The following is a 104,143-nucleotide window of genomic DNA, read 5'->3' on the forward strand; positions in this document are numbered from 1 at the left end:
TTAACTGTATAGTATTCAGTTTCGAGAACCAAAAGCTGAGCTCTGTTAAAGTTACTATCTTTTCCCTTTTCCATTCTAATTATAAACTCAAAAGATCTGAAAATGAATGTGAATGTGTGTCAGAATGAAAGAGGAGTGTATGTTAATGTACATAACCTAAAATGTTACGTGTCCGCCTATTCATGCATAAATTTGTCTTTAAATGGAAACCAGAGGTCCAGGTGGGCTCTCAACAGTTCTCCATTAGTGACCTTAGAAAGACAAGTCAGTTGTCGTCGTGGGTGTAGGAGAGTCAAACTCATGCCCCCTTTCCACTGCATGGTATGTCTTGACTCAACTCCCTCTTTCTTGTTTTTTTCATAGCCAAGTACCTTCAAAAAAAGTTATGGATAATTATGGATTTTTTTGTACCACCCCAGTCAAGGTTCCAAACAAGCTGAGCCCAAACTAGAATGTGGAGTTAAAACACTGCAGTCCACTCACTGGTCAGAGAGAATCGTCACTAGCGTGAAATGGGGCATCTACACAAACTCAAAATGTTTAAATAGCCAAGCTACAGTCAAAATGCAATTAGCTTACAATCTTGCCTAAACTGAGGTGGTACTATCCGCAGTGGAAATCAAAAAGAGAAAAGTGCGTTCAGTCAAGCAGAGACGTCTTCTGGTGAGGTCCTGGTCCCACTATCGCCCATTAATTCCTGATAAAGGACACCTCGTCGGGCATTAACCCTTACCTAAAGAAAAGACCATATTCGGGTTACTGCTGTGCATGTAAACACACTGAGTGTGGAGGGCACTGCTGTGTGATCTCAACCGGGCACCTTTGTAAGAAGCGACAGTGAAGAGGAGAGATCCCACTGTGCAACTGAGTGTACTGCTTTGATACGCAGACCTGGTCACCTTGTTTCAAGGTTTGATCATGCTCCTCTAAATAATGTGATTCCAATGTGTGTACATCAAACACTCAAACATAACTGGATTGCTTAGAGCAGATATATTGTGACAAAGTCTAGAAAGTGTAGCTGTAAAATGCAGATGAAGTTCCCAGTAAATGGAAAAATGACAGGATTAACTCGACCGCTCCGCCAACATACAGCTGGTCGAAAAAAAATTTTTTCTCCCGGTTGACCTTTGTCAAAATCACAAAAACTTCGAAAACGGTGGGGAAATGGCCGTCACAGTATTACGACAGCACCCACTTCTGTCGTAATACTGGTAGTAATGGTCTTATTGGTAGTAATGTTACTTGCCATGGAAAAGTCCTCCCTCGGTTTAAAGGTAACACTCCTGTTTGTTTTTTTCCATGTTGTTTCGGCGCCGTTGCTTCCTGATCTATTCTATTTTGTGGTCAAAAACCACTGTTGTGAAGTGGGGAGGGCGCGTAACTTGATCATATTCGAGGAACGCTGTTTGCATGCACAAATAGTAGGGTTACTTAAGGAGTTATCTAGGTCTGTTAATCCGGATATGAAAACTCTGATTATACCAGGGGTGTTTACACAGAGTTTGAGAAACCAAAGTAATGCCTTAACCCGAATATAATTGGGTTTTTAAACTGAATGTAAATGCACTGAGTAATTGGTGTGTTTCCAATTTAATGAAGATTGGCATGAAATTGTTACTTTTTCAGTAACAGATGACCGTCCCCAACTATGAATCTGGGCAACAGATTTAAAAAAAAAAATTGTTTGAACAAATTAAACACTAATCCTGAACTAACATTATTGTACATTTAACATTGTTCTATTCATTCACTTTGGTCTATAAGTGACAAGCAACAGACCCCTAACTCAAATCTGTTATTGTATGGCATTTTGGCAAGTTTGCTGTCTTAACTTTATCTGGAATTTTTCCCTGGAGTGTGAATATAAAATACTTCCACACATTACTCATCAGATGGCTTGATTTAATCATTTTGGAAAAGAAATCTGAATGGTAGTTTGAATTTTGAGTAAAACGTGACGATTCTATATGAATGCTGATAGTGATGAGTTGCTGGAGTCATGAACTACCTTTGTCAAAGAAAGCTTCTTTATAGGCTAACCATAACATTGATTAAAAAGATGATACATCAAAAGCCAAAATAACAAAAAACACTGCAGCATTCATTTAAATGAGGCCACTCAGTGGCACAGCAGGGCTCCTAACTCAGAGGGCTTTTACAAAGAAACACAGGATCCAGCACCAATCAATAATGTGCAAGCCCACCGTCCAGGTAAATTACCTTGTAAACGTCATAATAGCACTATTTAACACTATCTAACATGATTAACAAGAGGGGGGGTAAAATGATTCTCGCTGTAATAACTTTCCAGAGTTGTACTATCCGTCCTTAGTGTTTTAAACCACTGTGTACCACTTTGATGAATAAGTCGAACTGAACTTCCTGGATGTTTTTTATCATCTCTCCTTTAGTAACACGCCCATACCACTGTGGAATTAAAGAGCTTTTCCACTGCACAGTATGACTAGACTCAACTCGCTTTTTTGGTTTTCCCTGAGCAAAAGTTGTGGATAGTACTTGGTACCTGTTACTTTTTTTAGTACTACTCCAGTCGAGGATCCAAGTGAGCTGAGCTGATATTGATGCCTACGCAAGAGAAGAGGGAGAAAAGTGTTTCAAAAGTGTTAAGTTACCGCTGGTGAGCACTCAACATTTCCTGATTTAGCTGCGTAATAAAAGCTTTTAAATAACAAAGCAATGGGGGACTGTTATTGTGAAGATTTTATAGGAAATTAAATGTGCATATCCGTTGTTTTACTGATGCTCAAGCTCACCGGCTTCTACAATAGCAACAGCAAGCATTGCGACGTACGAACAGTAATGTCTGTAGTAATATCCTAGATTGTTGTCAATTCAGGCAGCCTACATTTATAAAAGGAAAAATAAGGTTATTGTCTAGTGGCAGACCTCTGTGCCAAACACCACTACCTTTCGCCAGACAACAGCGGCACTTAGCTCAAGACAACCGGTGATAAGATCAGGAACACTGGAGGAAAAACACAACACCACTGACAATAGAAAAGCAACATCCCTAACGCAAGATTCACTCTAAGTGGTATCTGTTACATGAGAAATACTTAAGATGTTTAAAAAATACAAAAACGGCCAAAATACACAGAGTTACCATAAAGCTGTAGCCCTAAAAAGCCACGCCATCGAAGACACACTTGCAAATGGGTGGCTGCAGCAGTGGAAAAGCACCTCCCTTCCATGCTGCGCTAGCAAGCCGAGTTGGTACCATGCAGTGGAAAAACGCCATTAGTTTGACAACACAATAATAACAAGTAGACACTATTAGTACAATCCCCTTGAGTAGCACAGAACTGGCAAAATAGGTCCACATTGTGAGGGGAGACACATTCTACTCAAATAAGTGAGTTTAGACATCAATCTTACCATCACATCACAAAATACTTTGGTTTGACAAAATAATGGCACCAAGTTGTAGATCAAATTATTTCCTCATGCATTGAGGAATGTTATATAAGTAACCTCTAACCACTGTATTTGTTATTTATGCATGATTTAAAAGGTATTTTGAGATATTTGTTCTAATAATATGTTTTCAAACTGTCTTAAATGTGTGTATAGAAAAGACTGGAAAACATTAACAACAAACTAGTACTTTATGTGCAACCACAACCCTGTAAAATAAGGGGAACGGGCAACAAATCCTCTATTTTTCAGTGGCCACAATGCCGGTGGTCGTTCATTTCTCCATTTCCATCTTTTTTTTTGTAACAAGGAAGGTTCGGGTGGGCATATCGTTAATAACGGAATAGTGATTCATCATTTAATTATGATTTGACAAATGCTCGCGCCTTCCCCATTCTCGGCATCCTCCTCCCTTTCAATTCTCCGCTCTGCCAAACTGTCACGCACTCCCCCCGTGGGATTAATTCGAGCTGTCTGTCTTTGTGAGGCTGCCGGCGCTCTCGGGGCGGCGGGTGCACGACACTGTCAATGAACAGAGAGCCTGACACTTCCAGGGAGCCGCACACAGACGCACGCTCCCCGCTCCCCTTGTTATTGTTTTCACCTTAACCCCTTCCTGCTTGCTTCCTTGCCTGCCTGTATGTGTGTACACCTTCCTCCCCTCCCATCTCCTCTCCTCTCTCCTTCCACTGCTTTCTCCCCTGGCTTTCTTTACCCGTCTCCCTCTTTTTTTCCGTCTATCTTCTCTTTCCTGTCTATCGCTCCCCAATCCTCCCTCCCTCCTTCACAACCACCCTCCCTCTCTCTTTCTCTCTCAACCCCTACGGAGAGAGGGACAGCAGCATCAGGAGGAAATATCACACAAAGGAAACGGTGGTTGTAGTTCCAATGGAAAGGAAGTGTGAACAGAATGAGGAAAAGTCATGTCAATCAATTAAAAATATTTATCTACATGAATATAAAAGTTCAGATTGATTATATACATTGTAAATATTGGTAACTGGCCACAACATCCACAGGATGGAAACTAAAAACATTTTTAAATCACGTCTAGGCAAGCCATGGCAAGTGATGCTAATGGGTGGCCATTAAAACAAGGCATGTTTGAGTTGAACTGGAGCGCCTGTGTAGCCAAATCCAGCAGGCCTTAGCCCCAGCTGGAGAGATAAGGTTTAATACCAGGCACAGGGCCCAGCCTTATCTCCCCTACTGATAGAGAGAGCACAGAGGAGGGAGGGGAGGGCATGCGAGGAGAGAAAACAAGAGGGACAAAAACAAGTGTCTTGCAGGGACCCTGGATGGCTGCGTGAGTGCGTCCTCCCGCCGTTGGCATAGAAACTAATCCACGTTCACATTTAGCACCTGACTCTTTTTTTCTACCTCTCTCTGTGACCATGGTGCAGTGGGAGTTGGGGGAGGAGAGGGTATCCGTGAGCTTTCTCCCTCTCATAATGAGGCCTGTAGGAGGGAGGGAAGAGGAGGGGAGCGGGATGGAGGGGAGGGGAGGGGAGGGGAGGGGAGGGGGTGGTAGAACAGTGACGGAGGGGAGGGTGAGCCAGCTGGCTGACTGGCTGGCTGGTTGGCTGACACCCTTGGCCTGGAAGATCCAGCTGTGTCTCTGTAGGACACAAATGTGCTCACACACACCTAGATGCTGCTCTCCATCCTTTTGTTACGCACACCTGGAGGACTCCAGACAGTATTGGAGACAGTATTGATTGACCAGGCTAAACACACATAAACTAGCTGCTGGGAATCATGAATGTTTGATTTTCCCCAGCGGTTTGTAAATCCTGTCTTGTCTCACATTCATTACAACACACAGCGGACGCTGTTGTCTAAGCACTCCATACACTTCTCCTCTCAAGCTCACAAAGAAACTAGTTATTGTAAATACCAAAGTCAAGGTAATGGTTAAAGTGTTCATTATACATGTTTGATTATAATCTGATGCTGTGCCATAAAGAAACCATGGACAAACTTGTTGTGTTTTGTATGTTAAATGTATTTCATGTTGATTAAAATTAAATAGCAGCTTGTTACAACCTATTTTAGTTGTGGTGTTTGTTGGAACATGAAAGCTGTAAACATCTGTTAGCCAAGTAAACTAGTAATGCCACTATTTCTTTCAAAGACACCGCTTGGCACCTTGCTCAATTCTTCATCTTGGTGGCTCAGGCAAAGAATGAAGAAACATCCAAAGACTATTTGCATCAGAAACTGAGATACCATGTTTTTTATTCAACAAATACTCCTTACTTGTCAAGACCTGTTGCCTTGACTAGATCTGGGTATCATTTGAAAAATGACATTACCAGTACCAGTACCCTTAAAGATATAATCCGTAAGATTTCCATCTAGTTAATTGTCTGTTAAGTTACTATCTATCAAAGAATGAGTTAAAACAATGGTGACTTATCACATGAGCCACTAATGAAAGCACTTGTACCTGCCTCTTTGCAGAGTATTCCAATCTGTGTGTCTGTGGAGACATTCCCTTCCTATATTCAAATATGCCACCATGTTAGTAACGCTGACAGCGGTTAGTGTGTGTGTGTGTGGATTTAAGACGGTAACATATAGGGGGCGGATCAGAAGTAGAGAGGTGAATGTGTTTCAATAAAATTTACAAAACAGCAACAAAAAAAGTCAACACACAGCGACCGCAAACATGACAAGATGGAGGGCTCTGAAACTACAGGCTCACCTACAATTACATCTAACCGCCAAAGAGGCCGCTAGAAACAAGGTATCTCAAATCTTAGGGATTATGACTTTAAGCCTTATTTCATTTCCACTGGGGAGTCTGCTTCAGTTCAGTTCAGTGTGTTACCAAATTAGAATATATATTTTCGCATTTCCATTGCCAAAAGTGTTGGATGGTACCACAAGAACCATTCCAATCCAAAAGCCAAAGCCAAAATGAAGCTCAAAGTGGGCGGCTCCGGCCATCACCATCTTGGCAGTGCCTTACTTACTTACGACTAATACAAAAATAGGCAAAGAGTTAGAGCGTGAATGGAGCTGAGGCGGTCCGAATGATGTCTACATTATATGCTCGCCACCTGATGACACCCACCTGTCACTCAAAGAGGCCATGCCCTTAATTATGCAGAACTTTAAAACTAAATATAATTAAACAGGTGAGTTATAAAAAAAAAAACCTTTGCAGTTGTCATGAATAGTGGAATAAGCTATAGAGACCAAAAAACATGTTTATTTCTGCTGTAATGGGTGTTTTTGTTTGCAGATAAAGGAGGCATTGTAAGGTACCAAAAACAGATTTTTGTAATTCTAAACATAGTTGTTTATCAATTCCTAGAACACCTGTAACCACACAGATATTTCTGACCCAAACTTATCAAAAATGGTTTAAAAATGCATTTTCTAAATCAATTATTGTAACTGAACTGTCATTGAATTTCCATGTTTTGAGGTGAACTTGTTAAATTGCAATATGGCACAAAGACGCCAACAACAGAACGAGACACTCACTCATAAACAGAGATCAGTTTCATCGTGTTTATACAATTGAAAACGTACAGTCATAAACACACCGCCACAGCCTGATGGGCTTAGAAAGGTGGGTTTTTCTTCTGCCCTTGACGTGGGTTGCACGATCACGTCACTCCATTTTTTTGTTCCCCCAATGCTGCAGCTCCCCCCTCTCAGTCTCTCCCCGTGACATCAGTCAATGAGCTGGAAGAAGGAAGAGACGAGAAGAGGCTGTTGGAGCGCCATCTCGCTTCTACCCCATCTCTCTTTTGATTTGTGTGTCTCTTAAGGTTTTTGGAGGATGCCATATGAGAGCAGTGTGAGATGCTTTCCCGTGGCTGTCCTTCAACTCCCCACTTACCTTTCAGAAGAGCTCTCTGCTTCTGCGCTGCCCATGTCACAGCCATTGTCCCTAATTAGGGATTCAGGACCCAGGCCCATTCAATTAATGTGCAGCCACAATGCACCACAGATTCACCCCACTCTTCACCCTTTAACCCCCTCCCCCGTAGAACCTAAAAAAAAGCTTTCTGCAGCAGTAGCAGCAGTATAGGGAGGCAAGGGTAAAGAAAAAAAAAAAGGACATTATTGTTTCGGGAAATTCAAAGGTCCAAACTAGAGTTAATTTGACAAAAAGCTGCCGTTACAAGATGGTAAATCTGAATTAAAAAAAAAAAAACGACCGCTCATGTCATGACTGACTGTAAAAGGGTTACACGTAACAGTACAAATATTCTTCTCTACCTGAACTGCAGGAGCATAATGACTTTTTTGCATTTCTCACAGTGCATGATTATGACTTAATGAAGAGGTCTCATGTATGCAGTTATACTGCATTTGCATAAGGGCAACTGAAGCCATGACACATTGGTAAGGCAGAAGCTTAGAGACAAATGGGCTCATATCCATTATGTCACCAGTTTAAGTACCTGGTCTGGTTGGGAAAATCTGGCAATGACAATGAGAAAGTATCTGCAAATACAGCACCGGCATTTCGCCTTCCAGCAAGGCACTTAACCACCAGCTGAGCTGATGGAGCAGCTCAGTGGCCAACAGACTGTGCTGGCTCACTTTGGCCAGCTTTTACATTACAGAGACAAATAAAACTTTCAAAAGGTATAATCAATGAACAGTGAAACAATGTACTACTTCAGACAAAGGTTTTTTTTTAAGGTGGATATCACAAGGTCCAATGATGTTTTAAGCTATGAAGTTGATCTTACCCTGTCCCTCTATATATTTTCAATCATTTTGTGAAACTACAAATTTAGAATTGGAGCCACATATGACATGACATTTATACTTAAACCCTCAATATTGATAAGTAAAAGCTCCACAAAGTACTCTTTAACAAGGGCCCTATTGTATTTGTACAAGTTCAACAACAACTGCAAAGCAATAGGTCTTGGGTACATGGACAGTGTAGGTGTCTCCAAGAATGGGGCCCCCAACGGGTCACGGTGTGGATTTTTTTATTTTTGCATTCCCCTGCATCAACTTTTCCACTCCCTCACACTATTTTTTGTATTTCCCCTGATCATTTGTAACAGTAAGTGTGTTGGTCCAGTCCAGTTCTAATACACTCCCGGTTTAGGGGCAAGTTCTGCAAATATTAGAAAGAGAGAAGACGTGGCACTTAACATTATGCATGTATTGGTCATTACTCCTCAAACAGCTGGACTCCAACAGTAAACAGCCACTGTGAGCACGGCTGCAGCTACTCTGCCTGGCTGTTGTGGTTGCGGCTGTGGCTGTGGAGACAGTTATTGCTCGGACTGCAGCTGCATTAGTGGTTAAATCTACGCTAGATATCTTTGGTAGCTGTACTATAACTACTTTTTATGGCTCCGATTAACATTAGCAAAGAAAGCATTGTTAAGCCACGCAGGATCTGAGCCTGCGGTGCTTACATCACATATGGCAGATGTAGTACCAATGCACCAGGAGTTGAGCAATATAATAGCTTCAAACACTCAGCCAGCACAATTATGTCAATTCGCTTCACACATACTGTACAACCACTGCATGTACTTGTACATGTCTACAGCCAAGGTCACAGGGACAGCGATGGCTTTAGCTATATATGGCTATAGTCATAATCACATCTTAAGCCTGCCTCAGTCAGCAACAGCAGCCGCTGTGACAGAGAGCAAAGTTAAAGTTACAATCTTGAGACTCTCTATTTAGTTTTCTTTGGCAGCACGTATGGCAATAAGCAAGGAACGATCTACAGGGACAGGGACAGAGCTTGGCTCCTCTAAATAAGACATGAACTTACCTATGCATTCCTGGTTTTCTGTATCTTCACTATCATGTATAATCTGTAAAATTAGGCTATTATTTTTTTAGGGGTGGGAATCTCTAGGCACCTCACGATTCGATTACGATTCAGAGGGCAGCCATTCGATTGTAAAACGATTATTGATGCATAATTTTTTTCTATACAGAATTTCTATTTTTACACTGTTACTTAGGGATGGGGGAAAAACTCAATTCTTAGGTGCGGACGATTGTGGAAGATTCCAAATTGATTAATGCGGAAGTGTAGCGTATTCTTTGGGGTAACAAATAAAAGAGACAGTACAGAAATACGACCAGTGTGACGAATTAACTGTTAACTTTTTATTAACTGGTGACAGTGAGAAAGATGTTCATGCATTCAGGTTTTATTATGGTGAAGTGTTTACTAATGTAATGTAATAAAGACTAACAGCACAACGTTGTCTCATGGCTCCGCATGGATTAACGTTACTTCTGAAGGCATCAGTACAGACCGTGTCAGGGACACACATTCACCAAACAAGAGATGATAGTGCTGAACTGTATTGGGTTCTCTATTATTTTTTTTGTCGAAGTGGGCAGCTTTTTATGTTGTTCAGAATATGCTGAAGTCTGTATTAATTTACTACAAGTGTGCTGCTACAGGCAGACTTTACTTTTTCTGTAAGTTTTTTGCAATGCAGGGTTTTTTGCTGGCAAATGTAACCTTCCAGTTTATTTGTCATATCACTTCTATTTGTTTTAATTAATAAAATACATTGGAAGCAAATTAATTTGAGTCATTACTAATAGCCTACTCTACTACAAATTTACTAAGTAGTCACAGTGTGAAAAAAGAAATTCTGTATAGAAAAAGATGCATTGATATTTCTTTTATAATTGCATCGCAGCCCTCTGAAACGTAATCGAATCGTAAGGTGCCTGAAGATTTCCACCCCATACTGTGACTACATATACAGTTTTAGCAAAGTATGAGTAATGATCCATAGTGATGGATCTAAGAATCGATTTTTTTCCCCCATCCCTATTATTTATGTAAGATTCATGCATTTATGATGCAATTTTTGTGCTCATCTGTATGTGGTGAGTAACTTTAACTATTGTTGAGGACGCAACCCCTTGGAGGCAGCCTAGAATGCTCTGTTTTTGATTTGACCAAATGCTCATACATTTTTGGTTTACAGGCTGAATGCTATTTGACCCATCTGTGACGTATTCGTGCTGAAAAATTATAAAATGTAGTACATCATTGGCAGAGAATACCGTGCCCTACTTAGTTACTTACTTTAGTTGGCCGTATTGTATTATACTTACCCGTGTAAATAGATAGATAGATAGATAGATGGATGGATGGATGGATGGATGGATGGATGGATGGATGGATGGATGGATGGATGGATGGATGGATGGATGGATGGATGGATGGATGGATGGATGGGTGGATGGATGGATGGATGGATGGATGGATAGATAGATGGATAACTTTATTTATCCCCGAGGGGAAATTAGGTCATTGTAGCAGCGGTACAAAGAAATCAGAACTACTAAAAATAAGCAAACAAAATATGCCCCAGCGCAGGGTACGATTATATAAATAAAGAAATACGCTAAAAACATGATAAAAACCTTATAAAAACTACAAAGTACCGGGAGCTGCTACGATAGGCTGCCACTAGCACGGCGCCATCTTGTAAAGGTTTGATGTAGTAGTAGTGAATTCACTATAGGTATATCCAAACATAAAACATTAGCCAAAATCTCACAACCTAACAGGTATACACTAAAGTCTGTGGCCACAGCCTCCAGAGTCCATGAAGACACCTCCAACTGAATGATGCTTATCTTTCGCCTGTGTCAAATGATTCAATTACTTACACTCACCCAGACAGGAAATTAGGGATTTTATGTATGAAGTATTTTGCAGAGGTAGGAGGCGTGAACAGGCTTCTTAATGAAGTGAGCCTGCCTGAGTTTATAATGAAGATATCTAAGGAATAGGAGAATTATTGCCTGACCTGTAGACCTTTAAGAGACATTTACAAACATACACATACAGAGAAATGAGCTCACCATTAGTCAAAAGTAGGCAAATGACACTAATATAAATGTATTTTTTGACAATGTAAAATACATTTATTAATTGGGGGGAAAAAACACCCTCTTATTACGACTATAATAGAAATAGAAAGAAAACTATGTGAGATCTGTTGACAACTTTTAATTGCTGTTAGCAGCATCTCCAGGCTCAGTTTGTAGCTATTGAGATTAATGCTTATAAAAGGGTCCCATGTTTAACTGTAGAAACTGCATCCGTCCCAGCATGCTCAGGCACACATTTAGACAGCTGCCCAAACCACACATCATGACGGTCACTAATGTCACTATGCCAACAAATCCAAGAACAATATAAACAATTAAATATACTATATACAGTATGTACTTATATGTTTAAAACAGACAGATAAGGGCATCATGATGGAAAAGTGGTCAGAGATGTATGCCATGTAACCACAAAACAATCCAACAGGAGACCTTGGTTGCAACCCCCCTCTCTCTGCACATTTCGTCCTCCTCTCTACTGTGTACTATCAAATCCTTTGTAAGATTAGAAGGACAGATTTGATGTAAAATATATATATATATATTGGCAGTCGAAGAACTAAAATAGTTTTAGTTTCATATCACATTTATGTGACATTTATTTCAGATATATTATACAATGTCATGTCAATTGTTACATTTGGCAGCTGAGTTGAAACAGAGCCATGGAACTGAGTTCACGAAGACAAACAGTAAGCTAACGTAGCTGCATGTATGGCTGAAGTTAAAAATGAGCATACAAACAGCGCCAGGAGACAAACACAAACTCTACTAGCCTTGTAATCGAAGTCTTTAGATATAATAGCTAATCGCAGATCATCCTCGTTCGCATGGAGGGGGTTTGGCTTCGAAAACACTGATGTTGCTCAAAAGACGCCAATCTGCAAACTATGTCGGAATAGAATATGAAGAATATTCGGCAGTTAACGGTCGACCACGATCGGCGAACTAAGGTACCGACAAGAAAACAGACTCAGCAAACTTTGGCAGCGGCATTCGACAAGGGAGTGCCTTACAACAAGGAGGGTACCAGATGGCAAGCAATAACAAAAGCTGTCACCAATCTTTGTGCAATATTTGACACTTGAATCCTGGATTTGGAGACTAAGCTAGTTTTGTTCTTGCTTATTCTGTATGCTGCACAATTCACCTTACAGCACAGCAGTTAAATGTGTATCCACATTCTAATGTTCATGCCTTGTAGTTCAAATATGATATGAGTATTGTTTAAATTAGGGGGAAGTGTGAGAAAAATGCTCTTATGATGAAAGGTTGTAAGTGCAATATTTTATAAAGTAAATCCTGTCAGCCACTTTGAAATTGTTTAAGTATACTTGCACTGCTTGATCTCAATACCGGCACTGGTGACTTCTGTGTTTTTGTATTGTACTTACTTAAATGACTCAGTTTTAAGTTAATAAATAAGACCTGTTTTCTTGAAGTAGTTTTGTCAATATTAGCATTAACATCTAATACACTATTATCAAAAACTAGTACAGTAGGCCTTGGATGCTTTTACAAACACATATTTGAGGGATGCAAAATATTGTCAATTATCGTCCTAGGCAAAATTCCAAAAAATATCGGGATATGGATTTTTCTCCATATTGCACACCCCTAACATGAGTATCTTTTTTCAAGTATATAAATCACAAAGTAATACGAAATAAGCCTTTCTATGTGGTGATTTTACACTGCTTGTTAATTTGATCTACAAAAAAAAGTGATATGGTGATATATATATATTATCGGGATATGAAATGACCTATATCGTGATATGAGATTTTCGTCATATCGCCCAGAACTATCCCAGCTCAAAATTTACGATATCTGCTGCCATATCAGTCATCTAAGAAATGTTCCCTCAGTTTCAAAAATCCCATATCGCCCGGGCCCAAACAAACAGCTGTCTACCTGATTCTGACCGTGAATGCAGCAGAGGGAATATGGCTCAACATACAGCCTTATGCCTATAATCATTGCTGCATTATATTCGTCAGATTTTTTTATTTTCACCACAACTAGTGAAGGGCAATAGCGTCATTCTAAGTGCAATATCTTTATCCTTCACAAATGTCAAACTGTTGTTGTCACCGTTGGTGTGTGGCAAGCAATTGCCCATGGGCATATCACACAAACACACAGGTACGGAAACAGCCACGAATGCCCCAACACATACAAACACACCTGTAAACATATACCGTGCCCCGGTATGTCACAAACTGTCTCCTCCTCTCATCACATCCATATACACATCTCCTCCTCCTTCCCTCGTCTCCCACCCCACCCTCCAATCCATACGCAGAGCCTCCCCCGATGTTGTGGCCTGCCCGTGACAGTAATTGAGGGAAGCTGGCCGGAACAGTGTGAAGATGGAGGGAGAAAAAAGGGAAGGATGGGAGGAGAGAGAGATGAGAAGAGGAAGGGAGGGGGAAACCATTCATCTGAGACCCATGGATGTGGAATGGCATATTACAGGTCTAATGTGTAATTAGATAGATAGGGAATAAGGTCAGTGTGCTCCGAGAGGGGGGAATCTCTGTCGGCACAGTGCCATCTAGCGGTAGAGAGCTGTATTTAGGAAGCCTCATTGTCAGGTGGCCAGTTGTGGAATGAAGGGGGATCAAATTATAAGTTAACAATGATTTATGACATATTCTTCACCGTCTGCAAGTGTTGCATGTTCTGCATGTTATACTTTTGGTCAGCTGATTTTTAATTTTAACAAATGAGATCCTGGTTTGCGTAAGATGAAAGAAATTGGTAAACATTTTATTTTGACTAGATTTTATGAGGCAGACAGACACACATAAAGACAACAAACAGACCGGTGGACAGAGTCTTTACTGTCCACCGTCTGCCTGCGTTCATGCCTGTGTTTACATGTTTGCTATGGTAAGGCTCCAGTCCCTAATGAGAGATCCGGGCCTCCCTTCCCTGCTTCCTGATGACAGGTGTTTGGTCCAGACCTCTTGGAGACAGTCAGATCATTTGACAGGAAGCTGCTAAAGCTGCTGGGCTACTTGTAAACACAGAAATTACCATCCTGAGGGCAGGGAAATATTATCCCTGCATTTACAAGAACGATGTAATACATGTTTGTGCAGCTTTAAGGAGTCTGTCTGCAAAACTACAGATGTGTGTTCATAAGTTATTATTATATAAAGATCGTGGTGTGCTGAAATTATTTTTTAGAACGTAAATAGAAATCGTATTGGTGTGCACAATACAGACACAGTGTGAAGCTTTTCGTGCTGGGAAGGTGTATTCTTTCCAAATGCACACTACCAATGCACTCCCTCAGAGTCAGAAATAAAGATTTTGCTAAATCATCTGAGAAACAGAATAAAAACATTATGTTACAGCTAGTTAGTCAAAACATCATCATGTTATTTATTTATTTGAATTGACTTTTGCTATAAATGTACTTTAAATTGTTCTAAGAAGTATAGTTTTACCTTTCCCCAAGTCAGCAATGGTAATGTTACTTGCTTCTTGACTATATAAATTGTGTGTAGTAGTGATGATTCAAATGCCAACAATTCTGATAACTGATTAATCACTGAAGCCATTTGTCAAGCAAATATGGCAAACATTTCATGGTTCTGTCTTTTTAAATGTGAGGATTTTTCTCCCCTTTTTATATAATTATTCAGTAATTTATTCATTTATTTTATTTATTTGTTTATTTCAGGCATGTCAGTTAGATAAATCATCATCACACATTATCTTGGTTTACAATTCACATGACTGAAAGGGAAAGCGGGATAAGCAAAAGCCTATCTAGTCCCGCCCCCGTTACCTACAGAATACATTATCTTTATTATACTATTTTTCTTATGTCCTTTGACATAACATGTTTCAACAGCAGGTAGTAGTAAGAGCTGACATCTAGCTCCAGACAGACAAACAGACACAGAGTCCATATTAGTCCATCATGAGTGAGCAACTGAATATCGTTTTGGACTGTTGATTGACAAAACAACTAATCTAAAGATTACACATTGGACTCTAGGAAAATATGACAGGCTTGACTAAATTGGTAATTGAAAACAAAAAATCAAGTGACCAAAAATAAGTAGTCATTAGCTACAGTCACACCTGTGTTTCTGCATTGTTTTTAAGCAATTGCTTTTATGAATTATGTGGTCTGTTGTGAAGCACTTTAGTCATTAAAGGTTATAAAGCTTATTTCATTTGAACTAAATTAACCCTAAAATGTAATCATGTGTAGCAAAACACACAAAGTACTGTAAGAACTAAAGGAAATAATACTGTTACTGCCAAATGTAATGGCAGACTGCTGGTTACTCTTCTGTATAAACATCCCTGAATCAAACTGCTCAGCATATTCACATGTAATTTACAAATGTGAGTGTGCATGTGTGTTTTGTGTGTGTATGCACGTCCACGGCGGCAAACTCCGCCTATCGTTCTATTACATGGGCCAGTGACTGCGCCATCTCTCCAGTTTCACCCCTCTGCTCTCCCAGACGTCTCATATTGCCCGGAGGGATGGTGTTGATGTGGGAGGCAGAGGAAGAGGGCGGGTGACTACACACATTATCTGTTTGAGAGCAGCTCAGACCGCACGGCCGCAGCCTCTATCTCCTCTCTGCTGACTTCAACATCTAACATTTGGTCCCAATCATCCTACATTTCTTTGTTCACTGGCAATTGTTCATTTTGATAGTCAACAACTGCTTTATTCACTGAGACTAAATTAATGAGGAGGAAGTAGTGAGAGATATAAATGTCATGTTCATTAAAAAAAAGAAAAGTGGGGCAAACTCTTTGCTTTAAGTGAAATTTGTCAATTTAACTACATTCCTTTATTCAGCGGCAGATTTTTTTTTTTATGAAAATGCCCTCTCTTTGTATTCAACACATTATAATTAGCCCATAACCATACCTATATTTATCATGATGTGAGCCTATCAGCACAGGTGGGAATAAATATCACTACAAATAGACCATGGCTCTCATTTTATTTAGAATCAAACTCTGCCCCCTGGTGGTGACACAATAAATAATCATCAAGTTCAACTACAGTGAAACTGTGCATATTATATAAGGTAAGTTCAGGTAAAATGAGTAAAGGTGATGGCAAAACAATAATCATAAAGGTGATTGACATTTAAAATGTAATGACTGTTAAGTAAGGGCACTGTATACTTATCAAAGTCCTATCAAAAAGCAAAGGTCTGTCATTAAAGATATGATTTGTCAGCATAATGGCATGAAACTTATGAGTCATATTCTCTTCCTAGGCAATCATCAACATCAGCTTATCATGTGATGTTACTCTGTTCATCTGGTAGGTTTCTCTTTCTGTTCATCTTGCAGGCCAACATATGACAAGGAAAATTAATTCATATCCTAAAATCGGAGAAATAATATTAGTGGCGATTCTTCTTAATTATTGTTTATTATTATTCTAGTGTTCAAAGTAATGTTTGGGTGAATGGAAAAATAAAATAATGTATGGTGTTTGTCAGCTTCAATTGTCCTGACTTCCTCTACAATAATATTTTTAGGGTGAAAGGTCTGTCAGGTTCAGACCACACTGTATCTCCTCTGAGCAATCGTCTCAAATCCTCTCAGTAAACGCCCCCGTATTATGAAAAGACTGAGACTGCCCTCTCATTAGACTTGTTATTGCCAAACAGATGTTTCAGGAAAGACGCCGTTCTTCAGTGTGTATATGGCATAGAATACATCACATGGGAGAATAGAGTGCACAAATAATATCCACTTCAATCGACAAAAAAAACAACCGAAAAATATTGCTTAATCTTCTCATTCATACTATTGGGAATGAGGGAACCAAGGATGTGTGTCCAATACGCCTTCCTTTGGAGAAGAACTCTGTCTCCATTGCCACCTCTCCGTGGCAACTTTGCTGCCTAAATGCCCATATAATCTAGTTCACTTAAAATGTAGTTCTGACTATTAAAATGCCTTGCCACTTATGATTTATCATCATGATTACAGATGGAACATTTATGTTCACAGATTCTGGTTTTTAACTTTCCTTTACATGGACATTTTAACAGGTAAACCACAATTTTTTTTTTTGTTACATGTAATCCTGCCCCTGACTTTGAAGTCAAAGCCAGACATCAGGAGGGTGAAATGATTCTCCTTGATCATAACAGCATATGAGAAAAACAACATGGCAGAAACGACCACACCCTCGGCACAGGGAAAACACTTCTGCTGGAGCTCACCTTTTATCAAAGCTGCATACTATCTCTCCATGTTCTGTTCTGTAAATGCCAAAACACTCTGGGTGTTCTTTTATATCTCTATAAGAGGTGGGAGTGCGAATGCGGCCAGAAAACTTTCAGAAGCATATTCCTCCCCAATCATGTAATTGCAGCTCACTATTAATTTCCTTACTAATCTCCCTGTGATATTAATGTCAGACATTTAAATCAGGCTGGCTTTCAACTGAGCATGAAGGCGTTTTGGCCACCCACACACCTCGAGAGAGCGGACATGACTAGCTTTGGCCGGAACTCATGGAGGGAAAGAGCTGCCTTGATGTAACAACAGTATACTGAAAAACCTCAAGTTACATCCGTGACACTCATTCAAACTACTTCAAATGACATCAATGTGGATAACTGGTGGCATTGATTAGGAAAAGCTTCAACTGTACTGTGTTGAATATAATATAATATACATGTGTTATTTTTTAACTATATAGTCGTATCATTAATATCTTACTAAAGAGCAGTGACCTAGAAGATATACTAAAACATGAATTGTGAACCTTTTAATTCATACTGACAAATTAAAGCTTATGGTTATAACCGTGTCATAAAGACGATAGTTTTGTTTGTGTATGCGTATCTTAAAGTGCTGCCTGTAATCACTGTCATAATAAGGAAGAATGATGTCACCTCCTTGTTAATCATTATCCAACCTTGGAAGTACTCAAATCCTGCCTTTATTACCCAGGCTGCAAGAGTATGTTTTCACCCTGTCCACATCCTGGAAAAATAAACAGCCGTAAACTGACTATACAGGACGTTTTCATATCTCCAGACAGAATACAGGAACAGAAATCTGATCAATATTAGCATATGCCAGAACTTTGACCCCAGGCAGAAACTTTTTGTCAGTGCACAATAGACCCCTTGTCACAGCAAACTACTGTAAGTCAACTGTTTTAAAAGTTGTATGTTAGCGTTTTGACAGTAAATACTTTCACCTTTTGCTTTGTCGTTCTTTCCATGTGTGTATTTCAACATGAATATCCAGTTGGCCAAGTGGCTCGAGACAGTCATATCTAATATGTGAGGGCAGAGGCTGCTCGGTGTGCATGTGACTAGCACAACAACGAAACGGCAAAAGGAAGAAAAGCCTGACTGCTCTTGGCTCCCTCCCTCCCTCAACGCTCTGCTCTACAGCTGCAGCAGGGTCGTAGAAAATCTGTGGCCTTATATGCCTCTGACACACTTACAAACAGTTTATTGATGTGTGTGTGTGTGTGTGTGTATGTGTGTGTGTGTGTCTGTGTGTGTGTGTGAGAGAGAGAGAGAGAGAGAGAGAGAGAGAGAGAGAGAGATGAAACGGGAACAAGGGTGGCACACACATTACACTCAGCAGCTACTGATCCACGGTGTCCTGTCCAGACAAAATCGGAACCACTGGAATTTACTGTGCTTGCTGCGTTTGACAAGCAACTGTTAAAAAGGGTTAAATGAAACTGTCGAGAAGAAGCCATTTCAAAAGACACCGCTAAAAGCTAGCTTTCAGCTTCCGTGAACACTATAATAACAGGCTTATTTTCATTAGATGTGAAGCATCTTACACCAAATTTTTAAAAATGATTCAGCATTTACCAAGAGGAAAGATAACCTTTGTATCATGCTTAACATTTAGTGTCTATGAAGACCTAAATAGAGGCAGGAAAATGTAAATGTAACAATTATCACACTAATATCCAGTGGGTATCAAATGTGTCACTGTCATTTACACTGGCATACACTGAATTTTCAAGCTAATTTGCAACAAAGTATGCAAGCGTTTCTCTAAATCGTCTTGTGACAAAAATCGAAAGCATGGGATGAATCTCCAATTTATATCTGAACAGCCTAAATTGAAAAGTGTAATAGTTCACAAACAAAAAATAGCACACTGCGGGCAGATAACCAGATTGGTTAGAGTTTGATTTGACCAGGAGTTCTTTCAACCTAATACACGCTGCGTTGCAACTATTAAATATAAGGAGATACCTTCTGCTTGTAAATTGTCATTTACATAAAATTGTATTTAGTATGAGCCCTCCACAATCCAGGAAGAAATACGGAAAGAATCAAACATACACTGGCTGAGTTTGAAGGATGCATGCCAAGGTCAAACTGGGCTCCAGAAAGTGAGACAAAGCATTCACTGATTCAAATGTATCGCGCCACTTCCTCTTACATGAATTGATTTCATCCTACTACAGCTATTAGATGATTGAGAATTGACCCACAGCTTTTCAAATATTAAAAAATAATCTCCTCTACTGTATTTGGGCAAACAGGCAAGATGAGTAAAGAAGGAAGAATTCACGGCTAACTGCATATTATGCCTGAATGAATGGATCAATTATGTAGGTATTAAAAAAGTAACCTCAAGTTATAAAACAAAACCCTTCCTCTGTCTGGCTGTCATCCCTCTACTCATGGCAAGTGTTCTGACAGGAGGACTTCAAAGCAAAAATACCTGGGCCGCATAACAAAGGCTTTATCAGCAATACAGTATACTGAATTGTGTGTGTTTAACCTAAGTCACAATTTGTGATGTGCCTTTGATGTAATGTGCAGTCTGCAAATAGTGGAGGAAGGGCTACACAAGTAGGAAGGTCGTATCAGGACACAAGTCAAATTGAACCTCAACAGAGAACTTCATTGAAATGTTGTGCAATTTACTGTAACATCAGTGGGAAGTTCGCTGATACACCACATGTCTAAAATCATTTTGTATTCATGGTTTTAATTCTCTGGAAGTGTCAGAGTAGGTTTCAAAACAATAAAAGAAATAGAACAATGTGAAAGGCCAGTAAGTAGGGCAGAGCCTCTACTCATCACAACATTGTGAAATACCACATATTGTGTAGAACTGCTTACCAGCGATGTGAGGCTATCAATAGAAGTGTGTCTCTACATGGCTATAAGAAAGCTAGCCCCATAGTCTGGGTGTGAGCAAACCCCAAGTGTGACAATCAGTGGCATCCTTTACATAAAATTGTTACATTGGTTTATAATGTTGATCTGAAAAGGCTTAAATATAACATTTCAACTTACTATTTTACATTAACTACTAAATGTGCTTGACAAAAGTGGCTATTTTTCTGTACTGGTGCAGTGCCTCTCTTTCAGCTTTCTGGGAAACTGCTTATCAAAACAACTTAACCATCGATGCTGCGCTTCCTTGGGTCCTGAGCATTATATACAATACATAATGCGTCATACACCATACAAGTCTCGGTCAGACATACAGATGAAATATAATAGATTTATTATGCTGTTTAGATATGAAAAAATATTGAATTATGTTACCCTGAAATAATACACAAAGCCCCCAAAAGCCCAGTCCTAGTGCCCCGTCCCAGTGGCTCTTTGCTTTTTTATTCGAAATGTATTAATATTGAATGTGTCGTATTCACAAATGGCACCAAATTCAATACTGCGCACCCATGGGTACCCAGCAATAGACCTAGCCAGTGTGAAGTAGATCAGATGAATGCATTTTGAGATATGCAATGGACACACAGACAGACAGACACGCAGAGATTGCTTGCTCTATAGTTAGATGCAGGAGCACACTCTTTGATGTTGAAATAACCGAGAAAGAGTTAATTGAACTACAAAAAACTCCTGCATGTTGAAACGTGACTTGTTGCTGCAAATCAGGCATATCACACATGTCTAGAGTAGGCTGTCAGTGCGTAATTGGAATAATAATTATATTTGTGTAAATGCACTGTGTAATGACTGTTAGAATCATTAGCACAGTCAGCGTTTAGCAATCAAAAGGGCTGAAAAACTTTTAAAAAGAGTAATAAAAGGGGGATTTCAAATGAACAGTCAACAGGAGGTGATTTCATTCAGCGGGAATCAGAGCATAGGTATTCCCCTTCTCGGCTGTCGAGGACAGTGGTCTGGATTGCGTAGCAGTGTTAGTATGCAAAGCATGGTCTGGTAGAGTGAAGCGTGAATGACAAGAAATAAAAAAAAAAAAGAACATTTAACAATAACATTCTTTCATTCTCACAAACCACATGCTGTAACATCAAGATTCCAAGCACCCGGCTGCTAAACTGGAGGAGGTTTCTGTGAGAATCACCATGAAGCTCTGACAGATTAAAATGATTCCCACATCACTATTGACCACTTCTCTCTAAACTAAGGTGCTAAATTTAGCGATGAAGAAGAGGACTTTCTTCTTAAGCATTTTTCTGACCAAAAGAACGTTCCAGATGCACTGATGTCATGAAGTCGAGCCCTACAAAGAAAAACCGCCAAGTAAGACATGTTTGATGATGGCCTTGGTTGTTATTAAAAGCACACTTTAATTGTCCCCTACAAAGTCCCTTTTTTTTTACTACATAAAAAAACTGTGATCTGTTTATTCTTCCATACTTTAAACAGAACATAAAAGGCATGGGCCATAACGTTTGAATCATTTACAGTGCCCTTTTTCCTCACACCAAACACACACACTCAAGCACGGGTACACACACACACATGCGCGCGCACCCAGGGGACTTCCAGACCAACACACCTCCACCCACACTCAACCTCCATCGCTACAGGCTGTGAACCCCGAGACAAATACACATTCCTCACAGGTCTGCTCACATTTACACAGATAGACAGAGAATTAAGGCTATTGACACACTCCACCGCACTCCATTATTGCTGACTTCAATATACTGTATGACCGAACACTGCTACAGCTGCATATCAGACAATTAGTCAACAAGTCAGCATGCTGCTGATGAGCTGGAAGTCATGTGTGTATAGAATATAGACATTTCTGCTGCATAATGAGAAATCAATTTAATTAAAAAAATAAAAACATATATTACTTTTTATACTTGCAATAGATCATATCTACATTGTGGTATGACGACTTTTAGTGAAATGAAGGACCTGATTACTGCTTCTATCACTGGTTAAAAAAAACAAAATAAAATAGGGAGTGTAATATCTGTTGTCAAAATGAGGTTGTTGATTCATAACTTATTGGCCTGATTACATAGAGTTATTAAGACTCTGAATTAGGGCTGCAACAAACGATTATTTTCATGGTAGATTAATCTGTTGATTTTTTTCTTGATTAATCGAGTCGTTGTTGATCTATAAAATTTCTAAAAATGGTAAAAATGTCGACCAGTGTTTCCGAGATCCCAAGACGACATCCTCAAATGTTTTGTTCTGCCCACAAAGAAAACAGAAAATATTCACATTTAAGTGCCTGGAATCAGAGGATTTAGACATGTTTTCATTAAAAAAAATTACTCAAACTGATTAAGTCACTATTAAAAAATAGCTGGCGATTAATTTAATAGTTGATAACTAATCAATTCATTTTGGCAGCTCTAATCTTGACAAATTCAACTACAGTATAACTTTAAATTTACCGTTTTAATGCGTCACTCCGAAAGCAGCATCGCTAGACACTATTCATATTAAGAATTAAATCAGGAACTGCTCAGCTGCCCACAACCATGCTGAGTAATCAAACTTTTAAAACCATCATTCATACAGCTAACCATCACACTTATGACCTATGCCTGAGAAACTAAAGGTTGAGCAGCTTGTGTATGCTATATTTTGTCTCAGTGCACTTTGCAATGACACAAGACAGCAGCACACACCACACTAACGCTGCCTACGGTCACAGACTAGCCATATGCAGGTTTCAATAGGCTAAACCAGCAGGAACATACTAGTATTTGTCTTAAATGAATCCTGAACCATCTTTCAATCCCCACATTTGAAGACTAAACTTCCTCCGTCCTAGTCCAGTGTCATCCCTAATTTAATCTGATGACAATGTGATGAATTTTGTTTGGATACAGCGGCATAGCTAGCAACCATTATTCCATCTATGACAAAACAATCAGGCCATCCATCCTCACCTCACACGACGACACACATTTCATTTACTGATCAATTATAGGTCCCATTCCTAACAGAGGCCTTGCACACAGTGTTTGTGTGGCAGCCTCTCCTCCACCATGCCCACGTGTAATAACTGGTAATCACATTTAAAAGAAAATTCCTGATTTACGGCAGTGGTTAAGCAAGTTAAACAATGGAGAAACGTGATATTACAGTTTAACTTTGATTTTTCAATAGTTTCATTTATAAAGAAACAAAATGACTACATTTGTTCCTATACTTCTTGGACATTAAAAACTGGCAACATCTGCTTTACAAACACACACAATAGCTGCTGTCGCTTCCATGTTGGAGACAGACGTGCATTCCAATCATTTTGTGAAAGGCCTCTATTTAGATGATGCATTTAGTCCACTAGTCTAACACAATACAGCTGTCACAAATCACCTTGTGACCCCGTTAAGAATCTATTTTAATCTGCGCAGCAAAATATGACCCCATTTTTATTTTTGCTTGTTTCAGTTTGTCACAGATGACATAAAACAGTTGCTGTGTCGTATTTTTCTGTTTTGGATATGACAGATATTTAAGAGCAGACTCAGTCTGGATTACTACAGAGCAAACCACCCAGACGCACAAAAGCTCCAAATTAAAGATGTTTCTTACTAATTTAAAAGAATGTATGATTGTGAAAAGACTTTTCAATGGAAAGCCACACAGTCCTTGTTAACTTCCTGTCAGCTGATGTCATTCATACACTGCAACAGGAAATTATCAATATTATTATCATCATCATGTTTACAGTTCTGAGATGGCCTATATTCACCACTAAAGCACAACTGTTATAACGAGGGCCTGAATTTAGGTACAATACACGCAGACAGCACTGGACTAGGCAGGAAAAACACATTTGTGCAGGCCTGTGATAAAATAAGGCTGGGTACTTTGTTTTGTTTTTCAGAATTTATTTTTCAAGATAGGTGAAACCAAAAACAGATAAAGAAGCTTGTTTATTTATTTAATTTATCAATATTTCTACCAGATCATGAACACAATTTGGTTCCAACCGGCTCTTACATAGACTTGACATGAGATGTACAGATGTCAACAACAGAGGAAAAGGGAAACCAAACCAGACCTAAACAAACACCATCAAGCAGTTACATTATTTCATGTCCTCATACAAGCATAATAATGTAACCGCTGTAATTGCAAAGCCAACACATATAGCCTAACATTAATGAAAAATAATCAACAGTTTTAATGGCCACGGCGGGCATAAAAGTAGCTTAAAACTTACCATGGGTGGCTTGTGGGAGAGACGTGAGCGGCTGAAAAATAGATGGTTTCATCATAATCCCGCTAAACCAAGTTGCAAAAACGGTCATTGATACCCGCAGACGCCTTTTAATCCGATCTGTTGTAGAAGACAGTCTCCAAGATGCAAGATTGCTGTGTTTAGCTTGGTTTAGCTTCGTTTAAGCTAACATTAGCCAAATCCTCACTTCTGTAATCTTCTTCCTCCTCCAGCCAGGTTTTTTTTTATATACATATATTGTGCAATGGACATTTGCTTTGACATATTATTTATATAATTTAGTAGCTGTCAATTATTTTTTTCACTGCAAAGTCGCAATATTACACCTTACCTCGCCTTCTAACTGCAGTGCAGGGCAGCGCAAACTTTTCTCACAAAAGGTCAAAGGTCAGCCCCGCCCACAGTGGTAATACAGATTTTTGATTGGTCAGAATATACCAGCGACGTCTCCAGAAGGCAAATCATATTCACAATTGTTTAAAAACGTAATAATAATACAACTTAAATAAAATTAAAATTCAAACATAGAAAAAAATAACCGTATTTGTTTAGGGCTTGTTCCACAAAACTAATTTACTAAATAAACCAGGCTCATTTCGGCTGACTGTTGATGTTTAAAAGAGAATACAGATATGAACTAGTTTCCCCATCAAAAATTGCCATTGGGAATTAGCCTGAATTATAAATTCAGTTTGCTGTATCGTAACAAACCTTAAGTAATTGTTGAGTCAACTTCTGTTTCCACTGTCAAAATCAAACTTCAGACTCAAACTAAGTTGTAGCATTCAGTAGACTAGGCTACATATATACATCTGCAGCTGCGTTTCTAAATAACAAAACAAAACGCCAAAGAACGGATTCATTTTGTGGAGAATTTGTCACTTTTTGTGGTGAAGAGTTGGTTTTCCATCGTCTCACAGCAGCAGCAGCAGCGGCGGCGGCGGCGGGGATCGAGGAGGAGGAGCAGCAGAAGGAAACAAATGTGCTGCTCGCTTCTGCTGTCAAACCCAGCTGGAGGGGGCGCATGCGCACGATCGCGCCACTGCAGCAAGCAACAGACAATGACGTCACCCATTCAAAACACCAGGCAAGCCCAGACACACACCGACCGACCGATCACTGGACAAGACGATGCACGGTGTACTCATCCGACCCAGACGACCTGCGGACTGGACAAGCTGAAGAGCCGGGGGACTGTCGCAGACAAGCCGCCACACATCAACACCCGAGCCCGTCATTATTAGACACGCGCTCTCTGGCGTGTTTTTAGAGCTGTTCTTGTTCCTCAAACAGCCCATCATCATCAGACTACCTGTCACAACGACAAAGTGACACGGACGTTATCGCTGCGGATTTGTGGACACGACAATGACTCTGGAGGACGATCTGACAACAGCCGCTGCGACGGGAAACACGGCAGATGTGGAGTATCTCCTGCGGGCAGGAGCTGAAGTTAACGGGGTCAACTGTTTTGGACGAACCGCTCTACAGGTCAGTGTCACCAGATGAACTTCATCCGCCCATAAAAGCTCGGGTTTATACTTAAAATGTTTCATGAGCAGAGTTAACACCATTAACCTCTTTAAATGACAACAAATATTGCCCATAGCGGAGACATTTGCAACCAGTCTAGTTAAGATAGCCTAGGCCTTTTTTTTTTTGTTATTTACTGAGAAAGCGACGCATCCCGTGTGTGTGTGTGTGTGTGTGTGTGTGTGTGTGTGTGTGTGTGTGTGCGTGTGCGTGTGTGTGTGTGTGTGTGTGCGTGTGCGTGTGTGTGTGTGTGTGTGTGTCGATTTACTGATGAAACTTCAGCTTACTTTAATTGAGGAAAAACTATCCAGCTTTCCTATCGAGGTCATTTAATATCCTATAACTTATCACCATGCAAGCTAAATTAAAAAGGAAACTATACATTTGTAAGGATGCCTTTGGACGGCTGCACAAGTTACAACCTATGTCGATTTGGATAATAACTTTGGCACGGCATTGTTTTTAATTAGAGCTAAAACGATACACTCTAGTGTAGGCTATAAGGACAAGCCCAGTATAGATCATAAGAAGTGGAACATATTATAACGCGTCCAGCTCTTTATAACACACTCCCCAATTCCCCAAATAATAAATCTCATGTGCACGGGGTTTAGGATGAGGTTCTTAATCTCTTAAAATAGGCTATTACCGACACAAATAAGCAAAATTAACCACAACACCTTCTACTGTACTGACAACCAGTAACCTATAGCCCACGGCGGATAATTGTGGAAAAACAGAAACATTTTCTTTTTTTAGATCATTCTATGAAAAAGACTTTCGCCTCTCAGATAGATAGATCGAGATTGTACTGAGGGAAAACACAACTCTCCTTTCCTCTGAAGTCAGTTTCATAAAATTTTATTTTATTTTTTAATATGAATGAAAATGAAACTAATCTCTTAAGTAGCAACAGTCTTCCTCTCAAAACAGTATTATAATGTATTGTTTTGGTGCCTTAAATGTGCTTCCACCATCATCTCCTATTTCCACTCCAACATAAATTCATATGAGTTAAGTTGTTGTCCATGCGGGACACTTAACCTGCTTTAGTCTCTTTGTAGCAGGGTAAGTCTTTCAATGCTCTTGGGCCTTTTGTCCTTCAAATATGATTTTCCCCAAATCCGATTGGTTGAATATCTGTCAGGGTGTGTTTTTTATTAAATTGCAGCTCATCCATGATCTTCTGGTAACGATATAAATGCTTGTTTTTTTTTTATTGTTTTATAGGTGTAATCAAATGAGACTCGATTCTAACTCACGGTTATATTCTTATGAAGGTGATGATGATGGGGAGCGCGCCTGTGGCTCAGGTGTTACTGAAGCACGGAGCGGATCCCAACGTGGAGGACAGACGCACCGGGACCACCCCGCTGCATGACGCGGCGAGGACGGGCTTTCTGGACACTGTGCGGCTGTTAGTGCAGTTCCTGGCTAACCCGCAGGCCAAGGACAATACAAACGATCGGCCTATTGATTTGGCCCGGCAGAACGGCCATACCGGTGTGGTGGACTTCCTGCAGTCTCTGCAAAACCCTCAGTGATGCTGTAATATTTACGGTTTGAATGGAGACTCTGAGAAACGGGGCCCGGAGAGGCCTGCAGCCTAAATTATGCATTGACTGTATTGCTGTTATACATTTTTATTTATTAGTCAGATTTTTTTTTTTTTTTGCCGATAGGCATCCTTATTTTTTATTTTATTTTAACGAAATCGGGGTTATCGATAGGCCCAAGGCCAAGGTGTAATAGGCTATTTTTGTAAAGTTCTACATCAGGATATTCAGTTTGAAAATATATTTATCCGATTTTATTATCCCACTATTTATCCCACTTTATATAGCTAACGGTTTTACTATATTTGTTCAGTAAACTGTAATTTTAAAATAGGATCCTGGTTTTCATCATAAACCACGTGAGTTTGCCGCATTTTGAATATCTGTCAATGTCAAATATTTAACCAAAGCCACTCAGAATGTTTTGCACATTGAACTATAGTGTCTAACTGATGCGCTATTCTGTAAGCATTAAGTTTATTCTGCAGAAACTTGGAGCCCCACTTCCTGTTTGTACAAATTCTATTCAGATCTCGCATATTATGCACTTTAATAAAATGTCATTAATCGTAATTGTTCAGCAGATTCGAAGCCTTGGTAATAAGCTTTATATATCTGAAGGATGGATTAGAGAATTTAAAGGAAACAAAAAACAATAAAGCGATTATCAGGTTATTAGTACTGGAATTTGCATTTGAATTTGAATGATATATGACCCCAAGGCGAACATGCAGATATTAAGCTGGTTAACTGACACCTCGTTGGATTTGCTTTTGCTAAACAGGTTTTAGTAGGCCTAATATTTACAGAGAGAGAGAGAGAGAGAGAGAGATCGGATACAGAGCATATGTTTTTTCCGGACTTGCATGGCAAATATTAGGCTACAGGCTCAGGATCATGTGGCCTCAGTGCTGATGCAATCGTTCATTCATTTTCACAAAAACGTTTTGAGCTGATTTTTAAATTCACATAGGACTAAAACATGCTTGTGCGTATTTTTTTATATTCTCATCGTTATTTGACGTAGGTTTATTGATTCAAAGCACCACTAAATGAGACTCATGTGTAGAATAGTTAAGTGTAAAAGATGTCTTTTCTATGTAAACGCACGCCAGGTTACGTGGCACAATAAAATGGGTCATTAGGAGTTATTATAGCAGAACAATGAAAGATAAAAAAGAGAAAACAGTAGACTGAAAACACAAACATGACTCATAAAATAGGCTGCACCTCTATACGTTTCGGTTAGTCAAACATTAGCCTGGACGTTTTTATGGCTTTATGAAACCAAAGGGAGGCTTGACAACACTGAGAAAAGTCCCCAAAACTACGAAGGGCATAAATAACACTAGTGTTGCGTCTCCTTTGACCAGAAATTCAAACCTGAGCTCTCAATTCTGTGGGTTATAAAGGCAGTGACACTATCCTTTACATTTATTTATCTAGTTCATCCTCTTCTAGTTCTTTAGCACCAGTATTTCACTACTTATTGTATGAACATGTGAACTGCAAACAAAGATACTTTTGAATCAGTTCAAGTTGCTTAAAGTTTTACCAACAACTTTAAAACATGACTTCAAATGTCTGCAGTTATTAATTGAGCCAATTTACACTACATACTGCATTCATATGGTTGAGACAAGGCAACGGAGGAAACACAAGGTACCATGTATTTTTAGATACTGTGCAGAATGATGTCTTTCAGGTGCAGCAAATTTAGATAAGAAAAGGGAAATGACAAACATTAGCGGTAACAGAAGTCCACAACTCCAACAAAAATGCAGACTTCATTAGATATTGACTCTTAAGAGTACATCAAATATATTAATTATGCAAAAACGCAATGTAAATAAATGTAGACAGTTCCTGACAAAGTATTCAAAATAATGTCAGTTAGGCGATTTAAAGATAACTAGAAAACTATTTGCATATAAAGTTTAGTTCCTGAGCTTTATACGTTTGACCTTTAGTCATAAAGAGAAAATAAGAATTAAAGTATTCCACAAATATAAAAACAATGGGCCCTGATACATTCACAATATCATTGTGTATCCAGACATTTCAAATATTTACTTGAGTACGTCTGCTACGTTTAAGGTATCAGATCGTCGTTATTATTATATTGGTTGTAACTAAGACAGTAACAAAGTATTGACGTGCTACACCTGTAAAGCATTTTTTATTGTATTCTGCATTAACAGCAATAAAAGACACCAATGGTTACAGGCAAATATATACATTTCAAATGTTTACAGACCACAAAAAATATAAATCGACAAAAATAATATCTTGTATATCTTTAGAAGACTTAAAATCTTTGTTGATCTTTTGAGATGTTCAGTACCTAAACATGTGGTGGGACAGACATAAAAGTGACGATACTGATGAGTGTTCCAGAGAAAAAACAGTGACCTGTGTTTGGGTATGAAGTGGGGGTTTTATGTGTATTTTGAGTGGAGAAAAAAAGACACAAACTCCAGCTGAAGACAGCACATGCATGATTTATGTGAGGCACTTTCTTGTGATTCACTGATGACAAATTCACAGGCAGAGTTGAGTCTGTTGTCCGTGACGGTGGCGGTGCGGGTGGTGTCTGGGATCCTTGTTTTTTACTTCACCGTTTTCTGCACGCTCAGTGTTTTGGTAACATTACTGAAGATTGTGCCATCGACTGTAACAAAAAGGAATAAAACGTTTAGTTTTCGTTCCCCCATGTATGACTCACAGATACGTATACAGTACAGCAACAGACATTTAGATCATGTGAAAGTTGTCTAGCATTTATTTCAGGGTAGTCTTAGACCAAAAGTTAATTTCCTTAGAAAGTTGAAGAGAAAAACATATTAAAAAGAATAAAGCAGATGTGCCCATAATCATTACCAATAATCAAATACATTACATTTTAGGCAGTTATGCTATACTTTTTCTAAATCGTAAGCATTTTCAACAAACAAATCTACATTTGAATAGAAATGTCACTACTTACCTTCCTGCAACCTCACAGTACTTCAAGCATGTTAAAAAAGTATTGTTGCAAATGGATGCAAAGAATGAACCCAGTATAAAAATATTGTTAGTGGTGTGGTTTTCTTAAGAGAAATGAATATGATACGTGCATCAAAGATGTGCACTGTTAATTACACATTTAATATCTTTATTACCACATACTGAGTTTAGACTGTAATATGCATTACAGTCATGGTGTTTTCAAATACAGATTTACAGACATTTACATAGATTTGTTTTATTTTGTATTTACGTTAAAAAAGGTGCGCCAAAGCACAATGCACTTGTCCAAGTCAGCCTTGCAGACAGAGGGATCATTGCTCGATTATGGCACATGGACCTTGTGGTAATAATCATCTTGATGATTCATCAACAGGTGATGTTTTTTTGGAGAGTGGTATTGCTCCAGATGGTTTTATTATTATTTTGAAACAGGTGATGAGGTGTACCAGTGAGTATAAATGAGATCTCAGTTCGAGATTGCCAGCTAAAAAGGCAAACGGACCCTATTTCACAACCTCTCCAAAGACTTAGTAAATGGAAATGAATCATCATAAAGTTGACAACTTACTTTCAAGGTCTTCATTGTCTGTGCCCAGTCCATCTGACTAATCTGAGGTATTGCAGTGAGCAGGATACTGCTGGCTTTGTTGGCGTTCTCCTTCATCGTCTTCAGCACATTGTCAACACAGACCTACAGGAGGACAACGGAAGAAATACAGCCGACGTGAGATAAGAATCACTTATATAGAACGCATATATCACTTCCTGTAAGTGTCAAGTCAGTTTGCATTTCCCCAAAAATGCACGCTGACATGTATCCTTACGTTTTTGTTTGCCCTCTGAATAAAATTGAATGGTATCTAATCTCAATTGACATTTATGCCATGAGGATTTTAAAGGTCATCAAATTTTGAGCAAAGAAGCAGATTATAAATATATTTATGTGAATATCTTAATGGCACTGCTGTAAAATCAACAATGCTTAAATCAGGGCCGGATGATCAATATATGTAAACAATAAAAACGACCTAAAATACATCCAGGAAAAAAAAGAAGAATCAATGTTTAAAGCAAAATGATATGTATTACACTATTATTCTTCACACATGAGAAGTAACTCGAACACTTTGAGTTTTTTATAAATACATTTTGGGAATATTGCTTTATATTTTAATTTAAAAAAGATCACATTTTACTGCAAGGATGTCAAGGTTTGAGCCCAGCATATCGTTTTTCTGGCAGCCAACTGTGCCTTCACTCCGTTGACTCATTAATGGGTATGGATGATGAATTTGATACTTGAGCCATTTCCCCTGCAATGTTTTTGACACCAGCAATCATCGCATTATTTACCTGACTCAACACATTAAGACGATGGTGTGCAAACAGGCCTCTGTCACACGGTCAAGATAAAATATCGATGTATGTCCACATAAAATTCTGTGAGAATACAACATCACACAGCCAGACGTACAGTCTACAGTACAGTAGGTTGCAACCTTATATCCGTCCTGTGCTCGTGTTGTCTACTGTAACCGTAATTAACCCCTCGCTTGAGTGCTTTGTCTTCATGTCACATTCATGGACTGGGTTCATGTTTTTGTGGTGTTTGCCAGGATGAAGATGAAGACAGTGAAGCTGATGAGTCAGTGTGACTCAACCTCCTCTGGCAGGGCTTCCACCGGAGGCTGGCAGGCAAGCTGACTGGGGGGGGGGGGGGGGGGGGGTATTGAGGGGGAGGCCAGGAGGTAGTATGAGGCTGGGAGGGAGTGGAGCGGGAGGGGGGCGGAAGGATGTGGTGAACGCTCTGCAACAGGAGGGGAAAGAGGTCAGCTGCAGGAACTCGGAAGTGGAGTTTTGAGTTTGGCTGGATCATTGACAAATAAGCCAAAACTCGCCCACACGCACTATATCAGCAGCATTATCCAGAGTGTGTGACAGAGAGAAGGTCACTCGGAAGCCAAAAGAAGCCACAAATACTCTAGTCTACTCACGGAAGACAGATGGCAAAAACTTTGGTTTAATACCCATCATCCTATTTTTTCTGAGTAATGTAACATTTCAGCGATCTACTTGTTCTTTTTTTTTAACACTTCTGCTCATAACTTTGATTTTATACTTTCAATAAAACCACACGGTTTTGGAAGTTATGATGGCATACACAGAAGATGAATAATAAAGTGTTATATTCAGCTTATATTATTAGCCGGCTGGTACCCAGCTCATAGCACTTAATCCAAAAGTTTGCCAGTGTTGTTAAACTAAATGCAAAAAAAAAAATACAAACAAAACAAAACCATGGTAAAGTTGGCCAATCACATTCACTTCTTTCACTCATCTTAATCACAGAGCTTTCCCTTAATAATGCACTGACAGTTTTAGAAGCCTGTAGAGAGTTTCCTCAGAGGAAACTCATTGTTGTATGGGGCTTGGGACAGAAATTAGTTTTAAAGTTTTGTATATCCCGAACAATCTCCATCACATCATGTTGCTCATGCTTGAAACTGTTACCACAGTGGTTTGGACAGAGAAACTGATAGAGAAACGGTCCTGAAGGAGTTATAAGCAGAACAACAAGTTTGAAGTGGTTCATAATTTTTATGGAGCTGTGTGAACTGTTTTCTATGGGTCAGTAACCAACACGTCAAACATTCTGATGCTGGCTGTACAAAATGTATTCAGCCGTTCTGCTGTGTGGTCTAGTTAGAGGCTGCAGATGTAACAGACACTTGCCTTCAGGTGGCTGAAAAGACAGTCACCAGTGTAAAGTAAAGGCTTCCAGTATAGTACTAAAGGTGCACCAGAGAAAACAATCTCTGATATTAACAGGTTAAAAAGAACCCTTAACTACTAAATAACAGCCTCAACTTTGTTGGAACATCAGACATTGCGTACATTTTTCTTGCTACTGCAATTTTTGACCCAAGTCGGTGCCTTTGTTCAGAAAAAGAAACGCAATAGGAAGGTGGACCAACTGTGCATGCCACTTTGACGATACTAACTCACATAAGGCACAAACAAAGACAGAAGAGACATCAAAACAATAAAAACGTCTGTAAGAACCTCCAGTCTGCCACTCACCGCCTCCTCATGCTCCTTCCAACAGTCGTAGTCTGTTGCCATGGCAATACTGGCATAGCACAAGCCGGCCTCCTTGGCGAGGACCACCTCTGGCACAGTGGTCATATTGATGACGTCAGCACCCCACTGACGGAACATCAGGCTCTCAGCCCGCGAGGAAAAGCGAGGGCCCTCGATACTCAGCATGGTCCCTCGCACATGGCACTTGACCCCAAGGCTTCGTGCCACCTCCACCAGAACCTGCACCAGGGTAGAGAGTTATTAACCGTCTCCAAAAAGCCGAAGGGAGAAGATGGGAACTGTGGATATGGTTTGAATAGGTTTTCATCTCATTCTCTAAACTGTAGTGTTGAAGGCATAAAACGCCGTCTGCTCTGCTGTTTGGTATCTGATCTGCAGATATTTATTTTAAAAAGACAAGGCTGCCCCTCAACACAACAACACGATCTTTTTGTGGACCTACCATTTTTGTGACCTATTGTTTTTAATATAAACAGACAGGAAATTTAAAGAAACTGTAAGACAACCGCAATATCCTTGTTGGTACTTAAAGTAAAGAAATGGCTTTCTACCAATCATTTCTAAATAATTAGAAACATTATGGCATTAACCAAATCTGTATAATAATAACCCACAACTGCTAACTCTCTTTACCAGGCCAAAATAACATGACACAACAAAGACATTACAACACTAATGATTGTACATTCACAAAATTACACCTCCAAACAGCATGTTTATATATTCTATGTACTCCTGACAGTAGAATAAGCCACTATAAAACTATAATGAGGCTTAGTCATGCAAAGCTATGAGAACATTAAAACAAAAACAGTGATATAAATGGTAAGCCATACCATCCAGCACTAGTTTTATGCTTTTACATTTGGCTTGCTCTAAAGACAGAATTACCTTAAGTTAAAAATTAAAAAAAACCATACGACTGATCACATACCATTTCTCAAACAATTATTCCCAATGACACAAAATTATGCGCTTAAAAAAGGGGGAGGGGGTAATTGAAAATTTCAAGAAAAAGAAAAACTGGAAAGTAGGGATGGGAATTGAGAACCAGTGACAAATTGGAATAAATTTCTTCCATTGGTGCCAGCAGGTTTTCTGTCAGACAGAAATTATATCAGTAAGACATTTTAGGAAATAATAATAATAATATTAATAATAGAATCAATAAAGAATCAGACAGAGAAGCAGAATCAATACCGACATTGGTATCAATAGAAGCTTATCAATTCCCATCCATATTGGAAAGTTTAACAAAAGTTTCATTTTAGAATAATTTTGGAAAACAACGCTCAGGGAGTACAGGATGCAACATGTAAGAAATGGGAAGATCTACGTGTATTTGAGAACTCACCTCTCTGGTTCTGTTGCAGAAAGGCTCAGCCATGGGGATGTGACTCACTCCTGGAGGACTGGTGGGCTGCCCATCATACAGAGTCTGAGCTCTCTTGGTGGTCCTGGCAAAAAGAAGAGAAATTACCAAATGTTATATTAATGCAACCCAGGCAAATTACAGGTGTAGTTGTTAGGTGCAATTGTGAAAATATGAACATATATGCTAATGTGGAAATAAATAGAGTTCAATTTTTTTTAATGTATACCTTTAATTATGCCAGATAAAAAAATATTAAAAAAATAATTAAATGAAAGTTGCAAAAACCAACTAAAAAGACAGAAAAAAAGGACAGACCAAAGTACTAAATTGTAAGAAACATGGTCAACGTGAACACTAATGGCATCAAGAACCAAGCAGCAAAGTAAAGTTATTTCTGTCCCAATCATAATCTGAACAACTGTTATAACAGCAGCAACCACAATTTTAGTGATGAACTACAAATTTATCAGTGTAGTTGAATAGTTTCCATCATTATAAAGATTTCAGCGTGCTATGAACAGTCCTTTCACAGCTCTCCAGGACTAGAAAAGCATTAACAGAGAACAGCAGCAGCCTAGTCTCCTGCACAACGCCAACAATGGTCGTCCAGTTTCCAACTCTGCTGAGTCAGTGGGGTTCCACCAGTCACAGCGCCAGTCTGCCTTCGGTACTTTATGGAGCCGGATCGGGGGCATAAAAGAGACTGACTCACTTGGCCCAGTAACCTAAGAACATTTTGGGGGATTTTGTGTCTCCTGGTATCCCCTCAGCTTGTTTTTTTCTAAGCACTGAATTCTATTTGAGTGCTCGGTTATATAGATCATGATGTAATGGGGTAATAAAAACACCTCTGTCTCTTCTAAGCACTGCTGATTCATAGTATAACTTAGGGTTTCTTCAATTTTCCCAGGGATGACTTGGTCAAACCACAAATATTTCAGACATCTAAAATATGATCGTCTCCGTCAAGAGTAATCTTTTATGTTGATGCCCAACCCTATCTCTTACTCATAACTCTGGCACTGGAAGACTACAGTCATTGCTTAAATAGACTGAGGCAGCTGCAGCTCCACCCTGCTGAAAATCAATAACAGTAGTGTGTGGGATAAACTATGAGAACACAGTACAATGCCTGTTTATGCTATAGAAATCAAGTTATCTGGGCCTGGCATTTCATTAACAATGCCATTTAAGGATCCCTGTTGCAAAGAATGGCTAAATCAGCCTTTAATTATCAAATATTGAAATTATTCCTAAAATGCAAAGCTGTGGACAACGAATCACATATACTGCACTTTCATTACATCAGGTGTGAAGTACAGCTTGTCAGTTGATGAGATCTAAAACTTTGGGAAAATCACAGCACTATTCAGATTTTATTACCAATGACCTATCTCTACAACGCTGTCAGCACTGGAGAAAAGTCTGTCGACACCCCTTATCATGCTGCGTAGGGGGAAAACCTTTCAGGCTTGTCTGTATTTGTTTAAACAAACTACTTTTGTCTTGGACGACCCTAAACCCCGGATGCAGCAACGGTGCCCTTGCAAAATTAAAGCAGAGATAGTGGAAGGGGAGGGGAATGCCGTCTGAAATAGGTAGCCAATGGCAGGCTGCATCCCAACAGGCGGCATCCGGTGAGCCAGACTATCATTGATTAAAATTTATAAAAGATTTTTCTTTAAAAACCTACTTCAGTTTTTCAAAAGGCACATCATTGGATACATAATCCATGCATCCATGTTGGACTGAATCTGTGTCAATCTGTTAATCTGTGTGTAAAATAAGATTCAAAAACAGATAATTGAAAATCATAACAAGATTGATGATTGAGGATTTGGAAACATCCATTTTAGCATTTTAGGTTCATGTGAGACACTAATGCTTATAGCAACCAAATGTTTGGTTTGGAGTAGCCATAGAAAACAAGTAAGCAGAGATTACATAACAATTGTGGAATCAAAAAAGTGGAGCCTTCACAAACATGCTGTCACATGCTGCAGGACAAGTCTGAACAAGTCCCAACAAGCAACTTCCTCATTTCTGATAAGTAGATCTGGTCTGTGCTTGATGCTGCTGGTGGAGCTATTCACTAACACAGGCACACAAAGCCACAGGCAACGTGATGCAGTTGTACGCAAGTGTGCAGGGGAACACACTGACATCACTGTGAAAGCCAGTTTAATCACTGGCAACAAATAAGCTATACTCCTGAAACAGCACCACTCACTGCACATATCAAGTTATTTAATGGAATTTGTACAACCAGCGAACAGAGACTCTCACACTCCCACAGGGTCATGCTACACATAAAGTATATACTATACTGTACATGCCTGGAGGTCAGACACTGCTGTGATGGTATGCTTTCCCATGTCAGTGAAGCAGAAAGATATTCTCAGGTTTGCCACCAACTATGTTTGACTCTAAGGATGACGAAGTGTGGATTTCTATCGATGGAAAACCAGAACTACAAGCTTATTAGAAGGTTTTGTTTCAACTGAAGTCTTGGACAAGATAAATAAATGTGTATTTATTACAGCTCTTAACCTAGTTCATTTGTGGTTAACAATTAAAATACCAGTATCAAAACCATACAATCACTGTCAATTAATGTCACTCTTATAGCAGAAATTAAATCAATTTTAAATAACATAACATGAGAGAAGAAAAGTATGTCTTCATGTGAAAATAGCTCTCAGTGATAGCCACTAAAAACATGATCATGGGTATAGCTAAGTAAATTGAACGGATGAGAACTGGCAGCCAAAATTCTCACAACGCCGAGAAAGTCATACAGCAAAATGAAACATGAGCCCTACAGGAAGGAGGCCTGACTGTTTACGAAAAAATATCTCAGTTAAATATCATGTTGGTGTCAACAGTTTCCATTGGAGGAATGTCACAGTGACACTTTTAATTCTTAGTGAAACCCTGTGAACACTACGACACTGAAGTCCAACGAAAGGTTAACAATTCAACCCACTGATCAGGATAGTAAACAAATAATTGCTTGTCACACAAGTAACATGAATTCTGTCAGTGAGCTGTGAGGGAAGAATTGTTGTGGAACACACCTCCTGTACAGTCATCGAAAGACTACTGCCAACGTTTGAGAGAAGGTCAAACTATTTAAAAGGAGCACATTAAGACTGTAAACACAACCTTAATTTATGGGGTTTGTTCATAAATCAACGTAGCCACTTCATACGGCTGCATACAGTGTTGCATCCTAGAAATTTCCAATCCACTTAAGAAAAACAGTGACACACTTCAGGATGTGCAATGTCATACATGATATGACATGAATGTTGTATTTTATTAGCGGTGTTAAAAAAAAGAATAATGCGGTTATAAGACAATATCAATATTTTTTTATACATGTAGAAGTGTAATCAGAAAGTCTTAAAGAGGTGAAACGCTCCTTTAAACATTTGGACATTAAGTGGTCTGCATTAACGGGTTTCTTTTTTAGGTTGTCAAAAGTAGCAAAGCATCAATACAACATGCTTCAAAGCGATACGATTTACGCACTTGATATTATCGAAATAAAGAAGCTACTGTTAAAAAAGCAGATCTGTGTTGGTACATGTTCAGAACGTTTTTTTGTACCAGCACAAAATTATCCTATTTTGTGTGCCAGGGCCTTTTTTTTTTCTTTTTGAGCTATAGAGTATTGTGGTTTTTTTTTAAATACTATTATAGTTTGAAATTCTGGTATTGTGTAACCTTAGTTTATTTAGCTTATCGTTTGCGATTGGCAAGTGTGACAAATTAAATTAAATTAAAAAATTTAATTTTTCCACATTGCAGTCAGTCCAAATAAACTGACGCTTCCAATTTGAAACCCTAAAAAAAAAAGTTAAAAAAAACCTATCTGTGTGCTACATGTAAAAGCACTGGTATTACATTTGTGGTTTTCATGTAGCCATTTCCTCTCACTATGATGACCGGCTTTTTGTTCCAACACATGATCCGTCTTATAATAGACGGCAACAAAAGTCGACATACAATTACTTGGCTAATCTTACTTTTTTACTTTCTAAAAGAGGGGACAACAAATTAAAATATATATGAATATTTAAAAGAATACAATTCAAATGCTCTGAGAGTAGATGGTAAGAAGAAACAAATATCTGAACCATAATCTGCTGTTGTGTTCACATCCCACTCACCTGTCAATGAACTGATCTATGAGGACAATGTCTCCGGGCTGAATCTCCTCCCGGAGTGAGCCACAGGCTGTGGTAACCAACAGATGTGTGCAGCCCTCTTCTCTCAGTGCCCAGATGTTGGCCTGGTAGTTCACATTGGACGGCATTATAGTGTGTTGCCTCCCATGCCTAAAGAATGGGGAAAAGCAGCATTTAATATACACAGTTCCTTCATGCTTATTGATGTTTAGTCAATGTCTGTAACATGAGAATAAATGATTGAAATGTAATCATACACCTCACTGTTAAATGGAGTGAAACACGAGGAGATGCAGTATAAATAAATATCCACTAGAAGGTGCTCATAGATGCTATTTTTCATAATTCTCATTTCAAAGAAAAGTTAAAAAGACTTTCTTACCTTGCAAGGAGCACACATTCCACGTTTTTTATCTTCCCTAGTATCAGAGCATCGGATGGCTATTCAAAGGAGATAAATAATCCAATTATTTATTTAAAAATACTTATGAAATTAATTATTTAGAAGTAAAATGAGCAAAGAGGCCAGTAGAGCTTATTGTTGACACTACTCTATTTGACAAGAAACATCTTCAGACCACAAGACACAACTAACCTTTCCATACGGTGTGTCAACATAACGCTCAGTCCTTCCCTCCAGGATATCTGGATCGTCAAGGCCTGAACCACCAATTATTCCAATCTAAACACAAATGGGAAAGTAATCAACACACAACTCATCAGAATTAATATCTGACAAAATCACAAACTACACTTTTCATGTTTCATGTACAGTATAGGGAATTAGAGCATGGGCATGACCCACAATATATATGTGCTGTTTAAAATGATATGTACTAAATTCAAAATCAGTCACAAACTCATTACGAGCTGACAAACGTAAAGACAAGATGCTGTTAGTTCACCCTGAGGGAGAAAACTGTCTGTGTCTGTACACATATATAGTACTGTTTACAGTCATTTAACGACATTGCTTGAGGGTATATTTACCCAGGTACTGTAATACTAGTCTAGCTTCAGTTACTGGTAATTTGCAGATTACTATATTGCATAACATATGATCAGATTCTAATATGAAGCATCCTCATAGCTTAAACTATTAACAGTCTGTTAAATTGTTAATTTGTTCCAACTCAAACCAGCTACAACACATAATCAATGCATTAATGCTAATTATACTACAATATTACAACATAAAGTAGTTTTTCTACAGCATATTTTGTTGATACTGTAGTTATGTAAAGTGTGGTATTGATACTTTAATAAAAGTTAAGTGGTGGAGTTAGTAGTCAGATCCGCACTCTAAAAATACTCTGTAACAAGTAAATGTCCTACAATAAAAATGTCACTTAAGTTAAAGTACGCAAGGTAAATTAGGAAAATGTACCTAAGGAATTAAAGGTAATAGTACAACTCAATACAGAAAAATTGTCCCTGTGACTGATAGGGCTCTATAAAACTGGTGGAAGAAGTACTCAGAGTTTTTATTTAAGTAAAAATAATAATACCACACTGAAATATTCTGTTACAAGTAAAAGTCCTGTATTTAAAATGGTACTTAGTAAAATTACAAAAGTATCAGTAATCATAATGTTGCAGCTGATAAAGGTGGGACTAATTTTAAAAGAAGTATGAATTAATTTTAAAAGGAATTACTCAAGTAAAGTAAAAGTTCATCAAAAATTGGACTGTAGTACAGTATTTAAGTAAATGTACTCATGCATTAATATAAAAGCAGCATTTTATTGTTGTGCTGGTCGAGGTGGAACAATTATTTAATCATTAATATTGAAATGTTAGTGGTGTTAAAGTACAAAGTAGCATAAATAGAAAATACTTAAGGTAACGTACAGTTTATAATGTACAGTACTTAGTTACAATCCATCACTGACAGCTAGTTTTAACAGCCCTACATGGCAGTTAGCATGCAGATGTTAGCATGTGTTATTTAGCTATAGTTATGTCCGATTACTAGACTGCAGACTATACACATCTTTGCTAATACAGTATGATGCTAACAGCTACATAAAGACATTTCCCCGCACTTCCAGATTTTTTGACAGCGGCAGCATCTAGCATGAAATTACGTCACCTAGCATGCTGATGCTCATTGATTTCCCTCCCTTCAAACCACGCACAGTTCAGTTAAATTAGCTAAGACATTCAACGGGACATTGCATTTCAGGTAAAATTACCTTAATTGTAGCAGTGGAAGCCATGACGACAGTATCCTTTGACTGTAAAAGTGAAGAATTGTGGAGAAAGTTGAGTGAGGAAGACTCTTTATAGCCCAAACCGTTTACAACATCCGTTAGCACAGCGGACATCAGGCACGTCTCTTCCTGTTTAATTTGTTTGCCTTCAAAATAAAGGCATGGCAATAAAACAACACTTTAGATCAGATAAATTGCCTGAAGGCTTTACGCTACTTATATAATCTATGTAGCTTCTGACCGTTTTACAAAGCAAACAATGTATTTACCTTTCTGTTTACCTTGCAGCAAGTTGATTTACATTCATTTGAATACAAAACTAATGTCACATTGATGCTTTTGCATTTTCTTTTTTTGATGTGAAAAGTTTTGAGTTCGAAGTAGAAAAAAAATAATATGAAGAAACAAAAAAAATGGAATAAATGTAATACGGAGGAAGCTGCTAACTAATTTATAATGGCTTATGGAGAAAGGGTGGGATTATTTAAGTGTATACTTCTTCCCACTCCATTTCGCACATATGCTTTCTACTTGTGTAATATTATTATATCTGTATGATCTTTACATGTTTGAAATGATATATTTAAATCGAATAAATCAAACCAATGCTTGAAACGTTGTTTGTAATTCTGTAACCAGATAATAAAGGGATTACTTCTCAGCTAAATTTGCATGTCCAGCATTATTTACCAGACCTCTATAATACTTTCATAACTCTGTCCTCATTAGCTGTCTCAATCAAGTTGAAATGTTACCTGATTTGACCTACCACATTAAAAGTCCAATCACAAGAACATGTTTTTGAAATGGTCTGCAGCCCTGTGAAGTACGTATATTGTATGTGATTTGTAGTAATAGACATGCAAAAATATATGTAAAAACCGTGGTATAGTCCTTTAATGTGAACATCACCTGACAATGTGTAGACAATTTGGAAAACAGAGTTTTTTAAAGAAATTACAAGTACTATGTACCCATAACAATAAATACTGCAAGTCTTTCTCTCACACGCATACACACACACACACTACTAAAGCAGACATTCATTTGACTGTAAGAATAATGTGTTTCCTGGCTTTAAAGAGGTTCGCTCCAAATTCAGCATCTTCTTTCATTTCTTGTGAATTTGAGGAAAACATTAAATGTCTTTTCACTCACATACAGATGGTTCACCAGTGTTCCCTTCACACAATGTCAGCCCAAAATAAAGATACATTATTATCAGTGTGTATTTAACATTTTTAAAATTTAATAAAAAAAAGAAAAAGAAATTAAAAGTTTGCAAATCTGTTGATGTATATGTGAAACAGAGCCAAAGGTCTGTGAAGTAAACTGGTTACTCCCAAAACACACTATACAGTACATAATCTTCTTGACTTGGCTATAGTTCACTCAATCATTTGTTCTATTTGTAAAGCAACCTAGGGGTTAAACCAACCCAGGGGTTTGAAAAAATGTCAGTTTACGTTATTTGTTTGCATAGTGGAGACACCAACACCTATTTATCATGGTAATTCTATAAATATATTTGCACTGCCTGTTCTGTAACGGTTTCGCTACATAATTTCATCTGTGAAGAAACACATAATGAAGTAGTCGAATAAAGGGCCTCAGTTTAGCTGAAGTCACAAATAGAAAGTTGTATGGCCCAGATATTACTAAGAATCGAATCGACATACATACTTATCTCCTACTAGATGAACTAAACAGAAAACCAACAGCACAAACATTTGCTCATTACAATTTATTTCAAATAAAACTCAATACAAAAGAACCCAATCCGAAATCTATAGCTGACTTATTGTGACCAGAAAAACAAAACAAAAACTGAAATCAACCGATAAACAATTAGTTTTTAAAAAAACTCACTGAAATCAATATTATCCCTGAGAGCACCTTGGAAACCAAACACATCCATGAAAGAAAATTAATTTCCTGAATTAGAATTGAAGCTTTAAAAAGATAAGCCACTCCCAATATAATTCTATTCTGTTCATAGTGGCACTTTGCATGTAAAATAACATTGTTTTAGGAGTTGCTTAACACAGTCAAGAAACTAGACCCTAATGGTCTAAAAGTCATTCATCCCATGATGGCCACTCTTCAGTTCAAATGATATCTCTGTCCATCTATGTAAGCCAGCGTCATAGAAGAGATACACATATTCACCATTTCCTTAATCTTAACTTCTTTATATTTAATCTAAAAGAGTCTGTAGTGGTGGGGTAAACTTGGTTGTCTGTGGTACTGTCGATTAGGGCTGTCCTTGTCAGTGCTGCTGAGCTGGGTGACACTATCATTAGCAAAAAGAATCACTGTCACTATTAATGGTAATGACAGTGGGTGAGTGCTTCTCTGTGCGTTCATTACTCTTGTGCCTTTTACTTTTCTTCTTGTGTTTCTTCTTTTTCTTATGGTGCCGCTTGCTCCGTTCGTGAGAGTTCTCCTCATTGACGAGCTCCACACTGAGGCTTCTGCTTGCCTTTCTTGACCTGTCCTTGGATTTTTTCCGATGTTTCTCTCTGATCTTTTTCTTGGGTTTTGTTGAAGATGACATGGGGGAGTCACCTTCAGCATTTGAGTTGGAAAGTGCATTTTTGGATGCTTCCTCCAAATGTCTTGTTTTGTATTTCCTCTTTCCGCCAGGCTTGTTATTGTGAGATTTCCTTTTGGTTGAAGGCGAGCGACTGCTGGAATAAGTCCTAGAACGCGAATGCCTCCTGTCCCGTCTACGTGAGTCCCTGCTGGGGCTCCTGGAGCGTGAATGCCGATGAGAGTATTTGCGAATACTGTAATGGTAGTCCCGCTTCTCTGTGTAATGCTTCCCGCTATCATTTCTCTCTTGGCTGTAATGCCTATATGATTGATAACTGCGATCACTGTTCCCTCTTTTGTAATTACTGTCACATTTTGATTTGTCCCTTCCACTGCAGTAACCACCTCTTTCTCTGGATAAAGTGCTGACACTGTTGTGGGAGGTCACTGCTGGGCTCCTGCTAGAGTGCCTGCGCTCTGCACTTATTGACCTCCTCTTTCTCCTGTGGTCTCGGTCCTTTGACGAGTGCCTCTTTCTAGATCTATCATTACTGTCAAATCTTCTGTCAGACTTACTGGATGTCTTACGACTGCTACAGCTTTCTTTTGAATCCAACTGAGGATAGCGGTCTGTTTCTACATTTTCTGACTGTCCAGCACCGCTTGGATCACTGCTCGGTGAAGCTATAGGACTTAGACTGGAGAAGCGGATGTGTTGAGGTAGAAGAGGCACTGCTTTAATATCTTCAGTGGCAGACTCATCAGAGTCAGAGGAGAGCTGGACCAGCTCAGGAGTCCTCTCTGCTTTTGGCTTAATAAAACTTACAATGACACAGTCATCACTGTCACAAGACAGACCCTCGTCATTGTTTACTTCACCCTGAGCCACATCTGTTCGGTTATGAGGACTCAGCTGTTGTAGGGAAGCCCCAAACTCATGTGTCGCCTCCTCTAAACTGCTGTCTGAGTCTGAGTCGAGGACGGACAGACACTCTGCCCTGCTCTGCTCTGCTGTTGTAGAATACGATGGCCCAGGCGTCTCATCATCCCACATAGAGTGGCTCAGAGTAGACGTGGAGTCTCCTGGGGGGTCCAACTCTATTGAGTGTTCCTCATCCTCTGAGATAGCTATTACAGACGAATTGGAGCTGCTGTCTTCATTTGAGGAAGCGTCTGGGCAGTCATAGACAGCATGCTGGTCATAGGCCTCCATATTGAAAGGGGCCTTTGCAAAGCTGATAAACTCATGTAGAAAGTGCTCTGTGCGCCCCTGAAGGAACGGCCTGAGCTCTTCCCGAATAGCTCCATCTTCCATATCATAACGTGTAATGCGTGACATGATGATGTGTTGAACTATGTTGACCAAAGAGCCATGGGCCCCATAAAGCACAACAAGTTCTCTTTTTAGCCAGGGGATCAGCCGATGTAGGCAGGCTGGATTTCTTCGGAAGAACTCAGCTGAGGTGTCTCGAGAGCGACCACCATCCCGGACACTCCGAACCCTCACCCCCGCACGGTACAGTTCCCTCCTGAAGTTCACCATTTCCTGCTCTCTGACATTGTTCACTATCCTGCCTTCACTCGCAGCTCTCCTTTTGGCTGCCAACCTTGTCATCATCCGCCGGATGTAACGGTCCTGCGGCTGTTGAGGAGGGTTTGCTGAAGCTTCAAACATTACTCCATTGTCTGGAGGTGGAGAAGTCCTTCCTCGCATCTGTCGATGGACTCCTGTAAGAGTTGTGCGGTATCTAAACCGGACCCCTCCAAAAGTCCCAAAAGAGCCATTATCCACTGGCTGGAGGTCATACTTCTTAAAGTCTTGCTCTGATTTTATACTGTGGTAGATTGAATTAAATGGCTGTTTGCACAGAGGACACTCTGCTTTGTTCTTTGACCACTCTTGTATACAGCGGAAACAGAACTTGTGTAAGCAGAGGTCCAGGTAAGAAATGTTGTTAAATACGTCCAAACAGATGGGACACTTGGAATCTGGCGAGACCTCTACAGACATTGCTTCAGAGGTTTTCCTTCTCCCCTTCTTCTGGCTCTGCTGCAGGGCGATCTTGATTGCTGACATGATCTGACATAATAACAAAAAAATAAGGTATAAATCATTATGAAATTGAGAATTCTCACCTACCAAACAAGAACGGTAAGGCATAGGGTAATCTGTAGAGTTCTACTGAGGTGCTGCAGTAAAGTCTAAAATCAGACCTGTAAACTTAAGTAGCTTAACTTAACAATTAACCCAACAACTGCAAAATACTTTCCTGTTCATTGGAAAAAATACACACTTCAAGTAATTCTGAAGCTTCATACTCATTAGTGACTGAAAGGTTTGCACACTGTGATGTGCACAGAAAATATCATTTAATGTACCAGATTAAGTTGTACATGCCTGAAAAATAAAACAAGAATTGAGCTAGTCTTTTCACATACTGTATAGCCTAAAGTATGCACCACATTTGTCCATGAATCATTTACAGTATAATGACTGGCTGCTGTTGACACGTGTGTCTTCTTCCAGATATCCTTCATTATTGTTGTTGTTGTTATAATGAACAATTTGTCATCAACATATTTTGTTTTGGCAATATATAAGATACTCTATGGTTAGTATTTTAGTGTCTCATTTAATTATGACGTGTCAGCTGAGAACATGCCTGTCTCTAACCAAATGCACGTCTCTATAAATAACCTTACATATTCCTACTTTACCTATAAATAAACTATTTGAGTTATCACTATAATTGAATAATAGCTATTGGATATCATGATGAAAGTATACTGTAGTAACGACTAAAAGAATGTGTTACAATGACAAACTGTCTTGTGGCGAGAAACAGAGAGGAATAAATAAGAGACACTGGTGCTAAGCTCGAATAAACCATGGCTAGTAAATTGGTCATGTTATGACAGGCTGTTATACATAGCTACTATCACGGTCCTAACGTTAAAGCCATGATCTATTCGCGCTTTTTAGATATTAATAGATGCTTCAACTCATCTTATATATATCCCATAACTCAGATTGAATGTCACCACTGATGGGTAGACATTGAAATAAACCTACAATTAAATGGACACTCGTTTAGTGTCCCGATTGAGTTGTTTTTCGGTCAGTTAGCTTAGCAGGTGAGGCTAGGAGAACCGTGCCCTGCTCACAAAAGTGAGTCGTGTTGGTTAACAATTGTAAATACGGCTGATATTATCTCAACAGTCCTGACATTAACTCCAACTATTCTGTCAGATGCACACAGTCGCTGTCACCGAAACCGTAAACGCATGCCAACGAACTGATAAACTTGGTCAGCTAAAGTTAGCACGCTATGATAACAAAGTAGGCTAGGGCGTTAGCCATGTAGCGTTAGCTACGGCTAGGCTAGGACCTGTACGGCTGGTTCGGACGTTAAATAAAAGTTGTACAGTATTTACTTTTGGCTTCCTCTGACACGTATGCGGTTGGAAATGGATCAGCCCTCTCTTTCTTGTAGAAACCCATTCATTTCTACTTAGCTGTCGTTCAGGAGCAACTCTTCACAAGACCAGGAGACTGGCTTCATAACACTCCTTACATATCCGACCGTTTTTTTTTTAATTCAACACGCTCCACTTCCGCCCTTCAAATTAAAGGCACCAGTTTTGCATTTTGAAGAACCACAAAAAAATAGTTTGTACACACACGACTAATTAAAACAGGATCAATGCACATTTAAGTATATTTTCTGCTGGGAAAAGATTCAGATCAATCAGAACCAGAACCAACATATTTAGAAACAATTTCTTCCCTATAGACTGTAAAAAATATAAATGTATAGAGTCTATGTTCTTATCTCAGGCAGTAAAATGCACAAACCTTACTCCCCTCCCTTTCTAAAAACCAAAGTGCAATAGTCGCACACCCGAAGAACCTAAAGTGCAATAACCCGCACCTACCTTAGTACTACCTCGTTGTGTATATGTGTAATTTTTTAATTTTGTTCTTTTAGATTTTTCTATTTAAATTGTCAATAAGTTGCTAAAATGTTTTTCGTTGTCCTAAATAAACAATGATTTTCTAAGTTCCTATTTACATTCGGCCATAATAGCAATAGGATAGTATATCAGGAAATCCTGATCATGGTGTGTTACCTTAACGGAATCACCTGCACATATAAATATAGAATATAAAATAAAATATGCATAACTTTTAAATTCTTCTTATATTGTGGTAATTCCTAAATTTGGTGTACATCTTTTAAATTTAGTGTATGTCTATATATTTTTCTGCATTTGCTAAGCACAAAATCACCTGGTAAGATTCCTGGTATGTAATCTGTTTATATAGTTGGCAATAAAGTTGATTCTGATTCTGATTCTACTGTACTGCAAGTTACCCATATAGTGCCGGCCGACAGAATAAAAGCCATTAAGGCATTGTTTTTGTTACATAATACCACATACCTTCCATATCATAGACTGTATACTGTGTTATATACAGTATATGAGGTGATGGTTCTCAGTCCAGCTAAAAGCAGTCCAAAGCTCTACTGGAGTGATATAAAAAGTAACATATCTGCCTCAATTTCAGTGACAAAATTTTACAACCTCTTATGCTCAGGCAACGCTTGCTATCTGGAAATCCAGTGCATCTCAGTGGTTAACATGAGATATATATATATATATATATATATATATATATATATATATATATATATATATATATATATATATATATATATATATATATATATATATATATATATATATATATATATATATATGTGATACAACCGTTGGTATACATCTCAAATGTAAAACCAACATAACATTTTGTATTTGTGTCCAGCTGTCCTTACAATACTGCAAACGTTTTTTTTCAGCTAATATCTAATAGTTTATGGTATTTTAATACTTATTACTTGCATTCAATTTCATAATCCTGCTTCTAAGGAAAAAGCATCCAACAAGTGGAGTAACATTTACATTTACAGCAACTCTTGAACCAACACAATCTGTCAGTGAACTGGAAATATTTTCTAAGAAATATTAAAACCTCTCTCTTGTGGAAGCACCATCAAAAATCATGAATGATCGCCACTGTAATAGGTCACAATTAACATTGAATTCTATTATCACATATATTCAGAATTTACTTCGCAGTATTTTATTGGCATGTACACAGTTTTTACAAGAGAAAATTATTGAACATTTTCAACTTCAGTGATGACCATGGGTCTCAGGGAGATCGGGAACAACTTCCCCCGTCTCCAGGATGGTGTCACCCTTAACACAAAAACAAGGAAAACATTTAAACACTTTTCCCCCTCCAAAAAGACATCTCTAATGAGAGAGGTTATTGTCAGAGCATCTCAGGACTGTGGCTTGTTTGTCTAATTATGGAATTAGACTGTGGGACAATCTGATTTTACTATGGCTGGGAGAGCAAGCTAATATTCTGCTGTTTGTACACAAAATACAAATAATAATTAAAGTGATTATAGCAAGCACAGAGGTAAAATGGTAGAATTAATAAAAAAGTAATACTTACAGGGAACAGCTTGGGTTTCAAGTCCACAATGCCATATGGTCTTTCCTGTGTGGGACAATTATGTTGTTGTTTAGTGCTTTGCATAAATTGAGTATGTGGGGATGTGTGGTATGAAAGAAAGGCATAACAGAATAAAAAAATAAAACAGTAGATAGATAAATATACATGCTATTGTTCAGGAACTCACAAGTACAAGTGCCTAAAAGAAAACCTCATAGAGGGGATATAAATCAGTGAAAAAAACCCTCAGCCAACCAGTTGCACATCAACTTCCAGGAGTCCTGCTTATGAAATCATTAAATTCTGTTCACCAGAAAGGTACAACCTTTTTTGACATGACATAGGTCTATATTCAGTTTACCCTTTATTTACTCATATCATTATTAATGCCTAAGATTTCTGTTGACTTACGGAAATATGGTATTTCACACAGTAGTGAACAACCCAAGCAGGTATCAACAGCCGTGTTATTGTGAACACTCCCCCTCTGTATGCTTTGTAGGTCTGTAAGAAGATACACATTAGATACAGGTTATTTGTATATATAAGTACATCATGAATCACAGTGTTTATTCTGACTGAACCAAACAGATAATGCATATTTCAAACATATTTCATCACACCTTTCAGGTGAGGAGGTTGTGCATGTACATTAATTAGGTGTCTGGGTCTGTCTTTGTGTCTGTCTGACTCACTCTACCCTCAGCTGGTCGAGAGCTGGGTCTGCCAGTGTGTGCACAAGATTGCTGGAAAAATACTGTATATACATATTTGTATTATTATTATCATTATTATTATTATTATTATTATTATTATAGATAGTGTGACTTGCTGCTGCTAATGGAGGAATTGTTGGGTCTCTGTAAATCATAAATAAGTCATTAAGTGTGGTCTACATCTACTTTATATGTAAAGTGTCTTAAGATAACTTTTATTATGATTTGGCACTATGAATAAAACTGAATCAGTATCAATTCTGCTTTGTTGACTAAACACGTGCTGAAACACGGACCGAAGTAGTGATAGATTGATACATCTCTGTGTATCGGTATTGGCCAAAGGGCTGTGGCGTTTGCCGATAGTTTTTTAGGCATTATTTACAGGCAGGTGTCCACAGGCAGCTCTGTGTTGCTGGAGACGCCTTTATTAAGTTTAGAAAATTTAGACTTGGAACATTTGTTATCATTGTGTAAATTTTATGATGTAAATTGAGGGAGCAAATGTAGTATCGACTCCAAATATCGGCTCAAGAAAATCACCAATCTGTATCGGTCATTGGCTAGAGTTAATGAAAAAAAATCGGTATCGGCATTAGTCGATCCCTAGACCCAAACCGGAGAAGTCTTAACTGTACAATTAAGTTAAATAAGGTTGAGTATATATTTATTTCTATGCATTGTAAAGTGACCTCTGGTGTCTTGAAAGCGCCCTCCAATAAAATGTATTATTATTCTTTTTATATTTATCATTTTTTCGGGACACCAATACATTGGGTTAGTCGTTAAAACACGTTGGAGGGCGCATGTAAACATTTAACTGTAACGTCATTATAGTGTAATGTATGTTAACCAGACAATGTGTAAACCGTTCACTTAGTTTACTGATATGCTGTGAATGTAGTCATCATCAGTGGTTGTTTTGCTATCTAGCGTTAGCCGTGTATCGCACTCACGTAAAGCCTCCACAGGCTCTTGGGCTCTAGAAAGCCTGCCCAGAACCTGGCGACGGCGCCGGGAGGTTTAGCCTTTACCACGGGCTCCCTCGGGCTGAGCTCCTGGTCCTTCAGCCACTGCCTCCGGAGCTTTGTAAGCTGGTCGACACGGAGCTTCTCGTCTGCTGTGTACCCAGACATAGTTTGTTTCTGGATAATTCAACCTCAAAAGCCTTGCAATGACACCATGGAGGACACTTCCCGTTGCAGGCAAATAAACCAACGAAGAAGAGTAAGGAGCGGAAACGTGACAACTATTAGAGCGACACCTACTGAACCGACAGAGCATAACGCGCAACCCTTATTTTATTTATTTTCATGCAAAGATTCAATATAAACGTTTTTTTTTTCAGTTTCGGAGTTAAACACGATGCTAGACTGTGTTTCTAAACTATAAAAATAATAATCGCTTAAATTCAAATGTACAAAGACAGTAAATTATATAAAAGGAATGAAGAATAAGAGATACGCATGGGCTCTGCTAAGCCAAGGGAGTACATTTAAAATATCTACATAATCTAATAGGTTTTGCAAATTTTTTATCTTTAAGTTTTACGTTTTCCATGGTGGTCAAATATGATTTAAAATCTGACTCTTTAAAATGATAAAAGTGATCATAATAATGTACAACCTAGGTGTATGTTTTTCTCTTTCTTTTCCCATTTAGAGTAAAATTTAAACTCATTGAATAATTCTGAGAGTGAAGTTAAAAACTTTTTTTTTAAAAAGTCTCTCAGATAGTCAGGTTTGTTCACATGCCTGCCTTATTCAGTTTTCAGTTTAGCCTATATCAAATATTCATAACACAATATTTTGCAGATGTAAGTAACACAGTAAGTGTAAGTAACACAGTAAAGTTCAATGATAAAATTACATCAACAATTTCATATGGTTGGTGTTCATGCCCAGTTTTATCCACTAGATGGCAAAACCATAACGAAACATTTGGGCTTCATTTTCAAGAGCAAAGGACCCTTGAAAAGGACATCAGTGATTTAAATGTCAAAGTCAGTTTACTAGACTTTGTTAGCCCAGTAGCTTTGTCTGGGACAAGAAATATACATTTCTAATAAAAAGCTTGTGTCACACACCAGGGGTTTGGGACACGTTGATATGTCAGAGAGGGTCTAATGATTGAAAGACAAATTCTTATCTTGATTAATTGTTTTCTGTGGGCCCTTCTTGACCTACTCTGACTGTTGTCGTCATTGTTTATTTATGTTTAAATCTATTTATTTTTGTACTTCATTTATTATTTTAAATATATTGTTAGCTACATTTTTGATATGTATTCTTTGCACGCTGTTCTTATTTGTATGAACATATTTTGTTTTTGCTGATTCACTGCTTGTTCTTAATCTTAAATAAAGATTTCTAAATTGAAAAAGAAAAAGAGAGACAATTTAGCTAATTTAAAGCACAAAAAATGATTTGTTTGATGCAGTGCAGTGCGAAATTTGTTGGAATACATGCTTTATGTTAAATAAAAATGGTAAAATTTGTTTGACATGGCTCCTATTTTTTTTCAATGAAAATCTTTATTTCACAATTAAAAAAAAGTACAGACAATCAGAGGGTTCAAACAATCAGAGGGTTCAAACAATCAGAGGGTTCATATAAACAGGCACAGACATATAAAGGGACGGGATCAAGGAATAAAATATATAAAAAATATATATAAAGTTTAAAAAAACTAAATGGATATATAGATAAGGCACTTCTCATTCTGGGGTAAGTGAAATTGAGTTCAAGTATAATAGTATGTGTTCGCTTTTCTTGTTTAGCATCAGTGACAAGGTTTTCATAAAAACACAACACTCTTCTGTGAAGACATTAAAGTTAGGAAGGGACTTGGAAACTGTCTTCTTGGGGATGTGGAGTTTTCCTATTAGAATCGTGAGGTTTATTATGAATCAAACTGATTTCTCATCATGTTAGAATTTTGAAATAATATATTTGGGCCTTATTGTTATGTATTTAGTTTTGTTGTAGACAACGTTTTCCATGTCCCTCCAAAAAAACAGATGCCAATGGGCGAATGTAAAATACATGTAAAAATGGTTTCCGGCTCATCTCGACAAAAAGTGCACATTTCATCCACATCAGCAAACCTAGACATTAATTTGTAACAAGGGTAAATACAATTCAAAATCTTAAAGTTTAATCTCTCTGATTTTGTTTGAAATGCAGAATGGAAAGGGGCATAACCAGGCTTTGTACCATTTTATACCAGCCAACTGCGAATTCCAAAGAAACTTTCCTCTTGGTGAGATTTTATTATGTGTCTGTAATACTTTCCGTCATGGCTCCTATTTCTAATGCCACCAGTGCAATAATTGGCGTATTAAAGGGTTTGCTGGGTGTAGTGTGTTTCAGAAACAGGTCATGAGGACATGCTGTTGCACACTCCCGTACAGCAGGGGGCAGCAGGCGCCTTTCATGCTGGTTTGTAGCCTCCATAATCAGACCCACCACCATCACTGCTGTCTGTCTGTCACATGTAGGATAATGGATGTCAAAACATAGCTATTTGTGGGCTAAAAGCACAACAAGCTGCCTTCCCGCAGATATTTATTAGCCTGATATTTAATCAGCTGTGATTTCAGGTAAGATCTCTCTTGTTTCCTGAAAAGACCTGTTTAAACTTATCTCCACTTAGCCTTAAGGCTAGCTAAACTTAGCCCTTTAGAAATAGACTTAACGTTAATTAACCTTGGTTGAGTTATTGTTATGGTAAGCTAGCTGTCTGAGCTGTAATATAAAAATGTTAACTATTAGCGAAACATAGCAATGTAAGACCATTTTAGGAAGGTGTTAGCTGTCCAAGGTCCAAAGACCTGTGGTTCATATGTTGTAAGCTGTCACATTAGCCACCGAGCTAACGTTACAGTAATGTTAGGTAAAGCCAGATTGCATAACAGTAATAACATCACTCAGCTTTAATTTATTATGTTGTTGTTGTTTTTTCATCAAAAATTACAACCATAGTCAGACGTACAAATACACAATACAATTTCAGAGAGCAGAATAAATCACCTTAAGTATATATACATATGATATTCATACATACACACATACAACACAAATTGTAATAGGATACACAGTAAAGTAAAGTTTATGAATGGACAATTTCCACAGTAAAATAAAAAAGTGAACCACATGAACTAGAAACTTATCCTTACTATTATCATAGTAACATGTTAAATCCTTAAGAGAGAAATGATCAGTGACCATGTGGGGGAATGGCAAATGAAACAATTTAAATCAGACTAAAATTTATTTGTAGATTCACATTGAAAGAGAAGATAAATCTTTCATCAGCGCATCCACAAAAGAAGCAGGAACAATTAACATCCACATATCTGGATGTTACAGATACTGGATAGATTTTATGTAAAGTGTAAAAATGTTTCTTTTACCTTGTTAGAAATACAAACTGTATGAGGTAAAAGCCATGTTGTTTTCCAAAAAAAACATTTCTAAATGATTATTGAGCTGTTGGAAGATGTAGACTTCAATGGAAGTTGATGTGAACATATGGCGTTAAGGATAATTACAGATTACTGTAATTTTGCAGAAGTTAAATGATATGTAACCCTGCTTTAACATAATAGTATATCCCTTTTCATTAAATGATTATTCTTTTTTATTATGGTTATTGTTATTATGTACTGTACAGACTAGAAGTAAACAATAACAATGGACAACAAACATAAAGCATACAAGTCAATTGTCACTGGAAAATAGCATGAATGTAGCCGTAAAAACATTTGTAGTGTGGTTGGTACTGTATATACGGTTAGTACAAAACTGTTGGAATAATTTGTTGTATTGATAATTTAATACGTTAATCTGAATTGAGAGGTTGTTTTCTATATCTATCTATCGATGTTGATATGTAGCAGGAGTGAGAGATATGAATACGAGCTTCTGTCATGGTGTAAATAATCTTATTCTGTGATATCGATATAAATTGTGATCAATTATTCTAGAAAGTCGGTAGAGAAGAAGTTTATGGATAAAATAACCAGACAGAAATGACTGTTTCTGGCTGGTTATAAAGGTCCTTAATGACAATGAAACAAAAATCATATCAAAATTGATTGAAAACCAATACTGCCATAAAGCAGTCCTGCTCATTGATATGCGTCATCGACAACAGTAGCCTAATATACCAAAATACACTGAGAAGTTAACTACCACAGTAAAATGGTATGACAAAAATCTCTGACGCTTTATTCATTTATATCTTAAATTAATAAACAATATAAAATATCAAAATGATACCACTTTGTTTGTATCCCAATCGATGGATTTTATGTATTATTGAACATTACAAAGTTGTAACTGTATTCATAATATTCATAAAGTTTTCTTTTCCAGCTACAGAAACCGACGTTTGATATATTTAGTAAAGCTCTTCCTCTTCTTCTTTGTAGGACTGAGCCACATTTTGGATGGAGTCAGCATCAGAGTTTTCATTGTCTTCTGTAGCTGAAGCCAGGGAGCTCAGGGTTCAGGCTTCTGGACATCCTTTACATCAGAGAGAGAAGAATGGTCAAGTATTTCTCTAGTAACACAGACATCTGGAGCACTTGGGACCATGTTGTCTCTGCTTTTTGGCAGAGGTACCCTAACCCATTCAGGTATTGTAATATTTTCAGTAATTTCAACCAACTTCATCACAAATATGGTGGATGTTTTTTTCATATTCAGATCAGTATTGATGCATTAGCGCGGTCCCAGTATCAAATGTTCACTTTGCAATGTTGATAACAAATCGCATCATTATTATTTCAATATTGTTAAAACCCTCAACTCCTTGGAGATGAAATGACGTTCCTGGAGTGTTTCGAGCTGGGTCTGTCTGACGTTCCTGCCTGTAATAGGGAAGGTTTTCGTTGCCCCCGTACTCTACGGGGGAATTGTTGGGTCTATGTTTATCATAGAGTGTGGTCTTAACCTAGTTTGTAAAGTGTCCTGAGATAACTTTTGATATGATTTGGCACTATAAATAAAATTGAATTGAATTGAATTGAATTTCGGCCCTGCAGGAATGTCGTTTTTGTAATCCGTTTGCCTGGATGGAGTGAAGTGTATTGATGAATCCTACTGTATAATTTAGGTGAACCTTATGTATATTGCTTTGCGACTAAGAAGAGCCCTCAGTCATGATTGAGATAGAGAACTGTGAAAAAACAAAAGTGAAGTAAAACTAAGTTTAGCATAGTCATAGGTGTGTGGTCAATCAGTTTTGCTTGTGTTATGACTGATCTTGAGAGAGCTTTGCTCTATGAAAGTCCTTCCACAGTGTTTGTGTAATAACACAAAGAGTGAATTATCAAAAAAAATCTGTAACTTTGGAAGATATCCACTTGATCTGTCTAACCCTGACTTCTGAGGCCTCATATACACTTAAAATAAACATTGAAATGTACTTTGTACCAAACAATTACATTGAGGGATCTGTCAATGGCCAGTGTGAACAGGAGGAATGATTAACTGTTTCACTATATATATTGCACCTGACTATTGTTTTACGACTTATCTAATGACAAACATGGCTGTGTGTTTTTATATCCATCAGCACCCATGTTCTCACAGAGGATGTTGTGTACCGGGAGGTGACTGCGGACAACCGGCTCCTCTCCAGGCGTCTCCTGATGAAGACCAATCGACTGCCTCGCTGGGCAGAGCGGCTCTTCCCCTCCGGCATATCTCGCTCTGTGTACATCATTGAGGATTCCATCGTAGACCCTGTCAAGAGGAAAATGACCACCTACACCTGGAACCTCAACCACACAACTCTCATGGTGAGGTGTCTGATTTGTCCTTTTTGTATTTAGTGTTAACACTGCCAATATTTCTTGAAAAATAAATATTCGCATCGATATACTAGCTGTCAAGTTTTAATTTACTGGCATGTCCCACTGAACTTGAGACCCAAGGAAGTGCAGTGTCAAGTGTGAGCTCTGGAGATTTACAGGAGATATTTTGTAGTACACACTGTGTAGGGTGTTGAGAGGGGTCCCCTATTAACTGTTTCACTGCCAAACGGTATGCTGGGTACTGCTGGCAAATGACGCATATATTCTAGCCTTGCTGGGGCGTGGGTTGCTAAATAGCGATACAGGAGGCCAAGCAAATCATCCCGTTCCGAACAGACCCATTTTGAATGGGCACAGCACTTGTGAAGACTGATCTGACTGCTGTCCCAGATCTTCATGGTTTGGTTTCTAAAATGACCAAATTGTCAAAAGCCCATATCTAATCTTTTACAAAGGTGTTATTATGTTTTGCTTTTATTGATTTATTTATTCAATAGCAGCAGATCTGTTATGCTTCCTTCTACCGTAGAGATTCTTGCTGGATTGCCGAAAATAAATCTCCAACTATTATCACATAACATATTCATAAAAGCAAATGCCAGTAAGCCTTCATCTGGTGATTTGGAGACATCAAAAGACATCAAAAACTGGCTACATTTGGTTGTAAAGTGATTACATATAATCAATGTTTCAACAGCATTCTAATAAGGATATATCATCTTTGAAAAACATTCATTTAATAACCCTGAGTCTGTGTCAGCTCTTAATAAGTATAAACATTTTGCCCTTTGATTACGTAAGATTATTTTACACTACGATGTCCCCAAGACCTGGCTGAACTGATGACCTAATCTGCGAGCTAAAATAACAGGGTGTATAATAACCTCCTGTTGTATTACCTCACTGATGATGTCAGTTCAGATATTTTTGCCCTGGGAAAGCTGTGTTCTATTCTAGCAAAAAGTGATTCATACAAGAATTGAGATTCATATTTCCTATTCACAAATTTGAAATAATGAGATGGTTAATGTGGCCCGGGAAAGGGAAGTTTGGGGTCCCCTGCTAAAGCTGCTGCCCCCGCGACCCGACCCCGGATAAGCGGTTGAAGATGAGATGAGATGAGATCTTAGTAAGTGTTGCAGTTTCTCATCCCCTGGTGCTGTAAACTATGTTGGCAGATTAGAAAGCCCTGTGCCATGACTGCACAGTTCAGTCAGGTAGAGCTGCTAACCCCAGAAGGGAGGAGGAAATATTAATTCAACCAGCCTGATCTTCGAAGGAGGCGAGTGTTTGAACGCTGTTCAGGTGTAATAATCTCCCAGGGGAGAAGAAGCTTGACATGACTTATACAATGCGCAGATTTAAGGTGTGCTATTTTCACACACGCTGCTGTACACTATACGCTAATACAGGATGGATTTATGCTGCTTATGTTTTTAATCTACTGCACAACCGAAAGTTCAGCTAAATAACTCATGGTGATCAAAGAAATTGTCTGATCAAAGCATCCAAATGAAATCGCAGAATTTCCATAAAAAAATATTATCGCCTGTATTTTGCTGTATATATTATTACATAAAATGTACTGGATTTATTTGTTTCTAGCATGTGTTTGCATTATAAAAGAGCTCTCAAGGACGTTATCAAACATTTATTCAGCTCTAATGAATTATGTTATAAATTAAGAGTTCTACAGCTTTGTCCTTTGCCTTATTTGCTCTCCCTTTTCTTCCCCCCCCATGTTAGTCGGTGGAAGAGCGTTGTATTTTCCAAGACTCAGTGGAGCAGCCAGCCACCACCAAGCTTAAACGGGAGGCGTGGATATCCTCAAACGTTTACGGCTTCTCCAGACCTATCCAGGTACTTTTAGCTTCTTTGTGCAGAGAGTATTTACCGGTGCTTACATCGACATGTTGAACTATTCTGAGTGTCTTTATACAAAGCTAGTTTGTTTTGTAGGACATAGTATGGGCAGTGTGCAAATACCAAAATAAAGAAGTTAGAGATTTGAGGGGAGAAGTGAAAATGTGCTAAAAATATGTTAACCGAAAATTGTTATTATTAGATGTGGAATATGCCAGGCTTGCTATGATATCCCCGGAGAAAAGGAATGAGAGGACTGTTAGCTAAGTGTTGTGTTTTTTAGACGTCTCTTCCTTTTAAAGCCATTTCCTGTTCGGTCTTTTCCCAGGAATTTGGATTGGCCCGATTCAAAAGCAACCAGGTGAAGGCCATGAAAGGGCTGGAATATGCCATGTCCAACTTACAGGGTACGTACTCTTCACCATCAGAAACGGGAGAAAAGTGCAAGGGAAAGAGAAGAGGGGAAACAAAACAGTTTATTTTTAACTGTTGCTATTTCTGGAGAGGAGATTTTCATATGAGAAAACAAAACAAAACCAAACAGTAGACTGCAGAACATTGTACACTATTTATTTGACCTATTTATACATTTTACATGTTTTGGATCCATGGCTAAACATCCTCATGATGTTTTTTCATGAATCTGGCAAGAGTAAAAACTTAAGTGGCCTGCCCCAGTCATTCAAATGTTAATGTTTACCCTCCATACTTCGAAGCAGTAATTACTCCGGCATTTGAAAGTGAGCATTGCGGAGAAATGTACCCCTACATGTTAGTCTTAGATACAGGTTCAAGTCAGCAGCATGAATGTCCTTGTTGTTGCTTAGAAATAAAATACTGTGGCTGCTGAAGGATACGAAACCATGGCAACTGCAGTGACAAACAACGTAGACTTCGGAAGTTAGACTCAGACCAAAACAATTTAGGCAGTCAGTGTTGCATAAATAATGTGGAGCAGACCATATGAAGGACACTTAAAAAAGCCTATCCCCTGAGAGATGAATAGGGGAAAGACAGACTGAAGTGTTTCCACGTTATCAGGATAATTAAAGGCGCTGACTGTAAAATATGGATTTTCAGTAACAAATGGCACCTCACAACTAGGGCTGAAAATAACAGTGCTATTCATTATTGATTATTCCGTTTATTTTTAAGTTTCAGGATTTTTAGTATATTTTTCTGTCTTTTTTGCAATTAAATTATTTGAATTTACTTAAACACAGCATAGGATTGGGCAGTTATATGATAATGATACAAATTCTAAGAATACAACAAGTCACAGGAAGTAGATGAAGCCCAAAAATAAAAACAAAACAAAATCAGTTAAATATGATTATTTTCTTGATTTTCTTAGGTTATTGTTTGGTCCATTAAATCTCAGATATTTGGTTTAAAAAAAAATTCATTATCTCTCAACCCAAATTGACATTTTTAAAATGTCTTGGTATGTCCACTCAGTAGTCCAAAACACAAATAATTTATTATGACAGAAGACTTAAGGCCAGTCCAGACCAGAGATTTGCAGCGAGACAAATTGAATCTTACAGCTAGTTGCAATGTGCAGGCCCGCAACGTTCTAAAACCTGCCAGTTTGCACCGATGTGACGAGACGATGTATTATCTCCATAACGAGTCTCTGTACTTCTGTACTAACCTCTGACTTTTCAGGCTTTTTTTGTGGCTGGATTTAGCTGGACAGTGATAGTGAGATATTTATCACCTTATTTACTCCACAACTTGCTCGCCCCTCGCTCTCAGTCCCTGTTTCTCTCGCGGTCTTTGAGCCATTTTCTTAAGCTGACAGTGTGTAACTGAATTGACCAGTGGAATTTTCTAATAGCTTGTGTTCTAAAACCAGCTGCTTGTGACTGGACAGGCTGAGTCGCAGGCGACGCCATCAGCTGGCTTGAGTTGAGCTGAGATGGACCAGTTCACACCGCTTCAACTTTTCCCTGCCACACTCTAAAACGGTTTTGTCCCATTGCGAATCTTTGGTCTGAACTGGTCTTAAGAGAACCTGAAGATATTGACAGTGGAGAAGCTGGAGGATTTTCTCTTTTTTTTTTTTAAACCCCCCCCCCCCCCCAAAAAAAAAAACACAACCCTTTATTCATCATGAACAAATCAGTTCATCAGACGGAAAAAACAAAACATTAAAGTTTGTCAGTTATCCCTGACGAGTGAGGTCAGTGTTGTGCTACAAACTGTGTTGTGCTGATGCAGCGTACTGTTGTCTGAAAGGGCATTCTCCCATTGTTGTGATTCTGTCCCAATGCCCCTTTGTTGATGGCACTGCAGGGATTGGGATCAGGCTGAGCGTTGTGGTAAGTATGTTAGCAGTGGGGCATCCATCTGCCATCCCAGGCCTTGCCCAGGGTTGTCACATGATGCCGTATATGGGCCCCGCACAGTAGACCGTGTAGCTTATGACTGTCTCCCCATGTGTGTTGTGTACACTGTATTTGTCTGAAACAGTCAGACTGAAACAGAGTAAAAGTGACTCAAAGGTTGATCTAGCATTGGTATAGAAGTAGGTAGTAGTAGTTTAGTTGACCCTTATGTCGTTTTTTGTTTGAGATAAAAACTGAACCCTATGACATTTTTAAAAATCACAACCATCTTTGAAAAAAAATCTATTTGAGAGAAGCTTTAAAATAAGAATGTGGCCTCTACCGATCAAGACAGATGGCCGTCCTCCACAGAGCTGGGTCTGTCTGACGTTCTTGCCTGTAATAGGGAAGGTTTTCGTTGCCACCGTTTATCATAAATAAGTCATAGAGTGTGGTCTTACCTAGTTTGTAAAGTGTCCTGAGATAACCTTTGTTATGATTTGGCACTATAAATAAAATTGAATTGAATTGAATTGAATTTAATTACCTTGATCAGTATTTTAATATATATATATATATTATTTTTTTTTACACGTATGCTGCATGATGTTTTGCATTTGTTTACATTTACATTTAACAGATCATATGTTATACTGTAGAGGCAAAGCTGTATGAAAATCGTGCCCATTACTGCAGTTTGCCATTGCATGGCAGTATAGTCAATGTTTAAGTGATATAGAACAGAGAGGACATCCGGTGTTGTTGCTTCAGCAATGTTAAGCCATTATTTACGTGGTTGTTTTTTCTGTTTTATACAGTTTATTTTGAACTATTCCATAAAAAACTTCAGATTGAACAGAATAGAGAGCACAAGGGACAGGAAAGGTTAGCGAGAGTAATGACATGCTGTGATTGCATGCAATGCACCTTAGTCTGTGCTTGCTTTTTGTTTTTTGCCTTTATAGAATAGATTGACTGTTGGACAAAATGCTCATCTCATGGGGTCACATACAGTATTATAATTTGACATTTATCTCAGCGGCCTTCTTCTGATGTCTTGCTGTGAATAAATTAAGTGAATTGAGTTAATTAGCATGGCTGCTCTCATCAACTGCTAGAAAGCTGATGCAAAACTCTGAAATAAGTTCACTGAAGTTTTCAGAGAGGCATAATTACCCTAGCTAACTTGACTGATATTACAGGTGATGTTGAAGGAGCGGCCGACCTGCAGCTCACTGTTATTTAATTAAAACGGACGGTGCTGCATCCAAAATTTGACTGGGCATCTTTATCACACCGATTCTTACATCATCAATATCAGTCAATAGCTGATGAAAGTTAATACATATTCAAACTCGCATGGTAAAAAGTCCAACTCATGTTCATCCCATTGGGTAAAAAGTGTTTTCATGCGTGAGTTTTTAGAGTGACAAAAAGAAAGAACTATGACTCTCAATATGGGGATATTGTTTCAATGAGACTTTATAAGACAATATCGATAATATCATCCAATAAAAAATACACCCAGCCTTTGTAATCCTAGTCTTGTTCTTCCCAGCCAGTGAAGTTCCTTTAGTTACTGCTCTATCGCTAACCAGCTTTTCCAGTTCATGTCACAGTTTGTGTCAGCACTCAGCTCTTAAGTCAGTTCTTCCTCATCATTAACACTTTATGTTATCAGACAGTGGTAAAGAAGAACGGTGCATTAATGTTTCAGTTTAGGGTTTTATCACCACATGGAGACAGAGGTGGAAAACAAAGGGTAGGGAAGAGGAAAACGGGGCTGAAAAAGGGATGAAGATGAGGGAATTGGTGAGAAATATCTGTTGGGGTACCAACAACTGGTTCTAAGATCTCCTTTAAAAAATGCCAACTCTCTCAAGTAATCCGGTTATCTTGGATTTCATTGTATTCAACAGACTATATGTGTATTTTGTCAGAACTAGATTTTAGAATCTTATGTTTTCTAGCCTGCAAATCTATAGTCGGATAAATAGCTAATGCTGAACCTAACATACTTACCTGCTACATTTAGATTACCTTTTGGGAAAATGAAAGCAGTTCATAAAGCCGGCTCCCTTTTATAGCTTTACACTGTTTTACTGAGCCACAGAGAGAAATCCCAAACAATCCCAGTAAATGCGTTTACAAAGTTCTCTGCAAAAACAAAAAAAATGGTTTCACCAACATAACATTTACAGTACGGAGCTGAATGGACTTCAACAATCTATGTATTTTTTAATGCCGGCATCCACTGCTAAAATCATACATTCAAGTGATCATTGATCATTGTGACATGTCACAATTGATAAACCAACTTAAGATAAGCTACACCTTAATGGATTCCCAGTGGGGAAATACGGTTATAGCACCATGTAAGAACAATGGTAGGTTTTATACACCGTAGTACAATGAATCACTTGTATCAGAATCAGACCGGCAGTGTCTGAGAAATCACCTGAGATACCACAGCACCACCTCTTTTGTAAAGCCCTATTGCACGACCTCATGTGACGTCCCCTGGTAGAAATCATTGCAAAGGTCTGTTTTTTTCAGACTTTCCCTTCATAGGAGACTGAACACAAACAGCACCCATATAACTGTCACTTAACAGGTAAACAGAAACTATGGGAATGCTGAGATTTTTCTGATATTGTGAAAGTACCTGAGGGTGGATTTGAGTTTCTTTTTTTAAGGTGCTTTCTTAGGAACAGTGAGTTCAGTCTCCTTTCACTTTCAGCTAGTGCGGTGTCACTGCACCAGACTGTGACACAGTCAGTGAATCAAACACACACAAGAAATCAACTCAACTTCGGTACGGGAAAGGAAACCTGTTAAAACCAGTTTGACAATAACAAGTAAAATCTGCTGCTAGTATGACATTTCTCAGCCAATTGAACTTTAGTGAGGCCTGTTGTCCCCTCCTAAAACACACATGGTGACCATAACGTGGATAATAACATTTAGGCATGCAGTGATAATTTCATTTTGCACATTGTTTTTGTTGTTGTTTAAAAGATTATATGATGTAGGAATCAACTGTGTCAGCACGAAAAGCATTGTGTTTGCTTTGTATTTGGTCCCTATAAATTCTTCTTCTTTAGTTATTGTTAGTCTACAAACATGAAAAAGGTTTCTCCTTTTCCCTGCATGCAGCCGTCCTCCCAGGAAAAACACATATCTGCTGCTTTGTCTGAAGGAAGCTGCTCACCTCTGCTCTCTTTTCGTCTCTTACGGTTTAGGGAAATTGCTCTGTTGTTTAGTGATTCTTGTTGTTCTCACATGAGGTACTAAGTTTGAGTGTTCCCAGTGAGGTCAGGTTCAAATAGACACAGTGAATGAGCCAATATTATATTTTTAGAGCGATTCTTCTTATGTCAGATCACTCACAAAAGTAATACATTGTCAATTAATTCTAGAAATTAAAAATAATAATAATTGTATCAATATGACACCATTTCTAAACTAGCCCAACTATTGTTTTCTGCATAATATGTTCTGAAAAAAAGATTTTCATATCGAATCATAAACCTAGATACTCACATGCTTGTTTGGATATCGCCTGACCAATGAATCGGTTCTACTAAAAATAATACCCCCTCACAGTGGGACCAGGACAAAAGAGGTTAAAAAAAGCCCTTGTTCAACCACAGTAATAATCGAACCAGTTGTACTCCTTCTAATCTTATATTTTCAACTTTAATTCATACCAACAGCATCAATGAATAACTTATATCCTGCAAAACACAAAAACCACTTCCAGCTTGTTTGCGTGCTGTCAAACACTATAAAAGAGGCAAGCTTCATGGTTATTAATTAAGCCTTCAAAAGAAAAATACGTTCTAAGTTCCATCACTGATGCAGCCTGTGAGAAAACGTTACTTACTTTGGTACTATGTTTCTTCACGCACCATGTGTCGGATACCTCGCTCCCCCAGGGCCTTTTTCTGTAAATGTCCTGTCATGTCTGAGCAAAGCCATAAGGAACATTAATGTAAAACTCAGCGATGTCTGCACAACCAAAAGGCATCACTGTAGCATGTTGATGAAGCCAACAATTTTGCATATTCCATATCTGAAAAGGGCTTAAAGTTGTTCTCATTCTGTCCTGTCTGTCTGTCTCTCTCTGGACGCTCTCGGTCTCACAGGAGAGACGCCCCAGCGGCTGCTCAGGGGCACGGTGAAGGACGCATCAGAGAAGGCCAAAGAGGCAGCCAAGAGCCTGGCTTCAGCTGCTAGTGTCCCACAGAAACCCCAGCAGTACGTCTGACAGGACAGCGTGTGGAGCACCGTACAGGTGACATGAACTCAACACAATGCCTTTTGATCACCTCGATCGTCTTGACTGGACTGAAGTTTTCTGGGATCACGCAGGTTACTCTTTGTTCTCTCTGTTTTTTTCCCCCCCCGTATGAAGCACGGCTTTTATGGACTTATTCTTTCTCTATTCTCAGCTCTCTGTCTTCATTTAATCTCAGGTCTTGAGCCTTTGTCTGAAACGTATTGCCTTTGTGGAAATGTTCAGATTGTGACCAACAGCACATGTTAATGCTGTAACTTTGTCAGGTATAAATGCACGTACATGTCTTGCTATATATGTAACTTATCTATTTAATTTAGTAATCTTATTTTCATGCAAACTTATCAAATTATTCAGCAACAGTTTGGCTTTGGAATTCAAGTAATTTATTATTATTATTATTATTATTATTATTGTTATTATTATTATTGTCCCAGCCCCAAGTTGATATTAGACCTAATCATAATGCTGTGACCTTGTAGTTTTAATCAAGCTTAAGCAAGGAAAGACAAGAATGGTGACTTGATGGTTGCATGCATGGGATGTATAAACAGCGGACCTGTGAATGTACCTCCAACTTTCAAACGCATACTCACACAGTCAGTGAAATTCAAAAAAGGAAAGTGGTGCGTTTGCGGCTGCTAGACCTGCACAAATACGTCAAAAAGAAAGCGCGTAATCCTCAAAGCACCCACAAAGGGTTGAAATGCACCCGACTGTTGCCAAGCAAATGACGTCACGGTGCTCCTGTGCTATTTGCTATTATTTTTCGATGAGTTAATATACATATACATATATTCGGAGCAAAATTGTCCCCTTTCTATGCAATGAGCCTCGTCAGCACATGTGTTCTGTAATATTGTGATGCTGCATGGGATTATTTTAATATACGACTGATATTTTAGATCAGATCATTTCAACCTGCCTGTTGATGGGAAACCGGAGTAGTGATGAAGATGAAATATTATTAAGATTTCAGTGATTGCATTCCCTTTTAAGATGTAATTTTCTGGATTTTGAAGACTTGAATTATCGTTCAGAAATGATATTACATAATTGCGTGTTGTATTTTGAAGGACTGGTTTGGGATATATGTAGAATAAGAATGAAATATTTTTTGTTACTTATTAAAAAACAACCAAGCCTGCAAGTTAAAGTCCAGTGTTTGTTGTCTTGTTTCCTCATTCTCAGACCGAGATTGAATAAAATATAAAAATTAGATTTCATTTGGTCTCTTTGTTGATTTCACAAGTTAACTTGTAACTGCTTTAACAGAGACAAAAGAATGAACTCTGACATTTAAAAAACAGTTAATATTCCAGTGTCACAGCTGCACAAACCAAACAGGAAGCCCTTTAACATCTGAACATCTTTATCTGCATATTCCGGCTGCTTTGTTCAGTTGAATGTTGTCAAAGTGCACAATGAGCCCTGTGTATTTCCTTACTGTGCATCATAAATCCTTAAACAAGCAATGATGAGGCTGCTGCAACTTTATGTATAAAACATTTTAATTATATTACAATGAGAGAATACACAATACCTTCAAGTGTTTGCTAAAATGTAGCCAGCACCAGGTACTCGTGTACTCACACTCACACGCACAAAAAAAAGGAACTTATATAACATCTTCTGAATGCATATTACACATTCGTTAAAAAGGAACATATTCACAGGTCTCTGGCACAGAACTCTCCCTACTCTGCCCAGTATATCGAACTCTCCACCATCCTCCTCTCAACTGCTGTAAGTCTCACCCAGCTCACCCTCCTATAATACAACCTCTAGGTTCTACAGAAGATGAACCATAATGCTGGTGTGACACCCATTTGACTCTGGAGCATCACCCGGTACATAAAGATGCAACATAAGGAGAAAAGACATAAAGGCTGGGGGGGGGAGTTAAAGCTATTTGTCTGGAATCACATGACTAATCATTCAGCATGGAAGGTTTAAAAGTGACTTTTTATTTGGCAGGAATAATATTTCATGGAAGTGTTGATTTCATATAAGCGTCTGCAGACTTCTCCGCCTTGACCCTGCTCTCTGTGCAGTCTGCCCTCGCTCCGTGCTTCACTCCGATTTCATCTCACCACCCACCCTCTCTCTTTTTTTTTATGTCCTTCTGACTTCCCCAAATATCAAACTGTGCTTTTGTGCTTTTAGAAAACCCAACACACTGAAGTAAATCTCTGTGCAACAGCGACATGAACACAAAGATCAAACCTTGTCTGTGCTTGCTCTGAGGATGACTCTTAAATTACTCTTTGATCTTAAAAGGAATTCAATGAAGAGTCCCTTCGTCTTCTTGACATGTTTACCTTTTTGCAACCAAGAAAGAAGCTGTAACACCTTACGTTGCCTCTCCTAAGGGCTTGGAAACTGAAGACTGATTTAAAAGTCTTCATTAATTGGTACAATCTGAATTAGAAAATAACTTTTTTCCAAGGCACATCATTAAAAGAATTTCCATAAACACCATCAATCCAGCATTCAAACGAACTGTTACCACATCTAGTCAGCTTCTCAAAGCCACTCATTCTGAGTGTGTGCTATGTACATTTTTCAATGATGCCACTGAATATTTAAAATCTCATATCTGGCCCTTATCCCATTTATTCTGTCACTTTTCTGCGGGGAGGTTCTGTGCAAGAGAATCACTTTATGCCATTAATATTCTTTGCTAAGTTGTTCATTTGACCAACAAATTGAAAAAGGACATTTCTGATACAGTCATGTACAAATCCTTTGACATTAATGTAAACTTTTGATGACAAATAGAAAAAAAACAGCTTTAAAAGATTTTTTAACTCTAGTTATTTTTTTGCCTCCTGCAGTGTATGGAGAGAGTGCAGATAGGAGGTCATCAAAACAAAATGTAGAGTTGGTCACCAAAAAAAAAAATGCACCACAGAGTCAAAAGCAAAACCACCTGCTTGTGTTAAAAACCCTGCCCGCCCACCTTCCCTCAGAAAGCACAAGATGGTAATATTGCTGTGTCTCGAGAGGTCCCCATGATCGATGGGTAACACTATTTTTTGGGGACGGACCACTGGGAGCGCGGAGGCCTTTAAGCTGCCATCGATTGGATTATTCTGTTATCGCTCCTCTCCCAGTGACTCCCATTGAACAAACACGTAGTCGACATACAATAATAGTAAAATGAGACACACACGCACTCACACACACTCACACACACACACACACACTCTCACGCATTCACACTCATACTCACACTCACACACACACACACTCACACACACACTCACACACAGACACACACACACAAAGAGAAACGCTTCAAGCCCAGAAGTTTTGAACCCCGTTGGTGACCATTCGGGGTGACTGGAAGCTGCCATGGGAGTTTACCAGTGTGTGGTTTCCTTACATTTTCTGTGACAGAGGCTGCACTGGCAGACAAACAGGGCGTCAAGAGGGTGGGAAGTGCCTGGACAGGGTGTACAACAACAGTGGCTGCTCAGTAGAGACAAAAGGGGCTTTTTAAAAAAAAAAAAAAATTATAATGAGGTCTTCTCTTCAAGTGCTCCTTGCTCATGGAAGTCTTTTGGCATGGTAAGGGTTGAAATCAAAGCTTTCAGCCCCGCCAGAGAAGAGGAGAGCGAGGATGAGATTAAAAGGAGGGGGAGTGTGACCTGAGTAGGGAGCGGGGGGGAGGAGGTGGGAGGAAGAGGAGGAGGATGAGGGAGGTCGAAGACTCACCAAGGCACAGAATGACAGCAGGAGAGTCACCCAAGGGAGAGGGGCCAGTGTATCAGCTCCCCTGCCCCCACTCTCCCTTCAACAAGCCTGACCTCATGTCTGTCTGTCTCTCATATACATATATATATATTTATATATAGATAGATATACTCATTCTTTTTTGTCTTTTCATTACAAGAGAACATTTAGGAAAATATAATACAAAATTTAATACAAGAAATATAGACTACACTGGCTAATATCACTGTTAGTGACAAGTAGCTTCTTTTTGTATGCAGGTTTTTTGTGTTGAGTCTTTTTCGTAGTTTTTTATTTTTTTGGTCAGACCTGCCATGGTGGACTGGCCCTTTTTTTTAAAAGTATTGGGACACCAAGCTCTAAAGACTGGCCGAGACTGAGGCCTAATGATTATTAAATAGTCAGAGAGCGACAGAAGCGCCTCCTCCGTCAATAGTGACTATTGTGCATAAGTTACAGACGAGTTAAGAGAATACAATTCATCTACATTGGTCTTCAGCAGTGCCCAGAAGCTCCAGAAAGAAGTAACAGATAGCAGAGAGGAAAGATTATTAGCCTTGTTATAGAAATTAAAAAGTTAAATCTGATTAGTTTGCTAAGTTAACTAAGATGAACGCCTCTACAGAGAACAAATCATTAGAGCTGGCCCCTTTTCTTTTTTTTCCTTCTCTACATTTACAGCTTTGACTTGTTAACAACAAAAAAACAACCAGACACACATGAACACTGCTTGAAAAAGTAACAAAGCTGTAGAGAAGTGCGAATTCTTGGATAAATGGCCAATTTGTGAGGCAAAGAGAAGGATCCATTAGTGACAAAGAAATTGGAGAAATTCTCCTTTTTCCTGCAGGTCCGCTCTCTGTAAGTGCCCACTGGCCATCTATGGGGTAAAAAAAAAAAAAGGAAAAGTCTCCCGTGACACTGCATGGTCCACCAAAATCATTTAAACACTCAGAGGAAGCACCCGCCTCTCGTATTTATTGCTACATATATTCGCTACTGAGAAGGACTCACAAGATTTTAATCAGTCTCTAAGAAATAGAGTTTTTAGTTATGAGGCAACTCCTTTTTTTAAAAATTGACATAGTAGTCCATCCACACCATAGGGTGGTATAGTGTAGTGGTCAGTAGTGTGGAGTAGTGGTTAGGCAACCCAACCAGAGGGAGACATGAGGGTTTGGACAGTAACTGTACATCTATATACATTCTTTCTTCTCTGCTACAGCTCTGTAACTTTTTCAGTTTGTCTTGGTAATAATTTGGTAATGAAGATGCGACCGTGTGTGTGCAGAAGTAGCTGGTGAAAAAGGTCCTATTTTAGGGGACGCAGGTTGCAGAAGCATGCTGCACATTGCCACGATTCTAAAAAGTGTAAAAGATTGAAAGAAGAGTTTTACATTTTGGGAAGACAACTATGAGCTTTCTTGCCAAGAGTTAGGTAAGAAGGTGGATACCACTCTCATATCTATTTGCTAAAGATGCTGCAGTCAGTTAGTTTAGCTTAGCATGAAGACTGGAAACAGGGAAGCAGCTCATGTTGAACGCACATCAATCTATTTCCCCAAAATTGCAAAAATATTCCTTCAATCTTTTCCATTTTTCAGCAGTCAGACATTTCAAGGAATGTGCAGGACATTTGCAACAGCTACTCCTGTAAATCACCACGTGATCACGTAAAGGGAAGATACTGTATGATGTAAATAACTTTGAGTGTTGCAAATATCGCAGCACAAAGAGAAGTGCTTCATGGAGATGAGATGAAGCCTATTTGTTTTTGACCTCCTAAAACTCCCTTGCTTGTTCTTCCTCTCTCGCGCTCACACACAGAAATGCACACTTAGCAAAATCCTTATTAACAAGTCAAAGCTGTCCACCACACAACAGAAGTCCCCATTAAAACCACAAACTCCGCTCTGCTCTCTATGAGCCTGCGAAAACACTAGGTAGGGGGTTGTGAGGGCAGTGGGAGGGCAGGGCGTGTGAGGAGGGGCAGGTTCAGGCAGGATACAGTAGGGTGAGGTAGGGTCAGTGGTCAGGGTGGGGGGCGGTGATGGGGGGGTTCGGAAGGCCTGAGTGGCATTTCAGCCCCATGTGCTTCCTGGAAGAGCTGGGGCCAGGAAAGGAGGAACAGGTTCGGGGTGTACCGCCGTGAATGGGTCCGATGATGGGCGGCGATGGCGATTTGCAAGAGGTCGGGGGAAGGTATAAGTGAGGCGTGGGCGAGAAAGCCGTGTCTAACAGTGGTGTGGCTGCAGTCTGTGGGAATGTGTGGCTGTGTAGCTGGTGTCGCTGGAGCTGCTCTGGAGGCTGTAGTGGTCCTCCTCCTCCTCCTCCTCCTCGCCGTCGCTGATGCTGTCCACACTGTCCGCCTCGACAGGAGTGAACTCCATGCCCTCGATGTCAACCTCTACAAGCGAAGCGAAAATACACAAGGTTATTTTCGGCACTGTTAAAAAAAACAGAAGAAGTGAGGGGAAACTGTTTATTTCCACCCAACTGTGGGAATATTTATTAGGGGGCCTGCAGCGTCTGTGGATTAAACCTGGATTTATAGGCAGCCATTAACTCTGGGCAAACAGGCAGATCTTTGTGCTCCCACCGCTAATCCCCATCCATTGATAAACAACTGCATGTGTGTTTACTTCATCCAGGATTAGTAAACAAACCGTAACAGTCCAAACTAAGCATTACAGGGAGAGTCTGATTTATGCTTGAAAATGACTAGAACGTACAACGTGTAGTCTGAACAAATCGAAACACAAAAGTATTTATAGCTGTTTTGAACGATGGGGTAAAATGCCTGGGAGTTTAAATATGCCGATAACAGTGCGCATTTTCAAACAGTCTCTCCTCGAAAGCGTTCATAGTGTTGCCAACTTTTCCACCTCTGCACACCAAGACAGAAATAGCCGTGTCTGACCGCTCTAATTACAGTAAGGCATCGGAGAGGTGTGGGGGAGGGGGTTTGAGATGCTGTCTTACTATCTGACACACGTGTGTCAGTAGTGTTCTAGTGCCTTAAAGGTCCCATAGGGTAAAATGTGAGATTCCCATGTCTTTTTCTTTGTGTGGCAGGTTGAGGTGCTATATACAATAAATACTTTGACATCTCCCACAACCTAATAGCTAGTAGCTAAAGAGGAGAGCTAATTTTCTTTATCTCAACTCTAAGGTGTTAACCTTTGACCCCAGGGGCATCTCCTGCAAACAAGGCTGGGGCTACTCATCGAGTGGCTTTTCTTTTGGATCACAGTGTGACTCAGAGTTTATCAGTGGACAGCGAGCGGAATGCAAACAGCTGACTAGGTTTACATGTAGAAGTAAGCACTAACATTGTTGTGTTTGCAAAACAAATTCTAGCTTCAGGGTATGCAATGTACGTGTCACCCTCAGTTTGAGCCTTGGACATTATTGATTTGCATCAGATGCAGAGGTGATCTACATTTGACTTACATAAATGTCATATAAATAGAAAGCTCTGACCACGGCAATGTCCAGGACGTCCTAAGTGACATTCTCTAGAATGAATCTGCATTTACTTTCTAATAATGCATTTCAGATTAAGGCATGCACATGTCTATATCCACTCTAGAAAGTTATGTAAGGATTGACATGTCATCACTGAAGGGAGAATTTAAATTCCCAGTAAAAAACTACTATCCAGATTTGGGACAAACAAGGTTCTTTAGTGAGTCGTAGTGCTGCTGGTTGACTTTTTGAAGCCAGCGTACCTTGCTCAGAGTCAGTGGAGATGGTCGAGCCCATGCTGTCGGTGCGGATACGCTCAACGGATCCGGACACAGAAAGCTGCTCCAGGCGGCGTTTGAGGTAGCGGTGCTCTCTCTGCAGCTGCTCCTTGGTGTTTAAAGCCTTCCTGTCCTGCTCCTCCAGCTTCTGCAGAGACACATAAATGCAGAGAATCAGTGATAATGTTTGCTGGACAAAGACATCTCCATCTGTACTCTCTCTTTTTACTGTATACCAGTATACATTTTTTTTAAATTTTATTTTTCATTGAAATAATGTACGGTTCCTCCAAAATGTCAATGTCATATTTTGTCTTTGCCTCGTGTTTTTTGCATTACCTTGCAATAGGAAAACATATTTGTGAAGGAACACAAAATTAGTTCAGAGAAATAAAACATGTAATTCTGACTTTTGGGGGGTTGTGCAGAAAAGAAACGATAGCACCCTATTTAAATTAATATTTAATCTTTAATCGAAAGATAAGTCATTGCTGCACACCACATATTATGCAGGTTTGTAAATAAAATAAAGTAAAACATGTTTTGCATACACAATTGCTACCAACAGAAAAGCTATCTAAACAACACCTCTTTTATTGTCCTAATGTTGTCCAATTAGTCTATACAAAATGTCTGTTTAACAGTATTTGTTTGCTTCATCTCCTCACAAAAATATATTTTTAACTATTAAAAAACTTATTTTCAAATGTTGCTATACTGTACAGTAAAAGACGACATAGGTCTAAGCACAAGTATGCAATATTTCTTCCAATTGTGATTACCATATTATATTTATATTTATTGATGTTGGGTACAGTGTATGTTTACAGAAATTAACTGAAGGAAGGGGCTGAATGATTGTGTGAGGTCTGTAGGTTAGAAAGTCAAAATACACATAAGGTTTGACTCAACCTGGTTTTCGATTTGGCACGTATTTGCATGTGAAAGTTTTCGGTGGTGAATCAAAGCGCAGTGGAACATGTGTGGCCCCCTGTGAAACAAAAAGACACAACACTGACGAGAATAAGCGCTGATCCTCTGAGAAAAGAGGACATGCATGATAAACAGGAAATGAAGGGTTAAAACTCTTCGTCTGGATTTTCCACCAACCACAGTGTTGCTGCTTGTAAACAGCAAGATCAGCACAGCGTGTCCTAAAGTGTGCTGTTCCATCTTCTGCATGGCAATGTTAAGAATCTAATAATAATCTGCGAGCACTCAAGTGTTTTAAGCCTTTTTTTCTGTCACCTCTCCTGCTGCATAATTAAATAATTTTTTTTTTTTTTTAACATGTCTCTGAGGGAACTGCAACAGTTAATGAACTGTGGAGGAGGACTTGGCTTTAAACAAACTTAACATCCAATTATCTCCTTTCACATATCTAAAGATCAGCCACTAAACGTCCTGTATATTCCACTTTGTTGACTCATTTGTTTTCCTTTCAGTCTCTGGAAAAAAAAAATTTCTGACCAGCCCTGAACCGCTCCGATTGAAAGATTAGACAACAATATAACACTTAAAAGTAGGCAAGGCAGGAAAAACCAAACAGCTTTAAGACAAGAAACAAGTAGAGCATGAGTTTGGTGCTCATGGTGCACAAGAAGAGCACAAACTGGACTTCTATTACTCTACACTAGAGCTGCATATAAATCATCATCAAATAGTAGAAAATGTCATTATAATTCATCAGAGACCTCAGTGACGTTCTCAAATCGCTGTTTTTGTCGGAAACCAAAGATATTCAATTTACAATGATGAAATAAAGACAGCAAATGTTTGGCTTTTTTTTCACAATAAATAACAAACAACCCTCAAAACTGTTGTAAATTATCTGTCGAACAAAGGCTCACTTATCACAGATGCAGAGATGGAATTTTTTATTTTTTATTTTTTCATGCAGCCTTGTTTTTTTAATACCTTGATGTGCATCTTGGCCCTTTTCAGCAAGCTCAGTGTGGTATGTCTCGTGCTGTCTGGACCCAAAGGCACCAGCTTCTTCAACTGCTCCAAGTACAGCCGAAGTTTGGCACGTCTGCAAACACACAAGCACAGGGTGAGTCAGCAGACATCCACCAGGAGAAGAGTGAGCTCCTACACAAACAGACTGACAATGGCTTATCTCCTCGTCCCTGAAGGACAGAAACAACTACTGTTCCTCCGCTACTGTGACTGTCACCTTCATCTCTAGTAGTGAAGCTGGGACTGAATGCTACATGATCAAGGTTCATGCTCTCTTGAAGCTTTCAGTTGTGACTTTAGGATTGACTGTGAGACGTTTGCATGTTCAAAAGGTTGAGGGGGCTGCAGAGTCTCGCTGGTTACACATGTTCAAAGCTTGCAGAGGCTCCAGAATAAACGCTTTCAAATCCCTGTGAGGAATCACATCCTCCCAGCATGAGGGAGGAAATGTCCCATCCTGATACAGTTACAGAATACCTTCTTCATATCATACAGCCAGAGTTCATGTAAGTACATTACATCTCCTCATCAACAACATTTTTTATTCTTTTTTACAGTACACCCATGTGACACACAAACAGGGCCTTATCCGAGAGGCTTTCCTGTTTTTTGAGAAAAAAAGAGTACTATATTTATTGAACCCTGTTAGATTTGGACTGCCTGTGTGACTACTTCTGGTTCTTTTAGTTTGGTGGTGTATTTATAAAAACATACTGAACATAAAACGCAACTGTAACGCATAAATACGCAGAATGCCTCACATTCAAGCCACAATAATACGCTTTTGTTGATCACTTTTGCCACATTTACATCTGGCATCCACACTACGCTAGCATTGTAGAACCACTCCACGACGGAGATATTTAGAAACGCTGCCAACCCCGTTTTAGTTTGAAAACTCTGGGATTGCATCTTAGTCTGGTAGGGTGAAAACGGTGACGTAGACACCGATGGTTGCTTCCTGATTGTATTGTATCAGTCACGTGTCCTTCCATCACTCATCACTCCCCTATCACGTGACTTTTTTTCAGAAGAAAACAAACATCAGTCAAAGGATAATTCAACATGGATAACGAATCACAGCCGCTCCTGACCTTGTTGTCGATGCTTGCAGCTGCTGTGCAGTTAAATTCTGCATTTTATAATGCTTCTACTTACTGCATGCGCAAGAGGCAAGCTATGGTTTGAGCGTTTTGCAAAAATTCCCAGGTCCAGCGGCATTATCTGCACACGCATGCCCAGTGTACTTGAATGGTCGGAGAGTAGAGTTAGTATGGATAGAGATTAGTTCTGAAACAGTGCTAAAACACTGGTTTTGGAATTAATATAATTGTAGTGTGGATGTAGCCTCAGTGCAACATACTGACTTCAATATTACTGCACACTAGTGGTATGTTACAGTGGTCCATCTCAGCTGTTTGTTTCACTTTTTCTGAACCTTGTGTTTGGATGGATCCACCAAATGGACACGCTGCTACACCCTGGAGCTTAGGGAGAGTCTTTAAACCCACAGCCACCCGGTGCAAAACTCATTATTGCCCAAAATGATGGCCATGAGAAGTTTCTCATCTGTTCTGGTCACTCTGTCGGTTGAACTTGAGACACAAACTGTGGCCCTGAAAAACCTTGAATCCTTGCCAAAGCTCTACAGGCCAACAACCCTGGATCCACAAGTAAACAGCTCACTGGATGCAGAATTTGGATGTTTAATTCAGCAACAGTGACGACAAGGCAGAGTTAATCTCTCTGTGGACACTGACTGACTTTGCACGGATATTAATTATTATTTCAAAGGGCTGCTATTATTCACAACTTTTTTATCAGTAGATTACCTCCCCTGTCTGTCCTTGGTTCATTCAAATTTGTTCATAAAGGCCTTTCAATCCTCCATTAGTCAAGCTAGTCCATGAACCATTTCTTTGTTCTGAGCTAGCCTTCCCCCCCCTTCTCTCGTTCCTTTGGCTAACTCTATCTCAACGGTAAACAAGCTCCAACAATGCAAGGTCTCTCCTGGCCATCGTTGCAACCACAATAAATGTAATCAGAGGAATGACACTCTCTAGGACTGGCTGCACACAGGGGAACACACTCTTTACACATGCACACACAGTCTTTTCCCTGTTTTTAAAAACAAAATAATAAAAAAACTCAGGAAGGGCGTCGCCTGTGTTTTTCACATAAAGTAAGACCCTCTCACTAGCCCCGTCTGTTTCATTTAGAGGTCAGCCAGAGGTGGCCCATGGGCAGCAAGAGATTCTAAGGGGCTAAACATAATAATCCAAATTCTTAAATGATAGTTGCAGTGAGGGATTTGGTTGTAGCTATAAAATATTTAAATGTATAAAAAATGGATTAGCAAAAGTGCTTTTTAAACCATCTCTACCTCTCTCCAGGTGCATACAGGCGTTTCCAAAAAAAAAAAAGGGCGTGTGAAAGTGCTCTCGTTCTTTTATTTCCTCCTCTCCCAGGGGGCAATTCAACCCCCCCTCATCCGCTGAACCCCTCCGCCCCCTGTGCTCCACCCTGCCAACACCAACACACCCTCATCCCCCTGGAAAACAAGTGTCTTCTGAGGACAGGGGCGGGGGCCCACCTCCAACCTGCCCTAGTCAAGCCACATGAAGCACTTGGACTGCAGCCAGGGGAAGCGGGCAGGAAGGAGCTGGGGGTCTGCAGCAGAAGGGGGAGAGGAGTGTTTTTTTGGAAGGGAGTGGGGTCTAAGCTGGTGGGTGACTTTCTCTTGGGTTGAAAAAAGGGGCTCTTTGAGTGCAGTGTGCTCAGCTGCACCAGGCAGAGCTCCACACACATCAGCCAAAGAGTAACGTGAACCAATGGGCCACCATCTTGCACCCCGCTCCCCCCTCTCTCCCTCTCTTGTAATGAAAAAAACAAGGCGTTCCCCGAATAATCTGCCTGACTACCCACCCACCACCAAGAAAACCTGTTTTTACTTCGCCACAGGCTCCACCTGTATTCTCACCACATATTTTACCTGGCATGCAGGGGATATAAATGTGCGCAGATGCACTTTCACCACATGAATGTGTGAAGATCGGTCTGGGCTGACATTCAGAGTCCTGCCCTGTGAGACTAGTATCAATTTCTAATCTAATGCTTATCTAAAATGTGAAATTATTCCTTTCATTGGAAATGACAATGTATGTACATGTCTGATGCTTCTTTTTTCCTATGTGATAAATGCGAAAACTTAACAAAAATGCAAGCATTTAAAAAGAAATACCACTTCTCTCCATACATCCAAACTGTAGCGTTTGATATGAGGTCAACCCAGCTCTTTATGTAACTGCTGATAACGATCCACCTTAACATTTATGTCACTGAAGTTTCAACAAGCCTGGGCTGAGCCTCTCTTCGTCTTGAGACGTGTATTAAATGGTATACTGCTCCCTTCTATCTGTCAATCAGCCTGCGAATAAAGCTTCATGTTTCTGCACCTGGTTTAACCTGGCACTGTGTCCCTGACAAGCCCCCAAAGGAACACATGTTCCCCTGCCGCAAGACACACTCGCTATTTTTCAAGAGTGCATAGTCGATAAGGAGCGGGGTTAGGGCCCTCCCTTGCTCACTCACGTTTGTTATTCCTAAGCCAAGCCCCGGTCACGCTATGTTTATAAGATTGCCTAAAACAGCCATGCAAAGTGTGGCACCAGATGAACGTGAATGTTGTGTCCATGAAGGAGATCAGGCTCCACGTGGTGGTGAATCAAATCAAATCCTCTCATTTGTCTGGGTTGATAATAGTTGTTTGGTATTGCAGTCATGAAAAGTGTCACTGTGTGAGACTATTACTGGGGTGTCCTATACAGTAAGGGTCTGTACTTGTGTGTGTGAACAAGTTCAAACATAGTGCAGAAGTCAGGGTTTCAATGTTGAGGGACACAATACTCATGGTTTAAATAATAAAACTAATTTCAAAGTGTTTTTTGAAGCAAACTTCAGAAAAATAAAAATGCATACAGTGCATTATTATAGTGTAAAGGCAGCATTTTAGTTCTGAAAGTTTTTTGTGACTTCGCTAAAAATGGAAATTGCTAAAACTACAAAAACAAAACAGCCTGCAACTTCTCTGCAGCTGAGGATTTAATAGTAAATCTTCAATTTGATTTGCTCTGAAGTCACGTCTGCAGGGAGTTGACCACCTGACCGTTCTCACGTGCAGAGTACCACGGGAGGGTTAGTGTCTGATCTCTGGCTTTCCCTCCCCCTCCTCTTCCCTCTCCATCAGGGGGCTCAGTGCCAAAACAAAGCAAAGCAGAGCAGGAAAAAAGGGCCGTTTGCTCAGAAAGCTGCACGCTGCTGAAACTGGAACAAGCTATTTAAACTGCTGACTTACACTCCAGGGTTACCGAGTACAGATCTGCTCAAACTTTAGGTTTTGAAAAGGAGAACAACTGTGAAATATCTTGCTGCTCAACTCAAAGGCCAACAGTGAATCTGCAGTATCCTGTTTATATGTCTGATGGCTGCATGACGAAGGATGTATACTACACACACACGCACACACACACACACTCTTTTCTGGTGACAGCAGTGCCCCAGGACCGTCCAGAGCTCTGGGACTGGAGATCTATCGGTACACAAAGAGCTGCAGGGCCTGAGAAGGCACGCCAGTGCAAACAACAGGCCTTCACCCCTCATTCGCTGCACTGTTTAATGAGCTTGCTGCGGCCCAGCGCATTCCTCAACCCATACGCACAGGACCGAGTGGCTTGTCTGGAAAGGAGCCAAAGCCGCTAAGCGAAGGTCAAAGGTCATCAGAAACACCACTGCTATATTTCCTCTCACTGCCAGAGCTGACTCGGTTTGTTCCCTGTTGGGTTTAAAGAAACGAAAATGCGATACCAGACCTCTGGTGTTGCTTTGACTTGAGCCCACAGAACACCGGCATGAAGGATTCACTGCCTTGTCTGCTCATCTTTAACCAGGCAAAAATAAAGCATTCAATATGCAATGAATTAAGCTGAAGGGTTTTAATTTTAGACTTTAAATGATGCTACCATGTTTTTATATGTAAACAACTGATACAAATGATAGTCACATCCCCTAAAACCTTTCTGAAGCAAAAACTTCATGCATCCCCTTGTTTACAGCTCGGCTCTGTTATGTGAGGTGAAAGTGGTCTGCGTTGCGTGTGTGTCGATCACTATGTTAAGGTGGTGGAATTTGGGGTTTCCAGTGAAGTGGCTCCACATCTGGCTGGCAGGTTCCTGGGGAGAACGAGGCCAGATGGGGGGATTTTTGAGGTGGTGAGAGACCCTACCGCTGGTCCCAGCTGACAAACACAACACACACATACACACACTGGGCCTTTCAGCAGCCCCTCATCAGTCTCCCTGTCACCCTCCAGCCCTGCCCTGAACATGTTTACATTTAACAGAGATCTGATGTGTCGTCTCCGGAAAACAAGAGGGTAGAAAAATGAAGCGGTGAAACCAGCGGAGGGATTCGCTACGCTGCCCACGTAACAAGAGTCACGCAGGGAGACATGAGAGGCTTTCTTCAGCCTGATATGAAATGTCAGTCGTCTGGGTTGAGCTGTATTTGTTTTCTGTCATCGAGGATGCCACACCCATCCACTGTGTGCAGTGACAACTGCAAGGCGAGACAGACGGATACAAGTCCCCCATAAACACATTCTCCTGAAGGCAGGAACATGGAGCTCGCTGTCACATGACTCTGCTCTCACACGCAAGCAGCAAATAGAAACTTGAACGTACCACAACAGCAGTGCAGACAGAGGGAGGGGCCCGGTTACTCCACTACATATGGCATTACACTAAAGAAAGAGCTCTGCATGCTTTACTAGTGATTGAACAACAGGAAACTGTAGAATTAGGCAGTTTGTTGTTCACTCGTTGTAGTATTTCCACAAAACAAACTGGAATTTCCACTGGGCGTGCTTGGGAATGCCTAGTAATTAGATTCATTTGATTTTTTTCGTGTGCTAAAACAATCCCCTGTGCGAGCGTGGATCATTACAAAATCCCTTCCTCAGCACAGTCAGTTTACACTGGTGTTAACATAAAAACAGATGTCAAATAGAACTTAAAGAGGAGAGTGTGTGAGCAAACAGAGAGAGGGGTCGGACTAAAGAATGAAGTTCCCTGTGCATCTCTGAATCATTTCAACACAATGTCAAATGACAGACCCGGACATTAATTGCCTTCCGCTGCATGCACTGAAAAGTACATCTGCAAATGTTGGATGGACTAGCAGAGACAAGTTCAGCAAGCTCAATAAACACATTCCCCTGACACGCAGCGAGCGCCGGTTTTATAATGAATCCCTGTCAATGATCAACACACAGGAATCTAGTGGCATAAGAGACGATTCCAGCTTCCATGTTTACTGTAAAGGTTTGTCTGTTTACTTCTGGGAGTATGTTTTTTAGAACAGTGGGGTGGGGTCCTATTCAAGAGTCTGGGCCCAGCTAAGAGGCCAAAAGATAAATCTGAGGAGTTGTGAGATAATTAACAAGAAGAATTTCTACTACACAAAATTACACTTGTTTGAGATGTTCCTTGTTTTTTTTTATTTCTTGCAAATTGCAGTACAGTAGTACCTTTCAAATAAAACAAGAGGAAGTCGCAACCTACAGGCTTATGCAACCCATGACAAGAGACACTTTCACACATGCACTGCAACCCTGAACTCATCTCGACATTATCCGGAGGAGCTGTACGTGAGAACACAAATGTCCCAATCAGTTGAACCGGATGTTAAACAGATTTTAGCATGCCAGCTCACATAGTACAAAGTCTATTTAATGTCCGGCATTGTTCCATGTGTGAGAAGAGCAGGTCACTCTCCCCAGAATTCACAGCATACGGCGAAAATGTCTAACTAGAGATAAGGGTAAGAGCAAACGTTGAAATCGTCAGAAAAATTCAAGGGACGGCAAGAAACTTTGTTGTTTGACCACATTAAGAGACCGGCTACATGACCGTGGTGTGCTTCCTGCATGCTCTACCCAGGCGCCATTGCTCGTCTAATCCAAACGAAGCATTTCCAATAGGTCCGAACACAAGCAAAAAATGTTACAAACTGCGGTTGTAGAGTCTAAAAACAACTCAACCAGAGAGAGTAAAAGAGAGGCGAGTACAGATGAATGACGGACTGCCTGCAGCTCTAATCCACTCTATCAATGCATTACCAAACAAATATTCACTTGTGACTCCCTGCTTGCCAATAAATTAAAAAAACAGGCAGCACACAGCGACGATGAGTCTGCAGAGCATTCTAGTAATACTCGGCCTGCTAGTTTTGTGACCCCCATCCATCCGCAGACTCCCCCCCTTAACCGCCCCTGTTACTTAACTCAACATTCCAGCGTATGTGTGCACACTCTGCTGACCTGAATTTCAGGCTGCCTGTTCAACACACACAAAGCAGCCACATCCTACTCTGCCTCCCATTCCTCCCTTCGGCAACGCTCAAGAATGTCTTCACCTCCTCCTCTTCCTCAGGCTGACAAGGGCCCGGGACCAAACCGTGAACGGTTCAGTCAACTCATTTTACACCCATCTCTCCTTCTTTTGACTTCTGCCTTTAATAGTTTTTTTTCGCCCTTGAAACCCCAAAACCATGCACACACCTTGTTAAAGTGCGTCCTACACTGTTGTTTTTCTAAGCGTCAGCTGCTTTGCGGCAGCGGACCGAGTTTACTGACACCGAAAAGTTGTGTACCCTGCAGCAACGACACCTGAGAGGGAGCAGGGACGTTCTCACCTAAATGTAGGTCTACGGCGGTCGTGTTCACATACTCAAATATCTTTGTGTCAGTGTACATAAAGCCTGTATAGATTATCCTCACACACAATCGTCCGCAGAGTGACCCGAGTGAGCCAGAGAGCAACTCGGCACCCTCACGGTGAAGAAATTCCACATGCGGCCTCTACTTCTGACCTCCAGCTGTAGCCTGTTTCTTATTCTTTGTCCACATCCTGCCTCTCAAAGTTTACAACCCAAACTACACACAGACTTGAAATAAATGTACAACAATGTTGACAAACCAAGTCTGTGGTAAGTGATGACAAAATACATGGGGAGAGATTTTGCCATATTGGTTATACCAATGAAGATATCCATTTAATATATCTGGTTGTATTTTTCCATAGCAGAACTACATTATGGCAATTATGTTGTACTGTGAATGTATAGAGTACTGCAGGGATGAAGGGGATTTGTAAGACGACCTGAAAGTTAGTATCACCCTGGTTCCCACCACAAAACGGCAATGGGATTTTTCAATTGGTTTTCAGATTATTGCAGACAATAAGCTCTGTGGCAAACACATGACACCCCCACTCACTTTGGCGTAATTGCATTTAACAACCTCGGTAGTCTCCTTTAGCCACTTGTTAGCAACAGCCTTTTTTAAAAGACACATTAAAGCTTGACAAGTCACAAGCTTTTCACACTTATTTCAGGCATCTGACAGGCAAAAACCCACTGAAAAAAAACACTGACTTTGGGACGAGTGTACACAAATATTGACTAATTTCCAAACTTTTTAGGACTCATTCCTGCAGCACTCCAATAAATAAATTATTAAATCCAGACCATTTGATGCCATTCTAATGCAAATCCAATAGATTAGTCAGATACAGTTATTCTCATTTAGCTATTTTATCTACAGAACTATATCTATGGTGCAACATGTGTACATTTAAAGCTGAAACAATTAATTAATAAAACATTAAACTTATTTATCAAGCAAAAAAAGCCAAATTTTCCTTTGCTCTAGAATATTTTGATTGACATTTTTCACTAGTTTCTGTCACTTCATAGTCAAAAGAATTAATCAAGGAAATAAATGGCAGATTGATTGACAATGACAGTAATCATTAGTTACATACATATATATATACACATATATATAATGACATATATGACATATATCTTTTAGCGGAATTTATAATGACATATATGACATATATCTTTTAGCGGATTTTACCCACATCGCAAGTGCACTCTAACATCAGGTCAACAGTCACTGATTTCATGTTGAATATATACTGTATGTTGCTACACATGCTTTAATGGTTAGACCACGTAGAGTACATCATTCATTACTCCGGGTTATTAGCTGCCCATGCAAACCTAATGACTTCAGGTCACTACGCACACACACACACACACACACACACACACACACACACACACACACACACACACACACACACACACACACACACACACACACACACACACACACACACACACACACACACACACACACACACACACACACACACACACACACACACACACACACACACACACACACAAGGAATGTAACTGTTAGTGTGACATTTGAGGAAGTTAAGTAAAAAAGCCACGTGCAATCATGTGAGCATGTTAATGCCATACTAAAACCCAAACTAGAAGGAATAAAGAGGCATTCCACTTTGTTTATGCAGCGGCCCTTTAAAAAAGAAAAAAGGTAGTCATTCTTAAAGGCAGGATGTGGACATAATATGACTTTGTCCAGCTGTGTTCACAATGGCTGTGTATCTTACAATCCAATTTAAAATGCAGATTAACAGGATTAACAAGTCCATCAAAACCTTACGTCTTCCACATAAACTTATTGTCACAAAAGAAGATGTATACCTTTAAAGAGGAGAAACGGGCAAAGATGAGTTTTGGCCGGAAGAACTGTAAAGAGTGATAAAGGACCCCTGTGAGGAGTGAGCCTCCCTTCCTTTCTCCTCTTTGTTGCCTCAGGTTTCTGCTGACTCAGGCACTTTGAGTGGGCAAAAAAAAAGAGAGCCAGAATAAGGAGAAAAACGATAACAGAAAAACCAGATGTGGTCTCTGGAGAAAGGAAACAAAGAGTAGAAGGCAAAGAGGTGAAGTAACAGGGCTGTGGGACGGGTCTCCCTCCCACCGACCTGCGCCATAACTCAAGCAGTGTGAGGGGCTGCCCGGCCTACACACACACACACACACACACACACACACACACACACACACACACACACACACACACACACACACACACACACACACACACAAAGCCAAATAAGTCATTCATCAAAGCTGGGAGTAAAAGACACTGGGAGAGTAAATTTAATTAGAGAGAAGATTAGACCGTGACAAACTGCATGCCTGCTCCTGTGTCCATGAAGTGCATGTAAATGTAGAGTTAAGTTCAATAAGGTGGCACACAGTTGCTTAGCACTATCCATGGTATGATATATATTGTAAGGGAAGACTGTTTGTTGAAATCAATCCACAAACACTTGAGCATCATTCTCAGAAAACGAAACCGAGAGCACCTGACAGCCACGGGCGGTGTCTGTGTCTGGAAAGGTAAAAATAGAGATGTAAATCCCTTTTTCAATTAAGCGAAAGCAGCACAAACATACCAAACATACCAGCCTTACGCGACTGGATTTCCTGTAATCAGGTGATATGTGGGAAAAACAAAATGTTTGCAGTTTCGCAATTTCTTGGCATTTCAAGAAAAGGAAACTTGCGGCACTGACGAGACGTCATAGGATGATCAAGAGCGGTTGTAGTCAGAAATGGGAAGGAAGCGATGCCACAGGAGACCAACCACACAGTAGCTTTTGGTTTTGCATAAACGTCAAGCCGATGCTCCGCAACTCTGGCCTGTGCCAATGCAATGACGAGAGGGAGAGGAAAAGCAGCAGAGTCACCCTTGAGACTGTCTATATAGAGCTGTCACGGCTGCGCTCAGGCTGCAGCAGATAAGCAGGTTGTGTCAGGACAGGCGACCCTTCGGGACGCTGCTGGCACCCACCCAGACGTCTCACTCTGATAGCAGGACACAAATATATGCATGGTGCCTCTTGAACGGCTGCCAAGGTTTTGTGAGAGACGCCTAGCATGCATAAGATCACTGAGCAGCAGACAGCGAGACAGATGTCCGCAGGAAATGGAAAAATGCGGGCAAAAACACGAGAGTTGACAAAATGGACGGATGACTTGAAAGTAGGTATCGAACCCTAAATAGTCTCAATATCTCCCAAGCACATCATCTGTGCTATTCACAATACATTCGGCGCCTCTGGTGTGTGAAGCAGACATTTGTCGGTCACTTTGCCTACCATGTGAACTTACAGTACAAGGATGGCTCTGTGCTGCACCGGCGTGAACCAAACACACAGACACATGACCAAACAAAGACAGTGAGTCAGGGCTTAAACAGCAGCACCTCCCTGGAGTGGCGTCTGAGGGCGTGAGGGAGGTCGAGCTTTTGAAAGCGATACCAAGGACTTCTAAAGATTAAGCAGGGCTATAGCTCTGAGCAGATGATTCAAACTGGTGGCACAATCGTTCAACTGGTTGAACAGGACAGCTGAAGACTTTTGGTTTTCTTATGAATCAGACAGATCAGTCATTTCTTCAGTTTGGACACCTAATTACGGCCTAAACCATATTTAAGATTGTTTTGTTCAATATTAAGATCAAGATTATTTAATAAGATTAATGGTCGACTTTGGAAACCTCACCAAGTCTGTCTTTTTTTCACGGTGTATTTTCTTGAACTTTAAATATAATCCAACAGAAAAATCGTCTTAGAAAATGAGATAAATAAATCAAAAAAAATAATTATATAATATATATATATACATTTAAAGAAATAATATAATAGAAATAAATAAATAAAAATACATTGCTTCAAAAATAAATATGTTGTACATTTATACACTTTTTAATTGAACAAAATTATTTAGAATTAGTTTATAAAATGAATTTATAAAAATTTAGAATAAATTTGACAACAGATGTTGCAGTGAACTGCCACAACCTACTGAAAACATATTTAACATTTTGGTAAACTATATTCAGCATATTCCAGATCAGACAAAATGAATGAGAGCACCATTGTGAAGCCCAAAACCAAAAGATATTTGATACAAAACTAAAAGCATCTACAAAAATTCTTGCATTTGAGCAGCTGAAATCAGTAAATGTTCTGCGTTTTTGCTTGTTAAGTGACTCAGATGGCGTCGGAGCTGTTGATGATTGAGGCGCAGCTTCAATCTTCAGCACCTGTATGTTGGAGTAATGACCGTGTAATTTGAGGATGCATCAGAATGCATTACGGTGCAAAGGATCACAATGATACCTTGTCATTGCTTGGCCTGTCATTACAAATAAGCAGGTGGATGTTTCTTTCCGTACAGTCATGGACGGAAGGAAAGATAATGACATAAAAGTACTTTTAAATATGAACTAATGAATCATTTGTCATCAAGGACAGTGTGACCTGTTCAAGTGTTTAAAAATAATTTTAATTATTTATGCCTTACATAAGGGCCAAAACATCAATTTACCATTACAGTCATGATGCTGCACTGGATGTAAAAAAAAACATAGCAGTAATAACGACAAGGGAAGTGAGTAAACTGATTACAGAACACTTTACTGGCACTTGCATTTGTCAGTTTGAATGGACGTCACTTCATTAGTAACCGACCACTCCTGTTGTCGGACATGAGGTAACTCTTGTGTTTCAACACCTGCAGTGTGATCAGCCAGGGCCTTCTGCGTCTCTTTAAGGTCAGACAGGAATATGTCTGCACTTGTTTCTCTGGACTACGCACATCCATTACTCACTCCCAGACATGTGACTGGCAAACCCCAATCTCTGACTGTGTCACGCAAATGCAGCCTTACACACCCATGTCAGCCTCTGCTCACATGCTGATAGTCACATCAGCTGTTTTCTAAATCCTCTCTGGCAGGCAGTTTTTTTTAAAAGGTCCCATATTATGCAGGCTGATACAGGTTTATATTAGAAGATGTTTACATGCTTTAATGTTAAAAAAACATGTTATTTTTCTCACGCTGTCTGTCTGAATATACCTGTGTTAACCCTCTGTCTGAGTTGTGACATCACAACTGTACAGAGGTCCTGACGGCTCGTTTAAAGGCATAGTTTCTTTTTTTTTTTTTTATACTTTTATAGAATTCATATAGCATCTCAACCTGCTTTATAGTAAGAAAAAGATGTGTAAATCTCACTTTTTTATGAAATTGGGCCTTTAACAATCGGCATGGGATGACCTTAGTTCAAAAAAGCACACACAAAAAAAGTTTTGCTTCTTCCACCAACCATTCTACCCTAAAGAAGCTAGGCTTTGTTTGTATCAAAGTGGATTTTTGCTTCCTGACAAGAAACCTCTTTGGATGTGTGAGGTCACTTCCCCTCTTTGTGAAGTCAAAACATAGCAAAAAAAATGAGATCTGTGCCTTCAATGAGCGAGGATATCACATCACCATGAGCTGAGCACTGTACCCCGAATGGAGGAAAAGAAAAAGGTGGTGTAAGATGCCGGGGGTAGTAGTGTTGGATGGCCGTGTGTGTTTGTGTGTGCCATCTGTGGGTTTTTTCAGTTTGGAGAACTGACAAGAGAGCCAGATTCACCGGCCTCCGTTCACAGCGTCGGCCTGAGCAGGATTATCACATTACTGACAGGATTCCCTTTCCATACAAGGTAACGAGTTTCATTCGTAAGAAGGAGACAGATCTAATCAACATGAATCTGCTCTTTGAAATCGGCTTATTATCCATTTTCAGACACAAGGAATTCATTGATTAGATCACTTTTGAAGATAACCTCCTGATCCGATCTGGTGCTTTTGACTGAGAGAAAATTATCTTGACGTTTATCTGCAGCCAGCATCACTTCACGTGGTATGTGTAAGGCAAGACATGTACGCAAATCATACAGACGCGAGAGATGCGAGAATATGTCACTTTACCTGTGTTTCTCCAGCTCGTTGTGCGACGATCTGAAAGGGCAAACAGACAAGAAGGAGTGTCAGGCAGGGCGGCGTGCACTATGATACTGTCAAAAATACTGCACACTTCAAACCACATGTTATGAGAGTTAGGATGTGATGTGATGGATAATCCCAAGGTGTGAGGCTTGGATAGTAAATATTTAGATCTAAATGTAAGACAGATTAAAGCAAGAAGTTTGGAAGAAAATCCTTAGTAACATTCAGAGGAAAAATGTGTCGAGACATAAAAGAAGGGTGTTGATTCTTTCTTTCTGCCTCCAGGTAGCTTTAGGGCTTTTGAATGCTTGAGTTGCTTTGCAATAAAGTTTTACCGAAGACATAAAAAAATTATCATACTCCAAAAACAGACGTTAAGCAAACAATGAAAAGCACGCATTCTGGAAATAGACATCCATGACAAGCATGCAAAAATGGAGTCGAGCTGTTTTTAAAAAAAAAAAAAAATTCCATGTCTGTGTGACATCTGTCAGAGAGAGAGAGAGAGAGAGAGAGAGAGAGAGAAAAGGAGAGACCCTTCCCCCCGCCCGCTCTCGCACACATACAAACAGCATGCACGCACTGCTGTTGTTGCTGCATGCTGGCTGAAAAGCAGCGTGGACATGGGATAAAAACACACTCAGACGTCTGGAGGCCCTAGACGCTGCAGAATTCCTCAGCATGTGGGCTATTCCGAGGAGCGCCCCTGTCGTGATGTGCAGCCGGGGAGCAGCGAGGCCACTGCAGTCCATCTGAAACAGGCCCTCTGTTCATGAGGCCGTCATGGATACCACGGCAATAAAAACAAAAACATCAACAACAAAGGGGCCAGACTGACAACAAGCCTTTTCAGATTTTCCACTGTTTGAGAGTCCTTGTGGTCGTGAAGCAGCGGTTCCCACAGCTGTGCCAATGAGGCCGAGGCATGTGCACGGCGACGCTGCTCGCTGCACCAAAAAAGGGGTTACAGTTGACCGTGTGCAACTGCGATAATGTGCACAAAATGATCCCATAAGGAGGACAGGATGTTGCACTGCTGCTGCTTATAACCTGATCCAAAAGACAGACAAAGAGCTTTTATTCCATCATAGAGGAAGCTGTGCTATTCAAACCTACACAAATTGAGGGAACGTCCCAGTCAAAGCAAAGGGCATAACCAGGAAATCATACGGCAGCTTGACGAGGAGGGGAATGCACATAGACCTATAATAACAGCAGGTTTACACGCACCTTTACATATTATGTAAAAGAACGTTGTGGCATGCAAAGGACTCTGTGATATGATGCCAAAAACTTGGGCCTGATGATCAAAGGCCTACATATTAGCCTTATATCAACCTTTTATGGGATGTAGAACTGCCAAAAGCTTCTACAGAGCCCCTTGTGTATGTTTTCATACATTCACAGGAAGGAATTAAAATCACCTGCGCTATTTATTATGATTTAATTTCATATCTAGTGTGACAGAAAGGGGAAGCCGGAAAACTCTGTGATAAAATTCCAGCTCTTCCTCTCTTTTTCTTCTTTAAAAGTGTTTTGATCTGACAACCGTCTGTGAGTTAAAAAAAAAAAAAAGGGTTTCTTCTTTAAGTGTGCAGAAATAGAAACTGTTTTTCTTTCTCCACATGCCCTAAATGTTGCACCACTGCAAAACACATGCTCCGTTTTAATTTGCAGATTTGACCGTGATATCAACACAAGTGTGGGGGTTCTACAGAGCAAAGCGTTGTGCTTTTAACAGACATGTTTTTACTTCACTAACCCCTGCATCCTGTTGATGCTTTGAAAACCTGTAGGAGAGTATAAAGGGAATTGGGGAATATGCCCAGAGTGCAGTCACAAGGAGAAGGAGGGAAAAGCAGGTCTGGTGCATGAAGCCTGGTGGGCTGGTATTTGTCAGTGTGTAGATGTCTGTTTTAGTCACCACACCCACCTGCCACATCCCCATACACACCCTCACCCACACACACGTACACACACATACACAATTAGTATTACGCTGACAAGAGGCAAAGGAATGTGGAAGAGACTGCATTCTCATTTGTGACAATAATACAATATATGCCTTTCAAATGTACACATGCTTTATAAAGGAGTGTGATTTTAATAGTATTACCACAGGTTAACATGCTGTATGTGCAATGATGTCACGATGTAATGATGATTCCCTAAACTGCCATTAGCCAACAGGAAGATTTTTTTTAATCAGAACTTTATGTTTTTGTGTTTTTTGGAATGAAATTGGACATATCACGCAAATGTAATACCTATTTACTAATAGTGGCAGTTTGTCAACAGACGAGTCCACTAGTGGTGTTGCACACCTGGAAAAACAACCCTGCACAATTTTTGAAAATGCATCAGATGTAAAAGTCCTCAAAGTAGGCTCATAAACCAAGAGAAAATGGATTCCTGATGAGGGTGTAACTGACAAGCATAGCCAAGGTCCACCTGATGTCTTTGGCGAGTCGATCTGAAAGTAGTAGTATCGATTATTATGTAAGATAAGAATCTATTCAATCAACAAACTCGAATGAGAGCAAGCAGAATATATTTGGGTCTTGGATTGATGGTTGGATAAAACAAAGGATTTGAAGATGTCACCTAGGATTACATTGGACATTGTTATGCATTCAGTGAATTCCTTTTTTTTATCAACTGTGTTTCATTTTCCATTAATTAATGCATTATATCCCTGTCCATTCCATGTTATGTAATGTCTCTATTGTAAAGCACTTTGTGCCACATTTCTTTTATGAAAGGTTTTCTCTGGAATTTTAGAGGCAAAACTATAATCAATCAGTTAATGTTAGTTAATCCTGAGGTTCATTTGTAGATTAAGCAATAAGGAAAATAATATATAACACTGCAATGTTAGCAGTCGCCCTACTGAACTTTAGAAAAGAAAATGAAATGTTAATCTGCTGAGCTTTAAATGACATTTAACCAGCTGTCCAACTCCTCTAAGGACAGCAACGTATAACTGAACTGAAACTTAAATAGTTAATGAGTTACAGTCTGTCATAGCATATAAATTAGTTAGTTACAGTTTCATGAGAGAATGAAAAGCAATCGATTTTATGATCAGTACATCTCAGCAACAAATGACCCTCCACAAACTCTGTGTGAAGGGGGGTAAAGTGGAGGTTGTGACATGATGGTACCACCTGACAAACACACGTACAAAAACACAATGACCACGTGAAACGAAAAAATGGCACAGGTGGACGCAACAGGGTGCAGAAACGAAAGGTTATGTTGGGTGTGTTTTGTCTCAGCATGTGGAGGAGGTTTTTTTTAGGTGTGTGCGTGTGTGTGTGTGTGTGTGTGTGTGTGTGTGTGTGTGTGTGTGTGTGTGTGTGTGTGTGTGTGTGTGTGTGTGTGTGTGCGTGTGTGTGCGTGTGTGTGCGTGTGTGTGTGTGTGTGTGTGTGTGTGTGAAAGAGACAAGAGTGGGAGCAGCGGAGTTGACAGTGTACGCGTGGCAGTGTTTATTGGGAGAGACCAAAACAGAGAGCCCAGCCCAGGCAGCAGCAGCAGCAGCAGCAGAAGAGAGATGGCACTGTGCATGAAAACAGCTTGTGTGTTTATGTGTTTATAAGCTGGCACTTTCACAAACAAATACAAAAAAAGCAAGACTTATAATAGACAGTATTTACCTATTGTTCTGAGCTTTTCTGGAAATCGGCGAGGCTTTCGTTTTCTTACTGGAAAAGTCGCTCCTGTACGGTAAAACAGACGCATAACCGTGCTCTGCCTCTATTAAGAAAACATAAACAGATTTAATGTTAATTTATTCCATGTGCAAGAATAAAAAAACAAAAACAAACTGTCAATCAATTTGGGGGGAAATGGTGAAAGATGAAATGCTCATTTCAAGAGGAAACGAGACGTAATCGATCACCAATGTAATCGCTTCCAATATACAGTATATCAATACAGCACTGTAGCCTTCAGCAAGGTCTGTATTGTAAAAAAAACTGTCAATGCTACACGACCATGTATGTGTATCTGTCATGATACTGGCTCATAATCTCAATGTCACTCTTGTTTACTCATTTCCGAAGATACGAAACACACTGCACTATGAGTATATACTGTATATATGAGCATGAGCTGCATTAGGAAAACAAATGCAAACACAGTTCATAAATGCATGGCATACTTTGAATAATACATATTATTTCCTAGCATGATAGGCTGCTATAGGTCCAGTTTGCACCCATCATCCCCCTTGCCTGTAAAGTGACATCATACCTGCACTATGGCAGGGCACGTTATAAAACTTTACCTATGATGCATTAAGATAGCTGCCGACCTTAAAAAACATAGTCACACAATAATTAGTAGCCTAAAAATGCTGTCAACTTGTCAGTTTAGCTTGAAATACCTCTGTCTCTTCTTTCCAAGTACTCTGCAGCCTCCAGCAGAATTAAAAGAGAATTAAGTTCCATCTCGCTGTTGTCTTCTTATAAAAAATAGAGCTTATCTATTTACACAAATGTACAAGTCATAAAATATTGGAATGGAAATGTTAAAAAAACTGTTTCCGAGCGATGTACGTGCGCTGCTATATTCAGTTCTGAGTCTTGGTGACTCCAAACTACAGTATCAACAGCACCTAACTAAAACTCAGGGGAGGTGAGTGATCGCACATCTGACCAATGAGAAAAGCCAGGAGGCGGGCTCTACGTGTATGTCTTAGCCTATAAACAGGCTGCAACCCGTTGAGGTGCGGTTTGATTGGTTTGAGAGTGTAGAAGTCATCAGGGACATACCCTAGCAACAGCCTGAGTTCCCCGCCCCCTCCACAGCTGATTGGTTTGACGCGCATTCTAGCGACCTCTGATTGGCTAGCATGAATTCTGGGCGTGTGTCTTGGTTGAACTTGGTTTGTTGTTTTGGTTGCCAAATTTGATAACTTCTTAAATGTATGCTTTTTGGATTTAGTGAAGTAAACGGATATTCAGTCAACGGGGCTCTTTTAAACACGTCAGCTATTTCCCACAAGAGCGTGTGACATGGCAGAAATACTCACAGCGTTTTGAGTGTTGTGTTCATTTCCTGTCCATGTCATTATGAAAGTCCTGTATGAGGCTGCAGAAACTGCATTAGTTTATGAGTCCTGACGATATAAAGTGGCTGAGCTGCAGTGTTACTTGCACGTTTTGGGGGGGAAATACACTAAAATTGTAAAGTTAAACACACATTTTCCTGTGTCTAAATAGATAGAGAATCTTGGATGTATGAAAAACTATCTCTTTATATAAACAGAGCTGAGACAAAAATGCTCTGCAAGTTACAACAATATGTCTCATGTATTGGCTGTGTCAAGTGAAGTCCTAATTTTGTGCTTTGAGTCCTAAACAAGGCATCATTAGGTTATACACCCTGCACCAAATGTAATTCAATTCAATACAAAAAACTTTATTTGTCCCCGGGGGGCAATTCAGGGCACGCAGAGCAGCAAATAACGACAGTGCAACTATACAAAACCATTTTAACCTAACAACAAGAATTTAGAGTGAAAGAAGAATAAGTGTCAGGATGTTAGTGTGTTAGTACAGGTAGAATAAGTGTCAGGACATGTTCAGACTTTAAGCAAAATCACAGAATATTATATTTGCACAAGTAATGAATAAACCTACAAGTAAACCTTGGTAGGCCTATGTTATTCCTGTGACACAGTTAAAGGCTCTTCACACTCGCCTTCTCTTCGACCCCGGGCCAGCCCACTTGGATTACGCTAGTGTGAATTTTCTTAGCTTTGGGCTAAATGCAGTGTGAAAAGCAAACAATCAGTTGATTAATCAGTTGACTGACAGAAAGTTAATCCAGCACAAATTTAGTAGATGATTAACTGTGTGTCATTTTTTAAGTAGAAATGTCAAACATTTGATGGTTCCAGCTTCTGAATATAAAGCTTACAGTCGGTCCGACAAAACAATTTGAATTAGTCAATAAATTGTGAAAAATCCTACAGATTTCCCACTAGCCTATTTTCTGATGTTTTATAAACCAGACGTTTAATCAAGACAGACATTGTGAGATTAATGATCTTGTAAATAAGTAGACAATTGTTATTGTTATTAACAACAATTGTTATACAAGTCCAATTTTACAACCAAATGTTTTGCAAGTTGTCTACTGTTTTTTGTTCACCACAGTAGAGTAGTAGTGGAGTATGGTCTTTACATCCGAATGTGATTATCTGTTGTCTGTCTGCTTGTTTGTGATGCCAAAAAAAAAAAAAAAAGTCTCCTCTGCAAATTCAGTATCCATTGTTAGGTTAAAAAAAAACAAAAAAAAACAACTTATGACAAAATGTGATAGTTTTAGTTTATGGGCTTTGGGGAGGACAAAACAGTCCAAGTGAAATCACAAGTGATGGCACGACAGTCAAAGTCAAAGTTTGATTTAGTTTAATCATTCCTTCATGTAATCAGATTCATGACTATTTCTGGCTCCAGATCCAGTACAAGTGCTTTATTTCAGATGGTAGATCCCAGCAGAACGATGCCTAATGTTGCTTAGTTTTCACACAGAATCCTCAGCTGTGTCATATCCTTGCAGTTGAATTGTGGGCATGAGCAAAGGTTCACTTTGCAAAAGCAATAGAAGAGTTATGAATATCTCAGCAGGAGTTCCTGCTGAGTATAAAAGTGGGTTGCTATGCATGTCAAGCAGTTTATATTGCTTGCAGCCAGATGTTTGTGCCTCAGATTGTTGGAGTACATTCTGAAGAAAACGCAAAGGCGTCATGATGAGAGAAGTAACTTTTAGTGTGGATGATGAAGAAAAGGCTCTTGAGGACCAGAGCCACACATGTTGTTTTTGTTGTAGTTTTTTTGGTAACAAGTGTCACATGCAGGATCCTCATGGGGCCTGCACTGCAGACAGTTGATCATAGTTTGCAAGATTTCTGAGGACACAAATTGCTTGTTAAGTCTGTTATTGTCAGATTTTGTGCAAATTAAAAGCAATCTTAGAATGTGTGAAACTGTGTTTGATTTATCCATTTGTATATAACATACTGTGAAATGCCTCAACGCTGTACACTCAGTTGCCAGTTTGTTCCACATCAAGCTTAAATGAATGCGTTATACCCAGATGTTTTTCTAATATTTTGTCCCCTCACAGATATAGTTTGGTTGGACAGAATATAAGAAACACCTGACACTACCAACACAATTCGTCGGCACCACAAACTGCAGCCTCTACAATGACCATGGCCAATTAGCACATATGTATATGTTTTGCAACTGCAGGAGAAGAAAAAAACTCTTTGTACAAGTATTCAGCAGTGATTTGCATTTGTCATTCTAAAAGGGAAATCGGAAGACGTCCAGGTCAGCAGTTCTCAGTTTTCATTTTATTCAAACTATAAACACAAGCAATTACCAACCATTGCTTGACGTTTCAATGATGTTTCCGTTTCTCTTCTTGTGCGCTGACTGAAAAGCAGGCAACTAAGTGTAAATTTATGAAGCAGGTGGTTGTGGATGATTTAACATTTACAGAAAATGTGATTATTTTTGATCCACCCAGCTAAAGCCGTGCAGAAACCACATTCAGCAAATGAAAACTGTATTTATGTACATCATGTCCTTTTACTTCCTTGTGTTATGCATGGCTTAATTCCAGTGTCATCTATAGGGAGTGTTTCATGTAATATTACTGTATTTTTGGGGGAGTATTTCAATGCTGCTATGATGTAAACCAGGATTAGCTGGATGGCTTCTATGTTGTGTTAGCTATCTTTTGTTTGTCCTTTAAATACCCACTAAAGAGGCACGGCTGCTTGAGATAATTAATGATCTCTCCTCCTGCGCAATTTCAATTCACTATACACAGATCAGAAGAGGAGAGTTGTTTTTCTTTTGCATTTTTGTGTCACTGCTTAAGCTTCATAGAAAACAATGATTTATTTATGAAGAGGTCTGATAGCCTTTTATCAGAGAATACCGTTTGCTATCATGCCTGCATGTATGTTCTTCATGGGGAGACAAAAACAACAAGTGACTGTATTTACAAGTGACTGGCCTCATTGCATCCTTCTTTGAAGCAGCTGGTGTACAGTCATAGTGAGAAAAAATAACCCAGTTACATAGACTGTGTCAAGTTATTGCATTTTCTCAAGCCTATTGCAGTGTTTCCGCTTCACCTCATGACTATTCTGGGGTAGTCAAAGAGACCTTATGCAACTTATGCACATTTCTTATCATGTATCCACATAGTGACGTTGTACACTGAACTTTGTACATCTGTAGCTAATTTCAGAGGACAACACAGGTCTATGGAGTCACATGAGGTCTTTGTCTCTTCAGGTTTTGTTGTGCGAGCATTTGTTTGACCTCATTTGAGGTCAATGCAATCGAGCAAATGCCCATGAGAAACTTGACCCTGAGCCTTATTTTTTTTTAAAGCAAGTATTCATCATCCTGTGTGTGGTATACTTTAAGAGGTGTTGGCACGTATTCCACCCTGCATAGTTTTTTCTCTGTTTCCTCTCTTACTGAAGTGGACTTCTTTAGAAATATGTGGCTTTTTTGCTGATGCATTTGCTGTAATTATTCAGTGACATGGTTTGACAGTCATCTCAGCTACAGTGATCACTTTAGCCAGGAATCTTTATAAAAAAAAAAAGGGGGGGGGGGGGTAATGGATGCTGATTAAGCAGACACGAAGTAAAGATTCAGACCTTCTGTTCATTCAGAATGTAAGACTTGGTTTTGTAAAGTTACTGTTAATCTGCTTGAATGTTTTGGATTTCATATTTGCAATATATCTTGAAATGGAAACTGTCACGTAGGCCTGTGCGAAAAATTCACGGGTATTTTCACAGCCATAATAATGTCTGATCATTGTCATTTATTGTCATGGATCAATATTGATATATTTCCAACAACTGACAAAAATACTGAAGTACTATTATCATCTCTTAAAACGACACTTTATTTTTATTTTAAATATAAAATGGTCCAACAGTCACCATGCTCCTATGTTTTATTTTATTGAGACAAAAACGGGAAGAAAAAAATGCAACGTTCTAAAGGGCTCATTAAATAACAGATATTCAACCCTCCTTTTGCATCATATGAAAGGAAATAGCCTTTGTCGCTCCTGCTGCATGTGTCTATTTATAGACTTATCATCTGCATGCTCTCTGATCATAGTGGCTCAGGCCTTGCATTGCTCATTGCCTGCGGCCTGTCAGCCAAATAACCACTCTCTCCACCCTTTCTTTGTTTTCTTCCATCTATCTCTCATTCTTAGCCAAAAAGTCGGTCCTTTCCATCCCACCGGTAACCAGCTGGCCTCAGCGACAATGTTTGTGCTCTAAGTGAACAAATCTGCTCAATAAATAATAGAATTATGTTTTTTTTTAAATTTAGGTCATAATATAATAATAATCAAGAATAATATCAATGTCATTTATAATAAAAATTTGGTATATCTTTTAAATATTGAGGGTTTGGGTTTTAGTTTAGTGTTGTAGGCCCACTGTAATTTTTTAGGTTTAAGTAACTATAAGGCAAGCGTACAGTGCTATATTCCACAATTATAAATAACTATTTCCTTTTGTGAACATATACAATTTGTTATTTTTATCCTGTAAGATTCACTGACTGTAGATATATTTATTACAGTCAACTACAGAATTTATCATTGTGGTCTTTTTAGCCGATCTCATTTCCCTTTTCCCTTATTAACTTGCAAAATGTTCAGAGTAACAACAGTAAGCAACAGTAAGCAACTGTGCAGGAGCCTTTAACATGTACACTGAGAACAGAGATGAATAATAATTGGTCTTTATATGTTTTATTGATTTTTTTAGAATTAAAGATCACAACAAGTATATTCTTCTGTCACATGCAATAGTCATCCACCTTGAAAGGAATCAGTTAAGGTTTTATTCTGTTGTGGTCAATTTCCATTTTTTTAGGCATGTCTAAGGGACAAAATATCAGCAACATGTGTTTTCTGCTTCCTGAGCCACAGCAGGCAGTCTCAAAGTGACAATACCCCAATCAAAGCGATGTTCTCAGGAAATAACCCAAATGCTTTCATTATGTGTCTGGAGGGTGGTTCCTTTTTACACAAAATCTCTCATTGTATTTAGACTTGTCTCATGAAAGCTTAAACAGTAAATAGTCTGGAGACTCTGACTCCTTTAATCTTAAAAGACAACAATAAAGTTCTGGAGCCCTGCATGACAGACAAGCCAAGCCAGTTTGTGTCATTTATTTGTTTGTTTGTTTGTGACTCCTTTTTAACCAGGATGGTCTCTTAAGGTCAAAATTGAATCACCACCACCCCAGGAAAGAAATTATCTGCCTTTAATGTGCATATTGTGAGATTAACCCCACCTTATCAAACCCTCATATTGTTCTTTCCATGCATGTGGAAAATCACAGCTCTGGTGATTGTTAATCAAGAAAACAAATGAAAGATGAGGCAAGAGAGACTGCAGAGTTGGAGAGTTGTTTATCTTGTTGACACTAATTGTTTACCTTCCTCCCTTTTTGCAAGCCCCCTCCATTCCATCCTCTCGGCCAAAGGTCAGTAACTGTAGTGTGATGTACACCAGTTTGGTTCCATATGTAGTCAGGATTAAGTCTGTTAATGCTACTATGCTCTAGTGTTACTGCAGAAAGTACAAAAGTCCACAGACATTTTGCATTTTCTGTCAATAGGCCCAGGATCAGATTATTGTTGAGGCGTTAAAAGCTTTTTTAAACACACATTGAGCAAGTCCAGTAGGCATTGAAATAGATGCTAAAACCCTGAGCTGATAGAGTTAAAGCCTATTACGAGGCCCATATTGAACCAATACCCACACTGGACAAAGGTCACGTCGTATTAGCGTGAGCACGCTCTGATTGGCCTCAAGCAACATCTCATGTCTCATGTATGCTGGACTAATTATGTCCTGTGACAAAATGCTCCTGCTTATGTGACATCGCCATTTTCCATTGAACTTTGGCTTGATGCAATACACCACGCAAAGAGAAAAAATTACAGGCCCCATCATCCACCCCTCCTTTAGTGCTTTTCAGAAGAATCCTGTGTGTCATAGATGGTGACGTACCAAAGGAAATGTTCCTAAAGGGCGTGTACACAACAGGAGTTGAGTATTCACAAACATAACCCAAAAACCCAATTGCATGATCCAGTGTTTTCTTTTTTACTGATCTACCTTTCAATCAAACTGTTATTGTACAAAGTTAAATTCATCGCCTCGTAATGTCGTTTTCTACACACAAATGTTTCTGCAGCTGCAAACACAAAGACAACACTGTGCATTTGCAGCACTCTATTGCATCATGTTATTATGATTTTAAGGCAGGGCGCTCTCATGGTATAGCTGGCAGCTTGCGTCATATAACGAAACCTCTGTAAGCCTGAGACTCATCTCAACCCTGGGTTGAAACCTTTGATGTCACTAGGCTTTAAACCTCAGTCCCTGAGCTTATATTTCTTTCTTTCAGCTATAATATCTCAGATGTATCGGTCAGTCCTCCCATGCACATGCATCCGTGTATCCAGTCTAGACAGTTCCCTTCTTATCACGCTTGATCTTTATGTTTATGTTTTGCAGCAACTTTTAGAAAATGTTTGGGGAGGAGCTGTCTGGTGGCTTGAGAAGCCCTTTCATTCCCCCCATCGGCTTTCACAGTCTCGCTTCAACATGCTGGCTGTCACCAGTCATATCAACAAACAATTTTAATATGATAACAGAAGTCTCTAAACTTAGTAAATCTTTAAAATTGGTTGCATGACTATTAGTAGTCTATGTAAAAGTGTATACATCCATTCTATCATTGGCTGTTATTATCCCCTCATCTCTTTTTGATATCATGATTTTGGAGACTATGACTTGATATTTTCCATGCATGATGCATTTGGCATCTTTGGAGCTCTCTCTTTAATAGTAATTCACTTGTCACCCTGGCAGCAGTCTGTTCTGAGTCTTTACATGTGCATAAGATCTTTTTTCTCCCATTCCACCCATGCATTCTCCCATTTGTGACCCCTCTCTATCTTCGTGGTTCTGCCCACAGAGCTGACATCTGTTCACACTGCAAGAGGCTGAAAGGTGGCAAACTAGTCGTCTATCCTATACCGTTACAGTCTTGTGGCCCAATCTGTCTGTTTTCGTGGCACTAGTGGAAGTCTGGCACTGATTACCTGGACTCTCTCCAAGTTCCTGGGTTCCTCAGTTCCTCTGCTTTGCTGGCATGGGTCGCTTGGTCCTTCCCCTCTTGTGCTCAATGCCACATTACAACACCATGCTGTTGTGGCATATGGGACCAGGAACTCATGTGATGTTAAAGCATGAGTGCACAGAGCTGCTTCCTTATGATATGTAGGCTAGTATAAATAAAAAGAGAACCTAATTCACTCAGTTTTTAAATTTTAATGTTAGCAGTGGTTAGTCCCACCAGGATGAAACACAGACACCATCACCACGTAAAACAACCATACAGCCACTGAAACTCAAGGAAAGGGGGGCAGGGATGTGTGTATGTGAGGGTGAATGGGCTCAAATAAAACAACCATATCCGTGACCATGGCGACTGGCAAACTTAAGCTAATTCATACACTCAAACAGCGGGTCTCTAACAACAAACATCCACCCTATAAATATGCAAACCAGGCAGCAGAGAAGAGTGGTGACAGACCACCCACCACTGGATGTGATCCTCTTCTGATAATAGATGAACATTAAAAAATGAAAGCGGTCTCTAAATGAAACAAGGAGCAGAACCGCAGAACCTGTCCGGGTCTTAGGCTTGAGTTTTTTACCCCAAAGAGAATCCCCATTGTGCCGTTGCCTCTAACCTTTGTGACTTGTTTACTGTGCATTTCCGTGCATTCAGTTGAAGTGATACTCCACCCAAAATTTGTCTTTTGAGTAATCACCCCTAGTAGGCTAGTTTCTGCTAGAATAAAGTCACAGTGGTCGGCTTGGATGTTTATTTTTCAGGAGTGTATTTATGTTCCCATGTTCCCCCATGTTAAATATTAAAAGGTTTTATGTTCTCCGTGATGCTTTTCATCCATTCAAATGTTCGGTGTATTTTTCCCTGGTTCAGTATGTTGAAATATGATGTTATACTCCTCAATGTGGCCTCACATTTTTGGCCAAGGCCGTTTTCTTGACTTCTGACATTTATATCTCTGCAGCGGCCAAACAGATTTAAAAAAAAAAAATCTATTTATTATATTTTGAATAAAAACAAACATGGAATAAGGGCCAAACTGATTTTTGAGACATCTGTTTTTTTGTTTTTTTCAAATTTGAGATACGAACATAGCCCTTACCGATCACTTTTAGTACAATGCTTGATACAACTTAATTGTCTGTGCATTGAAAGTCCTGTGTGTAATGTTTAACATGAATTGCCAATGGGAGTACAGGCTCTAATTAGGCCTAAGTAAAAATAATAAACCTTCACCGACTTTCTCCATTGCCTACAACACCATGTGGACTGACTTCTATGTAAAGGATTTGGGATTTTTTTCTGGGAAACAAAGGATGTGACATTATGCACACTTACTTCTCTTTGGCTCGCCTAAAGCCAACAGTGAAAGCTAAATTGAGTCCGCTAACGTCAACAAACAAACATAGACATAGACAATGTCAGTTCGTTGTGGACGGATTGCTAGCTGATGTAGCAAAATACTGACTTGAGTGGATAACGTCAGATAATTCAGCCAGACTCTCAAGGCTGGTCTGGCTGGCTAGCCAATTGCAAATTATTTTATCAACTAACGTTACTAAGCTAGCAATGCCAGATCCATGCAGCGTAGCAAAGTTACACCTACCTGGCTAATGTTAGCTTGCTTGCTTATGTTAGCTTGCTTGCTTGCTTATGTTAGCTTACTGTAACCTAAGCAGGATGTGACTTGACGACATTGATCTGTTTATCCTTTTTGTACAAAAAACTAAATGTCTAAAGACGACAATATGATGTTTTATGAAGGTTTCGTGCTGAGGCTATTGCTGCCTCCAGTTATGCTAACGTAAAATAATCTCCTCCTAGCTCCATAGGCTAGGGTACTTAACGCTCTGACACAAGAGTGGAACAGATCTCCTCTTCTAGTTATCGGCAAGAAGCAAAATGGATCACAGAAACTTTTCGATTTCTGCAGCACACTACACTTTTAGATTATCAGTCTGTAGTCCTACTATGTTCTTGGCCAAAACATGGCTAAATATGCTACAAGAGACGTGACAGAACAAATTACAGATATAAAACATTACAAGAAGACACACAAGACACTAATTAAAATTTTCACAAAATATGTAGCCCATAATAAAAAGAATGGTTAGAGTACAGCTCAGTTTCTTAGCTAGCAAATGTCAGCATCCATGAGCTTTGGAAAAACATATGCACACGTGCCCCAGCAATAATTAGTTGCATGTGTGAGGGAATACCTGCATTGCTGAAATGTCTAGCTTAAGCTTTTCATCAGCTAACTCACAAATGGTCAAAGGGCGTGTCAGGGACAAATGTCAGAGACAACACACCACTGTAATTACTACCATCTTAACAGGGTCATACATTCAGTGCAGTTTTGTAACTGATCGCATGCGAATCTCTGTTTATGCTTTTTCGTGCTTGCACGCACACTGGCATTGTCAGTGTGCTATACGTGGAATGTGTGTGTTTGGGTGTCTGTGTGTATTTTTTTGCCCATCTGGCCCTTTAGGTGCACAGCTGCAAGGTACACGGTTTGGCTCATATCCGCTGCTGAGCTGGCAGTGGAGGGAGTGGTGTTAAAGGATCTGGACTGTGAGGAGTCGTCACAGCTCTCTTCCTGCTTTAATCTTCCACTGCTTCACTTTCCTCACACACAGCTTCAGTGGTGTGTTTTCTTGCTTGTGTTTTTTTTTCTTTGGGGAGGGGTCTCTGTGAGTGCTTGTGTAATACTTAAAGTGAAGATTTATATACCAGGCCAGACACTCCTCTCTACAAAAATAAGCCAGCTTTCCTTCTCCTTACGCTCGCTGAGGCCCCTGACAGGTGGTACCCCCATGAGCCAAGACAGGTAATTACCCCCAGGTGCTGTGT

General features: G+C 39.4%; 5 protein-coding genes across 6 annotated transcripts; 2 read left to right on the forward strand and 3 right to left on the reverse strand.

Moving 5' to 3' along the window:
* Window positions 1–25,920: 25,920 nt before the first annotated feature.
* Window positions 25,921–28,256, forward strand: cdkn2a/b (cyclin-dependent kinase inhibitor 2A/B (p15, inhibits CDK4)). Its single transcript, XM_083924783.1, has 2 exons — window positions 25,921–26,250; window positions 27,573–28,256. The coding sequence occupies exons 1-2, from the start codon at window positions 26,128–26,130 to the stop codon at window positions 27,834–27,836; spliced, it is 387 nt and encodes a 128-aa protein (XP_083780909.1). The 5' UTR covers window positions 25,921–26,127; the 3' UTR covers window positions 27,837–28,256.
* A 1,818-nt stretch (window positions 28,257–30,074) lies between these two features.
* On the reverse strand, window positions 30,075–47,850 carry LOC310963902 (uncharacterized protein). The gene is given in 11 exon segments (XM_083936859.1): window positions 30,075–30,519; window positions 31,426–31,548; window positions 33,939–34,178; window positions 35,314–35,416; window positions 39,510–39,677; window positions 39,910–39,968; window positions 40,123–40,209; window positions 41,723–41,886; window positions 43,972–44,047; window positions 44,049–46,355; window positions 47,711–47,850. Coding segments are annotated over 10 exon segments (3,363 nt in total). The 5' UTR covers window positions 46,353–46,355; window positions 47,711–47,850; the 3' UTR covers window positions 30,075–30,480.
* A 1,552-nt stretch (window positions 47,851–49,402) lies between these two features.
* On the reverse strand, window positions 49,403–51,722 carry ndufb6 (NADH:ubiquinone oxidoreductase subunit B). The gene is made up of 4 exons (XM_083924178.1): window positions 51,478–51,722; window positions 50,217–50,309; window positions 49,806–49,850; window positions 49,403–49,540 (listed from the first exon to the last, which is right to left on the reverse strand). Exons 1-4 carry the CDS (start codon window positions 51,655–51,657, stop codon window positions 49,475–49,477), a joined length of 384 nt encoding a protein of 127 aa, XP_083780304.1. The 5' UTR covers window positions 51,658–51,722; the 3' UTR covers window positions 49,403–49,474.
* Window positions 51,723–53,991: 2,269 nt separating this feature from the next.
* On the forward strand, window positions 53,992–66,967 carry prelid1b (PRELI domain containing 1b). 2 transcript variants are annotated; one of them, XM_083923937.1, is made up of 6 exons: window positions 53,992–54,122; window positions 55,956–56,162; window positions 57,104–57,329; window positions 59,091–59,204; window positions 59,536–59,614; window positions 65,686–66,967. In XM_083923937.1, exons 2-6 carry the CDS (start codon window positions 56,071–56,073, stop codon window positions 65,805–65,807), a joined length of 633 nt encoding a protein of 210 aa, XP_083780063.1. In that variant the 5' UTR covers window positions 53,992–54,122; window positions 55,956–56,070; the 3' UTR covers window positions 65,808–66,967. The 2 variants fall into 2 exon arrangements, with proteins under 2 accessions (XP_083780063.1, XP_083780064.1); XM_083923938.1 differs by having other exon boundaries at window positions 54,051–54,122; window positions 56,011–56,162.
* A 442-nt stretch (window positions 66,968–67,409) lies between these two features.
* Window positions 67,410–93,637, reverse strand: mxd4 (MAX dimerization protein 4). The gene is made up of 6 exons (XM_083928362.1): window positions 93,451–93,637; window positions 92,720–92,819; window positions 89,045–89,074; window positions 75,239–75,353; window positions 73,307–73,469; window positions 67,410–71,982 (listed from the first exon to the last, which is right to left on the reverse strand). Exons 1-6 carry the CDS (start codon window positions 93,512–93,514, stop codon window positions 71,810–71,812), a joined length of 645 nt encoding a protein of 214 aa, XP_083784488.1. The 5' UTR covers window positions 93,515–93,637; the 3' UTR covers window positions 67,410–71,809.
* Window positions 93,638–104,143: the final 10,506 nt, after the last annotated feature.

The sequence above is a fragment of the Echiichthys vipera genome (assembly GCF_963691815.1).
Source record: "Echiichthys vipera genome assembly, chromosome: 2".
Taxonomy (NCBI): domain Eukaryota; kingdom Metazoa; phylum Chordata; class Actinopteri; order Perciformes; family Trachinidae; genus Echiichthys; species Echiichthys vipera.

Bases quoted from the DNA above. Each gene is read 5' to 3' on its own strand.
- cdkn2a/b (XM_083924783.1), top strand. From the start codon at position 26,128: ATGACTCTGGAGGACGATCTGACAACAGCCGCTGCGACGGGAAACACG. The intron at 26,251-27,572 runs GTCAGTGTCACC...ATTCTTATGAAG, and splicing joins TTGGACGAACCGCTCTACAG to GTGATGATGATGGGGAGCGC.
- ndufb6 (XM_083924178.1), bottom strand. From the start codon at position 51,657: ATGTCTGGGTACACAGCAGACGAGAAGCTCCGTGTCGACCAGCTTACA. The intron at 49,851-50,216 runs GTAAGTCAACAG...TGTCCCACACAG, and splicing joins GTGTGAAATACCATATTTCC to GAAAGACCATATGGCATTGT. The intron at 49,541-49,805 runs GTAAGTATTACT...TTTTGTGTTAAG, and splicing joins TGAAACCCAAGCTGTTCCCT to GGTGACACCATCCTGGAGAC.
- prelid1b (XM_083923937.1), top strand. From the start codon at position 56,071: ATGGTCAAGTATTTCTCTAGTAACACAGACATCTGGAGCACTTGGGAC. The intron at 57,330-59,090 runs GTGAGGTGTCTG...CCCCCATGTTAG, and splicing joins TCAACCACACAACTCTCATG to TCGGTGGAAGAGCGTTGTAT. The intron at 59,205-59,535 runs GTACTTTTAGCT...GTCTTTTCCCAG, and splicing joins GCTTCTCCAGACCTATCCAG to GAATTTGGATTGGCCCGATT.
- mxd4 (XM_083928362.1), bottom strand. From the start codon at position 93,514: ATGGAACTTAATTCTCTTTTAATTCTGCTGGAGGCTGCAGAGTACTTG. The intron at 92,820-93,450 runs GTATTTCAAGCT...TTTTCTTAATAG, and splicing joins CTTGGAAAGAAGAGACAGAG to AGGCAGAGCACGGTTATGCG. The intron at 73,470-75,238 runs GTATTAAAAAAA...GTGTCTCTGCAG, and splicing joins GGGCCAAGATGCACATCAAG to AAGCTGGAGGAGCAGGACAG.